Source organism: Phocoena phocoena, chromosome 7, assembly GCF_963924675.1.
Source record: "Phocoena phocoena chromosome 7, mPhoPho1.1, whole genome shotgun sequence".
Taxonomy (NCBI): domain Eukaryota; kingdom Metazoa; phylum Chordata; class Mammalia; order Artiodactyla; family Phocoenidae; genus Phocoena; species Phocoena phocoena.
Window position 1 is genome coordinate 16237436 of NC_089225.1, and position 144179 is coordinate 16381614.

Sequence of the window (144179 nt, forward strand, 5' to 3'; positions counted from 1 at the left end):
TTGGATTCTCGTCTTCCTTTCAACCTTTTCGATTCTCAGTTTCTTCATGAGTAAAATAAGAGGGCTGAACCCGATGGTCTATAAAATTCCTTTTAGACCCTATGGTCAATAATTATAACTAAAAAGCAAAGTAGGGTTTTAGACAATTAGAGAGATTAGCTAGATTAAGGAGAAAAGTCTTTTGTAAATGGGATCATTTGAACAGTCAGAGGGAAAAAAAAAAAATGTAGCCACAGCTTCTTGGAGTCTTCTTGGTAATCTCAGAAAGAGCCACAATCAGCCCCTGGTTTTGCAAACAGCTTCAACTGCCACAAGGCAAAGCAGTGTCCACCTTAATCTCTAGATGAAAACTAACTGGTGTGGTCTTCTCAGCCATACACATATTCAAAATCACCATCATCCCAGTCATCTGGTCATCTCGAACACAAAGGGCTACACAAAGGCAAATCACCTTGTTGTGGAATACAGAGGAAAGAGGTACTAGAGATTCATCTAGAAGGATCCACCTTTTACTGCTGCCTGCCCACAGGAGAGCCAGAGCTTTCAGAAGTGACACACAAGAGAATTACACGTTTGCATGGTAATGATGGGTCTGGATCAAGACTCGTATATTTGTTTCTAAAATTCCTGATCTTCCTTCACAATAGCATTAAAAATAGACCCCAAGTGCATGACAATGTCTCCCTTTTTACAGGCAGGAGTTCAAGTTTGGGTCATCAGCCATGACACAAATATTTGTATGTTACAGTGATACTGTGTTTTTAGATGATAAATGATTGAAATTCACTTTGCGGGTACAAAGCGCTTCATAAATACTTAATCTCCAGAGACACTTCAACTTAGAGTGCCTGACTCCACTTGGGCTTCCTGTCCAAGTCACACAGGATCCCTCTCTATTTGTACACAGTTTGTGTCCCCAGCTGCTGATGGATGCTGATTTGGATATGGCCACCCTGGCAGACCGAGACATCCAGAACAAGCCAGGGATGGTCTTTTGAGCGACTTACGATCCACAAACAGCCCCACCAATTCACTGTTCCTCTACTTTTCCATGCTCTGGAGCAAAGATGAAACTGTCTCTGTGACCCATCCTGGACCACAGGGATGGATGGTTTCATGGGAGGATGTTCTCTCCAGAGAAGAGCTCACGCTACCACTCCAGCACTTTGGACCCATGAACTGTTCATGGAGCTAAACAGCCAGGAGCTAAACAGAATGACCACAGGCTCATGTTCCCTGGGAACATACAAGAAAGGGCAGTGCAGATACCGTCTCCTCCATTGTCCCCCCTAAAGCAACAGTTCTGAAGACACTCACTCAACCCAGCTTTGGTCTACACTCCAGAGACCCTTTAGGGCCAGATTGGAGTGTTCCCAGCCAGAGATTCATGGTTAGTAATAAAGCACAGTAGTGATATTATCTTCTTACTGGTCCTGAATCTTCTCATTTGTAAAATGAAGGTTTGCATCTGTCTTTTAAGGCTTTCACATTGTGGAAAATAATTGGTGGATAAGCCTAAGTTCAAATCCCATCTCCGGCACTTACTGCTTGTGTGACCTGGTTTTGATTTACTTGTCTGTGTAATAAAATAATATTTGCTTCATAAGCTAATGGTAAGAAACAAATTAATTAAGCATATGAGTGCACTTGTTAAACCACAGTGAGCTGTTTCACACGATATATACAGTGAGGGTCCTCTTCCATCACCATCCAGCACAGTTCCCTCCCCACGGAGATGCTCACTCAACACTGGACAGATTACTTGTTGGATTTAAGCTGACAACAAACTTGTACCTGCGGTGTAGCCCAAACTCTGCTCGAAACAAGAGTTTATCTGGAGCATCTCTGTTGAAGATGGAGACCCCAGGCTAACCACACCTCCTCACTGGTGAAATCTGGTTATAGCATCCAGGTATGCAGTATGAAGGATCTGGGTGAAGAGAAAAGGAAATCAGGCACCTAGGAGTGAGTGTTAAGTGTACATTATCTGTTTCACTATCTTAGTGGCTTTAAGACAATTGCCATATTATATCTTGTGATTTTATGGGTCAGGAATTCAGGCCAAGTTTAGCTGGGGGGATGTTTCAGTTCCACGTGGCATCAACTGAGATCAGGCTGTGATACTTAGACGGTGTGATATTTAGGCTGAACTGGAGGATCCAAAACAGCTTCACTCATAGTTAGGGGGCCTTGGTGTGAATGGCTGAAAGGCTGGGCTCAGCTGGACTGTCAACTGGAGCAGCTACACGTAACTATGCCAACATGGTGGCCTCAAGGTAGTCAGACTTCTTACAAAGTAAGCTGGGGCTTTGAGGTAGTGTTCCATGAGACCAAGGTGGGAACTTCAAGGCTTCTTTTAACCAAGCCCTGGAAGTTATACAGTGTCACTTAGGCCACATTCTATTGGTCTAGTGGTTCTGTTGGACCACTAAGGTTGCTCCACATTCAAGGGGATGAATAGCAAAGAATCTGCAGCCATCTTTAATCTACTCAATACCTGAACCTCAGTTCTGCTTTCTAGAATGAGCTGTGGGTACCACCCTTTCCATCCTCTCATCCTTCCCAATGTCCTGCCAACGTTTTCCTCATGTAATAAGGAAGCCAAGACTGAGATATCACCAGGGCAACAGAAGAACCTCAACAGGTAACCCCCAAGTGGAGTTGCCAGATAAAATACAGGATGTACAGTTAAATTTGAATTTCAAATAATTAAAATAATAACTTTTAGTATGTATTTTTGAAGACATACTAACCAAAAAAAGATTGGTCATTTGAAATTCAAATTTACCTGGGTATTTTTCTTTGTTAATTCAGGTAACCCTACCCCCAAGTGACCTACATGGGCCATGTAGAATTAGGAAGAAAAAAACTTAATTTAAGCCATAGAGACTTGGGGATTTTTTGTTACAGCCAAACGGCCTAAATTGACTTAATTTCTCATTTTTGATGACAAAATATTTTGATTAGGCTAAGTGCAGTTCTAATATTTGAAAGGAAGTCGGCAGTTCCTCTGCATAACAAAAGAGAAAATTGAAAGCTCTGGGATGTCATTTGAGAAGCAGAGATGGAGAGAAAACTGATAAAACACAGCCTCAGCCATCAAGAAATCTCCTGTCTACTTGAAAAATAAAATAAGAGAAAATGATGGTAGAGAGTAGTCCTGAGGGCACAAGAGTCACTGTGGGTTTGGAGGAGGCATGGAAGGACTTCGTGGGAAAGGTAGGCTTGCCTGACCTGGGGATGGCCTGAGAAGTAGGATTTAGACACCGAGGAGGTGGGAGCAGGAATGTCCTGTGGGAAACAGCATGGCCACTTTTGTCTGTGTTGTTTCTTTCCAGCTTCTTCAGCACCTGTGGGCCTAGGCTTCCGGGCAGAGATGGAGATAAAGCACCAGGTGGCCAATGGGCCCAGTTCACAGGACTGCTCGGATGCTGACAGATCGATTGCATGCCACCACAGAGGTGTCTGTGACTACCCTGGGCCTCTGGACCCAGAGATGAAGTAAAACCACCTTGCTGGGGAGTTGATGTTTCAACACACAAATCCAAACATTTTCGCTAACTTTTGTCTGAAACGTCAGTGTCATAGGAAATCTCCTTGATAGTAGGGGCCTGGCTCTCTTCATCTTCATGTGGCCCTAGCCCACATAGCCCCACCCTTAGTGCATGGTGGGTAAAATAAGTATAAGAACGCAATCAACAGGACACGGCCCTAAATATATTGTGAGAGCCCTTTAGCTGCTACAGCTACTCCTTTTGGCCACCAGGTGGAGGCATGGTGTCTTGAACTACAAACTGGTTGGGTTTCAGAACCGGGGTGGATGTGATTCTCAAAAAACAGTTGGTGCCAGGATGCCAGCCTCTGCCAACAGTTTCCTGGGCCCACAGCAAAGGGAGACAGAGAGAGGTAATCATTTTTTTCCCTATAAAACTATTTATCCAATTTAAAGGAATACGCTTTGTTCTGAGATTGTCTTTCCCAGTACATGTTTTATCATTAAAACCTTTCTTTTATGAAATGATGGCAACTATATGTGGCAGAGGGCTATTTTTTATTGTTAACATTCCTATTTAATCCAATAAATAATGGCAACTTTCTGGTGTTCACAAATGATTTTAGAAAATTACTTTTTGGGTTTCTGAAATCAAAAGTCAGAGATCCATTCGTGTAGAATCAGACAGGGCCCAGGACAAAAAAGGAGGTAGAAATAAAGCTCACCTTTGGGTCCCCAGCCTTCTTTCCCACCACCCATTGCTGCTTCCTTCCTGCCCAGCAGGCCCTGGTCAGCGGGTCAGCTCAGGGCCCTCCTCTCTCTCCCTGCCCAACCTCCACCTCCTAGTTGAAACCCATTCTCAGGAAAGAATCTGCCATCAGCAGCTCAGTGAACATTTAAATCACTCCTTTTCTCGCCCAGAAAAACTGGCCTTCTGATCTGATTCCGGAACGCAGATGAGTGCAGCCAGTTCAAGGATTTCAGGCATCAGCAGAGGAAGCTGTGAGATGAAACCCTGTCAGTGAGGTGCTGAAAAAGGGGCTTGACGATCCCAATCTTCTTTATCAGGGAGGCCAGAAGGGCTACCCCCAGAGCAAGGGGACCAGGTTCTCAGACAGAAGGTTCCAAATGCTCATTCTTCCTTCACCTTTCTGGAAAGTCACAGGTCAAACCCGTAAGTGCCTACGATATTCTGTTCCTGATAACAGAGAGCCTTCCATCCACAGGATCAGCGCAGCCAGGGCAAGAGGCGACTTCCCAAATCATAAAAGACTGCTTCGGTCTCACGCCAAGAGGTACTGGCCACAGTGCACGTGGAATACGGTACTGCACTACTTTTAGCAATGATTGCATCCAACAAATCCACAGGTCTGCACTGAGACCTGCCATGGGCACCACAGGCACACAAAGGAATATGAAACGCAGGGAGGCTGCCTGCAAAGATGCTCCAAAACGATTGCCAGAATTGAAAAGAGATGACAGCTGGTTTGGGAGACTTGGAAAAGCTTCATGATCTGGGCCTGGAATAAAGGGTAGGGTTTTGACAGGAAACAAGAAAGGAAGGACCTATTCAACAAAGATACAGCCTGATCCGAGGGCTCGAGCAGAAAGTACGGGGTTGTGTGTAGGGCACAGGGCCCGGTTCAGTTTGGTCAAAATATCAGGCAAGTAGCAGGAAAACAGGGGAATGATAAGGAAAGGCAGGAAGGCTCGACAGGCAGGCAGAGGTGGGCCTGAACCCCAGGGCCACAACAGACCCCTTGGCAGTCTCAGTTGATGCTCTAAGCTCAGCTCCTTGACTATCAAATGTGGATAATGGGCCTTACTTTTCAGAGATTTAAATAAGAGAATGGGTGTGCAATCGGTATTACATTCTAGTTTACAAATCCAAGCAGTAAAAAAAATATATAAAAGTTTTAAAGTAAGTTTTACTTTTTTCTTATTCAATTTCTGTTCCAAGCCTCATTCTCCGTGATGTGGGAAACATCATGTCCTATAGTTCAGGACTCTGGCTGCAAACGTTCTGGGCCAAGTCGGGCCCACCCAGGCCTCAGTGCTGGCATGTACAGGGGCCTCTCTCACTCCACCTGCCCCTCACGTGTGACCCACGCTGACTGCTCGTCCACCATCCTCACTCCTGGCAGGATGAGTTTGCTGGGGCTGCCGAAACAGAGAACCCCAACCTGGGTGGCTTTACATAACGGAAATTTATCCTCTCCCAGTTCTGGAAGCTGGAAATCTGAAATCGAGGTGTCCGCAGAGCCATGCTCCTTCCAAAGGCTCTAGGAAGGAATCCTTCCCTGCTTCTTCCTCGCTTCTGGTGGTCGCTGGCAATTCTTGGTGTTCCCTGGCTTGTGGCTGCATCCCTCCATGTCTGCCTCCATCTTTGTGTGGCTGTCTTCTCTCTGCGTGTGCAGCTCTTGTCCAAATGTTCCTCTACTTCTAAGGACAGTAAACTATTGGATTAGGGCCCACCCTAATCCAGTATGACCTCGTCCTAACTTGAGGATATCAGCAAGACCCCACTGCCAAATCAGGTCACATTCTGAGGTTCCAGGTGGATGTGAATTTGGAAGAGACACTATGTAATTCAGTGCACTCTCTGAGAGGTGCCCTCCAGCCCACGGATTTCCCCTGCTGGTTCTATGCCTCTCGAAGGCACCTGGGTCTTTCTGGCCCTCTGCTATGGGGCGAGGGGACAGCCCTCTCTGCTCTGAGACCCTCCCACCCCCCAGGGGCTCAGGTCCTCACCCCGAGGTCCCATAAGCCCAGCCCTTCCCTGGGAATATGGCTGAAGGTGGATGAGAGCAACGCGGCCTCCCTGGGCTCAGACCCACCAGCACCCCATCTCTTTTCACCCCCAACAGTGCCTTCTCTCTCCCCAACCTGAAATCATTGTGTCTATTTACTACCTATGCTCCCAAGTCTATCGGGGAAGGCCTACACTTTTTTTTTTTTTTTTTTAACAGTTAAGGATGCTTTCATATTTTGTAGTGACATCAAGTTTTCAATAGAAAATATTTGGCCAAGTGTGACATAGACAACATACATTTGAGCTTGGGTGAGTTTCTAGAGGTGATTTAAATGGTATGTGATAAAGTTATTTTTACCCTAGCTCCTCGGTTCTTTTTTTTTTTTTTTAGGCCTAAACTTCTGAAACTCAAAAGCCAAGAAAAGAACTCTTTTCTGCAGAGCTTTGGACTTCCTGACATGCATCTCACTGGCTAAACGGGGCAAAGGGGGTCTGCTAAGAAAACACCAGCAGTAAAGTGACTCATAATTTGAAAATACTATCCCACTGCCCCACTCAGCCGCCCAGCTCACTGAACGTGTGTGAACGTCTAGTGTTGTCCCCGGGGTGTACATTTCTGTCACCCAGGATGACCGGCCATCTGGATTTGCTTTGCTCTCAGTGCTAAAAGCAGGAAAGTACCAGGCAAACCAGAACACGATCGTCACCCTGCAGTAAACGTCATGACCTTCCCCAGTCCAGAGATGCTAAACAACCCTGCAGGTGGGGATTACAGCTCAGGTCTTAGAATCCAAAGTGTTGAACAAGAAGTCTCTCCAACAAAGGCTTTTTTTTTTTTTTTAAACTAAAAACCAGGGCTACTGGTTATAATGTCAGAGAAACGCCAGCAGCGAGGTGTTCAGCAACTGGTGGGATACCACAGAGGCATCACCGAGGGAGGATTCGGATAGCCAGGTCTTTTTGGGGGAGCTCACCCCGCAGCCCTCCCCTCACACGTGGCCTTCTCTATGACTCTGGTCCACACTCGGCAAGGCGCTGCCCCACCACAAAAAGGACACTCGACTTCTCTTCCATATTCTCGGAAATAAAAATATTGTAGGCTAGCCTACCCCACTCCCCCGGGGATTCATTCTTTCCGGCTTTCTGCGTTTTGACTGCAGCCTGGCAGGCGTCTGATTTCTGCAGCTCGTCTGCGGGGCGGAAAAGCAACGTGAAGTTCCACAGCCTGAAACCGAATTTCTGGTAGGAAGGTACCATCTGGTGGATATTGCAGAAACTGCTCACGTCCTGTGCTTGAAAAGGAGCACCTGAGAGCAGCTCGCCGGACAGAATGCACATGGAAATAGTACTCCGAGACTGAGCGAGAGCTCAACATCCAGATACAGGCTCTTTCCCTTAAATATTGGACTCCACATACAGCTATTCTCAGAACCAGTCAGAAGCATCTAACAGAGTCTGTTTCCTGGCCTCCTTTGTCCTGTTTACAAGGACAGCCGTCCCCTTACCTGCGGTTTGGCTCTCTGCGGTTTCGGTTACCCACGGTCAACCACGGTCTAAAAATATTAATTAGCGAATTCCAGAAAAAAACAGAGCGCGCCATTCTGAGCAGCACGATGAAATCTCGCGCGGTTTGTAATCCCGCCCGGATGTGAATCAGCGCTTTGTTGGGCGCAGCCGCCTATTGGTCACTTAGGAGCCGACCGGTGTCTGATCAACAGCTGGGATGCCTCCGGCCTTGTGTTCGTCACCTTTATTTTACTGAATAATGACCCCAATGCACAAGAGCGCTGGTGCTGGCAATTCGGATGCCAACCAAAGAAAGTGCTCCCTTTAAGTGAAAAGGGAAAAGCTCTGGATGTAATGAGAAGAGAGAAAAAAAAAAATCATATGCTGGGGTTGCTAAGATCTACAGTAAGAACAAATCTATCCGTGACATTGTGAAGAAGGAAAAAGGAGTCCCTGCTAATTTTGCTGGCGCACCTCAAACTGCAGAAGTTACTTACGACCACAGCACGTGGTAAGTGCTTAGTTAAGACAGAAAAGGCATTCAATTTGTACAATAAGGTACCTTGAGAGAGACCCATTCACGTGACTTCTATTACAGTATATTGTTATTTTATTTATTTATTTATTTGGCTGCATTGGGTCTTCGTTGCTGCACACGGGCTTTCTCTAGTTGCAGCAACCAGGGGCTACTCTTCTGTTGCGGTGCACGGGCTTCTCATTGCAGTGGCTTCACTTCTTGCGGAGCACGGGCTCTAGGCGCGCGGGCTTCAGTAGTTGCGGCACACAGGCTCAGTAGTTGTGGCTCGCGGGCTGTAGAGCGCAGGTTCAGTAGTTGTGGCTCATGGGCTTAGTTGCTCCACGGCGTGTGGGATCTTCCCGGACCAGGGCTTGAACCCGTGTCCCCTGCATTGGCAGGCAGATTCTTAACCACTGCGCCACCAGCGAAGTCCTATTTCAGTATATTGTTATGATTGTTCTATTTTATTATTAGTTATTGTTCATCTTTTACTGTGTCTAATTTATAAACTAAACTTTATCACAGGTATGTATGTATAGGAAAAACATAGTACATGTAGGATTTGGTACTATTCATGGTTTCAGGCATCCACTGGGGGTCTCAGAACATATCCCCTGTGGATAAGGGGGGGATGACTGTAAATCAAATAGCTATTCAGTGTCTATTCTGTTCCTCTAAAGTATAATTCTGCTTCTCTTTATCATGGACATTCATCTCTGAGAATTGTATCTTGAGAAATCTAGTCATCCCTCATTCTAAAGCCTGTTGGCTTGTCGAGTCCAACTCTCCATGGACAGATTCACACATGTGGTTAATCCTTCTGTGGAGGGGTCCTCTCCCCAGCTTACCACGGTCCCTTCCTCTGAGACTCTGTGCCCCTAATGAAGATGGGGGTCCCAGCATGCTTGTCCACCAGTCCCCAGCCGCAGTTGGTTGAGCTGGGATGGCCATCTCACTCAAGCTGGGCAGCCAGATTCTTGCCTTCCTGGCATTTGGGATTTGGAATCGGTATTCAGAAACCATGAACTGTTGCAGCTAGATCTGCAGTGAGGTGGACTCTGGTACTGAGGGGCGACTGCTGCTACCACGTACATAGGAAAGCAACCAAGGCTGGCCGGCCAGGAGCAGACCCCAGACTGGAGAACAGCCAGCTGCAGAGACCCTCCTGTCTGTGCTCTGGAGCATTCCGTGTCCCGGGTTGCACGCTGGCCCTCGGACTTCATGAGCCTTGCTGTGTCTACCAGGGAATTCCCCTTTTTCTACTGGAGCAGATTCTGTGGTTACTTATAATTAAGACACACAAACACACACACACACACACATACACAAACACACACACACATACACAAACAGACACACACACATACACAGACACACACATGCACGCACACACACAGACACACACAGACACACAGACATACACAGACACAGACACACACAGACACAGACACATACACAGACACACACAGACACATACACACGCGTGTGTACACACACACAAATACACACACACACTCTCTTTCTCTCTCTGTCTCTCTGAAGATCTGTCAGTAGATCCTGAAGCCCGAGCTGCCAGACCTCTGAGGTCACCTGGGGGAGTCGGAGGAGTTCACAGAAATAAAAAATCACTTCTAATGGAAAAAATTCTGAGGGACTCCACGCTCTATTTAACACCTGTGATCCACAACGAGATAAACCATCCTGCTCGGGCCTGTCTGAAGGTTCTAGCAAGGGAGGTGGCTACACCTCTGCCCGCCCGAGGAACAGGTTTTCTCCGATCATCGTCCAGGGTGCAGACAGTTTCGGGGAGGAAGTGCCTGGTGACGGAGGAAGGAGACACCCACTCCCCAACACAGCAGTCACGCTGCAGTGGGTGGCAGACGGGTCAGCCAGAGGCTTCCCTGATGGCCCTTGGGTTCCCCGGGAAGCGACCCTGCAGTTTGGTGGGCAGGCGGCGGAAGTAGAAAGAGGCAGGATGAAGAACTGAGCTGCGATGTGGCCAAAGACCAGCCTCCGCCGTCCCCACGGGGAGCTCTGCAGTGCAGACGGCCTGTTGGGGTTGCCCACATTGGGCAAAGACGTCCCAGCCTTTATACCCACATATCCATCGGTCACTGGGTGTGGGTCACCTAGCAAAGGCAAGCCCTGGGGCAGGGAGGCCCTCTACTGCTGTAGGCTGTCTGCTACAGGCCTCCCAGCAAGGGGGCAGCAAGTCCTTCCCTGAGGGCATCCCCAATCCCTGACAACTAGCTGGGCTCCTAACGTGGTGTTTATTCCCTTGTTAAGGTCTCATTCCTGCTAGGAGACAGCATCTTTCTCGTTCTATTCTTTCTTACCCTCACGTAATGATAAACTGACACAGGCGCTTACCCAAAGTACATTAAACCATCCCCAAAAGACCAGGACCTGTATGTAAGAAATATGGGGGAAACCACCAACATTTGTTCCATTTTTACTTTTGCCCCTTTGCCCCTTCTCTTTACTATTTCTCCCCTTTTTTGGTTTTCTTCCTTCTCTCCAATCCCTCCTTCTACAGGTCAGAGTTTTGTTTTCTAAGAGGATAGACAACAGGCTGATTTGTACTAGGGGGTGAGTGATGGCTAACTGATTGTTCCCGTCCAATGCAATCTTCTCTATTCCTGCTGTGGTCCAGATGTTCATTTCACCTGTACCTAGACAATCTTTTACTTGGTCTCCCTTCTCCATTTCTTCCCTAGTCCACCTCGACCACTGAAGCCACACGAATCAACTTTAAATATCACTTTTGTCACGTCACTCCCTTGCTCAGTGCCTCTTCAGTACCCTACGTGCTCAGTCCAAGGGGCACTGGACCAGAATTCAGAGGCCTGAGGGGCTGTGTAGCTCAGAAATGAAGCACACACGCTCTGGAGCCCAACTGCCTATAGGGTGAATCTCAGTTCCAACACTTTCTGGCTCCATGGCTTTGGGCAGGCTACTTGGACTCTTCTGCCTCTGTTTTTCCATCTGTGAAATGGAGGTGAAAGCAACATAACCAGCTGTGAGTATTCGATTAGATAATACACCGAAAGCATTTGGAATAGTGGCTGGTACACAGTAAGTGCTCTATAATGTCAGCTATTAGTACTATTATTACCACTCTCATTCATAATACAGTATTATTAGTACTATTATTTATGGTATTATTCTACTAGTAGTAGTACTATTAGTCACTGAGTACCAAATAACTGAGTGACCTTGACCTTGAACAAACCACTTTATCCTACTGAAGAGGGGCTTCGGTTTCCCCACCCTTAAATTGAGGGGATTGCCAAGTGTCCCTTCCAGCCCCAGAATTTTGTTTCTCTCCTCCTCTTCATGTCATTCAAGACCTACCCTGTCCACACACATTACCATCTTATTGTATGGTGGCTACAATTTTCGGTTCACCCTTACAGAAGCCTTCGTTCCTCCTTCTGCCCAGCCTAGAATTGTCCCTGCGCCCCTCCCTGTGCTCTCAGACTTACTAGATAGAGGACGAAGTTTGGCCTCTGTGATCTCTGTGTTTGCCTGTAGCATCTGGAGCAGTTCCTTCTTCATAGGTGTTCAGGAAGTGTTCATTGGCCAGACTGATGCCGAGCGCCCAATGTCTTTGGCCACTTTCCAGCTATGTGTCTTCCCTGCCTCTCCCCCTCTGGAATCACTCCCCCAGCAGAGGCACTGGAAACGCTCTGACTTTTTTCAGTTGCGAGTTTAATCTGCCACCATCCTTCACAAGGCAAGTTCCCAGGGGCCTGGAGCACATCTTGCTGGGGCTCCGCGTGCGGGCGCATTCACCCCCAGACAGAGGGAGTTCACATACAAAAAAACGACTGGGACCACGGTGGGAGGGAGGAGGGAGGTGGAAGCCGCTGGAGACACACTGTTACAGCCTCCGGTTTCTGAGCTCTCCCCACTCTGTGGGCACTGATAGAATTTTAGGAGCTGTCGTCTAAACATTCAGAAAAACTAGTGTCCTTGAGTACAGACATCTTCCAGAAAGATGGCCTCCTAGATACATAGTTTATTCTTCCGTAGGTTAACGCCTGCGGCACCCACCACAAGTAGTTTAAGGTTAGGCACCGGTAACAGAAGGAATTGACAAGAAGTTGTAAGATCCACATGTGTGGGTAAGGGAGGTGGGAAATGCCATTTTTTTCCAGAAGCACCAATGATAAAATCTGTACTATCAGATAAGGAAGCCACCACAATGTGAATGAGTGGAGCAGCCTTGGACCGCTAGCCTCTGCCGAGAAGGTCAAAAATATACTTACAGGGCTTCCCTGGTGGCGCAGTGGTTGAGAGTCCGCCTGCCGATGCAGGGGACACGGGTTCATGCCCCGGTCCGGGAAGATCCCACACGCAGTGGAGTGGCTGGGCCTGTGAGCCATGGTCACTGAGCCTGCACGTCCAGAGCCTGTGCTCCGCAACGGGAGAGGCCACAGCAGTGAGAGGCCCGCGTAGCACAAAAAAAAAAAAAAATCATTAGGTCTGTCTCAGGACCCTCTCCTACACTACAGCACCTGGCAACCTGCTGCAATTCCCATTTCTCTTCTGAGGTTGATCCCTCAAAAGCCACCAGTGATCTTCCAGTTGGGAAATGTAATGACCTTTTCTTCAGCCTTCGTCTTGGTCAACTCTACAGCTTTTGGCATTCCTGCCAGCGATTTCCTTAATGTCCTCTGCCTCCTGATGCCCAAGACACTGCACTCTCCGCGACTCTCATGCTAATACCGTGACCACCACTCCTTCCTCCTCTGACTCCTCTTCCTCCTCGAGCCCCCTGCGTGGCATTCTCCAAAGCCCTGTCCTTGCCTTTGTCTCTCTCCTTTAACTTTCCTTTTTCAAGGTTTCAGCATTCACCTCTTTGTCCATAACTCTTGATCTTCATCTTCGGTTCTGAAGGTGCTACTGACCTAGAGGTCTCTGTTTCCACCTGCCTCATGGACATTTCCGTTGTTCCCTTCCGTACACCCCTCACAATCGACAGGTACCAAAGTGAACTCATCACTTTCCAGCCTAAACCTGCTCTATTCCTGTTTCTGCTGTCAGCACCAACATCCCTCCTCACCCCTGACCCAGGCCCAGCACGGTCTTTCCTCCACCTCTGCCTGGGTCTCAGGATTCACTGAACTCCATCGACAGCCGCTCTGAACCAGCTTTCTCATACCCACTCTCTTGACCCTGTTCGCACACTCCACGCTAACTCAGGCCTGCATTTTCTCTCTTCTGGAGAATTAAGTGGTGGGCTAACTTCCTGAGATTAATTTGTGTGTTTTCATGTTGTCATTTCCCTCCTCCATTCCATGAAGACAGCTGAACACTTGGTGCATCCTGGCCTCTCATAAAATCCTTTCTGGCTTTTATTGGAGAAAGCGCACTTAATGCCTTTGAGGGCAACAAGGGGACAAAGGAGATGCTTTTAAGGAAAGAGGAGGAGAGACAGGAAAAGACTTACGAAATGAAAGAAGTGGAATACTATGCAACAATATAAAGGTAGTACTAAGCACCAAAAATGAATATTGATATACACAACCGTGTGGAGGAGTCTCATATATACAATGTTGAGTGAAAGCCGAAGGATTCTATTTATAGTAAATTCTAGAACATGTGCACTAATTGATAGGGACAGCACTCAGTAGAGTGGCTGCCTTGGGGTAGGGGGGAGGATTGAGAGGAAGGGGGCAAAAGGGAGCTTTCTTGAGTGAGAGGAATGTTCTGGATCTTGGTTGGGCTGTGGTTATATGGCTATTCCATTTATCCAAACACATCAAATTCTACACGTGAAGTCTACAAATTCCACTGATTGCAAAGTTTAATAAGATGTCAGAGGGCGCAGTGGTTAAGAATCCGTCTGCCAATGCAGGGGACACGGGTTCGAGCCCTGGTCCGGGAAGATCCCACGTGCTGCGGAGCAAGTGAGCCCATGCGCCACAACTACTGAGCCCACGTACCACAACTACTGAAGCCCACGCACCTAAAACCCGTGCTCCACAACAAGAGAAGCCACCGCAATGAAGCCCACGCACCATAACAAAGAGTAGCCCCCGCTCGCCGCAACTAGAGAAAGCCCACACGCAGCAATGAAGAGCCAGTGCAGCCAAAAATAAATAAATGAAATTTAAAAAGAGGTCAGAGGTTGGGAAAGGGTGATGGGAGGAGTTACCCGAATACTTCTGATGGTAGCACCCTGAAGAGGAAACACCACTCAGAGGAGAGGGCTGTGTGGTCTTCAGGGAACCTGGACCTTGGACTCCAAGGATCCTAGACTTAGGAAAGCTTCCCATACCCTACACCACAGGAGGCCACTCAACTTTACAGATGTCAGTGCAGCCATGATGGAGTGGAGCGTAGGGGTCCTTCCCAAGCCTCTCAGGAACCTCATTAAGTTTCAAGATTTGAGAGCGTCCTTGGGAAGGCAGGAGTGCCAAACAACGATAGAGACTGAATTTCCTATTATCCCTATCAGAAAACTCAACCTGAAAGAAAGAAAGAAATGGGTGTTTCGTGTACACTAGACTTGATGGACTGAAAGTCATACCTCCTACAAAGGGAAAGACCTCTGATTTTTCTCTCAATCAATTCTTCCCATCCACCCTGATAAATTAATCTTCCTAAATCACAGTTGGGGGTCATTTTCTGGCTGAAGTCTTCAATGACTCCATATTCCTTAGAGAAAACAAAAGTCTATATCCGTTGGCCTGAAATTCAAGGGCCTCTTCAATCTGTCTGCCTTCCCAAACTCATTAGCCACAACTACTCCTCCGTCAGGAGAGAGTGAAAGGGATGCTATGTAAGAAGAGACTAAAACACCGGTCAGAGGAGCTAAGTTGTCCTGTTGCTATGACGTCACACTCTTCAAGACCATAGTTGCTCCACACACCATTTGGCCAATATTCAGAGAAAGTGAACACATGTTAATACTTACCTAACCCAAATATAATCACAAGTGTAAATCTCTCAAACACTGGGATCTGTTCCAGCCACATTTTTCATAATAGCCACACACAGTAAACGTTTATGCACATGTGAGTTTGGGGAATGCGTGAGACAAGCCCAGGCTTAGGGATGAATCCTTGCTCTGCTCTGAGGGGAGCTGTGTATCCCACAATCCAACACGTGCACACACACCCATTCCAAGCAGCCGATTTATCTCAGTAAGATACACTCTTCCGCTTGCTCTCACTCAGCCAGACACTGAAATCCACTCAGTTTAGCATGGGCATATGTTGTAATTCTGACCGTGGAGACGTAAGGAGAACTCTTCTGGGAGGCGTGTAGGAAATTGCCCGTTTTCTTAAAAAAGATCATCCAGGAAGAGAAGTCTCTTCTGCTGCTGGACGTGATTATGTCCGGACAGGAGACCTGAAAAAGCAACCATTCACTGTCAACCATGGGAAGAGACAGCCCAAACACAGAGCCTCCCGTGCTGAGACTGGCACGGCAGAAAGATAGAGAAAACAGGGTCCCTGATGAGGTCAGTGGATTATCAGATTAATCAGTCCTGGAGTGACCTACCTATAGACTGCTTCAATACAAGATTACATTCTTACTTATTTAGTTAATCCATTTGTGTTGGATTTTTCTGTTACATGTATCCAAATGGATTCTGCCTTGGTCAAGTCTTTCATCCGTACTCAGCTTCATTTTTCTCCTCTGTAAATGGACCTAGTGATGCCCAATTCATGGGATTAAGTGTGAAGTATCGAAAACACTGCCTAGCACAGAGTAGGTGTTCAATAGATAGTAGTTTTTTGTTTTGTATTTTTTTTTTTTTAATTTGGCCACACTGCACAGCTTGCTGGATCTTCGTTCCCCAACCAGGGATTGAACCTGTGCCCTCAGCAGTGAAAGCACAGAGTCCTAACCACTGGACTGCCAGGGAATTATAGTAGTTATATTACTGGTAGTAATATATATAACTGGTAGTTATATTTTTAACTAGTTACCGTTTTCCAGGTAGCAAAAAATATAAACACTCTTCTTTCAACTACTTAATATTTATTGAACAGAACTGAATCTTTCTGTGGAAAAATTATCAAAACCAAGGCTTGGGATCATGACTGGGAATGTTCATTATCTTTCACATACACGGTGCATTCAGGCCTTGCTGACGTGTGTCGATTCTTCCTGCCAAATCTCAGAAGATGAGCTCAAGACAGGTCAGAGTATCTCCGGCAACACATGTGGTCCTGAAAATGAAACCCACTCCTGGAGTGATACTGGGGACGGCAGGACTGGGGACTCAGTGTAGAGAGAGAGCCAGCCAGGAAGAACAGCATCCTGGAGATGTTTGGTTCAGCATCTCAGCATCATTTGGTTCAGCATTATGGGAAACTCCATCAGGAGCCGCAGAAGACAGTGGTCTGTAAAGCACTGGTTGTCAGCCTGGTGGGGACAAAGACGGGATAAAGACAGCTGGAGACGGGGAGTGGGTTACCACCTCAGTTTTCTTCTTGAGAACGTGGCTTCTCTCTCTCCTTCACAAAGAGAAAAGGACGTGTTCAGTTTGTCCCCAGACTCTCACCCAGGCTGGGGGACCGGCTCTAAGAGAATGTTTCCTGATGTCTGGAGATGTCTGCTTTGGCAACGTGGAAGGTGCATGGACGTCTTAGCGTCAAGTTGCTGGGGCAACCCTGGCCAATCTGAGCTGAGGTAAAGGACAGGGGTTTTGAAATGACTTGAGACTGCAATTTTAATAACACAACCAGACCACAAAACAGCGGATCCTGAGGAACATAACAGCACACATTGCGACTGACTCTCCCCCAGCTTCCTTCACGCGCGTTCTGTGGAGAAAAATAAAACCGTTCCAGTGTTCATCACTGAAGTGATCGGGCTTAAACCATTTAGTACATCCAGAGGAATGTAAGGACAGGAACACAGGTAAGTCCCTTGTCACTAGCTCAGAATCGAATATACTGACATTCATTAGGGAGCAAACACTGGAACAGAGAGCTTTCAGGACCGCGTGTCAGGCAAACACGAACTAAGGGGCACAAGCATGAGGAAGGAGCATGGATTATGCAGCGTGTGGGCTTTTACCAAATCCTTCCTGGTTACTCAAAAGGCATTCTCTGTTACTTCCTATTTCTGCTGGTTTTATGAATCCCTGCATACCTAAGTTTCAAGGAAAAGCATTACTTTAGGCATAAGATGATCAGCGACACCGATCCCCCAGCAGCCCCTGAGAGCCAGAGACTTTTGCTTCTCCACCATCCTCTACAGAAAGGGCAAGGCCCGCCTGGAAGGCAGTTCGGTGAATTGAGACTGTTCTGCTGCTGCTGTGTTGAGATCTATTAACGTCATCAGTGGTTTTCCTGAGCTGTTTTTAATTAATGGTTTATTTCAACCAAAGTGGTGGATGAACAAAAGTAAATACGCAAAGGTTTGAAAACAAATCAGGTTGGAGTGAGGAATTGTGCATTTACTTCTGCACATTTTCAGCTACCAATGACATGCTGTATTTCCTTAGAGTGCAATCTGACAGTTTATCACCTCTGAGTTCCTGTCAATCTATTTTATCTCTAGTGATACTACTAACTGGGGGCTTATTTGCACTTACTGCACATTATGACAAATACATCTATCCACTGACATTTAGGTGACTGCAGACAGATGGAGCTATAAAAAGCTTCAACTGCACCGCGCCTCATTGCCTGGGTAACTTGCACTTTATGAAGCAGAGGGAGAATTGTGAGGAAGAGGATACCACAGTCTGTTAGGTTTCAAACTTGGAGAAAGTCTCAAAGAGATAGCTAAGATGTGAAGCTTCTTTGTGGAAAGTGTTTATCGAACATCTACTGTATGCACAATGCTGGTCAAGACACTGAGAAAAAAAAAATCAGATGGAATTTTAAGCACAGACGCCAGCCTCCAGGAAGAGATATTACTTTGTGGAAGAAAAATTATCTACACACAACACCATTAAAAGTGAAAAAACAGGATACACGGATATATGCAACATATGTATTATGTAAATACATTACACATAGATTTAATGCTACATTGAGAATTGTCAAAGTGGACATCTGTCCTAGCCCAATCAGCCTAAGGCTTCCAGAAGCAAACCAATAGTCTGACAAAGTCAATAGTCTGACAATATCCATTGCTATGAAAGTACCTGCACATGTACTGCACGTGGAGGAAATGCGGAAATTACCAATTTGGGCGGAAGGGTGAAATTTAAATAAATCAACATTGTGATAGGCTCAGAGCAAGGCAGGGTGCTGTGTAAAGGCCTGAACATCAGGTTTGAACAACAAATTGGACCTAGGGTTCTGTATCCTTGGAAACAAAAGTTGATATGTTCAGTGCTGTGTTGCCAAACCCTTGTTTGAAGCTCTGTCCCTCACTTGCAAGCCAAGGCAACTTTTGTATCAAAGTGAATTACATAAAAGGGGGATATTTCATCTTACTGATATAATTTCAAATAGCAAAATTTCTGATAGTCTATGATATTTAGAAAACAAAGTTTCTCAGTGAGTAAAAAAGCAGCAGTCACTTGAAGAGAGTTGTTATGACACATCATGGCTGCAGCATGTCCATGGGAGAAATACTGTTTCCCGTTAACTCTGCAGCTGGCTTTATCTGTGCCTCATGAAGGGCAATGCATATTTATATTTTGTCAGTCTGAGCTAATTTTTGCTTTCTCGGCCCCCACTACAACCTTAAACACACACTGTGCTGCATTTCATTAGTAATGTTCAGGGCTGTCTCCAAGTTAAGCTGTAACTGCGAAGTGCCCTGTATCCCCACCAAGGTCCTAGCACAGTGCCTCCTACGTGATGGAGGCTCAAAAATCTTCTTTGAACTGAATTTGATTATCAAGAAATAGCGGGGCTTCCCTGGTGGCGCAATGGTTGAGAGTCCGCCTGCCGATGCAGGGGACGCGGGTTCGTGCCCCGGTCTGGGAAGATCCCACGTGCCGCGGAGCGGCTGGGCCCGTGAGCCATGGCCGCTGAGCCTGCGCGTCCGGAGCCTGTGCTCCGCAACGGGAGAGGCCACAACAGTGAGAGGCCCGCATACCGTAAAAAAAAAAAAAAAAAAAAATTGAGATTTTCTGTGGGAAATAACCAATTTAAATTATAGAACAGAAGAGGGTATATATATCCTGAATAAATATACTCTGGAATATAAAACCGAAAACACAATCCTCTCCGAAGCCAAAGCTCAAGGATCTCAGGATCAGGACACCTATGGTTAATTCTGTGCTAAAATACAAAGAGACAACTGGCCAAACCAATCCACCCTGTCACCTAAGGTTCAGTTTGATATGTAAAACACACCACTCAAGGAGCTCTTGATCACATGTTGCAAAATGGACGTAGTTCTGAACTTTTTTCTGGGTAAGAAACCTTCATTTACCCTTTATATATTAACCTTAGACACATGTGGAACTTAAGTTGATGGGTGTTGCAAACCTGCATGAATTAAAGACAATTATCAAATCATGTCTTTGTAACTTGAGATGAAACTGACCTTAGATTTCTTTGTTGATTTTGCAATTAACTTGGCACCTTTCCAATGATCTACATCACTAAAGAGAAAATGTACAAGGCCTACCCTTAAAGTCTCAGAAAAGAACACCATTTCTGTTTTGCTATAATGCTCCTGCATCTTGAACAGTATTTAGCATAGGGAATGTTAACAAACCGATACTGCAGAATAAATCACACTGTGCATTACTGAAACAGCCTAAGGAACATTTCGTTTTTACTGAAGTCAAAGGTATATTGCGGAGGATGGCATCCTTTAGATGGGAAAGTGAAATGTGTTGTTCCTATAACCCAGATCCAAATTGTTCTTGATAGCAGCAAATCTAATTGAAATATATTCATTTATGAATGGAGAAAAGAGAGACACCTAGTGGATGGATTGAAAGACTAAACTCAAAAGCCACCCCACTCCTTCCATCTCTTGTTAAATTCTGAAAAAGTCATTTGTCTTCTTTGTGAAATAGGTCAAAAGCAAGTTAATTACTTCAATTTCAAGAATACTAAAATGCTAACGATTGAACACAGTCTTCTACTTGGGGTTTAAGAAGCCGTATTTTTCTCCTTGTGGGGGTGGGGGGATGGGGGATGGGGGGGGAAGAGTACTTAAAATCATTTAATGCATCCTTCCAGTGCCCTAAGGAATAATGTCCAGAGTTACAACTTCCATTTTATAAAGGTGAAGAAAGAGAAATAGGAAAAGACAGTACTGCTCAGATCATATAAACGTACTTCTTTTGAGATGTATCAGTGGCAGGTGAATTCAGACATCAAACTCAAATGTAATCCAAACGTGAGCTCATTAGCAGATCCTTGATCTTGAAGTTGTTAAAATATACATACATATTAAGGGTTGAACCACTTTTTCAATGGCCTATCTTGCAAGGGATGTAGTTAAAGACAGCTATAAATGGATGTGTAAATAGAATTTTAATTTATGCCACATATGTGACCTATTTTTAAAACAGACATCACCCTGCCTGCATCATAAGTATTCTTTTTAATTACTGACTCAAAACAGTGGCAGGATCAAAAATACCATTTCCACAAGTCCTTTTTGATCCAGATCATTCTTCAAGAAATATTTGAGGACTTCCTACATGCCAAGAATTGTATTTCATAACAATATCACAAACTTCACTTTTACTTGTAGCCTAAAAACGCTTTCCCAGTTTTTAAAACCAGTTGAGGTACTTTCTAATTTGCAAAAATCCAGTTACATCACTGACAAATTTAAATTTGAGCATCAGTGAGAGCGGAAATATGGTACATAAATTTAGCAAGAATTTAGAGGCACATGGCCAAAATGTGTAAGAGCTCAAATATGCCACTTGGCCTAGATCAGGAGAGTTTAAGGTTCCAATGGTTGTTCTGTATATGAAGTGTCCTTTACTTTCTTTTTAAACATCATTGCCTCATAACGTCCAATTCAGCCTCGAATAGACTTGCTGAGTGTTAGGCTCTTGCTATTCATTCAGCCCTTCAGCCTGGTAACTATGGGCATCATGCATAACTTGGTAGACACATATTTAGGTCATTTGATACCTCCCTCTCGTCAGCAGCATCTAGCACAATAATGCTGGTATAAGCTCTCCCAACAGGATGGGTCTGAGAGGCGAAGCAAGCCGCCAAATAAATTCTGAAAAACAAAAATTAATAAACCATATGCTGTTCAGTATAAACAAAACATAAAAACAATCATCACCAACGAGTCCTATTCAGCCACTAAGTACTTAAGCGGCCTCACATAGTGTGTTCCCTCATCTGTAGAATGTGAGTTGAACTAGACCAAACTCTGAAAATTCCACAATGTTACTGATTGTCAATTGTGTGCGTGTGTGATCTCAACCTTAAAGGCATCAATTTTCAAGTGTCTCAATGTCTGAGGGTGGCAAACATCTTCCCATCTTATGCCGCACTCTTCAAACCTGTCCACATTCATAACATGCTGACCCTCCCCAGCTACTAACTGTCATAAGCTCAGGACATAATGTTTTATTCATCTTCATGCAGTGCTTGAACCATAGTACGTAGTCAAGAAACGCCTCTGGGATTAGAAGCCCCAGACTTGATGCACTATATAGGTAGTATAAATGAGTTGCAGTGTTTGAATAAAACTGAAACTATTTTGACTCAGCATCTTAGTTTTAATGTAATATATAAAGGTCACCAAAAGTGAAGAAACACTGGAAAACAGTAAAGAATAATTACTTGCTAAATCAAAATGACAGAAAAATACCTTTCTTCTTCCTAATTTTTAATTTCCTTATTTTCTTATTTCAGGGTTTTTTTCCCCCCAAGATGCCATTTTTTTCTAAATCATTCATTCTATTTTTCTTTTTTTTTCTGTTCCTGTGACCACTGGAGCAATGTTAATGCAATTCTGAATTCCAGTAGGTGTTATTTCAACTCCAGGTCCCAAATGCATCAATTAAACTGGGTTATAGCATGGAGAATACCAAAGACAACCACAGATTTTAACTTGTTTTTGTTAAGATTTTATCAGGACCAAGCAGGTTATAACTAAAGTTCCGGTATGCTGAAAAACAAGTTATGTGGAAGAGGGATGAACATGTTACAGTATTAAGGAGTTATTAACAATGAGTAACAGAAATCCGTTTCCACTGAAGTCTAAAAACTTTCCATACTCACAAGCAGAATCTAGACATTCTTGCTTAAGGTCAATTTAGGTGTGGTATAGACCTAATTACAAAAATAAATTACTTATTTTCAGAACTTGCTGTGAAAGTTCTTTATAATTTCTCGCTAACAACTCTGTCCTTGGTCAACTATACAGACCAAGTGGTATTACATGGAAATATGTTGTAAAACACAGGATTCCAATATGAATGGGAGAATGTTTCACCCCTAGAGTTTGCACATATTTTGGTTTGTGAGTATGTTAGCTAATATATTTAGTGCCCATTTAACCTAAGCTGGGATTCTGGGTGCTAACAGTTAAAAGATGAGACTGCATAGGGCTATCCAAGGTACTCAAGTCTATTGATGATGTATTACGAAACAACAGGGAGTACAGGGTCACAGGAGTCAGAGCTGGGCTGGCAAGAAAATCAGAAATACACTGGACTTTATTACTGACAGATCAGTCCAGCATTTAAAGAAACAACAGCACTCTCTACAATGATACAAATAAGCTTTTTACATGACAAATAATGTCCTCAATATTGTTACAAGTACTCTGGTACCGCCTTTAGGGTTATCTGAAAGAATAAAGTTTCTATTTATATAGATATGTTCTCTAGGACTTCTCTAGAAATTAAGTAAAGAATAAAGAACGTAATAGCCTATTATCCCTATAGTTCATTTTATTATTTCTGAAGATATTTCTAGAAACTGCAGGAACAATTTATTTCCATCTGTTAAAGTAGCTTTGAAAACAAACCAAAGAATTGTATTGAAGGACCCGAATGAAGAGGGCGATAACTTGCAGTCTACACCATTTACTAATGTTTAAGGGTGAAGCCGCACTCACTAAAGAGTAGGCATCAAGTTAGATAGCCACCATCTATTTTACTTCTGTCCATTAATATTTCCCAATTGATCAAAGCCCTGCCTATTAGAGAGGAGACCTTCGATGACATCTTTACTACCACACATGAATTAATTGAAAAGGCTAGGTTATATCCTCACAACTCATAAAAACTGCACTGTTAAATCCAGATAACACTACTACATTTATATTATAAATTGAATTAAGGTCCAGAAAGTTCAAACAATATGTCCATGATTATACAAATATATTTTTCATGTTTTAACAATAACAACAAAAAAAGTTGGAGGAATTGTATTATCAATTTGTAGAACCAGAATAAAAATTTCCACCTCCGGCCTCAGTCTAGTGTTCTTCCAATGTAGCACGCTCATGCAGTCTGACATCAAATCAGTGTTACAGATTTTAATTCACTTGGCCAACCTCTACACGTATATAACCAAAGGTGCTATATATAGAAGAAATGATATATAATGACAGGAGAGATGTAAAGAAATAAATAGCACTGTTTCTATCATATTATACATCAGGAAACATACAGGAAAAGTTTAGAGTCTTGTTTCCCCAAATAAGTTTAAGCTTAAAGCAAAATTTCTGATCTTCACATTTTCATATCAAATAGTTAAGAACATCTTTATTAAAGAATGCATGAGACTGTAATCTGCAGCTTTGTAAACATGTCTTTCAAGCTTGCTTATTTACTATTCAACCATCCTAGATGGAAAAGACATTTATGACAATACTAATAATACTTCGTTGGGCCAGGAGGATGAATTCTTCAATGCTTATCAATTTAGTTCTGTATCAAAGGATCTTTGAGGGCTTCCCTGGTGGCGCAGTGGTTGAGAGTCCGACTGCCGATGCAGGGGACACGGGTTCGTGCCCCGGTCTGGGAAGATCCCACACGCTGCGGAGCGGCTAGGCCCGTGAGCCATGGCCGCTGAGCCTGCGCGTCCAGAGCCTGTGCTCTGCAACGGGAGAGGCCACAACAGTGAGAGGCCCGCGTACCGCAAAAAAAAAAAAAAAAAAATCTTTGGAAAAGCAAAGTGCAAAACAGCATATATAGTAAGCTCCTATTTGTGTTAAATAAGGGAGCTATAGTCATTTCTATATGCACAGAAAATTACAAGGACACGTAAGACATTCTAACAGTGTAATGATGAGAAAATGAGACAGGCTAGTGTAGGAAAGAAATCTACTTTCACTATGTACTCTTTGGTACTGTTTGAACAGTTTTTTTTTTTACAACATTCATGAAATACTTTTTCAAGTAAAAGAAGACCTGTGACCCTGATACTATCACCACTACAAGACACACAGTATGTTCCTGACTCCCCCACTCAAAGGGTTAAGAGTCACATAAATGATTAATATAATTTTAAATGTCCAGATTCACTCTAAATAAAAACTAATGTTTACTCCCCAATTCTACCTTTATATTAAAAACAAACAACAAAAACAATTAAATTGTTCAACTTTTGGACAGAGGTATATATATATATATTAACCCTGTGTGTTATTTTCACGGATAATGAAGTTCAAGTGTTCACTGGTATTACTGCTTAAGTTCTAAAAGCCTATAAAACATCTCCCATTTTAGTCTTCTATAAATAACATAAAATTTCAAGTTCATAAGAAATTTTCTACCATATACATTATAGAGATTTCAATGAATCCTATCTCAACAGAAATATAAAAGTATGTAAATATATAAACACAAAGTAGAATGACACTGCTTCTAAAAAAAAAACAGAAAAGGTAATTCAGTTTTAATTTATTTTCATCACTTGTTCTTCATGATCCAGATATTTTAAAAGGCAATGAAAATTAACTTTCCATGATATGTCAGGGACTGGCACTAAAAAAACTTTCAGACTGCAAATGAGTTATACAAATGAAAATATCAAATGGAGATCCAGTTATCAAAATGAAAGCACTCAACATATTAAAAGTTCACAATTATTTGTTTAGAGCACATAAAAAAGTCAGCTTGCTAACCAACTGTTGTGATGTTTTCAAGAACTACTGAAGAGGTTTGAAGAAAATAGATTTATTAGTTAACTTATAAAGAGATTAAAGAGCTTGAAACAAGTATTAAAAAGAAATTTGTGCCTTTATTAGAATGGTGTTAGGCTTTAAATATACCAATTTGGGTAATCAAATTATTCATTTTTTAATAAGAAATGACACTGCAGAACTGCAATACTGGTCCAACAGTCTTGTCTTTACTTTTCCTTTAAAGCGAGAAACAGAATGCGAGTAATCAGAAAGCACTAGCAGGCATCAGTTAATCCAAGATACTAGCTTCTTAGTTCCAAAAGCACTTGCAAAGAAAACCACTGGGGGGCATAGGGTACGGAAGCACTTCCTAATAACTGGAATCCCATGAGTGTGTGTGTATGCCAAGTCTCACAGGCTATTTTTTTGTATTTATCCTTTACTTGGTCATTTTTTTTCCCTCAAATACTAGTTTTTCTTTGACTTTTTTTCCTCAAAGTATAAAAAGTATGAAATATAAACAAGCTCTTGCATTGCACACTTCAGAGTGTACAATTCAAGCATTATAGAGCTATCTACATACCGATAAATCCCATCAAATCTTGGATAATTCAATAATATACAAAATAGCAGGGCACAGAAAGAACTAAAACCCACTTCTTTTTGTTACACGTTAAGATTCAAATATTCAATCTAAAGAAAAACACTTAATCATTTTGGCTCTCCTCTACATTCGCATGTTGATATACTTATTAAAATATTCCTGTATAATTATGTTTGGTCTTATTATTTCAAGTCAGGTTTACAACCTCAAAACCAGCCATCCAGACAAAACAGGTAATCAGAAAGATTATTTCTTCCCCACCTCCCTAACCCCAATAACTATGAAGCCAATTTTACGACATGACTCCAAACACTGGATTGTGACGACAAATGCTAGGTCCAATTTCTTCATAATCCTTTTTGGTGTGGCATACTTGGTAGAACTCAGGCTGCAAATAAAAGCATATATTTTTGTAAAGGTCAAAAATTTACCACTTTTCCACATGCTTTAAAATAGATTTGTTAAATCTAAAATGTTTATTATTAGTCCATTCATGGTACTTGAACAAAGCTTAGAAATTCTAGCAACCATGACTCAAAATCAGCTTTAAGTCTATAACCAAAACTGAAAAGGAGCATTTAACTCGAGTCCCTCCATCCCCCTCCTCAACACCTGTTTCTCCTGGGATTTTGAAATTCTGAGGAATGGAAGGTTGAATCACAAATGCTCAGACCATTCTGTTGAGGCTTTCCCCACACTGTACACTGAATCAAGAAAAGCAGCAGCATTAATCTAAATTACAGATAAACTACTCCTAGTCATGCTACAAAAACTTCTAGATTAACCTGTTTTCCTCACTCATTGTCTGGTATGGACAGACTGTTCCATGCTCTGTTATCTCATTTCTCAAAGGGCAAAGTTTTTTTTCCTTTTTTATATATTTATTGGAGTATAACTGATTTACAATGCTGTGTTAGTTGCTGCTGTATAACAAAGTGAATCAGCTATACATATACATATATCCCCATATCCCCTTCCTCTTGAGCCTCCCTCCCACCCTCCCTATCCCATCACTCTAGGTGGTCACAAAGCATTGAACTGCTCCCTGTGCTATGCAGCAGCTTCGCACTAGCTATCTATTTTAATTTGGTAGTGTGTATGTCAATGCTACTCTCTCACTTCATCCCACCTTCCCCTTCCCCCTCTGTGTCCTCAAGTCTCTTCTCTACTTTTGCATCTTTATTCCTGCTTTGCCACTAGGTTCATCAGTACCATTTTTTTTAGATTCCATATATGTGCGTTAGCATCTGGTATTTGTTTTTCTCTTTTCTGACTTATTTCGCTCTGTGTGACAGACTCTAGGTCCATCCACCTCATTACAAATAACTCAGTTTTGTTCCTTTTTATGGCTGAGTAATATTCCATGGTATATATGGTGCCAGATCTTCTTTATCCATTCATCTTTCAGTGGACATTTAGGTTGCTTCCATGACCTGGCTATTGTAAATAGTGCTGCAATGAACACTGTGGTACATGTGTCCTTTTGAATTATGGTTTTCTCAGGGTATATGCCCAGTAGTGGGATTGCTGGGTCACATGGTAGTTCTATTTTTAGTTTTTTAAGGAACCTCCATACTGTTCTCCATAGTGGCTGTATCACTTTACATTCCCACCAACAGTGCAGGAGGGTTCTCAAAGGGCAAAATTACACACTCAACTAGCTTATACGGCACAACTGAAGACAATTCAAATTAAGGAAGAAAATAACTTTTACCTCTTATTTTTAAATGGTTTTCAATCCAAGGTTGTATAGTTTTCAATAATTCAGATAAAAGTTCTTACATTTTATTTAATACTCTGTGCACTACAGGATAAAACACCATTATTTAGTAGGCTAACAATGTTAAAATATCTTTTAAAGGGGTTTTAAGATGTTTTGGTTTGGGGAGAGGGATCTTAGTAATTCCCTTTATTCAGTTTAGAACATCGTACTTCCCGTGTGATGAAACGTAACTCTTAATGCTTTTAAATATTTGCACAGAAAAAACAATGACCTTCAGATATCTGTATTACCACAGGGTTAAAAAATTTTTCCCTACAGATAAATTTTAAAACTTTAAAGGTTCACTCTAAAAAAACAAACAAACAAAAAGAAAATAAATCCAAATGAATTCCACTTTTTAAAATACTGTGTACATTTCTATTTAATAACTTCCCTGAAAAATATTATATAAAAATTTAAGAAATTCCTCTTGTTCTTTTAAATTGTATAAGTACTGATAAATTCTTCTATCTTAAAAAAAAAATCAAATTTTAAAGTAAGCTTCATCTCACTTACTGTGGAAGCCAGCATGGATCCTCCAAACCAAACTGCATATCGCTGCATGTGGTGTGTAATGACTTGTACATCAATAGGTTTTGGCTATAAGAGACATAGTAAGATCAGTTCAATGGTAAATTCATACAACAACTTCTGTATCATTTAACCTTAGATGTACATACTCAAGAATAAGTAAATAAAACTTTAAAAGATGTGGGGGGAGGGGTACACATGGCAAAACAGAATACAACAAAAACAAATTAAGCTCATTTTATTATTTTTTTAGAAACATAACCACACTGAAGTGAGGGAAAGGAACTAACCCAGGTAACCTGTGAACACAGTATTATGGCTATGTCCTCAGGCTTAAGATAAAAACTAAGCAAACACTGAACTCCAGTTAGTGGGTCTATTTCTCACAGTGGTATGGATTAATAATTCTGAAACTATTATATATGTATTCCAGGTTGAGCACAAACAAATGTATTATAGAAAACAGAAGCCAGGTTTCTCACTGTCTGGGAAGAACATTACAAAGATGGGAAGGTAGAAGGCTAGAATGAACCTTATGGTGTTCTGGAACTTGCATTATCAGTATGAATCCATAGTTTTTAATTTATATAAATAGAGCCAACTAGATATAGATGGATACTCACACGTATCCTAGCTCTGACTGCCAAAAAGGCCTAGAAGCAGTGACCCCTCAGTAGCAATGAATATACCTAGTGTCCAATTCTTGGTTGTTTTTTTTTTTTAATTGAAGTATAGTTGATTTACAATATTGTGTTAGTTTCAGGTGTACAGCAAAGTGATTCATATATATTTTTTTCAGATTATTTTACATCAGAGGTTATTATAAGATATTGAATATAGTTCCCCATGCTATACAGTAAATCTTTTTGCTTATCTATTTTATGTATAGCATAAAACTTTGTTTCTTAATAGCATTCTCCACTAAAAGGAACAAGGGTGTATTGAAACAAAATGGCTGATTACAAGACTGGAGAAGAGAAAGTACAAGATGAACCTGCAATATGTTGCTGTTCCAGAAAATAAGGAAGTGCCTGAAGAATACTGGGGCCACAACAAAAGGAATAAAAACCACCTTTGAATGATTCCTACTGGCCAAATCTGAGAAAATTTGGGCATCAAAATTAATAATAGTATAATGATATGTTGATATTATATCACAATGATATTAATGATACAGCATATAGAATAACTGAGAAATCAGGAGTTCACAGATATAACTTAATGAATGAATGAATGAGGTAGAAGGAAATACTCTTCCTTACAGTAAAGTGAGACTATAAAACATAGAAGAAATGACAGAATTTGCAAAATACCATTTGGCTGCTACCACAGTAATAACTATTTTAGCAAAGAAAAATGGATATTAAAACCAGTGGGTGAGAGTTGGATGAAAATCAGGATAGTTACATAGTCTGAAAGTATCTCCCCATAAGATTCTTATTAAATATAAAGGAAAAAATAACTTTATAATAGAGGAACCGGACAGACACTTAACCAGGTGATCGAAGTTAGCATATGGGACAAATCATATCATGTGTCTAGTGATACAATGCACTAAAAAGGATACAACATCCCTTCTGTGGTATTACTGCCAAAAATGCAAAATCTGAACCTAATCATAACAAAACATCAGACAACCCCAAACTGAGAAAGATTCTGCAAAATAAGTTGCTTGTACTCTTCAAAAATATTAAGGTTATAAAAGATAAAAAACATGAGTACTTTTTCCAGATTAAAGGGAAATGATACCTAATTCAAACATGTGATCCTGGATTGAATCTTAGACCAGGAAAAAATAAAATAAATGTATTTTTTCCCTTTTTCTATAAAGAACAATAATAGGAGAAATTTGAATCAGGTCTATAACTAGATAAAATATTGTGTATCAAGGTTAATTCTGTTGATAACTGTAATGGTCTATTTTTAGGAAATACACAATAGAATATTTAGGGGTAATAGGCCATCATATCTGCAACTCATTCTCAAATAGTTCAGAAAAAGGTATATGTGTGTATTTGCATATAGACATATATTTATAAAAACAGAATAATAAAACTAGTATAAAATGCTAAAATTTGGGGAATCTAGGAGAGCAATGTATAGGAATCTTCTAGATTTTGCCAAGTTTGTTAAAGCATGAAATTATGTCAAAATAAAAAATTTTAAAGCTTACATGTCATAAAAAGATCTGGTTTTTTTTGTTTAAAAAAAAAAGCTGTTTGGCTGCCATTTAAAATTGGATTGACAAGAAATAAAGCCAGATTTAAATACAAATACATAAAGATGTTATGAAGATCTATAAAAATGACTACTGAGTAAAATAAAAGGGAAGGAGGCAGAGTACTCTAGTATACAGGTTTTTCCTGCCTCTCCCATTGCAGAGCACAGGCTCCGGATGTGCAGGCTCAGCGGCCATGGCTCACGGGCCCAGCCGCTCCATGGCATGTGGGATCCTCCTGGACCGGGGCATGAACCCATGTCCCCTGCATCGGCAGGCGGACTCTCAACCACTGCGCCACCAGGGAAGCCCTCTCATTTCTTATTTAGAAATATACAAGCTTAAAAATATTTTAAACATTTTTACTTTACTGAAATATTGTTTTCAAAAACAGCATTTCTTTTGTCATTTCATGTATCCGTAATGAGTCATTTTTACAAACTAAACAAGTACTTTTTACTGTACTCTAAGGGATAAGTTTAAGATAATCAAAATTTAGGGGCTGAAAACAGCTGTCATGCAGTTTCTCAACAAGCAGCAATACAAGAGTGTTGTAGTTTACGTTTAAGTAATTTTGAGTGACTGCGGTAGTCTCAGATGAAGCCCTCATTCTTGGTAGTTTTCCAAGTTGAATAAAATGTGTTTTACTTAGCAACATGTCCTCTGAATCAATGTTTTGCTTCAATATCCCACATTTAACGAAAATGAAACAAAATTTACTGAAATTCTGTCTTATAAATACATAAAGCAGTCATCTGAGAATTTAAGGCTAATTCTGACCTTTTGCCAGCAAGCCCAAAATTACAGGACACGTAACAGAAAGGTTGTTTTGCTGAACCACCAATTTGATTTCACACTAATGAGGCTGTATGGGAGAGGCTAGAGTCTGTGCAAGCAGGCTTGACCACATAACCGCCTCTCTCTCTCAACTCTGCTTTGCTGTCCTGCTGTAAAAGGTATTTAAAATTTTGTGGACCCATAAAGAGTATTATTGCTGGAATATGCAAGGAATCTACTATATATAAATTATCTGTTTGAGACAGATATCAAAAAAATCTCTCTCGTGGCTATAACCAAGAAGATTTTCCAGAAATGTAGGTAATATCCTAGAGGAATGGAATGACCGAGAATATCATGAATATGAATCCATAAAATTAACCACTTTCCATTAGAATACCTCAGGTTCCTCTTATCTTTCTTAATAAAAGAAAGTTGGCAGACATTTTGCATTCCCAATATAATAATCAAGGCACCCTCAACCCTCCCACCAATAACTGAGAAAACCAACCTTCAATCTACCACCACTCAATTCCTCACTTAATTTCAGCCTGGCATCTACAGTTCTTTTCAAATCTCTTTGCAAGCGACGTCCGAAGTCCCTGAACATGGTTGAACCTCCAGAGAGGACAATATTCTGTATTAGTGGACAAAATAAATAAATAAATACAACTTTTATGTAAGAGAAAGAAGAAAAAATTTTAAAGATACAAGAAACGGTACTAAAATCCTATTATACCCCTTTGAAGAGAGGTGTTTTTAAATTTACATTCACCAAGAGAGAAAACAAAGAAGTTTTTAAAAAGTATGACCTAGAATAACAATTTTGCTGTAAATACTGACCTTGTAGAGAGGACGTCTGACATCAATAGGACAATTCTGAATTACTTCATCTACAACTTCTGAGATAGGCTGAGTAAAGTCTGGATTAGCAAACTGAAAAGTAAATTGGACATATGACAGAGATTAGACCACTACTGACTTAAATATCACAATAAAAAATTAAGAAAGCTTTCAGTTCAAAAATAAAAGGACTTCTAAAAACCATAAATTCTGGTCTCTGATTCAAATTAAAGACACTGAAGTCAGAGATTTCAGAAGAAATCAAATTAAAATAATGAACATATATACCATTTCATAACCACCAGAATAGCAAACATGTAAAGCCAAACATACTATGAGCTGGCAAAAATCTGTGCAACACTTTACAATGCTGATGAGAATATACGTTGATATAAACACTCTGGAGAACAATTTGGCAACATCTAATAAAATTTAAAATGTACCACTACTAACTCCACTTCTTATAACAAACCCCAAAGAAACTCCCACACATGTGCTATTACATAAAGGCATAAAATTATAGCAGCTTTGCTTTTAAGAGTAAAAACAACCCAGAAGTCCACCAGCAGGGTATGAAATAAATAAAATGCTGTGCCATCAATCCTCATTATTCATGGATTTGGTTATCTGCAAATTTGCCTACTCGCTAAAGTTATTTGCAACCCTGAAATCTGTATCTGCGGTGCTTTCACATGGACATGCGCATGTGCAGAGCTGCGAAAACTGGAGCTGACATTCACATTCACAGCTCAGGTGGAACCAGGCAACGCTCTGCCTTCTTGTTTCAGCTTTTATACTACAAATAAGTCTCCTTTTCATGATCTCTTAGTGCCACAGTTTTCCCATTTTTGTCGGTGATTTTGCTGTTTAAAAATGACCCCCAAGGATAGTGTGAAGTACTGTCTGCTGCTCCTAAAGCACAAGAAGGCTGTGATGTGCCTTATGGAGAAAATACAGTGTTAGATAAGTTTCATTTAGGCACGAATTATATAGTGCTGTTGACCCTGAGCTCAATGTTAATAAATCAATAATATCTATTTTAAAATGTGTCTTTAAACAGAAACACACATAAAACAAGGTTACGTGTTTCAGTGACAAAAATGTTGTAGCCTGAGCCTCACAGGACCCTAACTCTGCATTTCCCTTAGGAGCAGTGGCTCAGCATTCACTAATTCAGTGCTTACAGCAACTTTATATAACATCTACTGTGAATAACAAGAATGAACTGTATTATTCACAGGATGATATACTCATAGTCAAAATAAACAATTTCCAAATAGTGACACGCATTTTTTAAACTTGAATGATTCCATATATGCAAATTTTTTAAAATATATTTTCTTATGGATGCATGTACATTTAAAAACATAGACTGGAAACACACTAAATTCATGACTGCGATTACCTCAGGAGGAAGAAAGGATGAAAAGGAAGTAGAGAAAGGAAAGGGTCTGAGGAAGGTATTCTTTCTGTAGTTAATTTCACTTAAAAAATATATGGAAAATATTAGTTATGTGTTTATTTGGGGTGGTTAAGTACATGTGCGTTATACATTTTTCAGAATATTTTTTTAACAGACTGATTAGATGGGTAGGCTTGAGATGGAAAGTTGTTTGACAATTTAAACTATTACAGAAATGGAATGAGGTTAAAGATAATAAGTAATTTTAAATTTAATTTTTATATATAACAAAGAGGTCTGATACAAGGAGAAACAATATTAGGGAAAGCTTCCTTTTTACCCATCATTTATTTTTATATGCATGCCTATAGCCCTCCTACATCAGGCTGTATATTTCCTGAGAGGAACCACAAAAAAGAAAAACATGAAGAAGTTTTCAAATGCTGGATCTCAGAATTTAACTTGTATTCCGAAACAAAGATCTCATTTTACCAAAAATTTTCAAAAATATGTGTAAGTTGCCATGTCGTTAAAATTGGAAAGGAAATGCTAGAAGGGATTTTTCCTAGATTAAAATAAAAGGTCAGAATCTAGCTCTAATTTGTCAAAAATAAATAGGTGTACTTTATTAAAATGAACACAATTTAAAATATTGTCTAGAAAATGAGCTGCCAACAACCTCTCTTGGCCTCTCATTTTTAGAATTAGGTTGTCTTAATGGGAGAGACAACATTCCTTTGTTCATTAAACTGATTCTATAACTTGACTGATAAAATTATCAGGCATGTGTCAGGTTTTTACAATTTTTTAAATTAGTTTTAAGTTATTTAGAAGGTAGGCAAGCAATGGAGAGATTTAATGTTACCTGAGTAATGAAGCATAATGACAGAAAATATTTTTACATAAAGTAAAATACCACTAACAAAGGTTCTACTGACCTCTACTACCACAGTAAGAGAAAAGAAACTGGAGTCAAAATCTGATTTTCTGAAACATGCTGATGAGTGTTTATAACCCCTAACAGGGTTATACAGTGGGTATAAAAATGTGGCTCATACTGAGTCTCAAGAACCCAACCTACAGATTAGGGAATGTTTTATCTGTCAGAGGTGGTCTGTATTGTATTCTGTGGAAAAATGGGAAAATATAGCTCAACTTGGCTGCCTTCCTATGCCATTTATAGGCAAGCTCAGGTTACAGGCAGGGACTGGCTTAGCTGATGGTTAACTGGAATGAGCAGAACTGGAATCCTGAAAATGTTATCTTATCAACTTATTGATATAAAACTTTCAAATTCTCTTCGTGGTTCTTTGTTAGCCATTTCTTCAGTATTTACCTAAAACAATAATGTATACACACACATGCACATGACATTAACCTTCCTGTAATTATTTTTCTACCTTTAAGACAGTTTGTCTGCTATACCACGAGCAAGCAAAAGGCAGGGATAGGGTCATTCATTCCTGTGCTATGTACCTGTATGTCCTCCTCACAGTAATTTTTAATCAGGAATATACAAAAGAAAATATTTATAAACCTTTAAGTATTCACATACCCTGGGATCTACCCACAGAATTCCTGATTTAGGAAGAAATGGAGTCTGAATTGAAAATATCCTTTGAAAAAGCTCACGGACTACTGTGCTACAGAACCCCAGGTGAGAACAAGTAGAATAATATACAGTAGAGAAGCAAGCAATGAATATTTCTTAAATAAATTTAGGAAAAAAGAATAAATTAACAATAAAGTGTTGGAGATTTATTCGATAACTTTAATACTAATAGGCTCAACCTAGGGTCCCTATTAATATCTTTAGGACTTTTCTTTCACTTGCAGCAAAAGGATTAGTCCTGCTTAACTGCTCCTTGATCAGGTCTTAGTATTACTGCAAGTAGCTATCAAGGAAGAAATATCTTTTTTCTCTTCTGAAAAATTTATAGGGAATGTAGCCAACTAAAGCACAGCAGCCCAAAGAGGTTTGTCAAAAAAATTTTAATTTCCTTTTTAAAAAAAAATGAAGTGCTAAACCCATTCCTTCTAAAAACAGTTCTTTCTACTATTTATGATAAATTTAGCAGTTCAATAATAAATATCCCCTTATTCTTTCACACATTTTATCTTCAGTGTTCAATCAAGCTCAAATGCCCACACTTTCATCTAACCAAAACCAAACCAAACCAAAAACTGAGCAAATCCTTCAAATGACAGAAATATCTAAAATTACAGAAGAATCTTAAAATTAACTTGGGAAGTGACACAGTTCATACGATACAAAAAACAGGTCTGTTCTTGGAAAACGTGGTGAACTGAACACACACATATCTAATCTTGCTCTCTCTCTATTAAAAGCACCAATACAGAGAATTTTTTAAGGCATAATCCCCAAAGTATGGAGAGAACAGAACAGGAAGAAACAGCAACAATATTTGGTAAAACAGAATCTGAAAAGCAGATGGGTAAGACCATGCACTCCCCCTAAAACACTTAATAAGTCATCAGTAGGAAAAGCCACGAATCAAGCTGTATCACAAATCCCCCAAAGAACTAGCTGTACCTGCCAGCGCTGAAATTAAGTTAGAAGGAGGGCAGGGAGGAAGGCTGGCAGAAAGCCTCTCTGAGGAGCAGTTTAAGCCTCAGATCCCCTCCAAAGAAGTCTATCAAATGCCTCCTCATCATCCAAGGAGAAAACTGGTTAGCCTACACTCTCAACGGAATAAAGCAGAGTGCCAGGACTCTTTACACACAACTGAAATGAATGAAAGCAGCAGGATTTTAAGTGAAGGTATTCATGCAGCCTACTGCTAACACATAAATACCAACCCTCTTCCTCAGTTTGGCTGCCAACCTTTACTCTCTAGGCAGGAGTCTTCTCTGGGAACTGGATTACCCAAAATGATCTGAAGAAACACACATAGGGCTATCCTCCAAAGAAAAAGCCATAGTCAACAAGTCCTACTCACAAAGCTTAGATTTCCAACAGGCTGAGCATCCCCCTCCTAAATGAGTGATCCCCTAGAGTCTCTAGCATGTAAAATATAGGTACCAAAACAAAGAGAAAGGCAACTTGGAAGAAAGCAGAAAGAAGAAAACTTAAAAAAAAAAAAAAAAAAAAAAAAACCAACCTCTGACTAGTATCCTCAGAGAGCCAAAAGATATGCAACCATGAAACAAGTACACGGTAGCATAAAAAAGGAGTATCAAAAGCAGAGGTAGGGGAAGTTCTTGAAAATTAAGTATGTTACCAGAAATAAAAAATTCAATAGAGGGTTCAGAAGGCAAAGTTGGAGAAATCATCTAGAGATCAGAACAAAAGCGCAAAGAGAAGAGAAAAATATCACAGCAGAAGGCTAAGGAACAAAGCAAAGATCTACAAGTATCTATCTGGAGAGGAAAAGAAACAGTCCTATACAAGGTTTAGAAATCAGAGCAGTTTTTCACTTCAAGTTATAATGGAAAGCAACCAAGCAGTAGCTTCAAAATGCTGAAGGAAAATAATTTCCAATCTAGAATTCTACACCCAAACTACCAAACAAGTGTGAAGATAAAATGAATACATTTTCAGACATGCAACGTCTTAAAGTTTTCACTTCCCATGTACCCTTTTTATCAGGGACTCTACTGGCAGATGATCTCCACCAAAGTAAAGAAGTAGACAGTAAGAAAGGGAAAGACACAGGACAGAGGGAAGAGGGATCTAACTCTAACACAAGAGAGAGGCAAAGGGAATCCCCAGAATGATGGTGAACTCTCTATCAGGTGCAGAAGGAAACAAGTTCAGATTGGGACATATCAGATGCTCTGGAAAATTAAACTGATGAAAAAACCCTATGCATCTGAGTATGCTGAAAAGACAGATTCAAAGTGAATTAATGACAATTATTTTAAAACTAAGTGGACAACTTATTAATGACTCTGTGGGAAAACAAAATACTAGACAGGAAAATATTTCATGGTAAACTACGTGGCTCACATCTAAATAAAATTTGTGTTCACCAACATATAGGCACTGGATTTTTACCTAACTGAAGTTACAATCTAACTATTGGGACAAAAGATTATGAAAAGGTACTGTTTGTGGTGGAGACAAAGGAAGAAAAGAAAAGGCAATCCTCCTCTTCCATAGCTAGAAGTTGACAGAAAAATATCTAAAACTGAGAAAACTTGAAGTTGCAATATAACCAAAGCTATTTGCAGCTATGGATGCAATCACCAAAAGAATCAACTAATAAGAGTATACCTCTAGAAAAAAAATGGGGAAATATATACAGGGCACTCCTACTTTTTGCTAGAATTTAAACAACTAGGACTTTTAAACAATGTGCATATACATAACTAATTTTTTTTTAACTTTAAAAAAGAGAAAAGAAAACAGATTTCTCATAGAAGAAATTTCAAAGAGAAAAAAGCTATGGAGACGAAAAGATGTTTCAAAGTTTTAAAAAACAATGAAGAAAACTTCATATATCAAACAATAAAGATTACTTAAATTAATAAAAAAAATTATATATGAAACCTTAAACAGCAAGATATATTTTCACCCAGACAACTATCCCTTTTCTAAGCAATATGACAACCAAAACATTTTATTTACATATCTAATGTTTCAAGGTTTTTAAGACAGTCAAGATGTTAGCTAAAGATATCTGTAAAGAGTATTTCACTCAAACGCTTCTTCTTTTGAAACCCAGGGTATCTCCTATCTTCCATGCTATTATCTATCTTGTGGATCCCATTCATCTAAGACTCTGGTTCAGAATCTTCCATAATACTCTAATTCCTGTCCTCAACTTAGGGTTTTAACATCTCTCTCCAACATTTCAACTTCAAAACAACTGATGTTCCTTAACTCAAGTGATCTTAAATCCACTTCTACTTCAGCCACTCACATATACATGGCCCCACTGGAAAATCTGCCCTGATTTCCAGCTACATGTGGTTCTCTCTCTCCATCCTCTGGAATCCCCAATACAATGACAGAGGGAAAGTACAAGGAAACTTAAATGCTCAAGGATGAAAAAAGGAGATAAGGAAAGAATAAAATAATCCAACCCTGTTTGGAAGACAGAAAAGGGACTTTACATCCTAAGTGTTTCCAGAGCACCCTGTAGCACCTTCAAAATTGCCAGAAATTGAAGGTATAAGAAACTACATAAGGAAAGAAATTATTATAGAGAACCAACAAGGGCCTACTATATAGCACAGGGAACTACTCAATATTTTGTAATAACCTATAAGGGAAAAGAATCTGAAAAAAAGAATATATATATACATATATATATATATATATATATATATATATATATATAAATAAATGAATCACCGTGCTGTACACTTGAAACTAACACGATATTGTAAATCAACTATACTTCAATTAAAATAAAATACTAGGTGGAAAATAAAGAAAGAAATTGTTAAAATTCTCTACGTGGAATAGTGACACCCTCAGGTTCCTTTCCAGACCTGGTATACCCAGGTAGTTAACTACAATGTCCATGAATAAATGAAAGAAAGAATATACGAACAAACAAAATGACACAAATGAAGAAATGAGGCAAAAATTTAGGAAAAACTAAATTTTAAGAGAAAAAAAATCACATTACATTACTACCTCAAAAACAAACAACATTCACGGGTATGATATTATAAATACTGTCATACTATTGATTTAACATAACAGCCAATAACATGATAGACAGGCTAAGAGAAAAGAGGCTCCAGAAACAAAATCAACTAAAAGGAGGTGAGTAGATAAACTACTTACATTGATGTATCAAGAAACAGCAGTATAAGCACTGTATTTTGAAATCTGGAAGTAATTACCAAGAGTAATGGCTACGTAAGAGCTAGTGGCTGCTCTGCACATCACTGTCAGTGTTATCTGACTTTTAAAACCACGCGCACATAGCCTTTTTAATTTAAAGAACTGCAAAGCAAATGTGCTGTCTAAAATCTGAAAACTCCTGTACACTTGTCTGACAACAGTGCCCTATCCTTCTGGCGCTCACTCTTTTGCTCCCCGTTTCTAACTATATGCCAATTCATCATGACCTCCAACCCTTGCCGGTACCCCTCACTATCTCTAAGTAATTCAGCCTTCCGGATTCCCTCTCTTCTCTGAGCTGCATCACTTTAACCTCTGGCCTTGGCAAAGCCCTTTGCTCCTCTCCCGAAACTGCCTGGTGGGGTGGGGCAGGGGGCGGGGACGACACCATTCTATGACTACAAGCTCTGAGTATCTAATTTCAGTGGTGCCCCACGACTCGAAATACAGTCACCTTCTCAATTCTCCTCAAGAGTGATTCCAAGTCACTGTTCTCTCCCAGCCCTCAACCTTCTGTCTGATCCCTTCTCCAACACAAGAGCTTGATTCCAGTTCATGAAAAATAATTAAAGCTATGAACTATGATGATAAACTTCTTCAGCTATCTGCCTGCTCCTCTAACCCTTTCCAGCTCCACATTTTCCTGCACCCACACTTAACCCCTTACCTGTCCCTGGAGTAACCCCTCTTAAAAATAAAACTAACCTCAGCCTTCTTACAACTGACTTCTTACCAGTTCCCTGTAGCCACTAAGCTTTTCCTTTATAGCCGCCTCTCACGATGCCCACAACTGACAATTCCCAGACCTTTACCTCTCACTGATGCGACACACTGCCTCTATCACACCATTCCATTGAAATTGCTCCTCTAGGATCACCACTAATCTGGATGCTAAAAACCCATGGGTATTTCTCAAATTTCCTCTATCACCTCACTGTACCAACTGGCACTATTTAACCTCCTCCCTCCCTGAAACATTCACTTCTCTCAATGTCAGCACCACAGTCCCTTGGCTTGTCTCCTTCCTTTCTGTATGTTTCAGTATCCTCTGCAGGCTCCTCTTACTCTGCCTGTCTATGAAGTGTCAGTGTGCACTAAGGCCCCATCCTTCCCACTCCACATTCTCTGCCTGGCCAGTCTCCTCCTTTGCACCATATATGGTGATGACTTGACATCTATCCTCACACCAGGACACATGCCCCAGCTGAAAACCCTTAGAACCCAAGTGTTCATTTTCAAACTTTTTTAAAGATGCATAGTAAACTCACCTCATTCTACCTTATCTATCTCATCCTTCCATTTTCCTAACTTCAGTGATGGCAAAACATTGAGTTGCTCAAATTACAAACCTGGGAATCATCACAGATTCTTCATATTCTTACTCCCCTCACATCTAAGCAATCGGTAAATCATGTCGATTCTATTCTTACTCTCACCTCCTTTCTCATTCTCACTGACCTACTGACTTTTTTTCATCTGGGAAACTGCAATAAACTCACCTGTTTCCAACACAATTCATTCTGTTCCTATCTATCCAACCCAGTGCAACCAGAGTGACCTTTCCCATACCATATATAAATCTGTGTCATTTCCATGCTGAACATTTCTGCACAAGCACAGAATCCAGTAAACTCCTTTGCATAGCATTTTAGTTTCTCATTAACACCTATCTGGATCCATCTCCTACCACTCTCTTCCTTTGTACTTTATTATCTAGCTCTCTTACACCACAGACCTCTACCCAGCTTTTATATATATATATATAGTTCTCTGCCAGAAATGTACTCCCCTAACATACCTGCCTGAGAAATACCCATTCATCCTTTCTCAGTTCAACTGCTATGTCCTCTAAGAAGTTTCCCTGATTCTCCCAAGCAGACTTAGATGCTTTCTTCCCATGCCCTCACCAGATACATGCATTCATTAAGCAACTATACCATTTTTTAGATATTCATCTCTCATTCTTTCAGCTTGATTAGAGCAAGATAAATAATTTTTCATCTTAAATACACAATGCTTAAACTGAGATCATGAAAACTGTATTCACTTACCACTTGCTGACTGAGTAAACAATATTAAACTATTCTTACTGCTGAATAAGCAGAATAGGCATTTAATGTTACTAATTCTAATACAAAAAGTTCTTATACTAACTTACTATAAGAATTTTTCATTATTACAAGCTCATATTTCATTAATTTAATATAGCCTGTATGTTGCTAACACTTCATAAAGAGAGAAGACTATTTTGCTAATAGTTAAATATTTTGTTATGATAGTCAATTGAGGGTTCTTTGTATAATGGTTATTTTATATGGGAGGAGGAGGAGAGAGTTCTAGAACACCTCCTAAAATATTTTATTTAAATGACCATGAATTTAAGGGCTCCCCACCCTCCATGACCCCAAGTAAGTCACAAATATTAGATAAAAGTTTCATTTTTCTAAATGTATGAAATATAGTAACTGTTTACCCAGTTTTAACACAAAGGCAATTTTTTTTTGAAAAATATGACTCACTATAGTATTTTAGTATACAAAAGAAAGTTCCTGAGATTAACTCCTCTGATATAGTTGACTGATATTTTCTGCTGAATATTTCAAAACAATTCCATCTAAAAAAAAACTTACCTCTGGATGAAAAAATATTTCAGGTCCCAAGAATCTCTCATAACCAACATCAATGGAAAATTCTTTCTTTGAGATAGCATTGATTCCAGTATACTGTTTAATCCACTTTGATCCATCTGTATCATACTTGTTAAATTCTTTTACTAAATCTGGGCAAACATAACTATAGCGCTCCTAGAAAAAGAAATGAGTAATTTTTTCCTCTTGCTTTAGGAAAAGCAAAACAGAATGGCATATTTTCAGTAAACTAAAATCAAATGAAAAAACATCTTCAGAAAATAAAATTAGCAAATTTAGCTGAAGAAAATTTTATGTTAGGATGTTATCGTATGTGTAGTAAAAATAAACAGCTCATCTCCTATACATAACTGAAGGTTTCACAAATGAAGAGAATAAGACTTAAACTAAAGAGCCAGTTTCTAATATTTCAGTGCTATTTCATGAAAGTACTCATTAATGTCATCCAAATTTTTATGCTGTTTCAATAATTAAAGGAGTTCATATTTTAGAAAAAAGAAAACATAAAATACACAAAGAACTGGAGAATAAATAGTTGATATAACCACACAAATTAATATAGTAAGAGGTACAAGTTATTAGGTATAAAATAAGCTTCAAGGATATATTGTACGACATGGGGAATACAGTCAATATTTTAAATGAAATACAACCTTTAAAAATTGTGAATCACTGTACTGTACACCTATAACATATAATATTATACAGCAACTAAACTTCAGTTTAAAAAAATTTTTTTTTTTTTTTTTTTTTTACATATATAGATCTTTAATACCTATCTGGAACAAAAGATTATGGGCTAAGTGAGCATAAGAAAAAAAACTGAAAATATAAACTATTCTTTTTTACTATATCACCTGCAAGGCTGAATCACTGCATATTTGGATATACATCCTCAGTAAAAGTTTTCATCAAAAATGCAGTTCAAACATGTTATAACTTTCTATCTGCAATTTGTGGACTCCTGATTGCCAGTCTATTTCTTTTTTTTTTTTTTTGAAGGAAAACACACATTTCACATATTTGTATACATCAATGATTCTATCCAAGATAGGTACAAATATTATTACTGATAATCAACACACATAATGGGAAAGAATACTGGAAAACAGAAGATAATTTGAGTATGTCATATTAGGTCTTCTTTCTCCAAATCTTGGAAGTAGGAATTACATGGAAATGATGATCCTTAAAAGACATTAAGACTGAGCACTAGTATGCTCTAGAACAAATCCTTGGTGTTTTTGTTAATTTTTAAACTCCAGAGATTTCCCAAAGATGTTGAAACAGTAGTGTTCATATTAATTTTTTACATATTTAATTTTGATGCCACCTACCTGAGGTGACTTTTTGCAACCATTTACAAATTCCTTTACTACCTAGGAAGTAGTGAATTCATTTTCATTCCTATCCTTTGATAAGCAAGGAAAACACTATAATCATGCAAAGACCGTCAAATATATGGAGTTATTTTTACCTGGGAAGTTTTGCTTTGACATATTTAAAACATATGTGAGACCCAATGAAATTTTTTAGGTATGCTGACAAATGATAAATTTAAAAAGCTATGTTAAATATTTTGGTATTTTGCACGGAGCCCTGGTGTAGCATACAAATTATTAAAATACCTTACACAGCCTTCACAATTTTCTTCTATGGGCCATATCACTTGAGCCAACCATTGCCTCTATTCTACAGCCAAATGAATCAATGACATCAAAAATTTTGTTGTAACAGAAAACTGCTAGAATTAAAAATAAAGAAGTCAGCAAAAATTGAGATGTGAGGACTCTGAACTAATTACAGGCATACCCCGTTTTACTGTGCTTCACCAATAATGTGTTTTTTACAAACTGAAATTTTCTGGTATCTCTGCATTATCAGATGACGGTTAGCATCTTTTAGCAACAAGTATTTTTTAATTAAGGTATGTACATTTTTTTATAGACATGATGCTATTGCCACTTAATAGACTACAGTATAGTGTAAATGTAACTTTTAAATGCACTGGGAAACCAAAAACTTTGTGTGACTCGCTTTACTGCGATATTCGCTTTATTGCAGAGGTCTGGAACAGAACCCACAGTACCTCTAAGGCATGCTACGTTTATTTTTACTAAAGAGAATAATCACAAAAATGTATGTTGAAGTCAGTTGGTATAAATGTTCTTGTATGTTAGTCCTCTCAAATGTGAAATGTGGTGAGAGCAAGCAAAGGGTTGATAATCTCCCAAAATTTCCTACAAGAAATACAGAGAAAAATACATGTAATTAATAAGAGTAGTGGTTTGTAACTGGTTAACGAAAGTTTTTTTTAAACTACTGTTCTTGACTTAAGAATTTTTCATGTTCATATTATAACGTGATTTTAATTTTTAAGTAAATTATATTCTTAACTTTTTTTTTTTTACCTTTACTGCCTTAGCAGTTTCCAAGGATTGCTCTGGAGGAATTCCTACTTCTCGGTCTCTCAGCAATTGCTGAATAAAATATGTTATATCTCGTCCTGCGATTGGAATGTGCTTAATACAGCTGCCAATCACATACCCTTCAGCCTAGATGAAAAAGAAAGTGTCAAATTTACTTTCAACATTTTCAAAAATCAGTATCACCTAAATTAATCATTAAAGACCAATTTCTCAGATTACTGTATTTGTATCCTTAAGTATTGCTTTAACCCAGGAGAATTCTTCTAGTCTTTATTCCTCAACTGTATTCCTCACAGTTAACTTAGCAGAGAATTTATAATACTGTACAGATATTATGAACAAGAATGAACAAAACTTATGAACAAAGCTTAGATTTATTCTCCTACTGATAAGAGTTTACAACCAAGACTGAAATGACTCAACAACAAAGAAATAGTGAGTTTCAGAAGTATTAAAGATTTTAGATAACAGACTTCAAATAGGGTATTAGTTTTAAATCTTCTACAATTTCAGCAAAAAAATTTAGATTGCATTGTAAGAAATTTTATCATTAACCCACAAGCTGGCTATCATTTTCCTAATGAAGTAGGTACCAACTTCACAAGCCTGAGGCAGTCCATGTACCATCATAATTCCAAATAATTTAATTCTGCAGAATGAATTCATAAACTTACTAATACAACTCAGAAGTACAAAAATAATGTAGCAAAATTAAATTTCATTAACAACATAACATTCTTGTTTATGAAATGGTAAAATATTATATGTAGTTAGACTGTAATAAATTAGAGATGTTTAATATGAGCCCTAGAGCAAAAACCACCAAAAAATAAATGACAATAACAAAGAAATATATAGCATAGCTAATAAGTCAATAAAAAAAAGATAAACTGAAATTATAAAAAACAGTCCACTAATTCAAAAGAAGGCAGGAAAATCACAGGAATACCCAATTCTTAATATTCTTATTAAAACTCTTTCTTTTCCAAGTTGGTAACTCCTTTTTGCAAATTACCTATTCTAATATTAATTATCAAGATAATAATATTACTGCTTAATTGTGTAGACGTTAAGAAAAGACTGTGGTCAGGAAGAACAAGCTCAGATCCCAGCCCCATGACCTATGATTTGGTGATCTTAAGCAACTCAGTTATTTGCATTTTATAAATGAGTAAACTGAAGTCCTCAAAGGATACTATAATCTACAGCATAGATCTTGAGGCTTAAATGAGAATTTTAAATGAACATTTTAAGAATCTTTATGTATCCCTAAACAACATACATATATGCATTATTTAATCCTCAAAACAGTTTTATGACATAGGTCACTATTATTGTCCCATTTTGGAAAAAAACGGGAAAAGAATATGTAGCACTAAGAAAGAAAAATATGCCAACTAAATTATAAAAAGCCATCAAAATGTTGGACACATCCTAATTTCCAAGATATTAAAATATCCCCCAATGGCAATAAAATAAAATGTAGAATATCCATACAATGAAGTATTATTTGGCAATAATAAGAAATGAAGTACTATACATGCTACAACATGGATAAATCTTGAAACACTGGGCTACGTGAAAGAGGACAGTCACAAAAGAGTGACTCTAGGACTTCCCTGGTGGTGCAGTCGTTAGGAATCCACCTGCCAATGCAGGGGACATGGGTTTGAGCCCTGGTCTGGGAAGATCCCACATGCTGCGGAGCAACTAAGCCAGGGTGCCACAACTACTGAGCCTGCGCTCTAGAGCCCGTGAGCCACAACTACTGAAGCCCACGCACCTAGAGCCGGTGCTCCACAACAAGAGAAGACACGTCAACGGGAAGCCCATGCACCGCAACAAAGAGTAGCCCCCGCTCGCCGCAACTAGAGAAAGCCCGAACACAGCAACGAGGACACAACACAGACAAAAATAAAAACAAACAAACAAACAAAAACAAAAACCTGGTGACAGATGTTTTAAAAAGAAGAAAAAAAGAGTGACTTCATTTATATAAAATATCCAGAACAGGCAAATCTACAGAGACATAAAGTAGACTAGTGGTTGCCACGGGCTAAAGTTACGGGGGGACAGTGAATGCTAAAGGATACAGGGTTTCTTTTTAGAGTGATAAAAATGTTTTTAAATTGACTCTGTTAATGGATGCACTTTATGAATATACAATGAAACACTGAATAGTACACTCTAAATGAGCGAATTGTATGGTGTGTGAATTATATCACAAGGAAGTTTTTATTTTTTTAAAGAAGGGCAATTATTACTATTATGACATCAGAAGAATAAATTATGACATCTAATCCAAAAGTAGTCACTTGGAGGATGTAATCTTCAACAGAGGTTGCCTGATGCATTAAAAAGAGGAATAAGAATAATGAAAAAATAAAGTTCTAAATAATTTCATTCCTTACATGTTATTCAATATAACATAAAAATTACTTTATAAGATAAACCTTTCTACATATACGTACCCAATAATAATCAGAATGAATTCAAGTAGTCATTTTGATCTATTAGACACAATAAAAAACCTAATTTGTCATTAAAAATTGGAAGCAGAAAGGCTTTGGCAGAAAAATGCTCTCTCTCACAAATAATCCAATCTGATGCATTTTTCTTAACATGCTTGATTAAATCCAAACCATGAAGCACAATCACAACTTGAGCTTTTTAATTCAAAAACGTAATTCCCCAGAAGTCATTAATGGTCATGTACTTTCGACTAACTGCTATTTAGTAGATAACCTATGACCAGTACAAAATCTGTTAATTAAGGATAAGAAAAACTATCAACTGGCTAACATACAGACACATCCAAACTGGAAAACTGAGTTCCACATTTAAGACAAGAAAGGCCTATTTCCATTCCAGATACTCTAATTCATCATTTCCTAATTATGAATTAGAAACTATTTCTAATAATTTTGTAATTATTTTTAACAACCTAGAGCAAAAAAAATCTGGAATTTGTTTACAAAGTTCTAATAATAATTTGAGCAAAACACAGCTATAGCTGAACAATGGTCAATAAAGTTTTTAAAAGGTGGCAATAATTCATATAATTTACTTCCAGGTGTTATCTGATACCCTGTTCAGTAATTTTAAACTATCCTTACCACAGGGATGACATGAGTGACACCATCTCCACTGTCTATTACCGTACCGGTCAACGTCCGTTCTCCTACTTGTCTGGAGGTCCACGATGCAGCTAAGGCAAGAACAGCCTTGAACAAAAAAAGTATGATAGGCAAAAAAATAAAAACAAAGAGTTATTAGAAAAAAATTTTTTACTGGAGTACTTTATGCAATTTTAAATGTAGTATCTTTGGAAAGAGAATACACAAAATTAATTTATATTATACAATAAAATTGTTCACAACCTACATATTATTAAGACAACTTACAGGCTTACAGTAGTCTTTAGGGGCATGTTTACAAATTTTCGATATTTTAGTGGGGGCCGTTTTCCTCTTATACTCCCGCAAAATGTGGAAGACTAACATGAGATAGTACGGTACTAACATATGGAAGACTAACATGAGATAATACAGTACAGGGCTTAAAACTACGTTTATATGGCCTAGCCTGTAACATACCACAAAGTAAGGTAGAGAAGCACGCAACTACCAATCATCAGTTATTCAGTACATAAATGGCTATACTGAGTATCACTCATAAGATTAGCTCCAAATTTTCTAAGTGCAACATGCATTTAGGAATATGTAACAAGCTATTTAACCAGAAAAGGCCACTGCACACTTCCAAATACTATGATATAATGAGGAAAGCAAAGTTGATGAAATAATGTATTTCTATAAAAAATCTTGGCATAGGCAATAAAGTATAATTTTTTCTATTAAAAGTTTGCAAATTAAGAAATTAATGAAGCTAGTTCATTTTTTTTTAAATTACCTAAATTTCATACAAATCCAAGCCTCGAACAAGATAAATAACTAATTAATTAAAATCAGAACTAAGCTGGCTTTATTTTACCTACTTGCAATATAATAGCTGAAAGGGACCTAGAAAGGTAACTAGGCCATCCTCCTATTTTAACACAGGATCACACCATAATAACTGTGGGCTAACAAAACTACACAGTAATTTATATACTTTTTAAGCATTTGTGATATGCCAGGTATCACATTTGCTACCACGTTAAAAAACAAATAAGAAGTAAGCTCTGATCCTGAGGGATGGGAGAGAAGCTGTTCCATACAGATATATACACAAATTAAATGCAATAAAATATTATGGGGATTTGTGATATACAGGATACAGAGGGGCACAAAGGAGGCAGTGGTCAAATATATGTAATGGTAAGTCATTCAAAACAGACTACAAAAAAAGGACACAGTGAATGTTACAAGGGTAAAAGTGTACAGAAAATTCTTGACAGAGTGAATTCTCAATAACTATCAGTTCCCTTACTTCTGTTCTATAAAAGGTCTTGATTTATCCAAAAACCATTAACTTACTTCCTTTAACATCTCCCTTTTACTAACTAAATAGCTCCATTCCTCTAATACAATTTCTAAATTATCAGTTCAGGAGAGAACTATGATACGCTTTGAGGTTAAGAAAAATATACATATATTTTAAGAGTGAATTAAACCAGATTAAAATTTAAGAGTCAAGCTTATTTTGACTTATAAACTTGCTTACCTGTACAGCAATGTACAAGCCTGGAACATTGAAGGACTCAAACATTATTTCAGCAGTATATTCCCTGTTTTCTGGAGTATTCAGTGGAGGTTCAGTCTATTAAATTGAATAAGATTTTAAGTATGCAAGATAAAATTATTTTGATAAATTCATAGATAATTTTTATGTGAGAAATAATGTACTTTAAATATTGTATTTAAAAGTCATTAAACTCAGAGGTACAAAAAAAAAGACACACAGACCAAAAAAAACCAGTAGAGAACTCAAACAGATCTGTATGTTTATATAACTGCTAGAGTATAAAACAGAAATGTTTACACAGTTTAAGATGTTTCTTCAGTTTAAGTTATGTGACTGCATACATCATGTCACTTAGAAACCTGCGGGTTAAGTCTGGGCCAGAACACATCCCAATGAGGCAAGAAAGGACCTAAGGAACAGCCCTCAAAATCCTGGACTTCATGTTTCACTTATGCCTCAGGAATACCTAAATCATTTTATATTACCAAAGCCTGAAACTACATAAGACATCATTCTTATTAATCTGATTTGACTATCCAATCCCTTTTGTTATCTCAAATATTTTAACTTGAAGGGCAAAAGTTTAAACTTAAGAAATACAGAAGAATTATCTTTTTGACCTTGAGGTAAGGAATGATTGCTTAAATTTAATGAACATAAATTGCAAAAGGAAAGACAGATAAAACTTAAATTCATTACAAATAAAATCATTTTTTTTAACTTTAAAAGACACTATAAAATTTTTTTTAGAAAATTAACGAGGATTAGACTTTTCCATATGTAAAACCTTTAACTTCTAAACTACTTGATGTGTTTAAACTTACTTAGGAGGGTTTTGGACTATGTTCAAGAGTTTGAAGATAATTCAGTAAGAGTTACATATAAAATTAAGCAAACTAAAAACCAAGGCAGTTAAATTATAAACTCCAAGAAAAGCAGAAATTCTATACAAAATAAAATAAAATATAATCAGAAGACCTCACAAGGAAAATATACATATAGCTAATAAGCACATGAAAAAGTACTCAACAACATCAGTCATCAGAAAAATGCAAATTAAAACCAAAATGAGAAAGTTTACCCACCCAATCAGAATGGCTAAAATTAAAAAGACTGACACATCAAATGCTGGATCTGGATACGTAACCAGATCACTAACACATAGTTGGTGGGTATGCAAAAAGCTACAATCCCTTGGAAAAAGTTCTGTAAGTTTCTTATAAAATCAATCATGCATCTATCCTGTGACACAGCAATTCCATAATTAGGTATTTACACAAGAAAAATAAAAACATGTCCACAAAAAGACTTGTTTAAGAATGTTCACAGTACCCCAAAAATATTCACAGTAGTCAAAAACTTGGAACAGCTCAGGTGATTATCAACAGGAAAATGGACAGGGAGGCATACAATGGAATACAACCCAACAACAAAAAGCAACAAATTACTTGTATGTGCAACAACATGGATGAATCTTAAGATTATGATGAATGAAGTCTTACCAAAGAGCACAACTTGTACAATTCCATTTACATGAAACTCAAATATAAGCAAAACATGTATGTACTGGAAAAAATCTGAATAAGGGTTGCCTCCAGGGCATGGGGGCAGGGATTAACTAGAAAAGGGCATGAGATAACTTTCCAGGTTAACAGTAAAGCTCTGTTATCTTGATAAGGGTTTAGGTTACACAGATGTATAAATCTGTCAAACCCAGGGGATGGGCAAACTACATCATGCATCCTGAAGGCCAAATCTAGTCCACCACTTCTTTCTGTAAACAGAATTTTATTGGAACACAGCCATAGCCACTCATTTAAGTATTCCCTATGGCTGCTTCCTACTACAACAGCAGAGCTAATTAAGCAGCTACAAAAGAGACCACATGGTCCACAAAGCCAAAAATATTTGCTAACTAGCTTTAAAGAAAGTCTGCCAATGCCCAGTCAAACCCATAAAATGGCAGGGTTAAGATGTGTGATTTTACAGAATGTAAGTTTTATATAAAAGAAAAAATGTAAACAATAATAAACTCTAGTTGATGATAATGTATGCTAAAGTACTTAGGGGTGAAATGACTCCATCTGCAACTCATTTTGAAGTGATTAAAAAAATAAGATGGAGTGATAGAAGGATAACCCAATAGACAGATGTCCTAAAACAATTATAGTAAAATTAATAGCTGAGTCTAGGTTGTGGGTATATTGGGCATTCACTGCAAGGTTCTTTTCAATTTTATGTTCATGGTCCAACCATAAACAGTATTCACAATCACAATAAAATATAAAATATTAAAAATATTAAAATATTAATTTAACCCAAAATTAAACTATGTCACAGAAAGAGGGAGACGGTAAGGATTTTGTGTTAAGGAGGGGATCAAAGGAAAAGAACGAAATACTCATCTTACCTAGCAGGAAGTTAACAGACTGTCTAATATTTAAAAAAAAAATACGGGCTTCCCTGCTAGCACAGTGGTTAAGAATCTACCTGCCAATGCAGGGGAAATGGCTTCGAACCCTGGTCTGGGATGATCCCCCATGCTGCAGAGCAACTAAGCCCGTGCGCCACAACTACTGACCCTGAGCTCTAGAGACCGCAAGCCACAACTACTGAGCCCACGTGCCACAACTACTGAAGCCCGCGTACCTAGAGCCCATGCTCCGCAACAAGAGACGCCACGACAATGAGAAGCCCAATGAAGACCCAACGCAGCAAAACAAATTAACATAAATAAATAAACAAACAAAAATACAAGAAATACATGATATAACTATCAAGAAAAACTCTTTAAAAATTTAAAGTGTCTGGGGGGGAATCAAGCGTTCAAGGGTAGGGAGAGGTGAGGAAGGAAAATTGTAATTTAAATCTGATATTACAGCACTTAATTTTTTAACATTATGAACATGCATTGCTTTGGTTAAAAAAAAAAAGAGAAGAAAGAAAAACGTTTAAAAATTAAATTATATTGTAGTTTGTTACAAAGAATTACAAATGAAATAATAATGAGACCAGTTATTTTTTTAAAAAAGAAAGTGCCATGTTTCCAACTTTTTCCCCTGAAACTTACTGTTAAAGATACTAAAGATGATACAGCTTTATAACAAAGTCTTTAGATACATGACAATTTAATAAACAAGAACGTATGTCCTATGAGTACAGATGCGATGAAAACATTCTCAGTAAATTTCTTCAAAAATTTCCTCACAGGGCTTCCCTGGTGGCGCAGTGGTTGAGAGTCCGCCTGCCGATGCAGGGGACACGGGTTCGTGCCCTGGTCTGGAAGGATCCCACGTGTCACGAAGCAGCTGGGCCCGTGAGCCATGGCCGTTGAGCCTGCGCGTCCGGAGCCTGTGCTCCGCAACGGGAGAGGCCACAGCAGTGAGAGGCCCACGTACCACACACACAAAAAAAATTTCCTCACAGAATTTAAAATTTGTACTTACCAAAAGAAAATAATGGTCTTCAGGTTCCGCCCTTAAATATTTAAAGATCACTTGCTCCATAAACCTTTCCATCAAGTCCCAATCTTCAACTATACCATGGCGGATTGGCCACTATTAAAACAAAAAATAAAACAGGAATTAAATCTTTACTAATATCAGAAAAAAATCAAAAATAAAACAGATCATTAGCGAGTATTAGATGAGGATAGCATTTCTTAGGTGTGCTAATGACACGCAGATCATTAGAAGATGCATACTTAACTATTTAGAGATAAAAGAAATTATTTCTACAACATATTTTCAGATGTTTCAATTAAAAAACACAATGCAAATATATTAAAATGTTAAAAACTGCTCAATCTAGATGGAAGGTCATTGTACCGGTCTTTCTAGATTGCTAAAAGTTTTGTAATAATGGAAATGTAACCTATTAAAATTTAGCCTGTGAAAATTACAGGTTATGACAATTTGCTTAATCTTCATTAGCTCTTTCACAAGTATTTGTTGTGTGCCTAATATATAAAACACAGTTGGTAAGTATAGAGCAAGAATAACCATAAATCAAGCAAGCAAAATTTTATAAGACAAGTCATATGTATTTGTTATGGAACCATGGTTCCAAAACTGAGCCCCAGGGTACTACAGCAAATTCTCAAAGACACTGCAAATATTTTACATTTTCCAGGGAAATCTGGTGATACTCAGAATCAGTTTGGCACTGCATACCTACTATTTTAAAGTAGTTCAGTTTCAACATCAGATCACACTAGATTCCCTTCAAGTAATATCACTTCTTTGAAAAGCTGGGTTGCCAGCAGTTGCTATGATGAAAACTAAATACCTCCCCAAAAAACCATGTACAATAAGAAATGAGGATGGTGATGTGCAATCTGATTCCAGGTGTAAGAAACTGTGAAGTGCCCGACAGGCACATGCATCCTACTGGTAATTGTGATTATTTAACAATTAAAAATATGTTTTTTTTTTCAAGTGGCTACTAAGTTGCTACTTAACAAACAGAACTGTTAGTAATTTCTTTCTAAGTGATGCTGTAAAAAATTTTACTGAGACACTAAGGGCACTGAGAAAGTTTGTGAATCTCTGCAATAAAATAGTTTCACAGCACATGTAACTAAAGATTAGTATTCTGAATATATGAAGACTTACTTAAGCAAAGTAAAAACATAAGCATAAAACTTAAAAAAATATACAAAAGAAAAATAAACCAAAAAATACAGTTCCATGCACATAGTACAAATACACACCCAGTACTTAAGGCTGAATGCATTAGTGAAATAAATATCCTATAGTCATCTACTCAATCATTAAACCTTTTATCTATTAATTCCTAATATCCACATTTCACCATAGCCTTCTAGATACTTTCTAAGTCATTATACTTAAAAAATAACTTTTAGTCCCCACTTCGCTTTAGGGAAGGAAAAAATGTACATCATTCATTTTATAACATTACTGGAACTGACATATTTTAATGTTCTAAGTGTTATTTATTCATTTATTCCTCATTTATTGTTGTGCACCTACTATAACCATTGGCACAAATGCTAAGGATATGAACATCCTGCCATAAGGAGCTGTCCAGTGAAAGAAATAGATACAAACATAACCTTGTAAGTTTTTAAGGAAATAAAGTACCTAGGACAAGATGATCAACTTGGCTTCAGAGGGAAAATGGGAAGGCTCCTATTCCTCTATGACTGAGGAGGTCGTATCTAAGCTGGGTCTTAAAGGAGCAACCTTGTTAATTTTGTTTTCAGGGGGTGGGGTAAATAGAGAATAGAAACAAATATATACAAACACCGCAGTAATATACAAACACAACAGTTATTGATGAAAAACACGTGTGCCTTTAGGGAAAGGGGTGTAGACAGATAGATCAGTTCTACATGAAGGGGACCAGGTTCTCAAAAACTATTACTTGCCTTGTATTTGGGTTTTATTCTATAAGAAACAGATCATCAGTAGAAATTTTCAAGCAGGGTATAAACAAGAATAGCTTTGATTTTTAATAAGATTATTATAGCTGCATTGGGAAAGCTGAAATGAATCTTAAAAGAACCAAGGAAGAAAGACAAAGAGCCCCAGTTGTGGTGTAAATAACACTAGGCCAGATTCAAGATTTCTGTCACTACAAGGGATAACTCAAAGATATAATCACTAGGATTCTAGCTCTAGAGTCAGGATGGCAAGGATCTATTAATTAAGACACAAAAGTTGTGTTTTGTCTTATCTTGGAATAAGCAAGCGTAGAGCATATGTAATAAATTTTGTTTTGAGTATATTAAACTCAAGAGCCAGGTAGTAGGTAGGTGAAAGTAGGTACTTGGAAATGGGGTCAAGGAATTGGAAGTAGAGATGTAGGCTGTGGTTATTGATGAAGGTGTGGATGAGACCACCTAGAGAAAGTCTCTAATAAAGAAATAAAAGAGAATCAAGGACAGTACCTGGGAAATACTGACATTTGAGTAGTAGGCAAAGGATAAAGAACCAGTGACAGCAGGGGAAAAAAATAAACAAGTAATAAATAAAAAGAATAGTCCAGGGCTTCCCTGGTGGCGCAATGGTTGAGAGTCTGCCTGCCGCTGCAGGGGACATGGGTTCGTGCCCTGGTCCGGGAAGATCCCACATGCCGCGGAGCGGCTGGGCCCGTGAGCCATGGCCGCTGAGCCTGCGTGTCCAGAGCCTGTGCTCCGCAACGCGAGAGGCCACAGCAGTGAGAGGCCCACGTACCGCAAAAAAAAAAAGAGAGACCCAGCAGAGTAATCTTGTGAAAGAAAGACAAATCAAGACGGATGAAAATTGTTACATATAATTGGATTTAACAAAGAGCTTATCAAATAATGAGACCAAATAAGAAGTTCGGTTTTAAAAGAGGAAAATAAAACAATAGCTAAAATGCTGAGGAAAGAAGGTAGGATTGAAAGAATTTTTGTCGTTTGGGTGTGTTTGTTGCATTTGGAAGACATGAAAATGTTTAAAAGAACAGAATCAATGCAGAGGAACTCTGGCCTCTCAGCTCACCGACTTCATCACATTCAAAGGTGTCTTTTCCATTTTGGCCACAGTTTAGATCATCACTATCATCTCTAAATCCCTGAAATGCAAGTACACCCCTCTCTGATCACAACTTCTTATCCTTCTAGCATACTCCAGCACCTCACTATATCTCTCGCGATCACAATTAGACTTGCAGTCCACTGGTTGTTGTAATTCTTCCCTCGCCAAAAACCATCCCCCTCACAACACACACAAACACACACACAGTTTAGATTTTAGGCCCCATCACTTTGACTATTCATACTCCCTTTTGTTATTCCATCTACCAAAACCCAACTCAGCACAGTCCTACCCTAAACTTGCCTATACCCAGAATGCTGATCACACAAATCACACAGAACTGGTCGATAAAACTAAGAATTCGTAATTGCTATTCCCAAATGGACCTAAATTTACCTGGCAAGCCTTTGTTTCCCTACTCTGTTATCCACAGTGATGATTTTAAATATTCTCCCTATCACTCAGATTTCACTTTCTCCCCGCTATTTCCTGGGCAGCAGAGATAACATCACCATGTATTTGACAAAGAAAGCAGAAGCCAACAGTCAGGAATCCAACTTTTCTTCACCAAATCTATAAAACTGATTCTATACTTACCTCTTTTTTCTTTTTCATTTTTTATAATGTAAGAGATCCTCCATATATCAATTAGATCATCTGGATTCCATCCCTTTAACTCTGTCAAGAGCCCTGTATTATACTCCACTTTCCTGTTACTTTAATCTTTTTCTAATGACTCTTTCACACTAGCATTTAAGCATCTCTTCCACCTCACTGAATATTACTGTCATTTTTTCCTTGTCATTCATAATCCAATCTACTTTAATCCAGCCTCACAGCTCTTCTAAAACTATTCTTATTAAGGTTATAAATGACATCCTTGTAGCTAAAGACAGCAAATAACCTATGGGCTCTAGCTTACTTGGTCGCAGCATCCCACACTCTTATTTCTCCTTCCTGTTTACCCAGTCTCTCTAACTACACCTTCTCAGTCTCCTTTGTAGGCTTTCCTCCTCCATCCAAACCCAAATGATGCGTTCATCAGGCTCTGTCCTAGGCCCATCCCTATGGAATCTTACCCCTTCCAAAGGTAACTAATACCTTCTAAATGTTTATCCCCAGTTGTGTCTTGTTTCTAAGCTCCAAGAGCCAAATATTTGTATAACTACAAGCCACTTATAATTATTTCTTCAATGGCTTCCTTTCCACCAATTATAATAGACTTGAAGTCAGGAAAGCCATTTTTCTTATCTAATCTCAGCACTTTGTAAAGTTGTTTATACATGGTAGCTGTTTATTAATGAATAAATTACTAAAACGGAAGAAAAGAGGGACCAAGGAAGAAATGTGCAAATTAGGTAAAGTCAATTTGAATAGTGTTTCCCTTTTGGTGCAGGTTGGGTAGTGACTATGGGAGCAGACACAAGGAAAGTATCTGGGTTACTAGACTTGTTCTATATCCTGAACTTTTATGATTACAGTCACAAAAAATTTTCAACTGTGTAACTAAGCCTTACCTATTTTACTGTATATAAATTATACCTCAATAATAAGGGAAAAGGAGGAAGAATGGTATGGAACAAACAAGAAAGGGAAAAAGATAAAAAGGAGGAAAGAGAGTGGCACTTCCAGATGACACAGGCTTCAAAAGGGCAGAAAGTGTGGGTCTGAATAAAGACGGGAGGGAAATATCTCTAGGTGTGGCAATGTGGAGGCAAGAGAAAGCCAATCACATTGATGATTCTGAGATGGAAAAAGTAAATACTGCTCACTTGAAGGGGCTAAAATCTTCCTCTTGGGGAAAAAACCCAGTAGTCAAAGCAAGGCTGAGAGGAGCCACAGAGAAGAAGAAATTTCTATTGTGAAGAGGTTGAGGGTATTAGTCTTGTAATTGACTGAAATTCCAAGTGGCACATTTATAGAACAAACTAATTTTTTGAAAGAGAATGTTATTTATAGTTATACAAATCATAAAAATATACCTTTGTTGCATATGTAGGTTTTTCTATTGCTTCATCACCAATGAAGAAGTCTAGGTCATCAACACCTTTCATCACCCTCCTTTGAGCTTGATCACCCACTTTTGCTGACTCCTTAATAGCAATACCTTTAAAATAGAAGTTATTTATACATGTCAAAAATTGTATTTTTTTCAAGTGAGACAAATTTTTCACTTGTATTTCTTCCGTAATAAAGTGTTACTAAATAGAACGTGATCTAGTATATTTAAAGTGTCAAATTAAAGCAAAAAGGTCATTAAAAAAAAAAGACAAAATTCATCTAACACAATAAAAACTCAACTTCCACCCAGAGACAAGGCCTCAAGTGTAAAAAGCACCCCCCCCCCACAAAAAAAGTACTGCTGTGGGAATGTTTCAGCTATGTTTTTAAAAACTATGTGAGATCTATTTTGATTTGAGTAAAATTATAATTTCACCAAGTCAACCTATGCTTGATGGACAATCAGAAAGAAAAAACTGAAAAACAGTTATAAAAGTAGGAAAATTGCACGGGGAATTTATTTTTAAAGCTTTCTTCATATTTCTATCCTATTCGCATTATTATGAGCTAGTAATTTAGGTATAACACTGGCATAAAGACCTGATAAACTTAAATCACATATACAAAAGGAAATTTCAAATCATTTAGGTAAAACCCACAACAATCTCCTTATATAATTTCAGAAATCCAGCATACAGTTCTAGACCTAAAACTTGTATATTTCTTAATTAAGTTATAAATTTCTGAATCCTTCAAGTTAAACAGTTCTTCATTCAAAATATCTGCCTGGGGACTTCACTGGCGGTCCAGTGGTTAAGAGTCTGTGCTTCCACTGAAGGGGATCTGGGTTCCATCCCTGATCAGGGAACTAAGATCCTGCATGATGCACAGTACGGCCAAAAATTAAAAACAAAAAAAAAATCTGCATGCACATAAGCTGATGTGGCACCCAACTGTTACACTTTCATTTAATAACAATTTATATCCTTAACAAGGTAGGTAGAAAATACTGAAGGAAATTCTAAATCCAATCTACTTCTAAATGTTAGAAAGCTTCTCTAGCAATTTATTTACAATGTACACAGACATCAGATGGCTCACTATAAACTTCCTAAAAAACAAAGATTATGAAAATAACTTTGAACCATATCCACAGGTTTTCCAGATCAAATATCCGTGCTCATCAGTGGCAGTGATTATATTGACTCATTATAAAACTACACCTGCAGCATTAAGACTGGCTGCGTGAAAAAAAAACCCAAAATCAAAAACCTTCTTTCATACACAAATGGATTTTTAACATGCCACAGCTTCTCATAAGACAATGAAAACTAAAACTGCAAATTTTGGCAGAAAGGTGAAATAGAGAAAGGATACAATGGTGATGAGAACCCAAGGTTCAAAAGTTCAAAATTATATGGGCTTCCAACAAAGACTGAACACAGCCACTTAAGAACATAAGCAAAACCAAACTTTACAAGGATGAGAGTTAACGTATCAGTAATCTCCTGAAATAAATGTTTAATCACAACATAATGTTTTATAAAAGATTATAAATTAAGAGATTACAAAATCAGCATTTTATGGGTTGAACTGTGTACCCCCAGAAAGATATGTTTAGGTCCTAACTTCTAGCACCTCAGAATGTGACCTTATTTGGAAATAGGGTCTTTCAAGTTAAAGTGAGGTTAGCAGGATGGGCTATAATGCAATGACTGGTGTTTTTATAAAAATAGGAAATTTGGACATATCCACACACAGAAGAAAAACAATATGAAGACACACAGGGCAGCCATGTGACTGGAGTGATGCATATACAAGCCAAGGAACATCAAGGACTGTCAGCAAACACCAGAAGCTTTAAGAGGCAAGGAAGATTTCTCCCCTAAAGCTGTCAGCAAGATCTTGGTCCTGCTGACACCTTGATTCCAGACTTCTCCAGGACTGTAAGTTTCTGTTGTTTTAAGTCACATGGTTTTTGGTACTTTGTCTCGGCAGCCTTGGGAAACTAATACAACCAATACACAACGGTATAATACTAAACTCAAATATAACTAATGTCAAGTACTAGTCCACAAAAGTACTTCTATTTTAGTCAGCAATAGAGGCAATATTTGTTGTCAAAGTCTTAAACAACAAACTATCAATATGTTTATATATAAATGTGGGACAAAAGTAAAAAAACAAAACAAAACAAAAAAGCAAATCTGTCCCTCAGTGTAGACAACAAATATGCATGAATAAAACATAAAGAAAAAGACAACAGTACTGCAAATTAAGACCACTGTATTCCTATGAATGAGCAACAGTGTCCCCTAACATCTATTCCAGGCATTAAAGAATTAGACTTAGGTAACAGCCTAAATTCTTAGATGGTAAGAATTAGATTATTAGATAATAATCCCTAGAGAAGTATACCAAAAGTATATCAGAAGTGCAAAAGTCAAATAGGTTTGTTTCTAGAGAGTGAAAGTATGTACTAGCTCCCCCTTTAAAGACAATTTTGACACACGCTTCACACATTTTAAATTTTGTTCTTACTATATATAAACAACAAAACAATCAACCTGTTCAAGTCTGATGAGTACCCAATTGAGACTAAAGATCTGCAGCTTTGGGCAAGCCCAGTAATTTCTACCTCATTCTCAACTTCACAGATTTTGAATCCTAAGCTGCTTTCACTATTCTCTGCATGTTTATTTTTCCATTCCCTGCTTATTTTCATAAGTTAATAAGAATACACAAAAATATTCAAACAGTCTAATACTAGCAATACTAGAACTATCTAGGAGTTAGCACCACCAAGGAATGGCTCAAAAGGTTTATCATCTGAAATGCTAAAGTCTTAACTTGGCACAGGTCAGGTGGTTCAGAAATGTTACTACATTATGTACAAAAGGTGAATTGTCTAAAAGTCAGAAGCCCAGAACAGGTTCATCTAGGAACACATACATAGCCCAGGCTAACAAATATGAGTGCTAAGAAACCAAGTGTGAGAGTATTTTTTAAAAACTTCTGAAAGACAAACTATTGAAAGTCAGCTAAAGTGAAGTTAACAGAAATAAGATAAAACAAAAACAATGTAAGTATGGTTATAAGATGTCAGAAAACAGCTGAAGTCCGCATCTCTAAAGATGAGATGCCATCCTTATTTTGAAACATGAGCTCTTGTCAGGGATGTCAACAAGCACGAGTCCTGCAAACAATCACATCCACAAACCAAAGGATAGCCTTTGTAGGCATGTGATGGGGAATGCATTACTTAATAGTAACACACACACATTATTAACAGCAATACCCTCAAAGCAGAAAACTGTTTAATTATCAACTCATTCATTTTTGTCTTTAAAAAGGTATTTGGCAGATCTGGTAAATGAAGAGCTAAACAGAGATCTGAAATGAATGGTCAGAGGTACAGAAATGAGGCCATGCTTAGAACTTGGCAAACCATGTTTTTAAAAGACTAAATCTTACAGAGTGTCAAAAATGATTATTTATTTTACTTTATTAAAAGATATTAAATCAGTTTATTTGTGACTTAAAAGAAATACTTACAGGAAGGGATGATAAACTGTGGTTCTGTATTTCCAGCATATCCTAGTTTTGTATACCTGAAAAACATAAAGAATTTCATAAGGATTTCACAAATATCTCAGCAATTATGAATTTAATTCTTAGATGTCCATTTGTTATAAAGTGAGATTCCACTCTGGGTAAATACTATACAAAATTCCATCGTTTCAGTTCATTTAAACATCTCTGCTTTCAAAATTATATCAAAATTATAAATACCCATAGCTTTTAACCAGGAACTGCACTTCTAGAAACTGATCCTACAGGGATATTCATACATGTACAAAATAACATATAACAGGGCCTTTTGCAACAATCTTGCTTATAATAGCAAAAGACTGGAAATAAACAGCCATCAAACTAGTTAAGTATGCTTCGTTTATACTACAGAATATTAGGCAGTTATTAAAAAAGAGATTGAAGAAGCTCCTTATGTACAGATATGGAACAATCTCCAAAACGTATTGTTCACTGAACAAAAGCAAGGTACAGAACAATGGTTCAACTATGTGATATTTGTATAAAAGTAAAGGGTAGGGGTAAAACATGTAAAACACAAGCTGCTCATCTCCTTACACGGCCCTGCAATAAACCTTTCTCTGCTCCAAACTCCGATGTTTCGGTTTGGCCTCATTGTTCAGTAGCACCTTCAGAAAAACTCTTCCTTCTACAGCTAGTAGACACTTTGATAACCTTTCCTTCCCTTAAGCTTTAAACATGGGATTAAACAGCTTGGATTTTTCTTAAATCTGCCATTTGGATAATTGGATTATTTAGTATAGGAGTCAGACATGGGACAAACGTTCACATTTGGAAGTTACTTACTCAAATTGACTACAGATCCATACAATTGCTATCAAAATCCCAACAATGTTTTTTTGGGAGAAAGAGAAAATCCATCTTAAAATTCATATGGAATCTCAAGGGACTATGAATAGCCAAAACAATCTCAAACAAAGTTGGAGGTCTCATACTTCCTGATTTAAAAACTTAGTACAAAGTTACAGTAACAAAAGCTGTGTGGCACTGACATAGAGACACACAGACTAATGGAACAGAACAAAGCCCAGAAATAAATCCTCCCATATATGGTCAAATAATTTTTGACAAGGGTGCCATAACCATTCAAACAGGGAAAGGATAGTCTTTTTGAGAAAGGGTGCTGGGAAAACTGGATATCCATTATTTAATGAACATGGACTTTTATCTTATACCACATACAAAATTTAACTCAAAATGGATCAAGACCTACGTATAAGATCTAAAACTATAAACCTCTTAGAGGAAAATATAGGGGACAAAGCTTTATGACATTAAATTTGGCAAGGATTTCTTGGACATGACACAAGGAGGCAACAACAACCATAAAAAATAAACTGAACATCATCAAAATTAGTAACTTTTGGGTACCAAAGGACACTATCAATAGTGTGCAAAGGCAACCCACAAAATGGAAGAAAACAGTTACAAATCATATATCTGATAAGGAGTTAATATCCAGAATATATAAAGAACTCCTACAACTCAACAACAAAATAAACAACCCAGTTTTTAAAACAGGCAAAGGACTTGAATAGACGTTTCTCCAAAGGAGATATACAAAAGGCCAACAAGCACATGAAAAGATGCTCAACATTATTAATAATTAAGAAAATTCAAATCAAAACCAAAGTGAGATACCACTTCACATCCATTAGGATGGCTATTACCAAAACATCAAAAACAAACAAAAATATCAGTGAGGATACAGAGAAACTGGAACCCTTGCACACTGCTGATAGGAATGTAAAATGTTGCAGCTGCTACAAAAAACAATATGGCAATTCCTCAAAAAATTAATTACCACGAAATCCAGCAATGCCATTTCTGGGTATATACCAAAAAAAAACAGAAAGCAGAGGCTTCAACAGATTTTTGTACACCAATGTTCACAGCAACATTATGCATAATAGACAAAAAGGTGGAAGCAATGCAAGGGTCCACTGACAAATGAATGGATAAACAAATGTGGTATATACATACAATGGAATATTAGTTAGCCTTCAAAAGGAAGGAAATTCTGACACATGCTACTACATACAATATGAATGAACCTTGAGGACATCATCCTAAGTGAAATAAGCCAATCACAAAAGGTCAAATACTATATGATCCCACTTAAATGAGGTATCCAAAATAGTCAAATTCACAGAGACAGAAGCTGGATGGTGGCTGCCAGGGATGGAGGTGGGGTATGGTTGTTACTGTTTTATGGGTACAGAGTTTCAGTTTGGGAAGATGAAAAAGTTCTGAAGAAGAATGGTGGTGATAGTTGTGAATGTACTTAATGCCACTAAAATGTACACTTAAAAATGGTTAAAACTGTCAATTTTATGTTGTGTATATTTTACAACAATTTTCTTAAACAGCTACGTAAACTTGACAGCTACTGGGGAAAATAATTAAATTCTGTACATATCATACATGTTAAAACAAAATAAATCTAAATGGATGAAATATTAAAACAGGGTAGGGAAATAAACCAAAAACTTTAAAAGGTAATGCAGGATAACTTCTTTATAACCCTGGAACAGGGGAGTCTTAGTAACTATAATTCAAAATCCAGACATTAAAAAAAGACTGATACTCCAATTATGTGAAAATTTAAAAGTTCTTCACAAAAACATACCAAAAGTAGCCAAAAGAAAAATGACCAAAAGAGAAAAATTATCTGCACTCAGAGACAAAGAGTTAATCACCTTAATATATAAAGGATATCTAGGAGGTGATGTCAACAAGGGAGGGAAATAAGGAGAGAAGAAAGTGAAAGGTAAAAGACAATAACCATTCAAAGAAAAAGAAATATAAATGGCTATAAACGAAAAGATGCTCAACTCTGTGGGGTAAAAAAAGAAAAACAAAGGGAAGTTAAAAGTACACTGAGGAGGGCTTCCCTGGTGGCACAGTGGTTGAGAGTCCGCCTGCCGATGCAGGGGACACGGGTGTGTGCCCCGGTCTGGGAAGATCCCACATGCCGCGGAGCAGCTAGGCCCATGAGCCATGGCTGCTGAGCCTGCGCATCCGGAGCCTGTGCTCCACAACGGGAGAGACCACAACAGTGAGAGGTCCGCATACCGCAAAAAAAAAAAAAAAGTACACTGAGGTATACTTCATACATTCCTAGTTGGAATGATAGAAAATAATCAAAATCATTTGTAAATAAAACAGCCACTTTGGAAAACACTTAAACATTCACTTACCATATGACCCAGCAATTCTAATTCTAGGTATATACCAAAGAAAATATGTCCCCACAAAGAAGTGTAAACATTTGTTCATAAGAGCATTATTCATAATGGCCGAAAACTGGAAGCACAGTATACTCATCAAGAAAACAGATAAGCAAAGCTTGATATATTCATACAAACCAAAATTATTCCATCTATGAAGAATCATGAAAACGTAACCCATTCTCTAAGGAAAAGATACTCAACAGAAGACGAAATGACACAGTGTTGGAATTATCAGATAAAGACTTGAAAGCAGCTGTGACTATCACAATGAAATAGTAATGACTAATAGTAAATATCACAGAAACTCTAAAACTATTAAAAAGAACAAATGAAAATTACAGAACTGAAAAATGCAAGGCCAGGTATAAAAAATTCTCTGGATGAGCTAAACAGCAGAACAGAGGAAATAATCAGTGAACTTGAAGGCAGATCAGTAAAACTCATTCAGTCTGACAAGAGAGGGGAAAAAAATTAAAAAGAGAGACACAAAGTGAAAAGAATAGACCCTCAGAGACTTGGGGAACAATATCTGAAAGGTGACATAGGTTCCAGAAGGAAGGGAGAGAGAGAGAGAGATGCAGAATAAATCCAAAGAAAACTATACCTAGGCACATCATAATCAAACTACTGAAAATCAATGATAAAGAAAAATCTTGAAAGCAGCCGGAGAAAAATGGCTCATTAACAGGAAACAAAAATTCAAATTACTAGCACCTTCTTATGAGAAACTATGGAGGCCAAAAGACAGTGGAATAACATTTTTTAAGTCTGAAGGAGGTGCAAATATAGTCAGCCCAGAAATCTTTTAAGAGCAAAAATATCCTTCAAAAATGAAAGTGCAATAAAGACATTTTTCAAATAAAAGAAAACTCATTCTCCAGGATAGATCACATCTTGGGTCACAAATCAAGCCTCAGAAAATTTAAGAAAACTGAAATCCTATCAAGCATCTTTTCTGGCCACAATGCTATGAGACTAGAAATCAATTACAGGAAAAAAAACTGTAAAAAACACAAACACATGGAGGCTAAACAGTGCACTACTAAATAACCAAGAGATCACTGAAAAAATCAAAGAAGAAATAAAAAACATAGAAACAAATAACAATGAAAACACGACAACCCAAAACCTATGGGACGCAGCAAAAGCAGTTCTAAGAGGGAAGTTTATAGCAATTCAATCTCACTTCAAGAAACAAGAAAAATCTCAAATAAACAATCTAATCATACACTTAAAACAACTAGAGAAAGAAGAATAAAGAAAACCCAAAGTCAGTAGAAGAAAAGAAATCATAAAGATCAGAGCAGAAATAAATGAAATAGAAATGAAGAAAGCAAAGATCAATAAAACTAAAAGCTGGTTCTTTGCGAATATAAACAAAATTGATAAACCCTCAACCAGACTCATCAAGAAAAAAGGGACAGGACGCAAATCAATAAAATTAGAAATGAAAAAGGAGAAATCACAACTGACATTGCAGAACTACAAAGGATTATATACATGGAATCTAAAAATAAATAAATGGTACTGATGAACCTAGTTGCAGGGCAGGAATAAAGAGGTAGACATAGAGAATAGACTCGATGACATGGGCCGGGAGGGTGAAGTGAGAGTAGCATCGACATATATACACTACCAAATGTAGAACAGTTGGCTGGCGGGAAAGCAGCAGCACAGCACAGAGAGATCAGCTTGGTGCTTTGCGATGACCTAGAGGGGTGAGACAGGAAGGATGGGGGGGAGACTCAAGAGGGAGGAGATATGGGGACATGTGTGTGCATATGGCTGATTCGCTTTGTTGTGCAACAGAATCTAACACGGTATTGTGAAGCAATTATACTCCAATAAAGATCTATTTAAAAAAATGAAAAAAGAAAAGAAAACTCACTGCCATCAAACCTGAGCTAAATAAAGTTCTTCAGGCTGAGGGGAAACGATACCAGAGGGAAACTGTGGTATTAATGAAGAACATCAGAAATGGGAAACAGCTAGGTAAATGAGACTTTTTTCTGCTTAATTTTTTAACACACTTTTGACTATTTAAAGCAAAAATCAAATTATCTTGTGGGGTTATAACATATGCAGATATAATACCTATGATAACTATAGCATACAAGGACAGTAGGGTAGAGGGAGTGTCAAGAGAGTTAACAGATCTACAGAGAGGCATGGTTTCTACTCTGCATAAAGTTTTAAATTATTAACTCTAAGTAAAAAAATAAATAAGACGGTATACCAAAATTCAACTGTACCAATTTTTACGTTAAATGTAACACACTACAGTCTCCAATTAAAAGGGAGGAAGGAAGGGAGACAGAAGAAAGAGAAAGGAAGAAAGAAAAAGGAAGAAAGCCCCAACTATATATTGTCTGCATGATATGCACTTTAGAGATGGAGAATGAAGAAAGATGGATGGAAGGCAAATAGTAAACATAACTCTGAAGTGGCTGTATTGATATCAGATGAAACTTCTTGAAGAAAAAGAGTTAACACCAGAGATAAAGAGAAATTTTATAATAATAAAAGGATAAATTCATCAAGAAGACATAACAATCTTAAATGTACATGTGCCTATTAACAGTTTAACGTCAAGCATGGTTTAATAGTACAAAAATCAAGGCTCTACTTTTTAGAACACCTCAATGAATTTCACTGGTTGGAAGACTACCCTATTTCCCTTCCCAGACTCATCTAAGTACCCACAATACAATTTCATAATCCTCAATCCCTGCAATATACTCTGTCTGAAGTAGAAAGAATCACTTTATATAAAGCCTTGATAATTATATTTAGGAACAAAAAACATAAATCCTAGCTCTTACAAAATATAAATGCTCCATCCTTCTTTTCATTGTTGCTCTTGTTTTATTTTATCCTAATCCTTTTTTTCCTCAAAGGCCCTTTTCAAATCTTCCATTTTCATCGGTCCTTTGGGAACACATCTGATTTTCACAGTATGATTCCCAGGCAAAATTAGTACAGTCCTAATACCTTCCAACTTGCAGTTCCTTAAAAAATTGTGCGTGTGTATGTGTTTTCCTGCCTATGTACACGTGTGTCTATTTTTAATATTAATTACACTATACTTTATTACTTTGAAATATCTCGAGAATACTTTCACATCTAGTCCTAAACAGGGAAAATATATTTTGTGAATACCTTGATACTTTCATATCAAATATTTTTATGTCAATTGTAAACAAAAATTTACATATATATAGAGAAAAAATAAAACTACATAGGAATAATTCTATTATATAATGCTAGAATATACATACACTTTGTCTTCTGGAAGTCTACACAAGAAATAGTAAATTCTGATTATCTACAGATAGCAGGATGGGAGAATTTTGTTTTTCAAATTAGTACTTGTCTTAAATGGTCTAACCATGCACTAAATTATTTTTTAAAAGAATTTTTGAATAGGTAACATTAGCCCATGATAAAAATTTTAACAAATAAAACAAGAAGAAGTACTAAAGTAAGTTTCCCTACCACATAAAAAGTACTAAAGTAAGTTTCCCTACCAGGCCTATCTCCTAGCCACCCCACTGCTAACCCAAGAGGCAATCACTTATGTATTCCAGAGATAATTCATGCATAGAGAGGCATGTATGTTACTTTAATTTAAAACATGTCATTGGGTTATCCGGGTAGTGAAATCATTAATCTACTTCACTTCTTTATGCTTTCCTATACTTAAATAAGAAAGTGTCATTTTCTAAGTGGTGTTTAAAAAGAGACCATAAAATGAAAAAGACAAAGCTACCCTAAGTTTATGAAATTCATAAGGGCAATATAATACTTTGAAAAACTAAGCCAAATTTTTTCTTTGTGGCCCAGGGAAGCAAGTTAAATATACAGAAAATCTCCCTGGACTGTGGTAGCAATGAGAAAAGATCTACAATGCTGGTTTTGGTCAGCAAAGTTGGAAATTGCTTTGAGAAAGGAATACAGTAAAGGAGAGAATTCAAAAGCACTTTTGAAGTTATCAAAGTGATTAGAAGAACAGCAGTGGAAATGTAATAATGTTAGGAGAGAGGGAAAGCTCGGATTGATAGAAATGAACAGCAAAAAAAAAAAATGAATTTTATACAAGAAATGGTTACTTTATTGTGGTCCTAACTGCCTCTGGGCAGGGGGGAAAGTGGATTTGAGGAGAGCCATTTATAATGTTGTTTCAGTCTTAAAAAACAAAAAGAAATGAATCATTACCAGGTAATGATTCTGATAAACAGGGGTATATGTTATATTATTCGGTATACCTTTCTAAAAGGAAGAAATTTATTTATGGAAAGAATATTTTTAAGTAGTAAAAGCAGTAGCATCCCTCATGTTGGATATTATTTTTAATTCTGCAAATTCATGTTTATTTATTGAAAGCATGTAGTTGATTTGACAGAGTACTTTTTTATTTAATACAATGGTTCACTTTTCTTTTTGCTTTGAAAAACCTTATCAAGCAAAAAACTACTTGAAGATCCCAATACATTACAGACATTGAACCAATAAATGAGAACAGAATCTTTAAAAAAAAAAATTACATTTCAAAAATGAACTGGAATAAAAAGCTAGGACAAAAATCATTCCAGAAAAGAACAAATATGTACCAAAGCTATTACGCTAAATATGGTGTGTGACTCTGCAGACTACCTAAGGGAGAAACAGCAGTAGAGTTTTAACTTTCAATGTTTCAACAATTTTAAACCATACAACAAAATGAATATAAGACCCTAGAACTTTAGGGTGGATAGAACCTTAATAATAGTACAACCCATTTTCCAAAATTTCTTGGTATTGAGAACCACTAATTTAAAGTTGGAAGAATTTTATCTCAATATGAATGACCAGCTTCCACCCTAACATACTATAAAAACAAAGTAAAGTACACATAGAGATTTTTACATAACAAGCATATAATTTTCAAATTTTAAGTGAAAATGGAGGTCTACAAATGAATCCGAATGCCAACTTTCATGATATCTCAAGTCTCAGCTTAGCTATATAGTTTTCTTCCTACTTGTAGTGTGAGGAACTTTTAGCACAAGAATGTAATGGCTAATTCACAGGGAATTAGCTATAAAGATAACTGGCAATTTTTTAAAAAGCATTTCCATTTCCAGTTCCCTCCAATGTTCTTCTCATTACATGAAAGTCACTATTTAACACAAAAAGACTGACAAGACTGTTGAGTGGAAGAACCTGGATTCCTAAATGTCAACAGAAATATTCTCCCAGTTCTTCCAGATCTAAAACTTAAAATCTAATAATTCCTTTTCACTCTTAGGGAGGAAAGAACATGGACCACAGAATCAGAAAATCATGAGTGAAATGTCTGTTCCACCATTTACTGTCTTGTGATTATAGACTTTATTCCTAAGGAATAAAACCAAATTTGCAAGGCAGTCACGACAATTAAGATAACAGTGGATGGCACTCACTAAGTATTCAGTAAACATTTCCTTCCCCAGATCATTTTCCTTTATCCAGAGTCCTTTTTTTCCTTCTATCCACTCCCATAATTATTCTTTCAAAGACTCTTGGCGATGTTTTCCCAACCTCTTTGCTACTAACCAGTCCAAGAGTCCACCACGAAACATGTAGACTACAGCAGTCAATACTTGTCCCACGACAGAAGCCAGTCACAAATGGCCACAAGTTGTATAACTCCATTTATATGAAATAGCCAAATAGGCAAATCCACAAGGATAGAAAGTAAATTAGTGGTTGCCAAGGGTTGAGGGTGACGAGAATGGAAAGTTTCTGCAAATGGGTATGAAGTTTCTTTTTGGTGTGATAAAAATGTTCTAAAATTGACTGTGGAGATGGTTGCACAACCTGGTGATATACTATAAATCACTCAGTTATACACTTTAAAAGGGTAAATTTTACGGTATGTGAATTATATTTCAATAGAGCTGTTAAAAACAAAATAAAATAAAACACTAGACTCAGACTAATACTGCATAAATTTAACTTTTATCAGTCTTCTGCTTAATGATTTACATAATCAACTGCCCATCAAATCATTCCAAACAATTGTGTTCCATTTAAACTCCTTCTGAAATAAGGCAGGATAATTAATAAATAAAATACTTGCTGTCCCAAAGCTCCCAATAGGAATACCTCAATTCCCGGTAGGGCAATCTCCTAACTGATCCCTCCCTCAAATATTTTGAGACTCCTTCCTGACTTCCCTTCATCAATAAACTATTTGCTGGGCATTATTAAATACTATGCATGAGGCCATAACTTGGAGACTGAACAAAAGACATCCTGCCATCATAAAGCTTTCAACTTAGCTTACACATCTTACCCTGACAAAGTCTTCCTACCCTTCCATCTATCATATCCTATTTATACTTTTCCAAGGATTTGATCAAATTCATAAACCAACCTCCACCTACTACAGCCCTTATTAATCTCCCCAAACAACTAAATACTAAAATGCCATCCTTACTAATGAGAACCTACTCTTTTAGCACAGGGAACTCTACTCAATGCTCTGTGGTGACCTAAATGGGATGGAAATCCAAAAAAGAGAGGATATATGTATAGCCGATTCATCTTGCTGTACAGTAGAAACTAACACAACATTGTAAAGCAACTATACACCAATAAAAATTCATTTTAAAAAAATGTTGGCAATGCCTACATAACCAGAAAAAAAAAAATACTATTTCAGTCCTGGTTTGTGCAGCAGGTCACACTGCTGGTATTTATAATCACCTTCTTTCAACACCCTTGTCCTCACCCAACACTCAGCTCTTCATGGTTCTTTGCCTGAGGAGATGACTCAACATTCATTCTTGAATGCTTTGACCATTAGATGTTCTGCCTCAATTAGGTTATTATAATTATCCATTGACTTTTCTCCCCAGCTTTACTGACAAATAAAATTGTAAGATATTTTAATAAAATAAATGCCATCCTTAATTATTTCACATACATTAGTTTCATCTCTGTAACTTAACTGTAAGCTTCAAGTATAAAACCATGCCATCGCTTTCTGTACATACCAGTGTTCAGCACAGAACTGAAAACACTGTAATAGTGAAATAAGTAATTAATTACTTTCAACACCCTTAATAACTAGAGCCACCATTATTTACTGTATGCCAATTATTTTGCTATGCACTTTACATTATCTCTAATATTTATCATTACCCTGGATGTTCTCTCTTTTTACATATTGGGAAACTGCAACTCAGAGAAGAAACCACTTCAGAGAAATAGCAAAGCTATATTTGAACTTAAGTATCTATCAGCCTCCAGTCAATGCTGGTTTGTACTGTCTCCCTAAAGCATGAGCGATTACATACACAATAAAACCAGAGAAAGAACTAACAGTATAGTTTATCATGCTACCTATGTGATCTCTGGCAAGTAATTTACACTCTGTGTCACAGTTTCATCTGTAAAAGAGAATAACAGTAACTATCTCATAGGGCTAGGTATAAAATGAATTAATATATGTAATGCAATCAAACGAACAGTGTATGGCACATAGTATGCACTATATGACTGTCTGCTATTATTTTTTTATCATCATAAATCACCATAACGAAGTCATCAAATATACTTCCTATTCTCATAAACCTGGTTTATAACAGATTGTGGCTTCATACTACCTACAACATGAACGAAGTTAGTATAGAATTCAAGGCCTTCCAGGCTTCCATAATCCAGCTCCAACATCTTTCTACTTTAACTCAACCCAAGAAGCACTTACTGAGCACCTTCCATATATCAGATTCTTTCACTATTTCCCTGTATCATACCAAACATTTCACTACTTCTCTGTACTATCTCAAACATTACTACTTCCTTGTACTATATCAAACCTAACACACCCAAATTCTACCTTTACACTTCCCACCTCATTATTTCCTCCCACTGTTCTCTCACCTGGTACACTAGTCTTATTTCTGCCTACCAATATTTTACTTATCCTTAAAGGCCTACTTCAATTATTATCTCTATCAGGAAATTTTTTTTTCATGCTCCCTAGAAAATGTAAATTTTCCTTCACCTGTGATTCCAAAAAAATTCATTTTATACCTACCAGAGCATTTGCTATACTGTCATAACCATTTGTGTACATGTGAGCTTCCTAAAGGCAAGCAGCATTTCCTATTCATCTTTATGTTCCCCACAACAAAGGTCCTGCAAAAGTATTCATTTGCGTAGATGACGCTTACTATTCACTGAAGACCAATTTCTCCAACTATAAACAAATGAAATGCATAAGCTATTTCCTCCCTTCCAAGTTTTATATATATGTGTGTGTGTGTATACATACTTATACACACACACACACACATATACATATATATATACACATCCCATTATCTCTTGGGGAAAAAAGTGTAGCTCAAATTCTTTAAATTATATTCCTGGTTTACAATTTCAAAAAAAAATTTAAAAAATAGCCTGTCATTATCAAATAGGTCCTGTTTTCCAAAATACTCCATAATGCCAAATTGCTAGAATATTATACCTCTGTTCTAATGAAAAATCCCATACTACTCACACCACCATCCATTATTCTTAAAAAAAAAAGAAAAGAAAAACTGCTCTTTCAACACGTTTAGGCTGAATTTTTTGGAAAAAGTTTTAATTCAAATTGCTAGTCAGTAATGGATCATGCAGTTATCAAAATGAAATAATAAGGAATTTAAGGCAACATAAAGAAAAATGAGCAACTGACTTCTCCATACTCATCTTTTCCCCTACAGTGAACACTATTTTTTCTGCCAGAATTGAATCACCATTCCTATCCTGAGGGACCCACAGGAGGCAAAACCTCACATCACTTAATAGAAGGAGGGAACTGACGCTGACCCATCCCACTCCTGTCAGCTTCTGTATTTCACATGATCTATGTCTAGCCAATCTGAGCCTCAGTCAGAACTTTCAATCTTGACTGAATAACCAAAAGATGAAGAAATGGTTTAGACTTCGTATTGCTAGTGTCTAGTTGCAGCATTCTGCCGCATGACTGGCAGCAGACTCTTGATACCTGACCTTCCTTTTTCTCTGCTTTTCTGGACCTGGTTCTTCAGCCTTCTCATCAATTTTGTGATCTACATCATATCCCTTCAATAATCCCTTTTTTTTGCTTATGTTAGCTAAAGTTATTTTGTTGTTTGCAGCTAATTTCTCACATATAACCACAAGTTACATCTCTCATTTCTACTTCTCAAGAGTTTGCTCTCAATTTTAAATAGTTTCATTTTATTAAAAAAATCAAAGTTTCGTTTCTAAAATAACTTCCCTGACAGTAAGGCAACTTAAATAAGCAAGGAACATCCCTTTGAAAGGCATTATGGAAGCAATAAAATTCTCAACTAGTCTTTTATACAAATAACAAATTCATCAAGAAAAGGTAGGGAAAAAAGCCCCCCCAAAGTCTCTTTTGCTGTTACCTCTACCTTTTTTGACCATTATGAAACAAAGTTTTAAAAGAAATACCTTCAAACAGGACACATACAAGCTCTTACGTGTGCTTTTTCAATAAAATGCATCCTACTTCATCATATACTCCAGAAATAACAATTCTGTTCATTCTCGTTTAGAAAAAAAAAAACTACTTTCTAATAACCATGTGTTTCCTTTAATCTATATATTCATTATTTGCAGAGTCAAATGTCAAATGTGTACTAAGTCCTCTGAGTCTAACATAAAAATTATTTTTTATAGTCCTATATTCTTAAGTTATTTTTATTCTTAGGTTCAACTGTTTCATCTCTACATTTTATGCAATCATTAGTGAGGAATGACTTTTTTAATGCATCGATTATTTATGTTCAAATTGTAGCTTAATGAATATGTACACCTTCATTTTAAAGTTATATGTAATTAAACATCATTTCCTTAATTGAGCTGTCCTGAATTAACCAGCAATTGTCAGTTTTACCATGGTAGACACAATATGTCTTTATAATATTCAAAGGACTAAATAAATAATTCTATGTCATTTAACTTACATGTGTTTCAGGTTAATAAAATCAAAGAACTGGTCACAAAGACCTCCCTATATAGTTCATATTTGTTAAAAATTAACAGTTCTAAAAGTAGAAATTATTTTTCTAAATATGTAAAAATTTGAACACTCTTCAAAAACTGGATTTAACAATTTAACCACCCTTATTGAATAATATTCCAAGTTGGAGTAGTCTAGTAGTGGGCCCTGGAGTCAGACTGCCTCAGGGTTCAATTTCTATATCTACTACTTAACTATTTACATAAGCAAGTTACTTAAGCTCACCATACCTCACTTTCCTCATCTTTAAAATGGTAATTATACAACAGTACATACCCACTTCGCAGGGCTTCTGAAACTGTTAAACTCTTAAAAGGCCTTGAAATGGCTGATTTGTAAACATTCCATGTAATAAGTCTTTAAATAACTGAAATCCAAAACCTAAAATAAATGTATCTAAGATTTAAATGCCTAAAACAATTAAAAAAGCACATTTCTGTGAAAAGATCATCGATTTTATGAAAACGGTCTCAAACATTGTTGGGGAACACAAAATCACAGGTTCTCATCTGTGCCTTATACTGCACATTTTTATTACAACAGAAACACTAAAGAATTCTGAGGCATGTGTTGCACCACATCTCAAACAAGACTACTTTAACTACAAAAAACATACATGTTACTTCGACTATTAAGAAGAAATTTCTATTACTATAACTCATAAACATGAACTCCTAAGAAAACATAAAAGAATTCAAGAATGCTGTCAACTGACACCTAAAACACACTCCTGAAAGACATTTCTCAACCCTGGACCTCTGTTTAATTTGTAAATAGAGTGGATTAAATTATTTCTCAAATTCTTTTTCAGCTCCATTAACTCTGTGTGAGTAATTAGGCGCTTCTCTAAAGTGTGTCACAAATACACATTAAACGCTATTTTTAATAGCCTCAAAGTAACTGAATTTTTAAAATGCTTATAAGCAGAAAAGCACACTGTATTTTAATTATACTAAACTCTAAAACTTTAAGCAAACACTTGGGTTTTATCATAGACCAATACTAAAAACATAGTTTATATTTTTACAGTTTCCAACCCAACCCTAAACTGTAAGGTATTTTGCATCCTAGTTCCCCCTTTTAAGACTTCCACCCTCCTTGTAGCAACCCCTCATTCACACTAAACCCTGTAACTGAAAAAGTGTTAAAGACATCCTTCACAAGAGTATGGCATTTTCACAAAGGGCAAGAAGCCTTCATTCTCCTTGAAGAACAGCACCAGAACAGATGAAGAAAATGGTCTCTGAGGCACGGGTTAGGGGTAGGGAGGAAGAGGAGGAGAAGGAGGGAAAGAACGTACGTGACACACAAATTCAAGGCTGGTCCCTTCCTGGTTGCAAGGAGGATGCAAGAATGACTTGGGTTTAAATGAACAGTTTGGAAAGGTTTTGAAAAAAATTTTGAAAGAAAATTATTCAAATTCCACAAAGTAGTCCTTTGGAAAAATTAAGATACTATTTGTCTTTCTGCTCTGGTATTAATCAGTTATGCAGGTACCTTTTATACATTTTATGATATAAAGGCCCACATAAAGATATAAAACAAGCAACACAAAAAACAGTATTCATCAGTATCCTATTTTGAAGAACCAAATTTAAAATATTTATCCAATAACATCACCTTATCTTGCACCATTACTTAATAATTCATGAATTTAGAAGTGCTTGGTAAGCTGTAAAGCCTGTTAATGTAGTGTTATTATTTTGCTCTTACCTCTTTATGCTAGTGGCTATCACAGATCCACAGTGTCATAAAAGAGGCTGCAAGTTCCAAAAGAATTGCAGGTGAGCATTGAAACGCTTTTATTACAGGTGAATTTCATTTCAGAAAACATACTGCCTAAAGGTACATTTGAACCCTCCCAGGCTTCTGCTCCTAGTCGGAGCGTTTAGCTGTCTCCACGTGCTGGAGGGGGAGCATTCTGCACAAGGAGGAACACTGGGAGGAAAATTCAGCTCTACCTTGAGCTAAACTCTCCCAAGGACTTACCTCCTAAAAAGTGGGATGAAATCACTCACCACTTCAAGCCACAGTGCTCACTCATTCTTCTCTTTGTGATGCTCAAGAAGCCAGATCACATAACCAAGATTTTTTAAGGAAGATTAATGTTCTTTTTGTTCTCTCTTTAAATTGTCATTTTATTAGCTTCAATTTAAAAATGGTAATAATTATTGTCAAATCCCCACCTTCACTTCTGAAGCTCCTGTATTTTTAACTTCTCCTTAGAATATTTCCAATTATGGATCAATCCAAATTCCAATCTTACTCAGATTCTTAAAACCAACTCCTTATTGTCCCACTCAAACTCAGAATCGGAAATCTTCATTGATTGCTATTTACGATATACTAGAAACAACTGCCAAGTCCTAGCTATACCTCTATCTCTCAAATCAGCAAAAACATTTTGACTGAGCAAAGAACCGGTAGACAAAGCCCACAGGAAATAAGAAAATAAGCATAAGACAATGTGTTCCTTTCCTTAAGGACTTTTCAATTCAATAAAAAAGGGAGCTAACTGATAACAGTAATAATTACATTGTACTGAGCTCTTACTATGTACCAAGCACTGTGCTGAACCATCTTCATGCATTATCTCAAAAAAACAAAAACCCCGTAAGATAGATACTATGATCTCCAAATTACAAAATTAAGACCTGTAGAGTCTGCAGTGTACAAGGTCACACAGCTAGTAAATGGTAGAGCTTGAACTCAAAAACAGCTCTGACTATAAAGCCCTTGCTAACCTTAAATAAACCGTACAAAACAATATAACTGCCAGAAGAAAGGTACAAACAAAAGAAGCAATATTTCCCAAATTTATCTCTTCTGCTTCATTCCCACTGCCAACACCCTATTTCAGAATTTCTGCATAACAGGTGCTGAGAGGACTGCTTAAAAATCATCTAAGAAGGACCTCCCTGGTGGCGCAGTGGTTAAGAATCTGCCTGGCACAGCTTCCCTGGTGGCGCAGTGGTTGGGAGTATGCCTGCCAACGCGGGGGACGCGGGTTCGAGCCCTGGTCCTGGGGGAGCCCACATGCTGCAGGGCAGCTGGGCCAGTGTGCCACAGCTTTTGAGCCTGCACTCTGGAGCCCGCGAGCCACAACTGCTGAGCCTGCGTGCCACGGTTGCTGAGGCCAGCACGCCTGGAGCCGGTGCTCCACAAGGGGAGAGGCCGCCACAATGAGAGGCCCTTGCACCGCGGCGAGGAGCGGCCCCCGGCTCACCGCAGCTAGGGAGGGCCCATGCGCAGCAACGAAGACCCAAAGCAGCCAAAAATAATAAGTAAATAAAATAAATTTAAGAAAAAGGAATCCGCCTGCCAATGCAGAGGACACGGGTTCGTGCTCTGGTCCGGGAGGATCCCACATGCCGCGGATCAATTAAGCCTGTGCACCGCAACTACTGAGCCTGAGCCCTAGAGCCCGCGAGCCACAACTACTGAAGCCCGCGCTCCTAGAGCCTGTGCTCCGCAACAAGAGAAGCCACCGCAATGAGAAGCCCACGCACCACAACGAAGAGCACCTCCCCGCTCGCCACAACTAGAGAAAGCCCACGCGTAGCAACAAAGACCCAACACAGCCAAAAATAAATAAAATTTTTTAAAAAAAGAATAAAGAGTTACCCTCACTAATACAAAGAAAGCAACGTGCATAGGTCTGAAAAGAAGTGCCCATGGTGTAACAAAAAGAACACAGGGCTTAAATACAAAAAAAAAAAAAAAAAAAAAAAAAAAAACCTTAAATACAAATAGCAACTCTCACAACCCACCTACATGACATTAAGAGTAATTTGAATTCTCTGATCCTATTTTCTCACTTGTAATATGAGGTAAAAATAGCTGTCACAAGATTAAATAAGTTAAATAAAAAGCCTGACCAGCAGGTCCTCCTCTAGTGGATCTTTCCCTTCTGTGCTTAAAAGTAAAATTTCTGAACTTTTTTACAATAAGGCTGAAAAGTTCATTAGATTCAATATACACCCAATCCAAAGTCAATATTCCAACACAAAATTGGCAGGCAGGAAGAGATTGGCAGGAAAGGAAAGGAGAAAGATATTTTAGGCAAGACTAAGAAGCTAACTTCTCAACAGGAGCAAGTGTGCTATACTTACTGCAAACAGCATGCAAAAAAAACAAGACCCATGACGGAATAAGAGTTTTAATGAATGTTTTTTGGTAACAAATAGATACTGTGAATGTTTCTGCCCTTGCAGACAACTGGAGAAATAGTATTTTACATATTATGTACAAAATTCACGTAAGAAACATGAACTTCCCACTTATATTTTCTCCCACCCACTCAGCTCTTCCCCACTGCTCTCAAACAAGATCATCCTACCTGTACGAACAGCTAGAATGTGACGACAGGATGAATAATATAAGCTCCTCATCTGCTGACTCCAACAAAATATTTATCCTTACATTTTAAGATTGCTAAGAAGTTTAACTCAGAAATTCCTTAACTCATTCCAGATCTGAACATACCCAAGAGCTCTACAATAAGCCTATAATAACTCTGCTATTATAATCAATGGAAATAATTTACCAGTACAGTATTTATTAGAGAAAAAAAGAGGAAAGACGTAAAAGGGAAGAGAAATTTCACAATGCAAAGCTTTGTAAACATGCTACAACATAATAAAGTAAATAAGGAGTTCCTTTATATGGCTTGAATGTTGAAGAATTCTGAGGGAAAACATGCAAAAGATAATTTAGGATAATCTTAACTTTACAAGTTATTACAACGTTTCAAAAACTGCTTTAAAAAAAAATTTTCCTCACCACTGGTAGCCCATTTGAGTCTGTACCTTAGTTCTTAAGCAACCAGCTCTATCAATAAGAATCTCTGTCCCAAAATTTTATTCTACATTACTATTCCAATACAGATCACCCACCAAAAAAGTATGTAGACATGTTATCAATATGAAAGAAGTATTTTTTTCTAAATTCTTTTCAGAGGAGTTCTCTCTTTTATGATCTGGGCCGGTGATTCTTTATCTTACGTTGAAATAAAAGACTTTTGCTGGAGGAGCTCTAATTTTAAATTTAGGGATTAAGCTTCATGTATCCAAACTCTTACAGCTTTTCTTACCTAAGACCACCAAATTTCATAGATGGCCACTTTTTCCAGTCACCGTTTGCCTAACTTACATTATGAAATGGAATGACCAACTTGATTCCAGTTATAATTTTTCACTTATATTAAGTGGCTAACTGTGATTGATGAATGCATTCTCTAAAGCACAAAGGAACACACAAATTGTAGGTGCACAATTTGCATCTCGGATCATACAGTATTCTGGAACATGAAACTCTCTATTAAGGCCTTATTTAGAGATGCTTATCACAAGCCCAATTTCAATGAGCTATCCTTTAAGTGCTAATAAAGTTGAAGGTGTAACTTTCCAGGATTGCATAATGGGCAACAGGAAAGACCAAAATGCCTTCTGAAAACCAAAATAAATGGATATCTAAAGGTGGAATTTCAGAGACTGACAGATGGTAAAAGGAAGTGAGAAGTATCCTAATCAGTTCCATTTACATCATGAGTGTCCAGCTAACAACCTCTGCCGGTGAGATAAAACTAATGTAATAATGTAAGAGTAACCGCTATATTAAAACAAAAATATCCTAAGCATAGACTGAACCCCTGTCCCCCACACCTCCTGCTCACTCAGTCTGTGTTTTAAATTCAAGGCTGCCCTATCAGAAAGAGGTCACTTAAGGATAGTTAACCTCAATGAAATACCCAGCACACTAATTCAAAAATAACCAAAACTACTGCCAAAGGGAAAAAATAAAGTGAGAAGGAGTTAACACCCTACTTAAGATGTTACCATGTTCTTTATTAGGGCAACAATTATCTACACTAATTTTACTGACAAGGCAATGATTACTAAAGCATAGAATATTAATTATGTAGCAATATTTTTCACTTTAACAAAACATACTTGAAAATCTTTGTTAGTCAGGCTGCCAAATCTAATTTTAAAACTCACCCTACACATAAAACTACTCACCAGCTGGACTAAGAAGGGTGGGGGAAAAAAAAATACTGGTTCAGGGAAATGAAATTGGATTAAGGAAAAAAAACTTTAATTAGCTGTCCATCAAAAAACTACATGGAAGTTTCAAGGCTAAACGAGGCTCGTGTTTCCTATATTACTATTATATTAACATATTAATAAATCGGTTGTTTCCCTATGCACAGCTGGGATTTTGGAAACTGCCACATTTGCATAAAGGTATGAGCATGAAGATTACAGAGAAATGTTAACAGAGAGCAAATAGCGAGGAGCAGACCATCCTTTAAGTAACAATAGTTTGCTGAATAGTAAAAACGGGGGGAAAAGGCTGGCAGTCCACTTCTCACAACAACCCCCCAAACAAAAAATGTGGAGTATTTGGGAAATGAGAGAAGTAATAATATATCAGCAAGGTATACACACGGACAAAAGAAAACACTTCCGATACTGCAACGTAAAGCAGTCACTCTACATTAAAATACTGGCAGTATTTTCTACGTAAGTATAAAACGTGCTGCAACTCTCTAAAATGCCTATTAACACAAAAGGAACGACCACTTTCACGCCATCCTGTATTTGAGTAACCTACACTACAGATCTATGATAAACAGCTCCTTGCAAAGCAAGCACATCCCTTGACAACTCTATCACCTTCCTCGCGCCTTAAGATACCGTCAGAGAATGAACGTATACAACTTAAATTAAGCCTCCTGGGTGCTTCCCTTCCTCCCTCTCCGTGGAACACAAATACATTTTTTTAGGTTCCCATAAACTGACACCCAGCACCAGTAACTCAGCCTATGTGAAAACTGTTTAATTTTGAAAATTCTAATAAGATGTGTTCAGGTTGGAAACGAAAAACTGCCTTATAAGGGTATAAAAGACTGAAAGCAGGAAGCGGCTTTGACAAAACTAAGGAAGTTGCAGCGCGCTTGCTCACTGGGGGACTTTTTCGAGGCAAGAGAAGTAACACATGACATCTTTCTCTCAAATTAAACTGTGACTTGGTTGACCGGTAAGAACGTCGTGGGAGATGAAAAAGACCGGGGGTCGAAAAGCAAGAGGAGGCAGGTGGTCAAATGAAAGCCCCGCTCTAGGTTCCCATTTTCCGAGTCCGACTCTTCCCTTTCCCCACCCACACCCCGGGCAGAGTGTTGTCACAGCAATCTTGCAAAACCTACCAGGAGCGCTTCTCTTTCCTCGCTCCTCTGCCAGGCCAGTCCCCGCGCTCGATGCCCCGCGGTGCCCAAACCCACGGGCAGGAGGCGGCACGCGGGGAAAGGAGGGCTGGGCGCGCCAGGCTCCGCGACCACCCCAACGCGACCGCGGGCTCCGGGAAGGCGACCATCCCCGCAGCTCCGCGGGCGGCGGTGCCCACCGCGGTGGGGGAAGGGCTGGGAGGGGTCGGGCGGAGGAGGCCGCTCCCCGGGGACTTCTCGGCCCCTCGCACCCGGCCGGCTCCCAGAGGGTGAAGCGCGAGGTACGAGGGAGGCCGTAGCTCCGGGCCCCACCCCTCGCCAGCCGGCGGAGCCGGGGTGGACACAGCCGGCAGCGGCAACTCGCGGCACCGTTCATCTCCCGGCCTCCTGCCGGCCCCGCCATTTTCCTCCCTCCGCCTCAGTTTCCCCACCCCCGCCCATCAGTCCCCTTACCCCGTGCCACAGTCCACCACACAGGCCGGCAACCGTCCCGCCATCTTCCTCCTCGCCTGCTGCTGCCGCTGCCGCCGTCTGCTCCGTGCCGGTTGGGGCCAGGGATGGGCGGCGAGAGGTAGAGGCTATCTGACCATCCACGGCCAGGCCGCCCTCTCCGTCCGCGGGGTAGCCGGGAAGCCAAAGCAGTAGCGAGAGAGCAGCAGGTTCGGTCAGCGGCTACCACTTCCGCAACCCGGGCGGGCAGGCAGTCCCCGCCCTGCCCCGCCGCGGCCTCCTCCCCCTCTCTCTCCCCTCCTTCTCGCTCCTGCCCCCACCCTACAACTTCTTCCCCTCGCGCCGCCTTTCCCCGGGAAGCCAAGATGGCTGCCGGTGCCGACGCCCCGGCCAGGCCAGGCCCAGGCCGCGAGCGCTCCCCGTTCTGGCTCCGGGCGGGCGGGGCGAGAGAGCATGCGCAGTGAGGTGCGCCTCCGGCCGCCGCTCCGGTCCCGACGGTGAGGAAGTCCACTTCGGGTGTTCGTCCAGGTAGGGGCGGGGAAGTCGGCCCGAGCCGCCAAGTCTCCTTCTGAAGCTGGAAAGGGCTGATAGTTTCAGTTACTTCTGTGCTTGGTTGAGGGAGGGGTGGGACCGCCTATCGCAGCCGCGAATATCTTTTCCGGTGCCCCGGGGAAAACGGCCTAATGGAAAACGTTGTCGGCGGCACACATCCTTTTTTTCTAACTTGAGGGGCTGCTTTTCCGCGTGGAAAAGAGCGATATCAGACCGAGGGTGAGCAGTCGGTGGAGGGTTGAACAAAGGCTTGCACCGTGGCTCTTCTGCCTTTGTGCGTCCTTTTTTTTTTTCAGTTACGCTTGTGCGTTGTTACAGCCTCGCGTGTTGCAAGCGTTACAACACGGTTTAGATTGCAGGCCCTCCGGAGGGCAGGCCTGTGCCCACGAGGAAGGCACACCTCCCGAGAATATGGTCTACGTAACATACTCTACACAAATACACCTTTTTGTTTGTTTGTTTGTTTTGCGGTACGCGGGCCTCTCACTATTGTGGCCTCTCCCGCTGTGGAGCACAGGCTCCGGACGCGCAGGCTCAGCGACCATGGCTCATGGGCCTAGCCGCTCCGCGGCATGTGGGATCCTCCCGGACCGGGGCACGAACCCATGTCCCCTGCATCGGCAGGCGGACTCTCAACCACTGCGCCACCAGGGAAGCCCCACAAATACACCTTTGACGGCTTTGGACGATGACAAAGATTTCCCTCTGGAGTAGTTTAAGATTCTACTGTTCTAGTTTTGCAGGATGAAACCAAAGATTAAGGACCAAAAATTTTAATTAGAAAAAAAAAAAGCTAAAAACTGGAAAGCCTGGAACAGTGGTTTTCAGACTTTTCAAAGTGTGCATGAGAATTACGTGGAAGGCTTGTTAAAGCACAGAATGCTGGGTCATGAATTCTCCTGATGATTTGGTGTGGAAGGGACCCTGGTAATGTGCATTTCTACCGAGTTCCCAGGTGATGGTCTGGGACCCGCCTGCCCCCCAACCTGGGAAAACTATAAAGTGAATAGATTTTTTCTCCACCAGGCTTACCTTCTGATAAACCATGTGGATGTGCTTATATGTGACTGAAATAGAAATATTTTTCCTCAGAAAGGATGTCTAATTACTCCAGAAGATTTAGACCAGCCTGGGGGATGGGGTATAGGTTTTTCATTCATTTGGCAGATGAGGATTGCTCACCCACTCGATTATGACAGGGACTCTGCTGACCCTAAATATTCCATAGGCATAAAATAGATAAGGTCTCTGTGCTGTAGAGTTTACGGTTTAGTGGGGAAACATACAAATTGTGTTAAGAGCAATAGAAGTCAGAAAGCAGGGGGCTCTGAGAAATGGGGGGGGAGTGGGAGAATGGGAGGGAGGTAGCGGGTAGGGGAGGCTTCTCTGACAAAGTAGCATTTAAAAGCTGAGGGCTGGAGGATAGTAGGAAATAGAGGAGAGGGTGAGGAAGAAGGGGAGCCCTCCAGGAAGTGGGAACAGCAGGAGTCAAGGCCCTGAGGTGAGAAAGAGCTTGGCTTCTTCCACAAATTGAAAGAAGACGCAAGTGATCAAAGTGAAGTGAGCCAGGGAAGACAGAATGGGAGATGAAACCTGAGAGAGAAGAATCAAATGATGCAAGGATTTGCATCCTTAAGTGTCTTAAAATTTAGCCTGAAAGCTATTTGGAAGCCATCAAAGAGACTTAAGCAAGGAAATGTTCTGGCTGCTTTGCAGGGAATAGATCCCACAGAGTAAAGAGTGAAGTGAATGGTCGTATATCATACATGATGCTGGCATTCAGGGATAGAAACGTGTGAGGAGTAGCATCCAGATGGGATTGGATACGTGCAAAGGAGACTTACTAAGGGGCGTCATCATCATTACCATCAACTGGTGCTCAGCACATCCCCAGCTACTCACAGAAAATAAATAATCCTCAGGGGAGGCTTTCCTCAGAGATTGTCTTACAAGAAGGCAGACAGAAGTGATTCTTCGTTCAGATGCGTTGTTTTGTTTTTCCCTACATGTAGAAGATGCTATATGGGGATTCATTGCTGCCTTTTCCACCATCAGGTATTTAAGGTCATTTGGGAGACCAGATGCCTAAAGATTGGCTCTGACAGAGGAGGGAGATGTGGCTTGGTTGCAGTAGAGCAAATGGTTGTTTCCAGCATCACAGATGGTCAGTCAGGACTAAAGGGATCTTACCTAAGGGGTCCCGAGGACAGAGGTTAGGAACTTGAACTCAGGGAAGTTCTCACGCTCAGGGAAACCCATAGTGGTAGATCCTCACAATGGCTGTCCAAATGCTGGCCTTGGGTGGGTTGTCATGGAAGTAGTTACATCAGTGTTCAGAGACTAGAATGCTCCCACAGCCCAGGCAGGCAACATTATAAGTGAAGAGGGCTATGAGGAGGGTATGGCAACGCAGAGAGCCCACAGAAGACAGTAGAAAACTGTGGCTATGCGGGAATGTAGGCCTGGTGTTGCCAAAGCCTCCCTTTATTCAAGAAAAGTCAGAAATGTGTATTTGTATCTGTTGGTAACTAATTCTTTGAAGGCTGTATCTGACCTGTAGTCTGTCAGTTTTCAACGTTTGATTTGAGAGGCTGTTTAATGTTTACTTGTGTATTACATTCAAATATGAAGTTCATGTCAGTGCTAGGTGCTGTATCTCATTTCATAGGCGTGAGGAACCCTGCCACAGTTTCTTTCACGTAGTCAGGACTGTCCTTCTTCTATAAGGCTGTGACTGTTAGAAGCGTTCGGAAGCTTGCAGCACTTATGAGAAGTGTCATTTGTGGAGGTTCCTCATAACGTCTGCCCCAGCGCTTTGCTTGCTCAACACCCCTTCTACTTCCTGCTTCCTACGTGCCACGTTGTCAGTGTCTGTACTCTGGAGGCACATCTGGCCAAAGCATTTCTGACCACCGTGTTTGCATATGCACCCCCTGCTTCCTGCCCATCCTTCTCCAAATACAGAGAAATAGACTATGTCTGAACTAGAAGCCCTCTTGGAGATGATCTTGTAAGATGTGGAAAGGAAAGCAGTGGTGGATGGGTGGGGTTTGTTTCACTGCCCTAAATCCATTACTCCCTGGTAGCACCCTAATTTCCCTTTTAGTTCAGGTCAACCAGGTGCTTTCTTCTTGTTAGTTTCCAAGCCCAGTTCCCAGCCTTTCAAGCATTTGTGTGTCTTACAGTATCCTTCCAATAAATCCCCTTCTGCCTAAGTTAGCAGCAATCAGTTCCCATTACCTGCATCAAATTTAAGAACCCTAAGTGATACAGAAGCCCAGAAAGCTTAAGTGATTTTCCCATTATCTTAGGCAAACTAGGGAACAGAGTCCAGACCAAAACCCAGTTCTGACCCCTTTTCAGGGCTCTTTAGTTATAATGCCACAAGCATTGTTTAATTTTGACTGATACACTGGTTACCAGTTACCATGAGATTTCCTAGGTCATTTCTGTGTCTTAAGGCCAGTTTAGCACATGTCTCTGAATCTTAAAATGTCCAAGAAATTCACGTCACTCAATCTCCATTATTTTAAAGTGGGAAACATTATTATTTTTTTAAACATTATTATGTTTTTAAACATTATTATCTCAGCTTAGGTACTTGCTGCACGGGTGACTATTTGCAAGTTGGCAGACCAGTCAAATCTACAGAGAGCATTGATTAAAGCAGATAGATAAATGGTCAAGATGGATAAATGGTCAAGATGTCCATGCAGCCTAGTGGTCAGTGGGGATGATGGCTGTGAACTGTGGATTCTCCTTTCTCAAGTTGTGTAATCTTAGATAACTTCGTATGTTGAGAGAACACTGAACTTGGAATCAAGAAACTTGAGTATGAACTTTGTAAATTAATTTGTTTCTTCATCTATAAAAATGGCAGGAATACCTAACCCACAGGGTTGTTGTAAAGCTTAAATTTTTTAAAAAGCATATTACAAATTATAAAATGATTTTATGAACAGATCAAGAGGAATATGGTTAAATTATAAAGTAATGACTCTTTTACTTATTACTTACACAGACCTAAACATCCAAAAGTTGGTCCTCCTTTTCACAGAACTTCTCTTGGGGCCTGTGTGCTTACTCTTTTAACACTATCATCATGCAAAATATTTTTGGAAACTTTCCTTTGAACTTGCCTTCAGAGCCTGTTGCACATTCCTTTAAATATCTTCATTGGTAACAAATCTTGGCCCTTTGTGGGTAGGTTTTATTTTTAGAATTGGCTCAAAATTATTTTTTCAGAGCCAAGTCTAATGCATAAAATGGCCAGTCAACTAGGACTATGGTGGGTCGCTTTTTAAATTAATTGATTTGTTTATTTGTTTTTATTTTTGGCTGCATCGGGTCTTCGTTGCTGCACACTGGCTTTCTCTAGTTGCGGCGAGAGAGGGCTACTCTTCGTTGCGGTGTGCGGGCTTCTTATTGCGGTGGCTTCTCTTGTTGTGGAGCACGGGCTCCAGGTCCATGGGCTTCAGTAGTTGTGGCTCGCAGGCTCTAGAGCGCAGGCTCAGTAGTTGTGGTGCACGGGCTCAGGTGCTCCGCGGCATGTGGGAACTTCCCAGACCAGGGACTGAACCCGTGTCCCCTGCATTGGCAGGTGGATTCTTTTTTTTTCATTTTTTTAACATCTTTGTTGGAGTATAATTGCTTTACAATGATGTGTTAGTTTCTGCTTTATAACAAAGTGTATCAGTTATACATATACATATGTTCCCATATCTCTTCCCTCTTCCGTCTCCCTCCCTCCCACCCTTGCTATCCCAGCCATCCAGGTGATCACAAAACACCAAGCTGATCTCCCTGTGCTATACGGCTGCTTCCCACTAGCTATCTGTTTTACGTTTGGTAGTGTATATATGTCCATGCCACTCTCTCACTTTGTCACAGCTTATCTTTCCCCTCTCCATATCCTCAAATCCATTCTCTAGTAGGTCTCTGTCTTTATTCCCGTCTTACCCCTAGGTTCTTCATGACCATTTTTTTTTCTTATATTCCATATATATGTGTTAGCATACGGTATTTGTCTTTCTCTTTCTGACTTACTTCACTCTGTATGACAGACTCTAGGTCCATCCACCTCACTACAAATAACTCAATTTCGTTTCTTTTTCTGGCTGAGTAATATTCCATTGTATATATGTGCCACATCTTCTTTATCCATTCATCCGATGATGGACACTTAGGTTGTTTCCATCTCCAGGCTATTGTAAATAGAGCTGCAATGAACATTTTGGTACATGACTCTTTTTGAATTATGGTTTTCTCAGGGTATATGCCCAGTAGTGGGATTGCTGGGTCATATGGTAGTTATATTTGTAGTTTTTTAAGGAACCTCCATACTGTTCTCCATAGTAGCTGTACCAATTCACATTCCCACCAGCAGTGCAACAGTGCTCCCTTTTCTCCATACCCTCTCCAGCATTTATTGTTTCTAGATTTTTTGATGATGGCCATTCTGACCAGTGTGAGATGATATCTCATTGTAGTTTTGATTTGCATTTCTCTAATGATTAATGATGTTGAGCATTCTTTCATGTGTTTGTTGGAAATCTGTATATCTTCTTTGGAGAAATGTCTGTTTAGGTCTTCTGCCCATTTTTGGATCGGGTTGTTTGTTTTTTTGTTATTGAGCTGCATGAGCTGCTTATAAATTTTGGAGATTAATCCTTTATCAGTTGCTTCATTTGCAAATATTTTCTCCCATTCTGAGGGTTGTCTTTTGGTCTTGTTTATGGTTTCCTTTGCTGTGCAAAAGCTTTGAAGTTTCATTAGGTCCCATTTGTTTATTTTTGTTTTTATTTCCATTTCTCTAGGAGGTGGGTCAAAAAGGATCTTCCTGTGATTTATGTCATAGAGTGTCCTGCCTATGTTTTCATCTAAGAGTTTGATCGTTTCTGGCCTTACATTTAGGTCTTTAATCCATTTTAAGCTTATTTTTGTGTATGGTGTTAGGGAGTGTTCTAATCTCATACTTTTACATGTATCTGTCCAGTTTTCTCAGCACCACTTATTGAAGAGGCTATCCTTTCTCCACTGTACATTCCTGCCTCCTTTAACAAAGATAAGGTGACCATATGTGCGTGGGTTTATCTCTGGGCTTTCCATCCTGTTCCATTGCTCTATCTTTCTGTTTTTGTGCCAGTATCATACTGTCTGGATTACTGTAGCTTTGTAGTATATTCTGAAGTCAGGGAGCCTGATTCCTCCAGTTCTCAAGATTGCTTTGGCTATTTGGGGTCTTTTGTGTTTCCATACAAATTGTGAAATTTTTTGTTCTAGTTCTGTGAAAAATGCCTGTGATAGTTTGATAGGGATTGCATTGAATCTGTAGATTGCTTTGGGTAGTAGAGTCATTTTCACAATATTGATTCTTCCAATCCAAGAACATGGTACATCTCTCCATCTATTTTTATCATCTTTAATTTCTTTCATCAGTGTCTTATAATTTTCTGCATACAGGTCTTTTGTCTCCTTAGGTAGGTTTATTCCTAGATATTTTATTCTTTTTGTTGCAGTGGTAAATGGGAGTGTTTTCTTGATTTCACTTTCAGGTTTTTCATCATTAGTGTATAGGAATGCCAGAGATTTCTGTGCATTAATTTTGTATCCTGCTACTTTACCAAATTCATTGATTAGCTCTAGTAGTTTTCTGGTAGCATCTTTAGGATTCTCTATGTATAGTATCATGTCATCTGCAAACGGTGACTGCTTTACTTCTTTTCCAATTTGGATTCCTTTTATTTCCTTCCCTTCTCTGATTGCTGTGGCTAAAACTTCCAAAACTATGTTGAATAAGAGTGGTGAGAGTTGGCAACCTTGTCTTATTCCTGATCTTAGTGGAAATGCTTTCAGTTTTTCACCATTGAGCACGATGTTGGCTGTGGGTTTGTCATATATGGCCTTTATTATGTTGAGGAAAGTTCCCTCTATGCCTACTTTCTGCAGGGTTTTTATCATAAATGGGTGTTGAATTTTGTCGAAAGCTTTCTCTGCATCTATCGAGATGATCATATGGTTTTTCTCCTTCAATTTCTTAATATGGTGTATCACATTGATTGATTTGCATATATTGAAGAATCCTTGCATTCCTGGGGTAAACCCCACTTGATCATGGTGTCTGATCCTTTTAATGTGCTGTTGGATTCTGTTTGCTACTATTTTGTTGAGGATTTTTGCATCTATGTTCATCAGTGATATTGGCCTGTAGTTTTCTTTCTTTGTGACATCCTTGTCTCGTTTTGGTATCAGGGTGACGGTGTCCTCGTAGAATGAGTTTCGGCGTGTTCCTTCCTCTGCTATACTTTGGAAGGGTTTGAGAAGGATAGGTGTTATCTCTTCTCTAAATGTTTGATAGACTTCACCTGTGAAGCCATCTGGTCCTGGGCTTTTGTTTGTTGGAAGATTTTTAATCACAGTTTCAATTTCAGTGCTTGTGATTGGTCTGTTCATATTTTCTATTTCTTCCTGATTCAGTCTTGGCAGGTTGTGTATTTCTAAGAATTTGTCCATTTCTTCCAGGCTGTGCATTTTATTGGCATAGAGTTGCTTGTAGTCATCTCTCATGATCCTTTGTATTTCTGCAGTATCAGTTGCTATTTCTCCTTTTTCATTTCTAATTCTATTGATTTGAGTCTTCTCCCTTTTTTTCTTGATGAGTCTGGCTAATGGTTTATCAATTTTGTTTATCTTCTCAAAGAACCAGCTTTTGGTTTTATTGATCTTTGCTATCGTTTCCTTCATTTCTTTTTCATTTATCTCTGATCTGATTTTTATGATTTCTTTCCTTCTGCTATCTTTGGGTTTTTTTTGTTCTTCTTTCTCTAATTGCTTTAGGTGCAAGGTTAGGTTGTTTATTTGAGATGTTTCCTGTTTCTTAAGGTAGGATTGTATTGCTATAAACTTCCCTCTTAGAACTGCTTTTGCTGCATCCCATAGGTTTTGGGTCATCGTGTCTCCATTATCATTTGTTTCTAGGTGTTTTTTTATTTCCTCTTTGATTTCTTCGTTATTAAGTAGTGTACTGTTTAGCCTCCATGTGTTTGTATTTTTTACAGATCTTTCCTTGTAATTGATATCTAGTCTCATAGTGTTGTGGTCGGAAAAGATACTTGATACGATTTCAATTTTCTTAAATTTACCAAGGCTTGATTTGTGACCCAAGATATGATCTATCCTGGAGAATGTTCCATGAGCACTTGAGAAAAATGTGTATTTTGTTGTTTTTGGATGGAATGTCCTATAAATATCAATTAAGTCCATCTTGTTTAATGTATCATTTCAAGCTTATGTTTCCTTATTTACTTTCATTTTGGATGATCTGTCCATTCGTGGAAGTGGAGTGTTAAAGTCCCCTACTATGAATATGTTACTGTCGATCTCCCCTTTTATGGATGTTAGTATTTGCCTGATGTACTGAGGTGCTCCTATGTTGGATGCATAAATATTTACAATTGTTATATCTTCTTCTTGGATCGATCCCTTGATCATTATGTAGTGTCCTTCTTTGTCTCTTCTAATAGTCTTTATTTTAAAGTGTATTTTGTCTGATATGAGAATTGCTACTCCAGCTTTCTTTTGGTTTCCATTTGCATGGTATATCTTTTTCCATCCCCTTACTTTCAGTCTGTGTGGGTCTCTTGTAGACAGCATATATAAGGGTCTTATTTTTGTATCCATTCAGCCAATCTGTGTCTTTTGGTGGGAGCATTTAGTCCATTTACATTTAAGGTAATTATCCATATGTATGTTTCCTATTCCCATTTTCTTAATTGTTTTGGGTTCGTTATTGTAGGTCTTTTCCTTCTCTTGTGTTTCTTGCCTAGAGAAGTTCCTTTAGCATTTGTTCTTAAGCTGGTTTAGTGGTGTTGAACTCTCTCAGCTTTTGCTTGTCTGTAAAAGTTTTAATTTCTCCATCAAATCTGAATGAGATCCTTGCTGGGTAGAGTAATCTTGGTTGCAGGTTTTTCTCTTTCGTCACTTTAAATATGTCCTGCCAGTCCCTTCTGGCTTGCAGAGTTTCTGCTGAAAGATCAGCTGTTAACTTTATGGGGTTTCCCTTGTGTGTTATTTGCTGTTTTTCCCTTGCTGCTTTTAATATGTTTTCTTTGTATTTAATTTTTGACAGTTTGATTAATATGTGTCTTGGCATGTTTCTCCTTGGATTTATCCTGTATGGGAGTCTCTGTGCTTCCCGGACTTGGTTAACTATTTCCTTTCCCATGTTAGGAAAGTTTTCAACTATAATCTCTTCAAATATTTTCTCAGACCCTTTCTTTTTCTCTTCTTCTTCTGGAACGCCTATAATTTGAGTGTTGGTGCATTTAATCTTGTCCCAGAGGTATCTGACACTGTCCTTAGTTCTTTTCATTCTTTTTTCTTTATTCTGCTCTGCAGTAGTTATTTCCACTATTTTATCTTCCAGGTCACTTATCCGTTCTTCTGCCTCAGTTATTCTGCTATTGATCCCATCTAGGGTATTTTTCATTTCATTTATTGTGTTGTTCAGTGTTGCTTGTTTCATCTTTAGTTCTTCTAGGTCCTTGTTCAATGTTTCTTGCATTTTGTCTATTCTATTTCTAAGATGTTGGATCATCTTTACTATCATTATTCTGAATTCTTTTTCAGGCAGACTGCCTATTTCCTCTTCATTTGTTACATCTGGTGGGTTTTTATCTTGCTCCTTCATCTGCTATGTGGTTTTCTGTCTTCTCATTTTGCTTATCGTACTGTGTTTAAGGTCTCCTTTTTGCAGGCTGCTGGTTCGTAGTTGTTTTTGGTGTCTGTCCCCAGTGGCTAAAGTTGGTTCGGTGGGTTGTGTAGGCTTCCTGGTGAAGGGGACTAGTGCCTGTGTTCTGGTGGATGAGGCTGGATCTTGTCTTTCTGGTGGGCAGGTCCACGTCTGGTGGTGTGTTTTGGGGTGTCTGTGGACTTATTATGATTTTAGGCAGCCTCTCTGCTAATGGATGGGGCTGTGTTCCTTTCTTGCTAGTTGTTTGGCATAGGGTGTCCAGCACTGTAGCTTGCTTGTCGTTGAGTGAAGCTGCGTATTGGTGTTGAGATGGCGATCTCTGGGAGATTTTTGCCGTTTGATATTATGTGGAGCTGGGAGGTCTCTTGTGGACCAGTGTCCTGAAGTTGGCTCTCCCACCTCAAGGGAACAGCACTGACTCCTGGCTGGAGCACCAAGAGCCTTTCATCCACACGGCTCAGAATAAAAGGGAGGAAAAGTAAAAAGAAAGAGAGAGAGAGAAGGAGGGAGGGAGAGAGGGAGGGAGGGAGGGAGGGAGGGAGGGAGGGAGGGAGAGAGAGAGACAGAGACAGAGAGAGGGAGAGAGAGAAAGAGAAAGAAAGAACGAAAGAAAAGAAGGATGAAAGAAAGGAAAGAAGAAAGAAAGGGGATAAAATAAAGTAAAATAAAGTTATTAAATAAAAAATAATTATTAAGAAAAAAATTTTTAAAGAAGAAAAAAAGATGGACGGATAGAACCCTAGGACAAATGGTGAAAACAAAGCTATACAGACAAAATCTCGCACAGAAGTATACACATACACACTCACAAAAAAGGGGGAAAAAATCATAAATCTTGCTCTCAAAGTCCACCTCCTCAATTTGGGATGATTCGTTGTCTATTCAGTTATTCCACAGATGCAGGGTACATCAAGTTGATTGTGGAGCTTTAATCCGCTGCTTCTGAGGCTGCTGGGAGAGATTTCCATTTCTCTTCTTTGTTCTCACAGCTCCCGGGGTTCAGCTTTGGCTTTGGCCCCGCCTCTGCGTGTAGGTCGCCGGAGGGCGTCTGTTCTTCACTCAGACAGGACGGGGTTGAAGGAGCAGCTGTCTTGGGGGCTCCGGCTCACTCAGGCCCGGGGGAGGGATGGGTGCGGAAGCGGGGCGGGCCTGCGGCGGCAGAGGCCGGCAGGACGTTGCACCAGCCTGAGGCGTGCCGTGCGTTCTCCCGGGGAAGTTGTCCCTGGATCCTGGGACCCTGGCACTGGCAGGCTGCACAGGCTCCCCAGAAGGGGGCTGTGGAGAGTGACCTGTGCTCGCACACAGGCTTCTTGGTGGTGGCAGCAGCAGCCTTAGCGTTTCATGCCCGTCTCTGGGGTCCACGCTGTTAGCCGGGGCTCGCGCCTGTCTCTGGAGCTCCTTTAAGCACCGCTCTTAATGCCCTCTCCTCGTGCACCAGGAAACAAAAGAGGGAAGAAAAAGTCTCTTGTGTCTTCGGCAGCTCCAGACCTTTTCTCGGACTCCCTCCCCGCTAGCCGTGGTGCACTAACCCCCTGCAGGCTGTGTTCACGCTGCCAACCCCAGTCCTCTCCTGGCACTCTGACCAAAGCCCAAGCCTCAGCTCCCAGCCCCGCCCGCCCTGGCGGGTGAGCAGACAAGCCTCTTGGGCTGGTGAGTGCCAGTCGGCACCGATCCTCTGTGCGGGAATCTCTCCGCTTTGCCCTCCGCATCCCTGTTGCTGTGCCTTCCTCTGCGGCTCCGAAGCTCCCCACCTCCGCCACCCGCAGTCTCCGCCCACAAAGGGGCTCCTAGTGTGTGGAAACCTTTCCTCCTTCACAGCTCCCTCCCACTAGTGCAGCTCCCGTCCCTATTCTTTTGTCTTTGTTTATTCTTTTCCCCTACCCAGGTACTTGGTGGGGGGGAGTTTCTTGCCTTTTGGGAGGTCTGAGGTCTGCCAGCGTTCAGTAGGTGCTCTGTAGGAGTTGTTCCACGTGTAGATGTATTTCTGGTGTATCTGTGGGGAGGAAGGTGATCTCCGCGTCTTACTCTTCCGCCATCTTTCCCCTCCTCGGCAGGTGGATTTTTAACCGCTGCGCCACCAGGGAAGCCCAGGGCTATGGTTTTTGATCAAAAGTTTTGTGTGACTATAAAGTATTAAAACTGGGTTTTGAGATGACTTCCTGACCATGTTTCTAAAAAGTAGTTCTAGAAGGATTTTATTGAATGGTCACATCCCTGGGATAAAAATATTGTACTCATGGGGACTTCCCTGGTGGTCCAGTGGTTAAGACTCTGCGCTTCCACTGCAGGGGGCATGGGTTGGATCCCTGGTCAGGGAACTAGGACCCCACGTGCCTTGCTGCGTGGCCAGAACAAAACAAAAACAAAAAAAATTAGACTCATTATATGTTTAATTTCAATTGAATGTATATTTCATATAATGATGATATTTGTACCGTGTTTGAAATGAGGTGAGGGTCTGTGGGATGTCACCCTAGTCCCCCCACCACCACCTGCAAATGATGAATAGTTTATTTAAAATATAACTCTCAATGTGAAAGAAAATAAAAGTTAGACTCCCGACACACATACCGTATTACATATAAAAACAAAGTCCAGATGGACTACAAGTCCTCAGTGTAGAATAAAATGCAAACTCCTTGTTGGCCTGCCAAGCCTGCCAGTACTTGCCTCCCTCTCCAGCATGTCTCCTCAACCTGAGGCACTAGCCACATCAGCCTTTCTGCCCTTCACACATCCCAAGGCCATTCCCACCTGCCTCTTCTCCCTGGACTTCTCCCCAGAACAGTAGTTATTCCTGAATCAGTTTGAATCCCATCTCCTCAGAGAAGCTTTTCCTGACCACTCATTCTGAAATAGCCTGCCTCACTCTACCGTGTCACCATGTTTTAATTCTCTGGTGAAATGCCTCGCTTTTTTATTGGTTCATTGTATTATTGTCTGTCTTTCCTAACTGGAAGGCATCCCCACTAGAATCTGAAGAAGACCTGGCACATAATAAGTGGTCAACAAATAGTTGACTGAATGAGTCGAATAATAAAAACAAAACTATAAGTATAACAAACAAATGCCGGAGAGGGTGTGGAGAAAGGGGAACCCTCATACACTGTTGGTGGGAATGTAAGTTGATACAGCCACTATGGAGAACACTATGGAGGTTCCTTAAGCTAAAAATAGAACTACCATACGACCCAGCAATCCCACTACTGGGCATATACCCTGAGAAAACCATAATTCAAAAAGAGTCATGTACCAAAATGTTCATTGCAGCTCTATTTACAATAGCCTGGAGATGGAAACAACCTAAGTGTCCATCATCGGATGAATGGATAAAGAAGATGTGGCACATATATACAATGGAATATTACTCAGCCATAAAAAGAAACGAAATTGAGTTATTTGTAGTGAGGTGGATGGACCTAGAGTCTGTCATACAGAGTGAAGTAAGTCAGAAAGAGAAAAACAAATACCGTATGCTAACACATATATGTGGACTCTAAAACAAAAAATGGTCATGAAGAACCTAGGGGCAAGATGGGAATAAGATGCAGACCTACCACAGAATGGACTTGACGACACGGGGAGGGGGAAGGGTAAGCTGGAACAAAGTGAGAGAGTGGTAGTGTATATATCGACATATAAACACTACCACATGTAAAATAGATAGCTAGTGGGAAGCAGCCGGAGATCAGCTCAGTGCTTCTTGACCAGATAGAAGGGTGGGATAGGGAGGGTGGGAGGGAGGGAGACACAAGAGGGAAGAGATATGGGGATATATGTATATGTGTAACTGATTCACTTTGTTATAAAGCAGGAACTAACACACCATTGTAAAGCAATTAAACTCCAATAAAAATGTTAAAAAAAAAAAAGACCAACACAGCCAAAATAAATAAATAAATTTATTTTTTTTAAAAAACTATAAGTATATTAGAAAATTAGAAAAAAATTCAGGAAAATATTTGTAGTAGCTCAAGGTGGGAGAGACTTAGGTAAAAGTAGAAACCCATCGCCATTCATGGAAAGATTTGGTTACATAAACAAATTTCCGATGGCTAGAGATTTTTTTAGAACTTAGAGGTTAGAAGAAAATGGTTACATCACATATGACAGAGATTAACATCACTCATAGTTAAAATGATAAGAAAAAGGCAAATAGTCCAACAGAAACATTGGCAAAGGGTGTTAACACAAACTCCCTACAGAAGAAATTTAAGTGAGCAATTAACATAGGAAGAGAGGCTTTTCATTCCTGGTAGTAAGGGAACCACAAATTAAACAATGACAGATATCATTTTTCACCCATGATTCATAACATTTAAAAGGAGAAAAAAAATATCCAACGCTGAGAAGTGTATAGGAAAATGGATATGCAACTGAACACTCTTCCTGAGAATGAATTGTCACAGCCACCTACAAAGTTAACCATCAGCATCTATTAAAACTTAAAATTTGTTGACATTAGTCCTAGGACTCCCATTTGGTGAATCGTAAAAAAATAAAGTACTGATGTTGGAGGGAGAGAAGATTATGATCGTAAAGAATTATTTTAAAATGTGAAGATTTAGAAACATAGCCTTCAGTTCAAGTACCTCTGCGACCAGGTTAACTCTGAGGTTTCTTTTAACTCAGAAGAAGAGCCTGGATATTGAGGACCTTCACAGTCTCTTCCGTGTGTCTGTCTTAACCTGCAGGAATGTGGGGCAGAGACTGATATTTGTATCTTCTCCTTAATAACAGTACCTGGATTTTACTCTGGTGCCTGTGTGCCGAACCAAAAGACAACATTTCTCCACCTCATGTGAAGCTAGGTTTGGCTGTATGACAAAGTTATGGCCAGTGAGATCTAAGTGGAAGTATCTGAGTGGGAATTCTGGGAAATATCTTTAAAGAAGGGCTGACTTAGGAGAGGCTGACCATTTTGTTTTTGCCCTCCACATTTTTTACTGCCTGAAACACAGATCAAGCGACTAGAGCTCCTTAGCCATTAGGGATGATTAACTGACCTCGAGACTAGAATCCACGTCCCAAGGAAGGTGGAGGAGAAAAATAGGGGGAGCTCAGGTCCCTTGTGACTCCGAAGTACCATGTGAGCTGAGGACCACACACTTCCAGACTTATTTTACATGTGGGAAAAAGAAACCCTTAGGGTTTAAGCCACTGTAATTTGGCATTTTCGGTTATATGCAGCTGAAGTTAATTCTAATTGATAATACCATGACATAATGTTAAATGCAAAATGTTGCTAAGTAATATCAGGAGGATATAAACGCAAATGCTTATAGATGTTAGACCAGTAATATCAAAAGGTGGATTAGTGGAGGTATGAATAATAGGGAATGGAAAGGACCATGTTAAATTGGAAGGCCTGTGCAACATCAATAATAATATTACTGTGTAGGTATGTGAGTCCAGGTCATTCATGTTAAATTTCCTTAACGTTTTGCCAACAAAATGTTTTCCCCGACTGTGGGCCGTCGATTTGTGTGACCTTTGATTTGTAGTGTGATCTAATATTTGGAAAACTATGGGAAAAAAAAAGGAGTAGTAAGGGAAGTGGAAAGGATGGAAGGGTGGGCCCTATATACATATATGTTTCTATGTGGTATAAACATAGAAACTACATGGAAGGTTGCACACGAAGCAATGGAGACCTAAGAGAGATGAGACTGAAGGAAGGAGATTAATTTTTTCATTAGAACTTTTGTTATAACTGTATTTTCTGTGTCATTACAATGAATATACATTAATTTTGTAATTAAAAAAAAAATCTAATAAGGTAGGAGGAAAATTGCTGAGAAGTTACCCAGACTGGAAATCCAATGCAAATGTCACAACATAGTCATAGAAAACTTTTAGGATGATTCAGTCTGAGCAAATTCAGTGTGTCTTAGGAGCAGGTCATTAAGTATTAACACCTAAAATTAGAAAATACAAATTTGAGAGAGAAAACACAAACACATTGTAGGTAGCAGTGACTTTTGTTAGGTGTCAATGAACAGGAAGTCATGTAAACATATGCGTCAGTTGGAGAAAAAAAGTGTTCCAGGAAATGGAACCATGATTATTTTTTAAGTAAAAGATAAAAAGAAATGCATTCTGAGTTCTTTGAAGTTACAGTGTGACCCAGTGTGTAATTACATTTAGTTTAACATATCATGTTGGTTTTTATTAAAACTGGTTTTGGTTTTAAAGCAGCCCAGATTTTTTTTTTGCGGTACGCTGGCCTCTCACTGTTGTGGCCTCTCCCGTTGCGGAGCACAGGCTCCGGACGCGCAGGCTCAGCGGCCATGGCTCACGGGCCCAGCCGCTCCGAGGCATGTGGGATCTTCCCGGACCGGGGCACGAACCCGTCTGCCTTGCATCGGCAGGCGGACTCTCAACCACTGAGCCACCAGGGAAGCCCCAGATTTTTAAATAGTCATTACTTTTTCCTACTTCTGTCTCAGGCATTGCCGTCTCTTTAAACCACATATCTGACGAATGTTTAGCCTTCTCCTCTCCATCTAAAACTGTGCATTTGGTTCCAATTTGATGAGAATAAACTGAATTATGGATACATTTTTTTTTTCTGACACGTCTATTTTCATCCTTTGGTAAATTTGACAACCTGTGACAGTTCTCACATTTCTGGAACTCATCTCCCAATTACAGAAGAAGCTAATAATGATAATGTGATAAATAATATTGAGTAGGCCAACCCAATAAATTATCTGGCTGTTTGGGGTTTATCCAAAATGAAGTTTATCAAACTTTGTCCTCCTGCTTTTCCACTCTACCCCCTACCCCCAGCCCCTGACACTTACTATGTGCCATAACAGCATTTAAGGTTGGGGGAATTATGATCCTTAAATAGCAGTCAGTTGCTCTAAGGTGTCACTGTTTTTTCCACAGAATAATAATTCTGCAGAAGGGACTTAGTATTAACTCCCCAGTTTAGCAAATGAGGAAACTGGGGTACAGAGAATTAACTGACTTATTAATTAAGTGACTTATGTCACAACAAACTAGTAAATTACTTCTACTTAAGTATATCTCTAGAGATTCACAGAAGAGAAGAGCTTTATTGAAAATTCACACAATTCTTGTGTAATACAACAAATTCAGTGATGCTATAAAATTAGACATAATGTCTTATGGTCAAGACACTTATGGTAGTAAATGAGAGAAAGCAAACTCAGATCAGCTTAAGAATAAAAAGGAATTTTTTTCTTTAGAGTGAGTGGAGCTCAAATAAGTATAAATCCCAAGGGGTAAACTGTCTACAGTCCTTTACAGCTGGATGCAAAGGCTCAAAATATCATCAGAAATTGCCTCTCTTTCTCTTTTGGCTTTGCTTCTCACTGTGTTGGCTTCATTCTTGGGCAGCTTTACTCACTCCACAGCAAAAATGGCTGATGTTCTAATACTTTATCAATCCCAGTGCAGAGAGTACATCTTCCCCTGTGATCCCGACAAAGGAACTGGCACGAACTCTCATTGGCTGCCTTGGATTAGGTGTCTTCCCTGAGCACTTCACTGTGACTCCAGTTGGGCAAGCCTGGGTCACATGCCTCCCTCCCCCGAGCAGTCCCACCGAAAAGAACCACATGGACAGAAAGTGGAGGAGTCACAAAGGGAAAAATAAGTGTATAGTATCCAAAGAGAGGTAATGAATCTAAGCAAAAACAAACCAAGTCCATTAAAAATTCCATTTACATTAAATTATAAACTGATAAAACTATGTTAATTTCTTGCTTAGTGGTTGGGGGTTTATGATACGTTCATTGAAACAAAAATACTACCAACACTAAAAGCAGAATAAATAGAAATACACTGAAAAATATTTTTCACTTTGCAAAAAAAAAGATGCATTGAATGTGTGTGGGTATCTTGCCAGCCCATAAATGAACACAAAGGCAAATGAAAAATAAAAACATTGGCCATCTGCCAAACAATACATTAATCTAAATGTTTAATGATTCCCTCAATCCTGCACTGGGAAAGCAATTATGTTTTTGCAGTAGCATTTATTTTGGTTTCCATTTCATCTCAAATGCTGAAGAACTTCTGCTAGCTTCACTTAATAGTATTCTGTTGGAAGATATATAATTATTTAGTTCATAAAGAATGATGGTCTATACACAGCCAGTTTCTACCATAGTGTGACTAGAACTCTGTTCATTCATTTATCCATCCATTCATTTATTTATGTTATGTGCCAGTTATGAATCAGGAGCAAGGCTGGACACTAAGATTAAAGAGATTAGTAATTTGCAGCCCCAACCCTTGAAGAAGTCCAAGTACAGGAAGGGAAACAGACAAGTGAAAATTAAAGTACACTATGAGGGCTTCCCTGGTGGTGCAGTGGTTAAGAATCCACCTGCCAATGCAGGGGACACGGGTTCGATCCCTGGTCAAGGAAGATCCCACATGCCGCAGAGCAACTAAGCCCGTGCGGCACGACTACTGAGCCTGCGCTCTAGAGCCCACGAGCCACAACTACTGAGCCCACATGCCACAACTACTGAAGCCCACACACCTAGAGCCCATGCTCTGCAACAAGAGAAGCCACCGCAATGAGAAGCAAGTGCACACTGCAACGAAGAGTAGCCCCCGCTCGCCACAACTAGAGAAAGCCCACGCACAGCAACGAAGACCCAACGCAGCCAAAAATAAATAAATGTTTATTAAAAAAAAATAAAGTACACCATGAGCAGTGATTTGCACAGGGCTTTTAAAAGCAGAGGAGGACCCTTAGCTCACTCAGCTGAGAGATCAGGGAAAACTTTAAAGGAGAAGGCTTAGGGAATGCTTTCCAGGGTAGAAAAGGAGTGAAAAGCAATTCTGGAGAGAACAGCATGTGCAGTGACAGAGGCTTAGGAGAACCCTGAGAGTTTCAGAAGTGGATTACAGCTGTGACCGTGGTATGGGGTGTGTACCGGGGAAGAGTCAATGTGAATGACTTTGTGTGCTAGGTTTGGACTTCATCTTGCAGATCCAAAACCTGGTCCCCGACTAGAATCAGGCTGACAGTAAAGAGCCATCTGAAAAACTTGTTAAAAATACAGATTGCCCAGGCTGCATTTCCGGAAATTTTGGTTCAAGAGGAATCTGTTGGAAATAAAAGTTCCCTAACATGATAATGGGGCACATCCAAGTCTGAGAGCTACTACTGTGTGTGGACAGTGGGGATCTATCAGAAGGTACTGGGAAAGAGAATAGCATGTTTTAGAAAGATAGCTCTTTGCCAGTAGAAAGTTGCAGTAGAGCAGATCAAAACAGGAGATGGAGAGACCCGATGGGAGACGGTTGTGAAAGAGCGAATTAAGAAATGGCAGGTACCTACCTGCACAACATATTGGGCAGCACTAGACAGTCTGTTTGATGTGGGACGTGAAGTGGGGGGGAGGGGGAGGGGGCATTAAGTTTGTAAAGGGTCCCCTTGGGAGCGAGAGGTAGGCGGGAGGCGTGGCTGTGTGTACAGCAATGTGATGTTAGCTCAAGGTGGAGGCCAGGCTGGAGCTTGCCATGGGCAGGAGGCCAAGGCTTGGGACTGGGCTATCCAAGATCCAGAGTCTCAGCTTTGCAAACCTTGAAGTTGAAAACCTGTGGATGACTCCTTGCCTAAGGACACCTCCCTGCTTTGTGCCACCTGTGGTCCCCGGCAAGAGTCACCTCTCATAGCTTCTATAGCAGCCTCTTAGACTTTCTCTCTAGCTTATAAACTTTCTGAAGCTAGGAATTATGTGTATCTACATGTTCTCAGAGCCTAGCCTTGTGCCTGCACACATTTGATGCCTCCATTTCTGGGTGAATGAATTTTATTAATTATCTAGATTACAGCTACAACAGACTCGTTATATAGACTTTGGGCCTCACGTGTGTGTGTGTGTGTGTGTGTGTGTGTGTGTGTGATCATATAAACTAGTATTTCTAAAATTATACATGCTTGCTTTATTGTTTTCCAAAATGCACATTTTTTTGATGAATAAGAGTATGCAAAATACACTGCTTTCTTCCAAATATTAATTATTGCAAGGTGCCTGTGTAACAGTGAACCAGGCATCTCCTATGGATATTAATTTAGATTCTACCAAAAAGAGCTTGAGCTTGGTTAATAAAAAAAAATTTTTTTAACTTTCAATCTAATTAATTAAAGACAAGGAACAATTTTCATTTCCGTTATCCAAATAAGCATTTGTGGATCCAGAGAGATTATTTTCAAGTAGAGTAGTATGATCACTTTAAAGTATCTATTTATCTTTTTCTCATATGGTGCCATAAATAAGAAAAGCTTTACTCAAGCCCATGAAAGATAAATAATACAGGGACAGAAAATGCAAGACTTAACTTGTTGGTTACATTACTCTTTATGTTTAAGCTTTCATTCTGTTCATTGATTGGATGATTCCTTTTTTGTTTATCCCCCATTATCTTGGCCTTCCTCACTGCAGATAAGTGCCTTCAGAGTGCCTAACAGGAACATCCTACTTATAGAGTTTGAAATCAACAGAAAACTCAAATAGGTACAACTTTTCTTTATAATTTGCTCTCATGAGAAAGCAATGGCAAGTAGTCAAGCTAAGATCAATGATTTCAAAGTGCAGTTTTCAAGCAGATGTGGGAATTAACTTCAGATAACCAGAAAATATAAAATGGCAAAGGTATTGACAAAAAGAAAAGTCCGTTTGGAATTCTAGTGTGTACCTTTCAGACTGGTTATTTGGAATGGATTCCTACATACAGATAATGAACTGCAACTCTCTAAGCCTGTTTGACCCCTTGTTACTACCCTGTGTGTGCTGATGTTCTATCCCCGTAATATGGCCTAATTATCATGAAAATCTATGACTGTGTTTCCTCTGATCTCCAGGAGACTGTTTTATACGTCTCTACTGATAGTTTATGATGTATTGTGCTATAGTCCCCTCTGTTGACTCAACTCCTGTTTATGACCCTGTATTCTGTATGCAATATCAGTCGTACCTCACTAGCTTTGCCCAGTCTCTGGTTTGGACTTCTCTGACCTGCTTTGACCATTTGCTACCCAAAGCCCAACATAACATACTGCACTAGGGGCTTAATGTGCTGCTCATTTGCCTACTTGCTCTCAAATCCATTTATTCCTTGCCATTCTCTTATTCTGTCTGTTTGGAAGGAAGCTGATTCCTGCCAACTGCATTTCCTAGACTCACTTGACCATGCCAAAAAGGAATTGGGACAATGAAAGATAAAAAGATAAATTAGGAACACTTGCAGAAGAAGAAGGGAAGCCAAGGTTATTTTCCTCCTTTTCTTATTCAGGGGGCTTCTCCCACAGTGACTGCCTCTCTGTGATTCTCATTCTAGGTCCATCTGGGGACGGTGGCTCTAGGCCTCTGTTAATCCAGCCAGTCTGTTGGTCTCTCCAACCCTAGGGATGGAGGGTAGAGGCTTCCTGCTGTTGCTTCTCACTGAGGTTCTCTTCCTTCCCCAGTTCGGCTTTCTGGCCCGTCCAACACCTTTGTAACCAGTTCCTCATATTAAGTTCCCTCAACCAAACTACCTCACTTGGGCTCTGGTTTCTACCTGGTCTCCAGAGACAATACCTGGGGAATTGTTAGGCTAAGAACCAAATGATCGTCATCATCACAGAAGAACTCAGGTAGGTATTTTGAGGCTCACATCCCAAAATACACAGCAGAGATATAAAATAGCTAATGAACATGCTGTTAGAAATATATAAATGGAAACAAGGTCATTTAATTTTTTTAAAAGGAACATTCATTTCGTTCTTATCTTCATTAATAATCTCCCATCAATAAAGAAACCATGGGGAATGGAACAGAGTGAACGAAGGACCATGCCCACGCTGAGTCCAAAATACCAAGCAGATTTGCCTGCACGAAAGAAAGCAAGATGTAATCAGCACCCAGTATAAGTAACAAAATACATTTAGCACTGTTAATGGCAAATGGCAATGGAAACTTCTGCTGCTCTCTCCCCAGAAACTCTCTCTCATTAATTTAATCTTTCCATGACACAAAAGCAGTCACACTTGTCCTGTGGAAGAAAGAGTCCAGGACAGTTGTCAGTGGCCCAAATGGCTTGGAGTGACCCATCCTTCAAGGTAGGTTTCAAAATCAGAGTTTTGTGCTTTGGGAAAGGTGGAAGCTGTGGTTTCATGAACTTGGGTAGGATTCAGTTCATTGTGTCTCGCTTCTAAGTAAATTCTTTTCTGGTTTTGTTGAAATGGAACAGAACTAGAAGCTACAAGGGGGTGGGGGGAGGGCTAGTTTTATTCTTCAAACAGTGATGGGCTGTATGTTAGCTTCCTGGCACCGCCGTAACAAAGGACCACAAACTAGGGGGCTTAAACAACAGAAATGTATTGTCTCACGGTTCTGGTGACCAGAAGTCTGAGATCAAGGTTTTGGCAGGGTTGCTTCCTTCAGAGGGCTCTGAGGGAAGGATCCATTCCAGCCCTCTCTCCTAGTTTCTGGTGACTTGCTGGAAATCTTCAGTGTTCTTGGGCTGCCAGAAGCATCATCCGATCTCTGTTTTTGTTTTTACAGTCAAATCTCTACCATTTGGTGGCATTTAAGGTCACACATATGTAAAGAAAGTTAAACATTTCTTGTACATTTACTTTTGTGGCCTGAAATGTATACCTGCTACTCGATGGAAACAGGAGATCTGGGTTCAGATCAGGAGTCTCTCTGCAAGCTGTGTGTGCCACTGGACAGTTACTCAGTGTTTGTGAACCTTGGGTTACTCATCATTAAAATGGGGATGTTAACATTAGGTTGAACATATGAAACTGACATTTTTGTAAGTCAAAAATCATTGAGTATTGACAATTTCATATGATTCAACTTAATACCTACTTCACAGACATAAGGAAAAAATTAAATAGAATAATATTCTAGCACTGTCCCTGGTGTTCAGTAAATGCCTAATAAGCACATGATTTATTAAAAGATATGTAAATAAAACCCTGTGGCCTAATGGTCATAGTATAATCTGAGCTTGTAATATCTACCCCTTGCCATACAGAACATGAAATGCCTATCAAGAGTTCTCTTTTCTCCCTACATCCCTGCTTCCTTCTTTCTTTTCTCCTCCTTCTTTCTTCTTAAAGTTTAATTCTTATTCTCTTTCTTCGTCTTCAATTTTATTGCTTCATGTTTTAAATAGCTAGTATGTTTTCATGGTTCAAAAACCAAAAGGCATAAAAAGAAAACATCTATAACATCCCTGTCCTCCACCTGTCCAGAACACTATTTTTTATACATCTTCCTGATGTTAAGCACATTTAAATATGTGTTCTTCTGTGTGAGTTCTAAAAATAGCTTTAAAATATCTGTATTTCTATGAATACAAATATATATACGTATATATATACATATATATATCTGTAGTCCAAGACTATCAGTTTGTGAACAAGAAACTGAGGCCCACAGAAATCCAGGATGCCCAGGGTCACTCTCGCAATCAGTAGCAAGGCTCGGACACTAATTACACTTAGCCAGCACTCTACGAGGCCTCACGTTACAAATATCAACTTTAAATGTAAATAACGTATTTTGTTAGGCAAATAGGACCTTATTTATTTATTTGGTTTATGGGCAATGGAAGCCAGGTCAGAGTACCTCATTATTCATGGCTTTATACTTGTGAATTCTCCTACCTGCTAAAAATTTACCTACAGCCCCCAAATCAATATCCATGGCATTTTCATCGTCATTCCCAGAGATGAGCAGAGGGGCCAAAAATTTGAGTTGCTGATTATACACATTCCCAGGTGAGGTCAAACAAGGTGCCGCTTGGCCTTCTTGTTTCAGGTCTCATACTATAAACAAGTGTCCTCTTTGTGGTCTATCTGACGCTATGTTTTTCACATTTTTGTGCTTTTTGTGGAGATTTTGGTATTTAACATGGCCCCCAAGGAGAGTGCTGCAGTGCTGTCTCCCACTCCTAAGCATAAGACGGCTATGATGTGCCTTATGGAGAAGATACAGTGTTAGATAAGCTTCTTTCAGGCACGAATTATAGTGTTGTTGGCCGTGAGTTCAATGTTAATCAACAATATACATTGAATAATGTGTCTTTAAACAGAACACACATGAAACAAGATATGGGTTCAGTTGACAAAAATGTTGTGACCAGAGGCTCACAGGAACCTCACCCTGTATTCCCCATAGGAACAGTGATTCAGTATTTGCTAATTCAGTGTTCACAGCAACTTTATAGAATTTAACTACTGCGAATAATGAGAATCAACTGTATTTTAGAGTACAACATATAAAGTCAAGTTTTCCTATCTTACTTTTTACTTCCTAGTGTCAGTTTGGTTTAAGTGCTTTTTAAATATGATAGCTGTGCTATCATAGCCCACATTCTTGAGTTAAAAAAAAATTAAAGCTTTTATTGGCTGCAAAAATGGCTCCTAAGTGCAATGTTGGAAGGGATGGATTTAAAGCCATTGTTGGTTTGAGCGGTTCAAATATCTTGCTAATTTCATAGCCTTTGAACCACTTATGAAATAGCAGTAGCTACCAAGTTTGCAGTTCCTTTAGGAGTGTTTATATTTCTTATTAGCATTAAAGAAGAAATTTACAATAATCTTCACTTGGCAATTATGAGTGCATGTCATTGTATCAACAACATGGCATTCAACCTTATTTTGCCATTAATAGAAAATGCAGTTTTTATGTGAATTATAATAAAAACCAAGTATTGCTTAGCAAGTTTTTACTCGTTATCCCAAGCACTGCTATGATTTATGTTCCAGTATATAACATATACATTATATGTTGTGTTATAGAGGAATGAGTATAATTCCTTGTGATTTGTTAAAATGTAGATATTTCCAGGAGGGACAACATACTAAATTTTATCGATTTCTTTTTGTTGCTTTATATCATTTTGGACCATTGTACTTTATAGACAAAGACAATTTTGGCCAGTCATGCCTCAGTATAAATGAGATTACCAGATGGTTTCCTGACTACAGATTCTTCCAGAAGGCTTTGGTGGAGAGAAATGGGTCGGTGGTAGTGGAAAAAAGAGTTCAGCAAGAGATAGTGAGCTAATCTGTGTAAGTGGCCTGTTATGGGTTGAATTATGTCCTTTTCAAAAAGATATGTTGGCATCCTAACCCCCCAGTACCTCAGAATGTGACTGTATTTGGAGATAAGGTCTTCACAAAGGTAATTAAACTAAAATGAGACCATCAGGATGGGCACTAATCCAATATGACTGGTGTTCTTATTAAAAGGGGAAATCTGGGGACTTCCCTGGTGGCCCAGTGGCTAAAACTCTGCACTCCCAATGCAGGGGGCCCAGGTTCAATCCCTAGTCAGGGAACTAGATCCCACATGCCACAACTAAAGACCCCGCATGCCGCAGCTCAAGATCCCACGTGCCACAGCTGAAAGATCCCACATGTCACAACTAAAGATCCTGCAACTAAAGATCCCGCACGTGGCAATGAACATCCCGCAGGCCACAACGAAGATGCTGCAGCTAAGACTTGGTGCAGCTAAATAACTAAATATTTAAAAAAAAATAAAAATAGAGGGCTTCCCTGGTGGTGCAGTGGTTGAGAGTCCGCCTGCCGATGCAGGGGACACGGGTTCGTGCCCTGGTCCGGGAAGATCCCACGTGCCGCGGAGCCTGCGCATCCGGAGCCTGTGCTCCGCAACGGGAGAGGCCACAACAGTGAGAGGTACAGCAAAAAAATAAATAAAAATAAAATAAATAAATAAAATAATAAAAGGGGAAATCTGGATACAGAGACCAGGCGCGCGCGCGCGCGCGCGCACACACACACACACACACACACACACACACACACACAGAGAGAAGGAAGATTTTCTTTTCTCGCCACTTCCCTAGAATTGTGCCTGGGAGGTGCCTCAGGCCCAGCTGTCCCAGTTCTCCCCAGTCATTCCTTCCTTGCTGGCAGGGGATGGGAACTCTGGAATCTCACTGCTTTTACCTCAGCTTGTGGGGCTCATGTCCCTCTCTGCTCTCTGGCAGGATGTATACCTCACAGACCACTTTCTCTGAAACCCCTAAGTCTACTCACCACTAGCTTCCTCACTGGCTCCCCTGGATCCAGACCCTTGCTAGTCTCAAGAAACAGAAAATTCTGACTCTGACACACTGTACACAAAGTCTCGAATCCTTTCAAGGCATTGGCTTTGATATTTCAAAAGCTTAATCTTTTGCTTTCAACAGACTCTTAAACTCTTCCCTACTTATGATTTTGAAGTCTATTTTGAAATGCAAAAATATCAGGAATCAGCTCTCTGTTTCCTTTCATTCTTTTCTTAAGGCAATAAAGGCAAAATAATTAGTAGCCTGAAGGTTGAGGGTGCAGGGAGGGGTAGGGATAACAGGAAAGAACAGATAGGAAAGAGGGGAACATCAGTTAATGTTCAAAATACTGTCCTCCCACATATATTTGTTGTTCTTTTCTTACCACAGCTTCTCAGGTAGTTCTCAAACTTGAGGATGAAGCAATTATACTCCAATAAAGATGTTAAAAAAAAAAACAAAAAACTCGAGCATGTCCAAGAACTATCCAGTAGAGCTGCACAGACCCCATTCTCTTCAAAGAAGACTACTTTGGACCAATGGAAGCAGTTAAGCCGTTATATTACTTTTCACCTGTGGGCACATCCAGATTGAAATAGGAACTTGCAATCTTATAAATAGAAGGAAATTTTTTAGGTAAATAAGACTGAAATTTATTTTTCAACCAAGAGTTGAAGAGCAACCTGGCACTGGCTGAACAGCAAAGCCTCTTGAGACTGCAGCTCTGTGGCCCTATGGCTTTGCCTGTGAAGCAGTTCTTTTAGCCACAGCTGGGGTGCTGGGCCCTTATTGAGGCAAGACTCACATAAGACAGAAATCCTTCAAAATGACCTGACAGATCAGAGAGGAGTCAGGCAGACTGTTCTGCTGTGCTGCATCTAAATTGCAAAGGAGAAGAGAGACAGGGGAAATGGTGTAATTAGAGGCATTTTAAGCTCCCTCGTAGGAGGAACAGCAAAATATTCTATATTTGAAATCGTAGTGGGAACTTGAAGTTCTAAGGTAGTGGGGAGAGGGATAGGGAACAAGGAGAAAGGAAGAATTAAAGGAAGAAGGCGCCATGTGCTCTCAGACTCGGAGAGAAAGTGTTTGATCAGACACTTCGAAGAATCTGAAGGTGAAGGCACAGTTCTAGGAGAAAGGAGTAGTAAAATCCCATTTCTCCAAAGTACAATGAGAGATGTAAGGCTAGAGAAGAAAGAACAAGAGATTGAGGGGCAGGGGTCGAGGGCGGGGTTGACAGGGCAGAAAGGACTAAAATGAAAGGTTGACTATTTACAAGGCATCAAATAAAAATTGATTTTTTTTAGTAAAATTATTTCACTGTACAGAGTCTCTAGGCATGCCATTAATGTTTAATTTATTGTAGATTATACTGTTTTATCACACTATGTATTTTTTTTCTAAAAATGCTTTACAAAGTGCTAACCAATCTTCTTGGCCACAGTTCAGAGTACAATTGTGGAGCCTTATATAGACTTAGAGAGTTTCCCCTTCTGAAGGCTAATATTGATCTCTACCTGATCCTGCCAAGCTGGGGAAAGAAGCATGAGTTGTTTCTTCAATGAAGAGCAACTCAAAACTGCTCTGGTTCTTAGAGGAGAGGCAAAAACACCAATGTTGCAAGTTTCTCCTGTAAAAGTTTTCTTGGACAAGTAATCCCTCACAGTTGTATAGCACTTTATGCTTTTAAAGCACTTTCAGATGCATTGTCTCATTTGAATTGAATTTTAGTGAATTGTATCATAAAGGGCATTTTCTATATCATGTGTTTTTACATACTGCTTTTTCCACCATCAAAACCAATAAAAGGGCTTCCCTGTGGCGCAGTGTTTGGGAGTCTGCCTGCCGATGTGGGGGACACGGGTTTGTGCCCCGGTCCAGGAGGATCCCACATGCCGCGGAGCGGCTGGGCCCGTGAGCCATGGCCGCTGAGCCTGTGCGTCCGGAGCCTGTGCTCTGCAACAGGGGAGGCCACAGCAGTGAGAGGCCCGTGTACCGCAAAAAAAAAAAAAACAAAAAAACAGTGAAACATTAGACATAGTTAATTAGATTCTTATACCCTAAATACTCAGCCTTTCACTGTTTTGATTTAGTTTTTGTTTTTGTTTTTCTCTTTCCTTCTAACTAGAGAGCATTTTATGCTGTGGTCAGTTCTCTCGACGGTCCAAATTTCTAGTCTTTCACTTAGCAAAGTAACACAAGGCCTCTAAGACCTAGAAACTAAAGTCCAGGTTGGGATGGATCTCTGGGGCTTTGTGTCATAGCCAGCTGCCCAGGTCATTCACTGGTAGTGTGAGAGTCACTGTGTCCTGTTAATGCTGTTGAAGGACATCAGAGGCTATCAACCAAAGTTTTAGAGCCAGCCTAGACCAGACTTTGAACTCTGGATTTACCACTTAATAGCTGTGTGGCATCCTCTTTAAAGTGGTGATATCCACTTCTTGTCATTTGTAAAGTTTCTAAGTACAGTAGAGTTCCTGCCATACAGTAGGCATTGAATGAATGTTCATTCTACTCCTTACTTCAGAGAAGGAAGACTGTTGAAAAGTGGAGTCACCCACAGTTTACGTGACAAAGACTGGGGTTTGATCTTCTTGACAGAAGTAGAGATGGGAAGGCCACCCTCAATCCCCAGGGTAATTTTGTACATTGCTAAACTCTGACCAGTCCACCAAGCCTGCTGAAACCAGGGCATCTGCTGACACCCCAGTGGATGCCATAGTCCCCATCAGGCAGGTCATGAGGTATCTACACACCATAATCCCAAAATGACCCCAATGCATACCGTATTCCCAAAGAAGACTAGGCCAGCCAACCCCATAATTACACAACAGCAGATGCAGGTATCACCAGCCAACCAGCATCTCTCAAGACATTTTGCTTTCCTAATATGGGGCAGAAACAGTTTGAGTGTTTTTGCTTTAAAAGATCTACTTCCTTTCTCTTTTCCTAAACCTCATCCCTGAGGAGCTCCTAAACCTGTTCCTCTGTCTGGGTCAAGTTCCCTGCTTTACCACTCAGCACGCAGTCTTAGGTCTCCAACAGTTTTTTTTGTTTTGTTTTGTTTTGTTTTTCCTTTAACAGCATATACGAAGAACTAGTGTCTTAGCCTCTGGGGAAAAGTCTTGGTCTTTATCCCCCTTTGGAAGAAAGCAAACAGAAGCTCTCCACGAACTTAACTTGATAGTTGCTGATTCTTTGCCTCAAGGAGAGAACCAAGCTGGGAGAACTGGACTGGAAGGTCAGAAGAATTTGCTTCCACAAGACAAATGATCTCTCTGTGACAGACAGTGGCTCAGGTTCAACAAGCACGCATAGAGTACATACACTGGCCAAACACTGCACTGGATGCCAGGATATAAAGGTGAGTAGAAAACGGTCCTTATCCTAGCCTTCAAAGCCTACTTGAAGAATAAATGAAACCTATGATACAACCTGTCATGATTGTGACTGATGCTAAAAAAGGCTCAAAATGAAAAGTGCTCTGAGTCATAGAGGGGAAGTCATCAGCTCTAATGGGAGGAAAGGGAGCTAAGAGAAGGCTTCACACAAGGGGTAATACTGATGCTAATTAGAATCTCCATGTTGGTTCTAGCCAGCAGTTATTTTGTGAAAATGAAATAAATTATGGAGTTTATTGACATTTCTGGTCCGTACTTTTTTTTCTTAACAATCTTTTCAATTTATTCATAAATTTCTGTTTCACAAATGTGTACGTGCATATACGCATACGTGCGTTCTTGTCTGTGTGTATATATGTATGTACATGAATATATTATAAGTACTGTGCTTTCTTTTGTGACTCTTGGTCCTGCCTCTCTTGTGAATTTCAAGCATTAAAATATGCTTGAAGCTACGCTTCTTCTACATAGATGATTTCTTCCAAATAAGCTGAAACTGGGTTCAGTATGCATTATATACATACCTCTTGTGACATTAATCCCCCAAATACCTTCCTTTTTTCCTTTTGAAGGCTTCCATCTTTATTTTCTGCTCCATATTTTCTTCACCATGCTTGTCATATAGCTTGCCAACATCCTGCAGCCTGTAACCCAGCAACGTGCCCCAGGATCCCTTACAAGAAATACCTGGAGAGGCCCAGTATTGTGTGGTCTTGTTATGCAGCCCTGGTTGTTACTTTCAAAGCTCCATGCAGGTCTGCAACTTCCCAACAGCTTTGTACTTTGGAGCTTGTTGCCATCTTGATTGTGAGGAGACGCTCTATTCCCTGCACTCCTCTCTTGATTGCCCTTAAGAGTATTTTCTGTTAATAGAATATTTGCTGGAGTTTTCCGTTTCAACCTGTCTACAGCTGCCTGTCCTTGAGCTGTCGCTGAGTCACACTGATCCGAGGAGAAGGGATTGTTCCCGCTCACGTTTTCATAGGAAGAGAGTGTGAAGTAACCTGGTAAAGATTCCTTAACTGAACCCAAAACTCTACTTACTGTGCAGTTCCTGTAAGCGTCCTCCCTAGCTGCCGCTACTTCATCATTTTATGTCCATTCTTGGGGAGTAGGGCAACCTTGGTTGAAGCTCACCTCACATTCCTCTGTTATGTAGGCCACAAAAGCACTTTACAAACTATAATGCATTATACAAACATGGAGTCTTACTGTAATTATGCTAGAAACAGCCACCCGTTAAAGAGTAGTCTGTCTGCATAGAGCACACCCATCTCTCCATCCTTTATCACCGTTTATGTGAACTGCTTTAGGACTAAGTTGCCTTACTGTTCCTTGCAGTCAAGAGGCTTACCCGTGTGACAGCACGAGAGTCCAAAAGAGACTTCAACTTTTTAGGAATATCCCTGTATTTTAAAATACATATATAATGAACATTGATTAATTCTGTGTACCTGTATATTTTTTAGTATCATCTATGGTTTTTTCTGCATTTGTAAATTTAAAAAATTAAAAATCCTCCCTGAGCAGAACTGTATATCTGCTAAAACATACATAATTAATGTACAAGAACAGGAACCCAATTCTGCTGAATCGACTGGCTCCTAAAGGTAACTTCTAAATCTTCCACATTTACCTTTTTTCTTTAAAAAAATGTTCATTTTCTAGTTTTTCTTAGCATCCCCTCCCCTATTTATGCTGAGAATACCCACTGTGCTTGTCAGAGCATATTTATAATAGTAGGCAACTGGAAACAATAGGAAGCAGATGCAGACACTGAGAATTTAAGTCTAATGACTGATGGTGTGTTGATGAAAACATGTTAATTTTTTTTTTAATTAATTAATTTATTTATTTAGTTTTGGCTGTGTTGGGTCTTCGTTTCTGTGCGAGGGCTTCCTCTAGCTGCGGCGAGCGGGGGCCACTCTTCATCGCAGTGCGCGGGCCTCTCACTTTTGCAGCCTCTCTTGTTGCAGAGCACAGGCTCCAGGTGCGCAGGCTCAGCGGCCATGGCTCACGGGCCTAGTTGCTCCACGGCATGTGGGATCTTCCCAGACCAGGGCTCGAACCTGTGTCCCCTGCATTGGCAGGCAGATTCTCAACCGCTGCGCCACCAGGGAAGCCCCCATGCTAAATTTTTAAAGTGGCATTTTGAATCGTATATTATACAATGATTAAAATGAGTTAAGCATTGTATATATACTGTGCATGTATGGGGGGGATAAAATTGGGAAGGAATATGAAGAAACAAAAATTACCATACAGTAGGGAAATTATGGGTGACTTTAAAAAATTGCTTGTAAAAACTTAAGGTCTATTAGCTATAAAGAAAAATGAATGTCCTTCCATTTATGTCTTCATGCCATTGAGCTTTGTACTTTCTTTTGTGACTCTTGCTTCTGCTTTTCTGGCATGTGTTCAAGTGTTTAAGTGTTATTTACGCTCCTCCTGTTATAGTACCTTCTAGCTATAAATGGTGATTTTTTCCACAGAGGCTGAAAATGGGTCAGTGTGCAGATCCCCGTTCCTTCCTCCTTAATTTTCATTTCTGTGAAGTGTGAGCTGTACTGTTAAAGCACCTTAAGAATCAGCCTTGCCTCACATTCCCTGTTACTCTCCTTCCGACAGCCCTGGGAGTGGAGTGAGGAGGCCCTGCTAGGAAACGTCCTCTTGAACTTTAGCGCTTCATTTCTTTGCATGGATGGCCCAGTCCTGGTGCAAAATTAAAAATCACCTTCCTGATTCTCGCTTTGGTGTATCCCGTCATTCCTCTTAAGCCACCAAGCTATTATTTTTTACCCTTTTATGGTATACTGTGTGCCTTGTGAGTCATGCTCCTGGAACATTTTGCTTGCTTTGCAGTACGAGTGACCCCAAAATCTGAGAATTTCAAAATGCTAGTGTTTCCCAATTCCCAGCAGTTTTTTGTTTTTTGTTTTTAATTTATTTTATTTATTTTTTTTTGGCTGTGTTGGGTCTTCGTTGCTGTGCGGGCTTTCTCTAGTTGCGGCGAGCGGGGGCTACTCTTCATTGTGGTGCACAGGCGTCTCACTGCGGTGGCTTCTCTTGTTGCAGAGCACGGGCTCTAGGTGCGTGGGCTTCAATAGTTGTGGCGCATGGGCTCAGTAGTTGTGGCTCACGGGCTGTAGAGCGCAGGCTCAGTAGTTGTGCTGCATGGGCTTAGTTGCTCCGCGGCATGTGGGATCTTCCCGGACCAGGGGTCGAACCTGTGTCCCCTGCACTGGAAGGTGGATTCTTAACCACTGCGCCACCAGGGAAGCCCCCCCAGCAGTTTTTTTGCTTTAAAAATGTCAGCACTGATATATAATACATGGATATATAATATATATGAATATATGTAAATATGTTTATATTATATGTATAGGGATGCCAACGTATGCATCAAAAATATAAAATCATGTATTAGAATGGTAAACACTGAATTAAGGAGAGATGTTTTGTTGTAATGATAAACACTGACAAAGAGAAGTAGAGTCAGTCCTTAGTATACAGGCCCTTAATGGATTGGCAATGCTTTTTTTTTTAAGGGGAGCAAATATGTTATAATGTTAAGATTTGATAAAACCAAGTGGTGGATGTATATGTGTTCCTATACTAGTCTCTATTATTGTCTGTGTGCACAAACTATTTCACAATTTTTTTTATGTTGTTTGAACTTCTTTTTTTTTTTTGGCCGCTCGGCTTGTGGGATCTTAGTTCCCCAACCAGGGGATTGAACCTGGGCGCGTGGCAGTGAAGTCACCAAGTCTTAACCACTGGACCACCAGGGAAGTTACTGCTGAACTCCTTATTCCGTTGTGCTGGTACCTTTGCATTGAAATCTTACAGAAGACAGCAGTGAGAGCATTTTGGAAGTGGAACGGGAGGGGACCCTATACAAAGTGGGGAGTTGAGAGATACAGGTCATAGTTAATGGAACAAGAAACAAAAGGGCATATAGTAAGAAAATTACAAAGAGGAACTAAAGTGCATTACCTAAAATTACAATAGAGGACTTAAAAATAGTGAGACATTCATACTGAGAGGGAGGAGGGTCTAAGTGAACTAAGTACTCATGTATCAGAATGGGAAGGAAGTCCACAGAAAGTCTGTCTGATAAACAAAGAAGTGGCAATATGACTATTATTTGAGGGATAGAGAAGTAACCACCCAAAAGAATTAAAGAACTGTAACTGTTGAAAAGTTAAACTTGGTTGCTTCCCAAGTGTGGGTCTAGTAGGGTTTGGGTGGAAGGCAAAGGGTGGGGTAGGGCTGGGATGTCGCAGCGGGGCATTCTTACCTTTTGCAATAAGCTCTTCAGCACCATTGATTTTTTTTTTTTACTTTATAAATGTGCACACATACTGCTTTGATTTAAAAAAAAAAGTTTTAAAGATTAACACAATAGGGACTTCCCTGGTGGTCCAGTAGCTAAGACTCCACGCACCCAATGCAAGGGGCCTGGGTTTGATCCCTGGTCAGGGAACTACATCCCACATGCCGCAAACTAAGAGTTTGCATGCCGCAACTAAAAAGATCCCACATGCTGCAATGAAGATTCGCGTGCCACGACTACGACCCAACACAGCCAAATAAATAAATATTAGGGGGGGATAAAAGATTAACACAATAGTAAGACCATCAGACCCAAGAAAATATCCCCCTCTTCAATAACCTGATCAAGTTACTATGTTAGCTATGTTGTCTGCTTGCAAATAAATTGTTTTCCTCCTCAATTTTCAGTTGTTATCCTAGAATTATCCTTTGTTTTTCTTTCTCTGTTTCTTTTAATTTTTACCCTCTGCAAACATTTTAGAAATAATTTCTCTATACAGAAATTTGAAAGCTACTTATCCATTTATGGAAAGTGTTTGTTTCTGATGGACTATTCAATGAAACAAGGAGGAAAATTCAACTGACTTAAAACATGCCTTGGGCTTCCCTGGTGGCGCAGTGGTTGAGAGTCCGCCTGCCGATGCAGGGGACACGGGTTCGTGCCCCGGTCTGGGAGGATCCCACATGCCGCGGAGCGGCTGGGCCCGTGAGCCATGGCCGCTGAGCCTGCGCGTCCGGAGCCTGTCCTCCGCAACGGGAGAGGCCACAACAGTGAGAGGCCCGCGTAACGCATAAAAAAAAAAAAAAAAAAAAAAAAAAAAACATGCCTTTGGTAAGGATATAGAAATAGAAGGTAGAGCCAGGGGGCTGGAGGGATAGGGAATAGAGTAGCTGCTAATGGGATTTTTGGGGGGTGATGAAAGCATTTTAGACTTAGAGAGTGGTGATAGTTGCACATCTTTGGGAATTTATTAAAATGACTGAACTGGGGATGTCCCTGGTGGCGCAGTGGTTAAAAATCCGCCTGCCACTGCAGGGGACATGGGTTCGAGCCCTGGTCCGGGAAGATCCCACATGCTGTGGAGCAACTAAAGCCTGTGCACCACAACTACTGAAACCTATGCACCTAGAGCCCACGAGACACAACTACTGAAGCCTGCGTGCCTAGAGCCCGTGCTCTGCAACAAGAGAAGCCACTGCAATGAGAAGCCCGTGCACCGCAAAGAGGAGTAGCCCCCACTCACCACAACTAGAGGAAAGCCCACGTGCAACAACGAAGACCCAACGCAGCCAAAAATAAATAAATAATTTAAAATGACTGAATCGTACACTTTAAAGTAGTGAATTTTATGTACGTGAAATGTATCTCAGTTTTTTGTTTGTTTGTTTTTTGTTTTTTTTGCGGTACGCGGGCCTCTCACTGTTGTGGCCTCTCCCGTTGCGGAGCACAGACTCCGGACGCGCAGGCTCAGCGGCCATGGCTCACAGGCCCAGCCGCTCTGTGGCATGTGGGATCTTCCCGGACCGGGGCATGAACCCGTGTCCCCTGCATCGGCAGGCGGACTCTCAACCACTGCGCCACCAGGGAAGCCCTATCTCAGTTTTTTTAAAAGTTAATGAAAAATACTACAAGGGAATAAATTAAAATGATAATCATATTATACTTGGGGAGTATTTTTTTCTATCACATACTTCCCTAAAGTTTTGGTAATGTGATACTACTTGCATAATTTCAGAAATATTTTAAAGTAACATCATTTTCCTCAGTGTGTGGTACTATCTTCATGTGTCTAATTTTTCCTCCTAATGTCATAACATTTTTAATTTTCTCCTGTACTCAAAAGTGCATAATTATTCACGTCTTGATCAGTTTTATTTATAGTTTTGGGTTTGGTGTTACTCTCATTCTTGTTTGGCTTTTTCTTTTCATCATTTTGATGCTGCCAGATTGGTACTTGTGGTTTGTTCTTTCTTCAGTTTTCTTCACTCACTAGAACACTTTACTGCTTTCCTTGAGAGCTTTCCCTGAAACACCTATAAATGCCTTAACCAAATTGTGACTTTATGAAAAAGGAGCTGGATTTTTCTGCCTCAGTCTAATCAAAGTTGGCAGGAAATCTGGAGGAAGGGGAAAAGAAGCACAGGGAGAGTACGAGGAGGAAAAACTGATATTTATTGAGCTCGTTTATGTTCCAGGCTCTGCCCATGCATTTTCTCAATACTCCCTCTAGCCTGAGAGTATTACCCTCTTCATTTCAATGTAGTGTCCAGGGCTCAGATAGGTTAAGCAACTTGCTCCAGGTCACACAGCTGGTAAATAGTAACGGCAAGTATCAGACCCAGTTCTGTCTAACTTCAAAGCCAGTGGTCTCTCCTCTACACCTTCATTTTTAGTTAGCTCAATTCTATTGAGACACATTGCCAAGATGGCCTCCAAAAGTTTATATCAACTTATAACTATAATTAGTGGATTTTCATGTTTATTGGTCATTTATATATTTGCCATTAGTAGATTCTTTTATGTGTATTAGCTACTTATATAATTTCTTCTCTGAATTTCCTGCTTATTCCTTTTTCCTGTTCTCCTACTGTGTTATATGTTGTTTATGATTCTTATTGACTTGCAGCACCCTCTCTATATCATGGCTAATGTTTTTTTTTTTTCTGTTATGATTATGATTTCTTAGACTGCCATTCATTTCCTTTGTTTATTGTACTTTTACATGTAAAACGATTATACTTGTTCACATTTTAATCTGTGTTCTGTGTGGTTGCAGGGTTACTGTTACTCTAAGAAATTATTTTACCACCCTGAGGTTATAAAAACATTTCTGTGAATTTTGTTCTTAGTAGTTTTCACATTTTCTTTTTTATTAAAAAATATTCAGGTCTTTGATCTACCTGAAATTGAGCTTAGTATGTAGTATGAGAGGGAATTAACATTATTCTTTCTTTTAACAATAACCAGTTTATCTTTCTCTTAAACAATAACCAGTTGTCCCAAACCAACTCATTTTACTTTATATACTGATTTTGTATGCAACCTTTGTGGAATACTAAATATACACACACACACACACACACATATATATATACTACATTGAGATACACGCATATACAAGAATCCGTCTCTACGGATGGCCAACAGGCACGTGAAAAGATGCTCAGCCTCGCTGATTATTAGAAAAATGCAAATTCACAATGAGGGCTTCCCTGGTGGCGCAGTGGTTGTCTGCCTGCTGATGCGGGGGACACAGGTTCGTGCCCCGGTCCGGGAAGATCCCACGTGCTGTAGAGCGGCTGGGCCCGTGAGCTATGGCCGCTGAGCCTGCGCGTCCGGAGCCTGTGCTCCGCAACGGGAGAGGCCACAACAGTGAGAGGCCTGCGTACAGCAAAAAAAAAAAAAAAAAAAGAACCCAAAAAAACTACAATGAGGTATCACCTCACACCAGTTAGAATAGCCATTATCAAAAAGTCTACACATAATAAAACCTGAAGAGGGTATGGAAAAAATGGAACCCTCCTACACTGTTGGTGGGAATGTAAACTGGTGCAGCCACTATGGAGAACAGTATGGAGGTTCCTTTAAAAAACTAAAAATAGATCTACCATATGACCCAGCAGCAATCCCACTCCTGAGCAGATATCCAGAAAGACAAAAACTCTAATTCAAAAGTTATATGCACCCCAATGTTCATAGTAGCACTATTCACAATAGCCAAGACATGGAAACAACCTAAATGTCCATCAATAGATGAATGGATAAAGAAGATGTGGTACATATATACAATGGAATATTACTGAGCCATAAGAAGGAATGAAATAATGCCATTTTCAGCAACATGGATAGACCTAGGGATTATCATACTAAGTGAAGTAAGTCAGACAGAGCAAGACAAATATCATATGATATCACTTATATATGGAATCTAAAGATATGATACAGGGACTTACCTGGTGGTCCAGTGGTTAAGAATCTGCCTTCCCATGCAGGGGAAGCTGGTTCGATCCCTGGTCAGAGAACTAAGATCCCACATGCTGCAGGGTAACTAAACCCACGTGCCACAACTACTGAGCCAGCGTGCCACAACTAGAGAGCCCACGTGCCTCAACTACTGAGCCCGCATGCTCTGGAGCCCATACACCACAACTTCTGAGCCCACACGCCACAACTAGAGAGAAGCCCACACGCCACAAAGAAAAGCCCATACACTGCAACAAAAGATCCTGCATGCCACAACAAAGATCCCATGTGCCGCAACTAAGGCCCAACGCAGCCAAATAAATATTAAAAAATAAAAATATGATACAAATGAACTTGTTTACAGAACAGAAATAGACTCAGACATAGAAACAAACTTATGGTTACCAAAGGGGAAAGGGGTGGGGAAGGAGGGATAAATGAGTTTGGGATTAATAGATACACACTAATATATTTAAAATAGATTAAAAATAAGGACCTACTCTATAGCACAAGGAACTCTACTCAATATCTTGTAATAACCTATCACAGAAAATAATCTGAAATAAATATATAGATATGAATCACTTTGCTGTATACCTGAAACTAATACAACATTGTAAATCAATTAAAAAAAAGAATCTAAATTTTCTAGTCTGTTCCATTAATTTTTTTGCTTATTCTTAAACGAGTACTACGCTGTTAATTTTGATATTTGATAGGACAAATCTCATCTTCTTGCAATATCTATTAAATAAACAAATCTCACAAATAAGTAAATAAATTTTCTACCCAATGATGCTAAAGGACTTGCTCAAATTCATGTATAATTTAGAGATAGAATCCAGAGAATAATCTCACTATCTTGAGTTTGGGTCATGTATTCATTTTCTTTAACAGACTTTTATTGAGTGCCTACTATATGCCAGAAGCTGTTGTAGCTTCTGAGAATCCAGCAGTGAAGGAAACAAAAAAAATTATGCCCTCGTGGGGGTAATACATATTATTTTTATAGATAATATATATATATATAGGTAATATTATAGGTAATACAAATAGGTATGTTCTCTATATACCTCTGCTAAATTTCCTAATTTTTGAGAAATCTTAGTTATTCCTTCAGCATAATTGGAAGAGCTGGAATTGTGCACTTTATATGTCACAGCTTCTTTTCCTTGCATAAATTCTACAGTTTCATTTCTCTCTCGTTTTTTTATTTATTTATTTTTTTTTGCGGTATGTGGGCCTCTCACTGTTGTGGCCTCTACCGTTGCGGAGCACAGCCTCCGGATGCGCAGGCTCAGCGGCCATGGCTCACGGGCCCAGCCGCTCCGCAGCATGTGGGATCTTCCTGGACCGGGGCGCGAACCCGTGTCCCCTGCGTCGGCAAGTGGACTCTCAACCATGCGCCACCAGGGAAGCCCCATTTCTCTTTTTTTAATACAAAGTAGTTTCTCTTCTATATCCAAGTTTGGTTTCTAAAAACCTCTTTGTAGAGAATTCATTGTTGAGGAGCTTAAAACTTTGTGAGGAAAGTTAAGGTCACAGTTAAACTAGAAAAATACGTATTTTCCTTAAACAGTGCTGTAATTAAAATAAAATAATACATCTAGCACACATAATGCATCTGAAATTAGTAATTTTCCTTCACCATGCCTTGCTCAGGGGGAATTTTTCAGAACTTCTCTTCAATGAAGTTTCCAAAGTTTCAGAAGATGCATGATTATATTATTTAAGAGCACATAATATTCATGATGAGTCTTTTTTCCTCCATAAGTTCTGATCATTACATTTCAAATTTTATGACTTGGAATAATTGAATCCCAATATCTAGTATCAACATGACCCCAAAGAAAGTGACTTGACAGGAGTTAAATGTAATTATATGTTTGGGCTCTGAAGTTGTACAAATCTGGATTCAGAACCAGCTTTGCCACAGAATCACTGTGTGACCTTGGGCAGGTGAGGTCACCTCTCTAAATTAGGATCTCCACCTATAAATTGGTAAGAATAATAATAGTGCTTCATAGATTGTTGAGAACATTAAATAAGCAAGAACATGTAAAGTTAACAGCTTAGTGCTTGTTACGTGATATATGTTAAATAAATGTTAGCCAGTACTATTGTTACTGAGGTGTTTGCCAATATCCTTTCACTACAAAGAACAATGGTTCATTTGGGTGGTGGAAGTAGGGGTACTGTGAGGATATTTGTGGAAGTAAAGACTTTAAGAATCTTCCTGGAATTCAGGAAAAATGATGGAGTCAGTCCTCGTGGACACTGGCAGTCATTCAGCAACTAGAGGCATCCAGTGAAGAGTTGCCAATCTGAGTCATCTTTTTACCTTGGCAAGTTCAGGGATCCCATAATTGCAGTGACTCAGCATCCCTCCATCTGCCCTGCCACTATTCCTATTTCTACCCACCAGTTTCTCAACTCTCCTATGAATACCTTGTGATTTTAGTTTGTCTTTTCTGATAACTTAAAGCTTCAACTTATTCACAACTTGTCAGTTCAATGTCAAATTTCTAGGAGATAGTGGTGTCTGCTTGACCGAAAATATCCCTATTTGGACAGAGGTTCTATGCCAAACCTCCTCATAGGCCATAAACCCATAAAATTGGTTGCTTTGGGATTACATGCTCCTTCCTGGTTCCAGTCAGCTGAGGTAGGAGAACTGAGAGCTAAGGGATTAGGGAAGGGTGGGAGAGGTCACATGGTGTGGAACATGACTCTTCTCTCGGTAGGAGCCACAGGTTTTGTGGTTTCTCCAAACGGGGCCATGTTATGACTGGCTTGCCCATAACCTATACCTTGGATAAATTATGTCTAATCTATTCAACATAGCAAAAAAAGAAATGTATCACTTCTTCCCTCCATTCATAGTTATTTTCTTATTTTGGTTGGTTTCAAACTTGGCACAAAATGGGGAAATTATTGGCTCAGAGGCTACAGGAAAAGTGAAAGTGTAGATGGCCAAACCCAGTCTTTCTTCCCATATTACTTTGCTTCTTGTTTTAAAATTATACCCTATTTCTTTGCTCTCTGATCCCCATAAACTGTGACTCTAACCTTGAGTGACCTAATGCTCTCTCAGTGACCTGTTTCCAGTTTACAAAACACTTGGCCCATATATATGTTTTATTTTTAGCTCCCCTAGCCTTCCTCTGAACTCCTTTTTACTTCCTTAAAGTCTTAATGTTTTAATTCCTTTACTCTCAGGACTCACGTTACTTCCTTTTCCTAAAATAGTTAGTACCTGCCATGGTGCTTCTCATTTACTTTGTGCTTTACCTCTATATTTTCCCTGGAAGTCTTTCCTCTCACTTTTTCCTTGCCTCTTTGTCATTGAGCTCAAGAAGCTGCTAGAGTAAGTAATCTTGGTACTGTTTCCTCAACAAAGGTTTGTTTTGGCAATCGTCCACTTTTTCTTTTCTTTTTTATTGCCACACTGCATGGTAGGTGGGATCTTAGTTCCCCAACCAGGAATCACACCAGCACCCCCTGCATTGGAAGCGTGGAGCCTTAACCACTGGACCACCAGGGAAGTCCCCATTCTTATTCATTTTTTAAAAATAAATTTATTTTTTCATTTATTTATTTTTGGCTGCGTTGGGTCTTTGTTGCTGCGTGCAGGCTTTCTCTAGTTGCAGCGAGCAGGGGCTACTGTTCGTTGCAGTGCTCGGGCTTCTCATTGCAGTGGCTTCTCTTGTTGCAGAGCACAGGCTCTAGGCACGCAGGCTTCAGTAGCTGTGGCACACAGGCTCAGTAGTTGTGGCTTGCGCGCTCTAGAGCTCAGGCTCAGTAGTTGTGGCGCATGGGCTTAGTTGCTCTGCAGCATGTGGGATCTTCTCGGACCAGGGATCGAACCCGTGTCCCCTGCATGGGCAGGCAGATTCTTAACCACTGTGCCACCAGGGAAGTCCCATTATTCATTTATTTTTATCTTCACCATTTTCTGAAATTGAAATTGATGAAAGTGAAATTCATCTTCTTGTTTTTATTCTATTGCCCCCTTTATCTCATTCTTCTCTTACAGAATCAGTTAATTCTTCTGCATTCAAATGGCAAATAATACCAGATACTGCCTGTGTTAATTTGCTAGGGCTACTATGACAAAGTACCATGACTGAGTGGCTTAAACAACAGAAATTAATCTCACAATTCTGGAGGTTGGAAGTTTGAGATCAGGATATTAGCAGGACAGGTTTCTTCTGAGACCTCTCTTTGGCTTGTAGATGGCCATCTTCTCTCTGTTTCCTCACATGGTCTTCCCTCTCTGTGTGTTTGTCCTAATTTGCTCTTCTTATGGAGACACCAGTTGTATTAGATTAGGGCTCATAAGTAGTGGGAGAGCGACAGGAATCTGTGATTCCCAGGCACTTTCAGGTTTGGAATGCACTAGCCCTGAGGATCTTGATCAACTTGAATGTTTACTAGCTGTCCCTAAAGCTGCTTGGGGCTTTGAGGTATCAGGCCATAAGACATTTCATCTAGTCCTCTTGATAGGAACACATTTATTTTTACAGGTAGGCCACTGAATGAACCAACGTGCTGCCACTTTTATCTTTTTCCTGCATTGAGCTGTGATGTGATAAAGTTATTCTGTTTTCATTAAAAACAGTTTAAAAGACTATTGCTTTTAAAACAGTTTGAAAACAGTTGAGTGGTAGTGGGAGAGAGAGGGTCAGTCTTTGAAGACATACAGGCCAGGATTCGAACCCCAGTATTACCGCTTATCTCACAGCAACCTCGGGTGAGTTGCTTAATCTCTCGGAGTCTTGCTTTCTTTATCAGTATATGGTGGAAAGGACACCAGGCTAGGAAGTGACTGCAGATTCTTTGAGGTCATTGTTGTATTCCTAGTCCTTGGCATTTAGTTGCTCACAGAACATTTGCTGAATGAGCTAATAATTTATATGTAAACTATCTAGCATAGCACCTGCTTAATAAGAGGGAGTTAGTGTTACTATTACTGCAAGCTTTTTCTCCTTTCTTTTTTTTTTTTCATCATGCTCAAATACCACATGTGCTTGCACTTCAAATTTCAGAAAAGGATCATTTGAGGAGGTGTAGGGATTTGGGCAGGATTCAGTTGAGAGATAGCCAAAAGGGACTTTATTTTGACCTGTAACTTTTATAATTTTACAAGGAAAGTATATTCATGTATTATTTGTTCTATTAGAGAAAAAAATAGAAAAATTTAAAAAGTAAATAAAAAACTTCCTTTACATCACCCATGAATGGTCTACCAGCCAACTTAGGAGTTTTTCTTGGATTTTTCATTTATAATTCTGCACACACACACACACACACACACCAAACACAGCTTTCCATCTAATATATTTTCCTTTCCATTAAACAAGCTGCCTTGAACTGCCTTTTCTGATGAGAAATATGTAGATCTCTTCTTAGTCAGCAGCTGCCTCACCCTCTGTCATCTAAACCCCTTATTTTATCATGTTCAGAACAATTCCACTTAATTTACTTAAGGTTTTTATCTTATCTCGTGAAGGACTCTGGTTACCACATCTCTTTTTCTCCATGGTGAACACACAGAGTGTGGTGCTGTGTGCAGCCTGGGCAGAGAGTGGCCTCTTAACCCTTGAATCCTAAGTGACAGCCATCTGTCCAACATCCTCAGCCTGGCTGGCAGGACCCTCCAGCTTGGGCCTCACTTGCCCTAGTGTTCTTTTCCAGCCACGTGTAGGTAGACTTCTCAGCATCTCTAGTGTATGGTAAACCCCTTGGGTGTGGAACCGAAGCCTTCAAACTGTTTATGTCCCTTCAGCCCAATGGCGCCTTTCTCGTGAAGGAAATGTTCCTGTTGGATGACAAACTGGAATTTTGATCTTATATTTAAAAAAAAAAAATTGGTTGTCACTACTTTTTATCTGTAATAAATAGAAGTTGTGGCCAAGAAGCAACTACCCATTTTTGTAACAAGTAATTTCCAATTGTCTACTATTTTTCAAGGTTTCAGCTTCCCTTAGTCATGTACTTATCCTGAGCTCTACACTGAGTGTCCTGTGTTCTTCCCCATCTATTAATTGGCTAAAGACATGTTTAACTTCTGCTCCTGCAGAATATGCTGATTTTCAGAATTTATTTTCAGTGACAACCACGTCACTGGATGAGAATATTTTACTGGAGAAATTTCAGCATCTCATTTTCTCACCCAGAGTGTTGGTTGGTTTGTTTGTTGTTGGTATTGCTTAGTAAAGACCACTGGCTTTTGGAAGCCCTGGATTTGAATCCTGGATCTGCCGTTTAGTGGTATGTGGCTCTGGACTACTTATTTCACTTTTCTAAGGCTTATTTTATTTTTTTATAGTACTAAAAGAAAAAACTGGCCATATGTAATGACTGTGAGGATTAAATGAGAGAATGATGTTAAGGACTTAGCTCAGTGGCCAGTCCACAGATAATGCTTAATCAACAGTATCTATGATTATGATCAAGGTGGATATTATAAACTTCATTCATTCATTTATCCATCCATTCATCCAGTTATTATATCAAAGCCACTTCCCTAGGTACTATGGGGAAACAAAAATGATTGAGACATTCATTCTTCCTGCTTTTACTAAATGTGTGTGTGTGTGTGTGTGTGTGTGTGTACTTTTACTATCTCTCTATATTTAACTATGCAAACCATAGTGATATAAGTTATAAGCACTGTCAGTATCCATGGGTTTTTTTATGTTAATCACTTAACCAACAAGCCTTTATTAAATATCCTTAATACTTGATACTCTGAGGAGCTCAGAAGTACTATACACTCAGTAGTCCTTACAAGAGGTTTCTATGGAGATGTAGCTACATATATAACAAAGAAGGACTGTATATAATTGAGAAATTGCAGACTACAGAACAGTAGTTCTCAGCCGGCCCGCAGACCAGCAACTGTGATTCACAGGGACACACCCTCAGTTAATCATGGTTGAGCCAGCACCTGCTCTGCCCCCCATTACTCAGCAGATTGCAAGAGTAAGTGTAGTGTAAAAACAGGGATAGCTCTGAGCTCAGTATTTTTGTTTTGTTTTAAGTTGATTATTAGCGAATTTCAGTGCTTTCACTATCAGATAAAAATGATTTGGCTGAGATTGAGAAACAGTCAGAAAAGGGTCATAAAGTAAAATGCCTGCAGGGAGTGAGGTGAGCTGAATCTGAAAACCTACAGGGAGCCAACAGGGAAAAAAACCTCAGTGAGCAGGGATCCACTTGCCTTTTAAATGGGTCTGTGCCCACATCGCCCGAGGGAATCAAAGGACCCGTATTGCCAGCAACTCTGGTTTCTCGAACAACCCAGACATCTGGGATTTTATGTGAGACCTCTGGATTTTAATGTTGATTCAAACAATTTAAAAACGGTATGAGACACATCAAACACGTCTGCTTTATCTCAAACCTACAGACCAAACTTTTAAGTTTTATACCTAGTCAATAAAAATATGTTGGACATGCAATTCAGAATATAATTTATAAATTATATACATGTACTCAGAATGTATGAATTGAATGTTAATCATGCCTTCTTTCTTTTAGGAAAAAAGTATATCTAAACGGATGTTCTCACATTTTCCTTCTTTACCCTAGAGCACCACCTTCGTGTGCTGTCTGGACCCTGGGTGCTGGAGGAATTAAAGGTCATGGGTAAGTGAAAAGACCTTCTCTCTTGTTCTCTCACCGCTGACACCCAAGATCCCAGTTCCCTTCCTCAAAGCAGCCACTATAAATAGTTGGGGGGGTTTTCTCCTGTATTTTTCATTGTATATTAATTTATTCAAAGGAGATGTATTAATAGCTACTATGGACCAGGCCCTGTTTTCAGTACTCGGGGTCTTCCCTCACGGGACTGTACCTGCTGTTAGGGGAGAGAGCTAATAAACAACTAAACATTCAATACACAATTAAATGTCAGGTGGTGATCAGTGCTATGAAGACAAGTAAGTCAGGTTGAGGTGAGAGACAAGGACAGGTAGGTGATGAAGGGGGAGGGAGAGTACAGAGACAGGAACCAGGAAAGGTCCCTCTGAGGAGCTGACATCTGAGCAGAGATCTGGGTGACAGGCCAGGCTCAGTATCTGTGAAAAGCACTCTAGGCAGAGGGACCATGAGTTGTAGTAAGAATGAGCTAGAACAGGACGAGCATGAGGTCAGAACCGGATCACAGGAAGTTGTGGGGACCTGGTGAGGAGTTTGGTTTCATTTGACCTGATGAGGAAAACTTGAAAGGTTTTGAACGGGGCAGGGAGGGTGAGGGGGATGATGTCATTTAATTTCTCTTTTAACCGGATGCCTTGGGCTACTGTGTGGTGACTAGACCGAAGCAACGAGAAGGCTGCTGACCTAGTGTAGGCAAGAGATGATGGCTTTCCTAGGATTAGAGCAACAGAGGGGTGAGATACGGATGGAATCAGGATTTTTTTTTTTTTTTTTGCCCCTCTGCCCACAGGATTTCAGTTTGAACCTGCACCCGCTGCAGCGTGGAGTCCTAACCGCTGGACCACCAGGGAATTCCCAGAATGGGGATTTATTTTGAAGGTAAACTCAACAGAACTTTCTGATGAATTTTTCTGTGCAGATACAAGCCTATATTTATATTTGCCACTCCTTCCATTTTTAAAATGTAAATAATAGCTTAGTATACAAACTATTCTGCATTTTGCTTTTTGTCACTTGATGTTAGACAGACACTATTGCGTATCAGTCTGGATTAAATACACCGATCACTTTCTTCTCTGCCATTTTTCTTTCGGTTGTGACTTGTACTTAAGTTGACATGCACATAATTTGAAAGACAGATATTTCTCTGTGGCCTTTTGTGAAACACAGCAGGTCCCCATCCCCTCACATACCATTTACTCCTTCCCAGAGGCACCAGTTTCACCTCTTTCACCTGATTACTTTGGTATTTGCCTCCATTTTGCGAGAAAACATTTTTGCACTGCTACTTCTTGACTTTCCAGTTTTAGATAAGATATCTTGATTTTCCATTCAGGAAGAGGAATGGAAGAGTAGGACTCAGCTCTCTTTTATCCTTCCTGCCCCACTACCTGTCCTCACTTTTTGTACTCTTTTTTCTCATAATTCGGTCAAATTGTAATTTTCATTAGTTCAATATTCAGTGTTAACTGGCTGATTTACGACTAATTAAACACTAATGACCACTAAAGCTGTTGTAAATTATGGTTAGTTTTATTTGCTAACAACATTGTTATCCTCAGAGTTAATAATGGCCTATTCTTTTTCCTTTGCTTAGTTATCTTTATATTTGTCATGAATTCAACACCAAAATCTTTAACAGTTGTCTAAATCTTCTCTCAACGTGTTCAGACACATCAGTTACATTTTACAAATTTCATTTTCTTAAAGAATTTTCTCCTAGAAACTTCTGCTAAGCTCTGTGGTAGATTGCTAACAGAAATGTCCAACAATTCCCTTTCTTGTAGCCATGTTCCTTTGCTCTGCAACTTTAAGTACACTCTCCACTTTAATTCTGAACTTGACCACGTGATTTGCTTTGGCCAATGAAATGTTAACAAGCACGGCACAGTAGTTGGAAAAGTCCTTGTGCTTTGGGCTCTTGGAGTCCTGCTGCCATGTGAAGAGTAAGGTTTACCTGCTGGATAAGGAGAGAAATATAGCCCAGTCACCACAGTGGCTCCAACCGCCACCACCACTTGTCAGGCATGTGAGTGTGGCCATCTGGAAACAATCAACCCCAGCTAACCTGCCAACAGACCACAGATGCGTGAATGACCCTAGCTAGGATCAGCCAGAAGAAATGCCAGGAATGTGTGAGCTTAATGGTTTGTTTTAAGCCACTGCGTTTTGGATTGATTCGTTATGCAGCACTAGGTAGCTGATACAAGCTGCAACATGGGTCGGTTTGCTGTGGGGTATAAATACTATCCTGGGACTCTCTTGACCACGGTCCTTGGACTGTCTTTTGCTTTTTTCCTATATTGGGTCTCCTGTTTACCGTAACCCACATCTTCCTCTTGCTTGGTTTCATCCAGTGACTTCCCAAGAAAGGGTATATGATAAGTAAATTGTTTAAGATCTTGCATGTCTAAAAATGTATTTTTAAAGAAATTTTCATATGTAAATGATAGTTTGGTTGGGTGTAGACTCTAAGTTGTTAACTATTTTCCTTCAGAATTTTGAAAGCCTTTCTCCATTGCTTTGTAGCTTCCAGTGCTCCTGTTCAGAAATTAAAATTCTATGTCAAATGTTGATAAGACCACCACTCAATATCTGAGGTAAAAGAACAAAGCTGAATTTAGTGCTTGCTGTAGTAAAGGAGAGCTGTGCTGCTCAGACACAGTCTCTCCAAGCAAGGCGACTGTCAAGCTTGTCTGGGGCTTCGGGGAAGCACAGAGTTCAGGGACTGGTGGACTCTCACAGGCTTCAGTGGGTTGCCATCTGCAGAATCACAGTTCCTTGGGTGTTTTCATTGGAGTGAGTCCATCCCTAATGGGCCAGTGGTCAGAAGTGAGCAACTCATGCTGATTGGTTGGTTTGCAAAGGCATGTTCATCTGTGGGTGTTGCTTTTGATTGAGTTAAGCGAGTTTAAAACCATTTAAATGGCCATTTGTTAACATGACCATAGAACAATCACCTTTACCACGTTTGGGGGAACATTTTTGTTCTCACTAATTACTGATCCTATGTATATGATCTGGATTTTCTTTTTTTCCTCTTTACAATCTTGCAGGATCCTCTCCTTGCCCTAAATGTTGGAAATTTCACAATGTTGTACCATTGTGAATCTGTTTTCACTTGGTAAATCTTTTGGTCTGGAAATTCAGACTACTAAGTATCTCCTCCTTTCCATCTTCTCTATCTTTTCCTCTTTTTTAATGCTGATTTTCCATGATCAGTTTCCTAATTTTTTTATCTCCTATTTTCCGTCTTCTTTTCTTTTTGCTGATAAAATTCCTCCACTTTATATTTTAACCTTTCTATAAAGATTTTTATTTCTGCTATTGTATTTAATTTTCAAGACCTTCTTTATGTTTTTGGAACATTCCATTTATTTACTTGTTTGTTCATTTATTTGGGGGTAGAATTCTGTTCTTATTTCATAGTTACAGTTACTTCTCTCTGTGATGTTTTTGACATTTATTTGATCTTTATTTCTTCAACATTACTTTTTTCTCTTTATTTTATTTTCTAGGTTAGCTTCCAGGTTAGCTTTCCGCAGATACCTCATACATTGTCTTCATATTTGACAACACTTAAGAGTGTGATACTAAAATACTGACTGGAAGCTCTGAGGATGTGAGAGATGGGCTGGTCTGATGTGAATTTTCCTGTATGAGCATCAGACTGGGCCGTTTAATGGGGAGATTTCTGATGTCAGTATTTTTCATGTCATGTCTTTCTTCATGGACTAGTCGTATATCCCAGAGAAGACTCTTTCAGTCTCCTGCCAGGAGGGTGAAGGTCTAGCTTTCAGTGTCCTGGACTCAGAACTGAGAAAGATGGATTTGGCATGTTATGTCTCCAAAGCAAATACACATACATTCATTTATTCCCCTGTTGTTAGTACGGCTCCCTCGCCTTCAACTGCACTGGTATTCTTCCATGCAGACCATCTATTTTACTTCATTATGAAAATAGACCATCATTCTTTGCCAGTGAAGGAAAGGTCAGTTTCTGGGATGCTGCTTGGATCTGGGGATCCAATTCTCTCTAAAACAGACTTCCCAACAATGCTCCTTATTAAATCTATACCCCTTTTATTTTCACTTCCACAAAGACCTGCTGCCATTAGTTTCTAAGTCTTTGGTTTTCTGTAAATCAGATTAATTCCTAGTTTTCTCTACTGCTTGATTGAATTCAACTTGCTCAGCCCTGCTTATTCTATCACTATGTATTCATCTGCTTTCCAGCTTCCAAAACGATCCCTTCTGCAGCTCTCTCCATGTTTTGGGTTTAAGCCTGAAAACATCCCTTCACTGGTTGTGTTAGTGGGGTCTCAGGAAGGTGAGAAGGTAGAAGTACATGTTAAATCTCCTATCTTCACACAGAACCTGCTTTTTATTTTCTGTTTATGTAAAGTGTGTTAATGGCTTCATAATTGAATCTAGCTTATAATTTATGTGAGATCAATCTAAAACTGGTTTACGAAAGATGGCTTTAATTACAATAAGCATAAAGCAATGCTTTCCTCCTTAACACTACAGACAAGAAAAAATAATTCGGCACTAACCCAGTGAAGGGGGACCCATAATTATAGATCAAGATTAATATGCCTGGGAATATTCTTTACATTCATTTGTATGCCCTTGCTAAAATGCAGATTGTATAACAAGCTTAATAAGAAAATTCCTAAGCCTGTGCAGACTTGTGGGAGAGGTGTGGTCATGCATAATCTCACACGAAAATCTGCCAAGGCAGTGCATCCTACAGAATTCATAATTTCCATTTTCATTCCACACAGTAGCTCAGAGCCGGAAACATACGTGTTCATGAACCTTTGCCGTGTTAATCACTTTTTCCTGTTGCACCACAATTTTAATACAGGCTTCTCGGCAACCTGTCACTAGAGTAATCTGTTTACGAATCTTATGATAAATCACACACAAGGCAAGTTAAGATTGCTCTGTTAATTGCAGTCATTTTTTCCAGAGTTCTGCTCTTCTGCAGCCTTTTGGGGATGACTGGCTTCCTTCCCTCAAACCAAGCCAGACAACAACACACTGAAACACTGGAAAACAAAAATAAACAGAATGTACATGTAGGCAGTTGTTCAGTTATTCCGTCTCCCCCTGAAGTAACTCCTTATTCTCTCCTGAAACCATTATCCACTCTCTCTTCCTAAAGACAGTCTTCTCTTGATCCTGCCACCTCTCGTAGGTTGCCTTGGACCTTCCAGTGGTCTTTTCGCACTTCCATCCTCTTTCATCCCTAAGCAGTGTTTACTGGATCATTCACACCCTATTTATTGAAAGATAAATTCCAAAACAACTCAAACATAATGAGCCTCAGTAGGAAATCTTGATTTCCCACCTCAAACCCAAACCCTCACCTCTTTAACCATATGCTAGTTGGTAATAATAAAAGCTTATATAGAAGAGTTATTTAGCTATGGTGCTAAGTACGCTACATATATTAACTCTTTTCACTGTCACAATAACCCTATGAAATACAATCGATTATTATACCCATTTTTATAAAGAAGAAAACTGAGGCAAGAGAATTTGTGTAATTTGCTCAAGTTAAAATCCCTGGTCAGTGGCCGTCCATATATGTGAACCATACCCCATTCATCCAGTTACCCAAGCCAGAAACCTAGGAATCAGCATTAATTTCTCTCTTTCCTTTTTTCTCTACATTCTTACCATCTTAGGCCAAGCTACTGTCATTTCTCACCTGAACCAGTGTACCAGCCTTCCAACTATTTCCATTCATGTTCCTTATAGACTATTTTTCATATAGCCGGCACCTGAATTTGATAAATCCATAAACATAATGAGGGATTTTTAACAAACTTCTTTCAAAAACTGACTTCATGTCATCAACATAGTATGGATAAAGATGTATCTTTATTGTGTGGACAACACAACTAACGAACAAAGTCTGATGGACATTTGTGGGATACTGCCCACGCACAAGATAAGAGAATACACATTCTTTTCAACAACCCTTGGAACATTTACAAAACCTGACTATGTCCTAGGCCATAAGATGAGTTTCAGTAAATACCAAGTAAGGATTATCAAATAGACTACAATCTTTGATCACAATGTAATGAACTTCAAATTAGTAACAAAAAGATAATCATCTTCTCTGTGCTGTTTTCCCCTGTGCTCTAGAGAACTACAATTCCCAGGCTCCCTTGGGCTCTGACAATGGGAGACACTGGCAGCACTGACCTTAGGTTAGGAGGCAGAAAGGGGAAAGGCAGGATGTTTCCTGCTTCCTATGGATTGCCTCTCTTGGCTCCCAGCTTCTGTTGGGCAGTCCCCACTTTGGCTCTGACTCACTTCAGATGGGTCCAGCTTTAAGCTTGGGTAAAGCTACCTCCTTCTGTTGTCCCTGCAGACCTAGAAGTGGTAATGACTTTCTGCTGTTGATAATCTCTGGATTGCCTCGGTGTCCCCGGTTGGCTTCTCAATCCATGGCCACCACGAAATCAATTCTCTGTATTAAATTCCTCTCCAGTCAAATCTATATATCTATATCTATATCCACCCATCTATCTATCATGACCAATATAACCCCATATATTTAGAAATCACATCTAAATAATTCATGAGTTAATATTTAGAAATGAGCAATTACACAGGGACTTCCCTGGTGGCGCAATGATTAAGAATCCACCTGCCAATGCAGGGGACCGGGTTCGATCCCTGGCCTGGGAAGATCCCACATGCTGCGGAGCAACTAAGCCCATGCGCCACAACTACTGAAACCCGTGTGCCCTAGAGCCTGCGTGCTGCAACTACTGAGCCCACGCACCACAACTACTGAAGCCCACCTGCTCTAGGGCCCGCGTGCTGCAACTACTGAAGCCTGCCCACCTAGAGAGCCCATGCTCCAGCAACAAGAGAAGCCACCACAATGAGAAGCCCATGCACCACCACAAAGAGCAGCCCCCGCCCCCCGCTTGCCGCAATTAGAGAGAGGCTTCGTGCAGCAACGAAGACCCAACGCAGCCAAAAATAATAAATAAATTTTTTTTTTAAAAGTGAGCAATTAAACTACATACCAACATTTTGGGATGTCGGTAAAGTATTACTTACAGGGAAATTTATATCTCAAAAAGCAAGATTTGATGTTGACCCTTCTGCAAGTTTGGCTGACTTGTTTGTGCTATATTCACCACTCTATTTGTTTTAACACTTTTCCTTTCTTTTACCAGTTCTGTATAATTCTTTGATTATTGAAGCATCCATAGCTCTGTTAAAAACTTCCACTGATACTGTCCTATTGTCCTTGGAAACAATACTTTCATCATCCATGCCTGCCCCAGGCATTAACTTTATGCTGGTTTCTATATCCTAAAATTTGTATCTCTTGCCTTGCCTTCTCTTCTGAACACCATTCCCATGTTTACAATTGTGTATTGGACACACCACACATTTTTCAGAACACCAACTTTGACATGGCTAAACCTAAATTCATCATCCTGCTCCCCAGCCTCTAGAATCTGCTGTTCTTCATCCTCTGTGTGACCCTGTCACCTTCCCAAATACCCATCCTAGACACCTACAAGGCAGAGACCGCATCTCTTTCATAGTAATGGCTTTTGTTCCAAGCACAGAGCCTGACGTGTAACGAGTAGGCAATCAATACATTTTGAATCATCAAGACTCCACCCTCTCTCTAATTCCATATCCCTATTTTTTATAGCTCTGTAATGCCCTCTCATCCATACTCTGCTTTCTATTTTCATGTGACTAGTCTTCTTGACTGCTTACCTAGAGAAACTCTGAGAGTTAAATTATAGCTAATCTCATAACGGTGTTCAACAAACACCACCTTAAAAACAAAATGCTTCTTAGCTAGAAAAGCAGGACCTGACTGCGGGGTTCTTAATGAGGTTAACATAATTGAGAAAGAATGTGTTGACCCAATGGGGAGTTGGTATGCGGAAAAGACTGCAAAGGCTAATTATGCCAGCAGAGCCTAGTCAAGCTCTGTTCAGGATATCTCTCTGTCCCAAGACGCGGCTTCCTCTGGGGATGCACAAAGCCCAGTTATTTCAACTTTTTGTTGTTGTTGGATTTAACTTCTCTAGAACCAAACCTAACCAACCCCTATATTTCTGGCAGTCCCACAGCTATTCCTTCAATTAGCCAGGCTCAGAATATAAAAATTATCTCTGATTCCCCTCTAGTCTTCACATCTATTAATACTGGATTGATGCTCTTTCATTCTTACTCTTTTTCTTTGTCTTATTTTACTCCTCTCTCCTCTCTGCCACCCATAATTTATAAGGCACTCATTAAAACATACCCAGACCAGTCCTTCAATTAGATCTCTTTGCCTCTTTCCACCCCTCCTGAGGGTCCTGCCCACAGCACCAGATTCCTCATCCTCTTGATACCTTTTACTGCATAATGGCTTAACGACTGAGGAACAAAGATTCCCAGCATCCTTTCCATCCTGGTTTTTCAAATAGGCACTGCCTTCCTCAGCGAACCCCGTGGTTCCCTTCTGGGCAGCATCACTGTGGGTTTCGGGCAGGTGGCTTTCTCCACCCTCTCCTGAACAGACTGTGCTCACACTGGCCCCCCTGCTGTTACACTCAGGGTGCCCAGTCACATCCACACTTCAAAGTCCCTTTTCCTCCTAAAAACCCCTCTTGATATCCCTGGTGACACTGAATCCTTCCTGAAGCTCTGGCCTTCTTTAGGTCCAAGGACATTTAGGTGAGATGGATTTTCCATGAAGCAAATGAGGCTTACACTTGAAGGCCCCCTTCCTTGGACAGCCCCCTCCAAGACTGTATACCTAATTTTTATTTATACTTTAGTATTTTTTCCTGAAAGAAGATCTTCCAAGTTGTAAAAGCCTGAGGTCCTACATAATCTGGATCTGTCCCTGAATTTAGGCAGTTAATTCTATTCTTTCCTTGAAGGATTTTCTGATTGCTTAGTGTTCGGCAAACTTGTTTTCCCAGCTTGGTATGAGCTTCTTGCTACATAATGTTGTATAGTGTATAATGTGGTAGTTAAAAGGGTCATCAGTGGAGTCCCTCAGACCTATATCCAAAATTACCTCTGCCATTTCCTAGCTCTGCGGCATGTTTTATTTCTCAACTTGATTGAGCCTCAGTTTCTTTATCTGTTAAGTGGGAATGATTATAGTGAGGGCTGCATTATAACTTTCTGAGGCCCAAGGCACTTTTGCCCTCATGGGATGCTCACTCCATAAAAAAAAAATCATAAATTGTATTTTACAGCCATGTGAGTATAAAGACTAATATCCAGGGAAGATTATATTCCTTTATTTTCCCTTTTGATTCTAAAAGAAACTAAAACATTTTCATGGACCTCTAAAAGTATTGTGGACCCTAGGCGTAGTACCTAGTGAGCATAATGGATAAGTTGTTCCTGATTGCAGTCTTCACACAGTAGAATAATAAAATAATAAAAGAGACAATGCATGTAAAGCATTTAATAAAGTGCCTGACACACATTAGGTGCTCAATAGATGCCATTATTATTTTTGTTATTGTTACATTCCTCTTTTGTATCCTTCACAATGAACAAAAGAAAATAAAAGTTTACTAAATTAATTTACTAGAGCATATTTTACACTAAGCTATTTGTAGTGTTAAAAGATAAACTGAGACATACTAAAAATTTTTAAAGTTTATTTGAGCAAAAATCCACTGGAATCGGGCAGCACCAAACCGGAAGTGGTTAAGAACCACTTCACACACAGGAGCTAACGGAAAGACTTTTATAGAGAAAAGGTGGAAAGGAAGCAAGGAAACAATTTGACTGGCTATAGCTTTAAGCAGTTGCCTTGTTTGGGAAAGCCTAGTTAGCTTTTTTTTTTTTTGCGGTAAGCGGGCCTCTCACTGTTATGGCCTCTCCCGTTGTGGAGCACAGGCTCCGGACGCGCAGGCCCAGCGGCCATGGCTCACGGGCCCAGCCGCTCCGCGGCATGTGGGATCCTCCCGGACCGGGGCACGAACCCGTGTCCCCTGCATCGGCAGGCGGACTCTCAACCACTGCGCCACCAGGGAAGTCCCTAGTTGGCTATTTGTGATAGGTTGTCCTTAGGTCTTGATTTATTCACCTGGATGCATTTCAGGCTTAGGTTTTGGTTTGCTTACATAGGCTACTAAGGTATTAAAGCCACATCAGTCTAAAGGCCTTCTTGTTTAATTAATTTAACAGTGGCAATAGGCGTTGGGAAACAGAAATATCACTTTATTGTGTATTGTGCTATACAATATCAATTAAAGCAGGGTATTATGTGTTTGCTTAAGTTTCCAGATTTGATGCACACCCTGTATTTACAAGAAGTGACTGCCTGCCAAGAAGGTGCTCAGGTACCTTCAACTTGAATTTCCCAGCAGAGACTCTTAAATATTAGATTCTCAGACTCCACTCAGGAGATTCCAGCTCTGTGGCTCTGGAGTGGGATCTGAAATTATGGCAGTTTTAAAGAGCAGCTAGCTTTGTTGGAAATCGTCATCATAGGCAGAGCAGCAGAGGACAGTGGTGGCTGAAAGGGTGGCATGTGAGGCTATAGCTAACCCCTTCCCAAACTCTGTAACACCCACCTCCCAAGAAAATGAAAGTAGTGTGCCCGCTATGAAAATTCAGGTTCAAGTCAAGTTCCCTAGGCACTCTCTTCCTGACCAGATTGCATCTTTAAGCCTCCTTAGTAAAGTAAGTCTGGAGTCACCAGCAGAAGAGATATAATCTTGATGACAAATTGAAATTATAGTGGATTAACCACAGTTCAGGCATACAAAAATGGAGTCAGGAGGCCATGGAGGATCTGGTCTCAGACACATCTCTGCACCAATGAGAACTTGAACTTTCTTTGAACTGTACCAGACCCAAAGACACTACCAGCTGTATTCAGAACGACACTTGCCAGCTGCAACCTTATGGTCTCAAGGTCTCCCCTTGTAATTACGCAACCCTTTCAGACCCCAACCAACCCTTCCTTAACAAGCATCCTTACTTCTTGCCACCTCCAATTATAATTCTTGATAAACAATTCATGTAACTAGCAGTAACCTTCAGTTTTTACCTTTGTAAGCCTCCTGCATTTTGTAGTCTGGCAGAACACAATTCAAGTGCTTCTTGAACCTGTGTCTCCCAGGTTGCAGTCCTAATGAATGCCAAATTAGCACCTTTTTATTTCAATCGGGTCTCCGCTTCGGAAATTTTGGTTAACAACCCCTATTGCAGCTTTTAAGGAACTTCCAGGATAGATGTACACACAACAGTAGGATGGCACATTTTCAGGACCGATTAAGTATTGCAAGCATTGAGCATTCATTCAAAGGAGGAAGTAATCACTACAGGCTGAGTTGTTGGGAGAGGCCTCACAGTGAAGAGTGACTTGAGCTGAATCATGGAAGAAGGTAGACCTAGGATGTGTCATGGTCAGGAAGAAAGAACACTGGACTGGGGATCAGGTGGTCTAGGAATAAACCTGGCTTTGCCATTCACTAGGTGGGTGTCTTTGACAATAAAGATATAGAAAAATATAAGCCTGTCAACATCTCCTCTAAACAAAAGAAATTTGATATAAGAATATTAATATTTGCAAAAATATCATTTAATTCAAAAAGCATTATTGAGAACAAAGAAGGATACACATTATGGTAAGGAATCGTCCACCAGGAAGATAGAATCATCATGAACTTGCATGTACCCCCTCCCCCCCAAAAAAAACAGCCTTGAAATATGTTAATCTCCAAACTGGGAGAATTAAACACATATCTATCAGATAATTATAGGTCACGTATTTAAAACATTAATAAACATAATGAATAATGGATTTGAACAAAAAGAAGGAGAAACTGAAGCACAGAGCTGTGAAATAACTTGCCCAAGATCATATAGCTAGTAAGTGACAGAGCCTAGACTCAAACCCAGGAAGTCTTCTACTGCCAGCCTGCAGCTAAAGTGGCATTATGAAAATGTATTTACATAAAAATATTCAAAATAAGTCAATTAAGCATTCAATATTCAACTCAACAAGTTAGAAAATAAAGAATAAATCCCCCAAAGAACAAACAAACAAAAATTATCAACACCAAAAGCCGGTTCTTTGAAAAGCCTTATAAAATAGATTTCTTAAAATATTGACAGAGATGGGCTTCCCTGGTGGCTCAGTGGTTGGGGGTCCACCTGCCGATGCAGGGGACATGGGTTCGCGCTCCAGTCCGGGAAGATCCCACATGCCGCGGAGCGGCTGAGCCCGTGAGCCATGGCCGCTGAGCCTGTGCGTCCGGAGCCTGTGCTCCACAACGGGAGAGGTCACAACAGTGAGAGGCCTGCGTACCGCAAAAAAAAAAAAAAAAATATTGACAGAGAAACTCACAGAGAATAAAAATATAAGAGAGAGGCAGATGTGAGCAAAGAAGGGGACATAATTAGAGAAATAGCAGAGATATTTTTAAATTATAAATGAATAGTGTACAGAACTTTTTGCCAATACATTGAAAACTAAAAGAAAGTGTATTTTTCTAGAAAACAAAAATTAACAAAATTGCCCAAAAGCATGAATGAAACAATACCCAACAAAGAAATGGAAAGTAGTCAGGACTCTCCCAGTACTCCTCTCTCCACTTACAAAAAGAGAAGGTGCAGAAAATTTTATGGTGTATTTTAACAACCCTTTAAAGAAATGATAATCCAGAGTTTTTAGCAATTTACAAGGAGAAAGCGGAAGAGAAAGAAAGCCATGAACTTTATTTTATGAAGATATAATTACCTTGACACCAAGATGGGGCAAGGACAATACAAGAAAAGGAAATTAAAGATGAAATTTTTCTAAGTAAAATATTACCAAAGAGACCTTTAGTCTGAGTCACAGTGGAATCTATTTGCCATGTGGAAGTAGAAAGAAGGCAGAGGGGATCTTAACTCAGTGAAACTGCTGTGTTCTCCTCACTGACCAGTTTCCCAGATTATGAAGAGTGGGGCATCCCCCAACATGCAAAGACAATTTTTTAAATTGGATCCTTCTATGACCTTAAGAAATGTGTTCTTATTTTCCAGTGCCATTACCACTGATACTTTGCTATTCTTCTTGATCTTGGGTAGGGTGGAACATGCCCAAGTTACTGTTCACCATTATAACCTCACCAGGATACCATACAGTCTATACTAGATTACCTGAAGCCTCAAGAATTTTGCTGGAACCAATGACTCCAAGCTCCTTCTACAGCAGATTGCACAACAGGACTGCTTTTGGTCTGAGCTGCCTTTGTTCCTCCTCTTTGGTCACATGCCTTATTATTTCTATTTTTATAGTCAACGCTTGGCTAAGTAGCAAGTTCACAAAAGGTTCTTGCAGGCTGTCATTTGTCAAAATCTGTTTTAGTTTTAATTAATTAGTTAATTTAGTCTTCTTTATGCTGTGGATAAAAAGCCTCCCTGTATCAGAGATGGTACTTAATATGTTTTAGCTTTTCCTGCTTTTCAACAATAATCCAGTTGATAAGAGTTTTAAGAGCCATTTTATTTTATAGAATATATATAATTTTATAATTTGCTATTTGCATATGGAAGACAGTATTGAATATCCATTAGGAATAAGGGCTTTGGAGTCAGAAAAGGTGGGATTTAAATCTTGGTTCTTATAGAAAATGGTCTGTTTTTTTTTTGTTTTTCGCCACCCTATGCGCCATACAGGGTCTCAGTTCCCTAACCAGGGTTCAAACCCGTGCCCCCTTGCATTGGGAGCATGGAGCCCTAACCACTGGACCGCCAGGGAAGTCCCCCCAATTGTTAATAGAGGTTACCTCTGGCATGGGGTAGGCACTCCACTTTTACTTTACGCCCCCCCCCCCGGATTATTTTAATGAGCATGTATAACTTTTGTAACTTGAAAAGAAGAGAAGGGAAGGAAAGGAATAGGAAGAGAGCTAATTTCTGTGACCTGAGGCAAACCATTCTGCCTCTCTGTACCGCAGGTTACTCATGCATTCTATGGAGAATAGTGAAGGGTTATTATGAGGAATACAGGAGATAATGCATATAAAGCATTTTGCACTTCACTCGGTACAAATTCAGCATCTAGTAAATGTTAGCTCTTACCCCTAGGCAAAGTGCTTAACTCAATATCTGGCATGTAGTAAGTGCTCCAAAAATGGTAAGTAGTCGAACAAACAAGCAAAAAATGGCAGGTATTCTTTCTTTTTTCTTCCAGTTTTACTGAGATGTGATTGACATACAGTAATGTATAAGTTTAAGGTGTACAGCATAATGATTTGAACTTCCATACATCATGAAATGATGACCACAGCAAATTTAGTGACCATCCATCATCTCCTATAGACACAAAATTAAAGAATAGAAAAACATTGTTTCCTTGTGATGAGAACTCTTAGGGTTAATTCTCTTAACTTTCACATACATAGCATACAGCAGTGTTAGTTGTGATTACATCCCTAGTACTGATTTATCTTCGAACTGGAAGTTTGTACCTTTTGACTGCCTTTATCCAGTTCCCCCTTCCAGCGCCCCCTCCCCACCTCTGGTAACCACAATCTGATTTCTTTTTCTATGAGTTTGTTTGTTTTTGAAGTAAAATTGACCTACAACACTATGTTAGTGCACAGCGTAGGGATTCAGTATTTCTTAAATTTCAAACTGATCACCACAATGAGCCTAATTACCATCTGTCACATACAAAGATATTACATAATTACTGACTATATTCCCTACACTGTGCATTTCATATCCATGACTCACTTATTTTGTAACTGGAAGTTTGTACCTCAATCTCCCTCACCTATTTCTCTCCTCCTCCCACCCCCACTCCAAATGGTAGGTATTCTTACTAACTGTATTTTTAAATTTTATTTTGCTCCTTCTTTTTTATGGCTAGAACGTTTTCCTTGTATTTTGCTTTGAGCTGTTTGCAGTTGGTTCTTTGTTTTAAAAAAAATGTACGCCCAGATTGAAGGACAGTCTTCGAAGTAACTGGCCTAGACTCTTCAAAAGTGTTAATGTCGTGAAAATAAAGGAAGATGGAGAAGCTATTAATGCTAGTTACTTCTGATATTGATCACTGAAATTCATTAATATCTGAAATTATATTAAAATAATTAGTTACTAAATAAATGTAGATAATGTAGAAACTGTGATCCATCGCTAATAGGATGTAAATTGATATGACTTCCCTGAAGGATACTTTGGCCAAACCTTTCAAAAACAGAAATGCACACACCCCTTGACCCAGAAATTCCACTTCTAAGAAATTATCCTGCAAAGATGCTTCTATTGGAGTAAAATGAAATGATACAAATAAAACGGTATATTAATTGTATGAGCAAAGTTTAGAAACTCACTGGACCATCAATAATGGGATGCTTAAATAAATTATGATAGACTCATAAAGTAGAGTAAAATAGACTTAATAGACTGCTTTAAATATACTTTTCTGGAAGGAATTCCAAGAGAAGGGAAGTTAAGAGAATAAGGCAAAGTATAGAACATTGGGCAGAATGTGCCCCCATTTGTGTGTGGGGAAAATGTATGTATGTATGCAAGTATATACATTGATTTTATATGCAACTATTTGTATTTTAAATGTACATATACATATATTTGTATACTTACATATGTCTATATACATACTTTTTTTTTTTTTTTTTTTTTTTGCGGTACGCGGGCCCCTCACTGCTGTGGCCTCTCCCGTTGCGGAGCACAGGCTCTGGACGCGCAGGCTCAGCAGCCATGGCTCACGGGCCTAGCCGCTCCGCGGCATGTGGGATCTTCCCGGACCGGGGCACGAACCCGTGTCCCCTGCATCGGCAGGCGGACTCTCAACCACTGTGCCACCAGGGAAGCCCTATATACATACTTTTTAATACATTCATATATGTATGTATTTGTAAATGCATAGAATTGAGAAAACTGTGAGCTCCAGAGAGGAGACTGAGTTACCAGGAGATGGAGGGTGGGTGAGACTTATTTACCTTGGTATATTACCATTTTGTGTTTGGGGCAGTATACAGGTATTACCTATGAAAAAAAACCCCAAAACTAAAGAATATAGAGACAATGCAGAATGTTGGAGAGCCAATCTGAAATCAGTTGGAAGGAGTGGACATTTGTGAACAGCGTGAGTACAAGCAGATGGAAAGAGAACTGTACTGAACAATTCTCCAAATATAGAAACAGTCTACTGGAGAAAGTCAGACAAACATGGCGTGTCCAAAAACCTGTTTCCAGTCTAAAGCTTATCTTTTTACGGAGTGAGGATTTTCACATGACCCATTTCTTCTTTTTTTTTGCAAAACTAAGGTAAAGGGGTTGATTTTATTGTATGTGAATTAAACTTCAATTAAAAATATACTGA

General features: G+C 39.4%; 1 protein-coding gene across 4 annotated transcripts; it reads right to left on the minus strand.

Annotated features, from left to right (window-relative positions):
* Window positions 1-25027: 25027 nt before the first annotated feature.
* On the minus strand, window positions 25028-82446 carry ACTR3 (actin related protein 3). 4 transcript variants are annotated; one of them, XM_065880998.1, is made up of 12 exons: window positions 82084-82446; window positions 61071-61126; window positions 57497-57621; window positions 52437-52547; window positions 48970-49065; window positions 47421-47528; window positions 44287-44430; window positions 41858-42031; window positions 32005-32097; window positions 31673-31798; window positions 28152-28235; window positions 25028-26261 (listed from the first exon to the last, which is right to left on the minus strand). In XM_065880998.1, the coding sequence occupies exons 1-12, from the start codon at window positions 82125-82127 to the stop codon at window positions 26166-26168; spliced, it is 1257 nt and encodes a 418-aa protein (XP_065737070.1). In that variant the 5' UTR covers window positions 82128-82446; the 3' UTR covers window positions 25028-26165. The 4 variants fall into 4 exon arrangements, with proteins under 4 accessions (XP_065737070.1, XP_065737071.1, XP_065737073.1 ...); XM_065880999.1 differs by lacking the exons at window positions 57497-57621; window positions 82084-82446 and having other exon boundaries at window positions 61071-61109; XM_065881001.1 differs by lacking the exons at window positions 31673-31798; window positions 82084-82446 and having other exon boundaries at window positions 26166-26261; window positions 61071-61119.
* Window positions 82447-144179: the final 61733 nt, after the last annotated feature.

Bases quoted from the DNA above. Each gene is read 5' to 3' on its own strand.
- ACTR3 (XM_065880998.1), bottom strand. From the start codon at position 82,127: ATGGCGGGACGGTTGCCGGCCTGTGTGGTGGACTGTGGCACGGG. The intron at 61,127-82,083 runs GTAAGGGGACTG...TATGTTTTTCAG, and splicing joins GTGGTGGACTGTGGCACGGG to GTATACAAAACTAGGATATG. The intron at 28,236-31,672 runs GTTGGTTTTCTC...TGTCTCTTATAG, and splicing joins TGAGTGGTGGTAGATTGAAG to CCAAAACCTATTGATGTACA.